General features: G+C 42.5%; 6 protein-coding genes across 8 annotated transcripts; 5 read left to right on the forward strand and 1 right to left on the reverse strand.

Annotated features, from left to right (window-relative positions):
- Positions 1 to 25,781: 25,781 nt before the first annotated feature.
- On the forward strand, positions 25,782 to 41,307 carry ercc6 (excision repair cross-complementation group 6). Of its 3 annotated transcripts, none has more exons than XM_070977910.1 (22): positions 25,782 to 25,850; positions 26,460 to 26,671; positions 26,799 to 27,027; positions 27,204 to 27,324; positions 27,429 to 27,543; positions 28,170 to 28,887; positions 30,176 to 30,307; positions 30,892 to 31,050; positions 32,085 to 32,220; positions 32,472 to 32,642; positions 32,942 to 33,118; positions 34,640 to 34,756; positions 35,210 to 35,305; positions 36,096 to 36,314; positions 36,699 to 36,809; positions 37,385 to 37,504; positions 37,752 to 37,846; positions 38,360 to 38,505; positions 38,638 to 39,240; positions 39,347 to 39,515; positions 39,609 to 39,687; positions 39,786 to 41,307. In XM_070977910.1, the coding sequence occupies exons 2-22, from the start codon at positions 26,470 to 26,472 to the stop codon at positions 40,233 to 40,235; spliced, it is 4,365 nt and encodes a 1,454-aa protein (XP_070834011.1). In that variant the 5' UTR covers positions 25,782 to 25,850; positions 26,460 to 26,469; the 3' UTR covers positions 40,236 to 41,307. The 3 variants fall into 3 exon arrangements, with proteins under 3 accessions (XP_070834011.1, XP_070834013.1, XP_070834012.1); XM_070977912.1 differs by having other exon boundaries at positions 25,784 to 25,850; positions 28,173 to 28,887; XM_070977911.1 differs by lacking the exon at positions 25,782 to 25,850 and adding an exon at positions 26,123 to 26,156.
- A 1,435-nt stretch (positions 41,308 to 42,742) lies between these two features.
- drgx (dorsal root ganglia homeobox) lies at positions 42,743 to 48,386 on the forward strand. The gene is made up of 6 exons (XM_070978126.1): positions 42,743 to 42,936; positions 43,845 to 43,945; positions 44,551 to 44,652; positions 46,372 to 46,544; positions 46,896 to 47,008; positions 47,121 to 48,386. Exons 1-6 carry the CDS (start codon positions 42,879 to 42,881, stop codon positions 47,498 to 47,500), a joined length of 927 nt encoding a protein of 308 aa, XP_070834227.1. The 5' UTR covers positions 42,743 to 42,878; the 3' UTR covers positions 47,501 to 48,386.
- A 6,404-nt stretch (positions 48,387 to 54,790) lies between these two features.
- c13h10orf71 (chromosome 13 C10orf71 homolog) lies at positions 54,791 to 66,652 on the forward strand. The gene is made up of 2 exons (XM_070978078.1): positions 54,791 to 56,629; positions 63,371 to 66,652. Exons 1-2 carry the CDS (start codon positions 54,791 to 54,793, stop codon positions 66,650 to 66,652), a joined length of 5,121 nt encoding a protein of 1,706 aa, XP_070834179.1.
- Positions 66,653 to 68,908: 2,256 nt separating this feature from the next.
- vstm4a (V-set and transmembrane domain containing 4a) lies at positions 68,909 to 76,726 on the forward strand. The gene is made up of 8 exons (XM_070977883.1): positions 68,909 to 69,111; positions 70,399 to 70,851; positions 73,809 to 73,862; positions 73,953 to 74,060; positions 74,169 to 74,202; positions 74,497 to 74,645; positions 75,300 to 75,367; positions 76,128 to 76,726. The coding sequence occupies exons 1-8, from the start codon at positions 69,063 to 69,065 to the stop codon at positions 76,278 to 76,280; spliced, it is 1,068 nt and encodes a 355-aa protein (XP_070833984.1). The 5' UTR covers positions 68,909 to 69,062; the 3' UTR covers positions 76,281 to 76,726.
- Positions 76,727 to 78,365: 1,639 nt separating this feature from the next.
- wdfy4 (WDFY family member 4) lies at positions 78,366 to 117,583 on the reverse strand. The gene is made up of 64 exons (XM_070977805.1): positions 117,548 to 117,583; positions 116,367 to 116,624; positions 115,148 to 115,259; positions 114,247 to 114,374; positions 113,744 to 113,872; positions 113,432 to 113,621; positions 112,663 to 112,852; positions 112,088 to 112,248; positions 110,702 to 110,934; positions 110,465 to 110,604; positions 109,967 to 110,085; positions 109,584 to 109,685; positions 109,290 to 109,480; positions 107,631 to 108,361; positions 107,376 to 107,469; positions 107,080 to 107,294; positions 106,825 to 106,928; positions 106,458 to 106,686; positions 105,776 to 105,852; positions 105,474 to 105,692; positions 105,167 to 105,345; positions 104,841 to 105,072; positions 104,223 to 104,374; positions 104,037 to 104,148; positions 103,763 to 103,953; positions 103,504 to 103,656; positions 103,288 to 103,361; positions 102,772 to 102,933; positions 102,549 to 102,643; positions 102,351 to 102,447; positions 102,015 to 102,217; positions 101,476 to 101,642; positions 101,281 to 101,400; positions 101,014 to 101,193; positions 100,774 to 100,932; positions 100,118 to 100,244; positions 99,857 to 100,008; positions 99,379 to 99,617; positions 99,161 to 99,282; positions 98,857 to 99,048; positions 98,649 to 98,758; positions 96,185 to 96,262; positions 95,872 to 96,063; positions 95,706 to 95,772; positions 95,408 to 95,622; positions 93,662 to 93,810; positions 93,422 to 93,536; positions 93,082 to 93,167; positions 92,929 to 92,991; positions 89,684 to 89,726; positions 88,906 to 89,025; positions 88,693 to 88,816; positions 88,499 to 88,608; positions 87,206 to 87,356; positions 86,125 to 86,216; positions 84,688 to 84,897; positions 84,461 to 84,581; positions 82,966 to 83,123; positions 82,125 to 82,283; positions 81,847 to 82,026; positions 81,404 to 81,586; positions 80,695 to 80,782; positions 79,902 to 80,028; positions 78,366 to 79,625 (listed from the first exon to the last, which is right to left on the reverse strand). The coding sequence occupies exons 1-64, from the start codon at positions 117,566 to 117,568 to the stop codon at positions 79,562 to 79,564; spliced, it is 9,756 nt and encodes a 3,251-aa protein (XP_070833906.1). The 5' UTR covers positions 117,569 to 117,583; the 3' UTR covers positions 78,366 to 79,561.
- lrrc18a (leucine rich repeat containing 18a) lies at positions 92,012 to 92,869 on the forward strand. The gene has a single exon (XM_070978003.1). It carries the CDS (start codon positions 92,057 to 92,059, stop codon positions 92,867 to 92,869), a length of 813 nt encoding a protein of 270 aa, XP_070834104.1. The 5' UTR covers positions 92,012 to 92,056.
- Positions 117,584 to 144,179: the final 26,596 nt, after the last annotated feature.

A 144,179-nucleotide genomic window follows, 5' to 3' on the forward strand; every position in this document is an offset into this window, starting at 1 on the left:
GAGGGGGTATGGAGTGTTGTTAATTGCCTTAACACTGCCAGTGACCCGCCAGAACATTAATCACAATTATGACAAAATTACTCAGCCGAACGTCTCCGAAGAGTTAGTTACTGGGATGGATGTTGAAAGTGACCAGCATGCAGTGTGTAATAACAGAGGCATGTGTGTGTCTGTTTGAAAATGAATGGGAGGCTAATAGAGGGGCCCCTATCAGCAGTTAAAATAGCCCCCCTGCAGTCTTTCCACCTTTCATGTGCTAATATCGCTGAGGTTATGAGTCCCAACTCTATCCATCTTCACACAGATGTTTGCATGGACGTGGGGCCTTCCCTCCACACAATAACATGGCTATGGTCCAAATTCCTTCAAAGTCATTCTGTTTTGAAACCCAGGAGAAACCCAATGGATCTTAGGTATGGATGAGGCACAATGAAGTCACACACTCAGGGGACAGTAGGAGGCCTCAGTCTGGGGGGGCCCAGAGACACTGAAACACCACCAACTTTAAACCTCACCCACATATCACACACTGTGCTCCCCTTCATCTCCATTCCTTTCAGGATTATCAGTCACATCCTATAATTGGTTGATATATCTGTGGTGCCTCCGTGAATGGTATGTTGAACGTCTTCCCATATGTAGCTCTGAGTGCCATGTGACAACCAAAGAGAGGGGAAAAGAAGACCATGAATGATGTGACTAACCAAAGGAAGAAAGAAATAATTATAGCATTATCTGGAGATGAAACCGACATACTGTGCTCGCCTCATCTCTAATACCACAGAGTTTCACATGAATCTGATGTCTATAGAGACCCTTCTGTTGCACTGCGGTGTGACTCAGTGACTGGGAACGCTGTCCAGATGCAACAGGCAGGGAGGTCTGAGGCCTAATGCCATTGACCAACATTGTTCATCATCAAACGATTACAGTTTCTATAGACAGAGCAAAGAAATGACCGTTTCACCCGCAATACATCTGAATAGGATTTTGTTGGAATTGATACACCACAAATATTTTTGATTGTTTTTATTTCTTTAGGTAGTTGTGTGGCTTCGGCCAGATTTCAAATTTGACAGATTATTTCAATTTGGCGTATTTTAAAAGAACAGAACCATGTGAAAGTGGTGGATATGTTTAACCTGAATACGTCAGTGGATTTGCATCTTGTGGTCCAGATTTAATATCTCAACAACTATTGGACGGATTCCCATAATATTTTAGTCCTAATGATTTTGATCTCCTGACTTCACTTAGCACCAATTTTAATTTGTCTAGTCTGCAAATCTAGCCATTATTAGCATGCTAACAAAATAAATGCTGAATATGATAAACATCATACCTGCTAAACATCAGCAATGTTAACATTATCGTTGTGATCATGTTAGCATGCTGATGTTAGCATTTAGTTCAAAGCACCACTGTGCCTCACAGCCTCACAGGGCTGCTTGCATGGCTGTATTAATTGTTTTTATCTAATCTTACATTAGTAATGATGATAATTTTTCAGGAATTAGAGATAGGAAACTGTTGATGATGTTTGACTGTTGTGGCCAGAAAATTAATGCAGTGCTGAGTACTGATCAGTGGAAAGAGGATAATATTTATTGCTGAACAAACTTTTTTAGTCAGACTTCATAATACACCTAGGCCAACATTGTAATCAAATGTTTAAAAAAAAGGAAAAATGAGAATAGTATTTCCATTTTCATTCATATCTGGGCCCTGCCAGTCCTCCAAAGCTAAGCCAACAAGAAATCCTTGCCAGCTCTGGCTGAAGGACCAGAAGCACAACATCCAAACTAAACATGATCTCATCTCTCACTGATCCCAGCTTCTCTCTGGCGTTTCACAACCCGCCCCTGATAGCCCTACATTCAGTTTGTAGGAAATCCAATCACACCAGGGAAGTGAAGTGAAGTTGTGAAGCTGATGCCACGAACACTGAGGAATGTTAAAGACCATCCACCTTGCAGTCCGCCTGGTGAATTCGTTTCCATCCGTCTGGCCAACTTAATGAAGCCTTCCTGGAATCACATCTATTGTTATAGGAGAATGCAACCTCACAGACAAACCAGTTGTCTGTTGCAGTTTACATAAAACACATCAAAGAAGTTAGAACAAAGGATTTCTAATACCCGGACTGAAAGGAATTCTCTATCAATCTGGTATGAATTGTGCGATACAGAACAGAGATCTTGTAAACTGGCTGTTTACAGCTGGCCCAAGTTCAGAGGAGTAATCTCTGCTTACTACCTGTAAATAGCAGCTATTAACTACTTTGAGGAATAAAATGTTTTCTTTGAATACATATCCAGTTTAGTTTAATCACAAAAATAGATTGTTGGAGCATGTGTATTCCAGTGGGTTCCTCTGACAAGTCCAGGTTGTATAGCTCATGAAAACTGTGTCCAAGTAGAGTTAAAGTGTGAGCGATGAGCTTTAGTATTACAACACTGCTGTGCAGGCCAGCTAAAAGTCGGACGTGACAGAAACAGATCTGACATGGTTCTCATCTTAAAGAGGCTGCCAAAGAGTGTTTTTTTCTTCCTTTGACCTCTTTCTGGCTGCACACAAATCAGGATGCACTTCTCCATTGTTCCAACTGATCTTAAATGTACAGCACAACACTACCTCCTCAAAAATAAACATTTCCATTCATTTTTCCATGTATAAAGGCTGTGTACATTGGCACAGAGACCAAACAAAACTATAAATGTAGTGATTCAACAAAAGGAAAGAAACAAGCTGAAGGATGATTCACAATCCTTAAAAGCAAAAAAGCGCAATCTGTGACATAAAACAGCTGCATCTGGAGCATTGTTTACACAATACAGACACTTGTTAGAGCTGGAAACCTCTGGATGATCAATTACCAGCTAAGAGACTAATTAGACTGATAAAACCAAACTACGTAAATGCAAATAACGAGAACTGGTTCATATAGATCTCATCTGGTTTGACCTTGAATTTGTAAGAGTTGTCATTATTTGTCTGAAAGTTGCTTTCTGGTTTGCTTCTCTTAGTCACAGTGGTTTGGATTAATGTCAATGCCCTAAATACTCAGCTTCATGTGGCACAAAATATGCAAAAAACAAGGGTTCTGTCTCAATAACATCTCAAATTTTCTTTATAATGTGAATAGAATGAATTTAATGGTGATCAAATAACCAAAAAAATTGCCTTTCCAGAATTATTTACGTTGGATAATCCAAATAATTCCTCTCCTGAGGAAGTAGCTTCCAAAAGTATTACGGTTCTTAAATAGAAAACGGATTTGCATAATAACAAAACATCTTCGTAAAGGAGCAGTGTTTGATCTGACACAAAGCTCGCCAGGTAAATGTTCATGTTCGGGTTCCTTGGAATGATTCACATTCAACAGAGGACATAAATGCTTTTTAAATGCTGACATCAAATAACTATTGCAGACTTTAGTACTTTATTGTTGCTACATTTACTCCCACTCATTGAGTGATCCACTTTCCCAAACTGGAAACTTGAAAAAAGATGGCAAGGCAGCCAACATGTAAGTCCCTGAGTGTAACTGAAGATGTCTCTCCACCTGCAGCACGAGGTTGAACTGTGATGCTGTTTCTTCTCAAACTCACTCACATGAATTTGAAACGAGCTGCACTGTCCTCTCTTTAGTGTGCTTTTCCTTCAAACCACAGCTTGAGAAGCCACAGCGCTGAGCATACTTTTTTGAAGGGATCAGAGTCTGCAGTAGCCTAATTTGGAGGCTCGATGGCAAGAACAGGACAGTAAAGTAACAGCAGAGTTCTTGGGACCTGACACGTAGACAGCTAAACATCCTCAGGAGAAACATCTACTTCTACAGCTCAAGAAGATTTTACTTATGAAACAGGGCACTTGTTGTTTCATTCACTTAGAGGAAAACATTCTGGAAAATGCAGGGGAATTTGCTTTCTTGCAAAGAGTTAGAGCCGAATTCATGTGCAAACACATCTATTTCTTTCCCTTTTCCACTGTCCGTCCAAACTAAAACCCCTCAAAACAGGACTTTTGTAAAACGGCCCCCAAAAGTAAGCGGCTGTGTCAATGCAAGTAAACAGCATTTTTCCAAAACAGTGAAATCAGCTGCCCAGTGAGGATCAAGACTATGTGCCAATAAAGTTTAGAAGAAAACCTTTGGCTTTCTAACTTTCTCTGTGATAGTTCATTTCGCACGCCATTGCAGGACTGCTGTTGTGAACCTGGACTTATGTTGATTTTGTCAAACGATGCTGTAAGACATTTTTCCATTTTCATGTAGTTCAGGTGGATCCACTAGGCACTGTGGATAGAGGTATCTACAAAAACACCTCTGTCCTCAGTGATAGCAAGTGTCTGCGTGATTTGGCCTTCATGGCGGACATTACCAAATAACCTCTTGGAGCTGAACCTCAAGTTCCAGATAACCTCTCAGATCTCTGCTTTCAAATGTGAAATTACTTGAAGGGAAATTAAAGCTGTGGCAAGTGCAGCTGGAAGGAGGAAACACTGAATTTTCCTCCTCTGCAAGCCTGCAAGCCTGCTGGCCAGGGGGTGCCACTAAAGGGGGGGGGGGGGACATGGCCACCCTGATACAATTGCTGGTCCCCCCAAACGAGCAACCCCTTCCCCGCCATTGCATATGCATAATAAGCTTGTCGGGTGCTGCCCACTCACCAGTGACCCCCTGGTGTGCCACTCACTATGGCCCTTGAAGGATGACATAAAAACTGAAATGGCCCCTGATAGGAAAAAGGTTGCCCACCCCTGGCTTAGAATAATGAATGGATACAAGATGAAGTGTAAAATCGGCTATTCACCATTTCAGTTGCTGAGCAAACAGTGGAGATAGCAAGAAGTTACTGGTCATGGCCAAGAAATGATCTGGGACACAGCCCCTGATAAAACACTTAATTGTACCAATAATAATAAAAAAAAGGTGTGTTAAGTAGTGAGCTGGAGGTGCTGCTAGGACACAGCCAGGCTCGCTGTTCCCCCTCATTCAGTGGTTATGCTAAGCTAATTGGTTCCAGCTACATATTTAGCATGCAAGCATGAGAGTATCAATCTTCTCATCAAACTCTAGAAGGCGAATGAGGGCACAGCGTGTCCCAAAATGCACAACTATTCCTTTGGTAGATGACGGTATAATCCTACGCGGGGTATTGTTTTCAGTACATTTAGCAAAAAAACAAACCCAAAGCATTTCTGGTTGAGCTTAATGTGCAGGCTTCTTGCCTTTTATCTGTCAGAGTGAAGCAACGCTCCCACTAAATGCTTTGCATCTCTGCCAAACTGCCACCAAGCAGCCAGGCATATCTGTCCATCACAAACTCACTGCCAGGTTCTCAAGGTCACTTACAGAAACAATCATGTCAGCACTGACAGCCTCCTTTCCTGAAACACACACAACACTCACATGCATGCTAACAGGACCTCTCCCACCCTCAGAGGGTCTATAATATTCACAGTTGTGGACAAATCTCTCTGTTCTTTTCTCAGCTGTAGGAGTTTCATCGAGCCTTGTGAAAAGCAATGCTGTGACATTCATCTCTTCACTCGCTTTTGATGGTTAGCTTAATATACCATAGCTCATTTGAGCCACAGACCCCCTGCTGGGATTTTATTACTTGCGTCCAACCATCAAGAGTTAATAGGAAAATTACTGTTGTCAACATGTCATGAATGAAATTTCAAACACAATAACACTGACACAAAAGTGAAAGCTGTGGTTAATATTTGTCATAACAAAGCTTAAAACAAAAGAAACAGAGCGAGCACAAAGGCTTTTTATGTGCGTAAAAGAAAATGAGCTGACAGATTTTATTGCTTATCTTTGTCGTTATTACACAATTCACATGCTTATCCATCATCCATAACATTTTATAATGGATATTAAAAAAAGGGTGAAAATGCCTCGTATAACATTAAGATTAAAAGATGCTGAAATGATGTCAGCATCAGTAATGAAAAAGGGAAAGAACCTGGGTGATAATTTAAAGATGTAGGGCAGATGTGAGATGTGGGGGAGGAGGAGGGCAAGGAGAGAACATCTGTCCTTTGTAATGGAATTCTTATTATTCAAATGATTGAGTAAAAGGAAAGATGAATAATAAGAATTCCCATTACACCTTCTTTTCAGCAAAACTGACTGAACAGAAGAAGAATCAAGCTTCACTGTGTTGCACAGTTTATGAAAAATACAGCGTAACTGAATGTGTGTGCGTTTGCATGTGAGAGAGAGATGAGTGGCTGCATTGTGTGTTATTTCCTCTGAGGTGAAAGAGCATCTCACACCTTCTCGGGCCTGTTAATTTCACCCCAGAGATTGGAGCAGTTATTGCAGTCCCATTCAGTAATTACACTGCGGTCCAGAAAATGCTTAAGGTTACATCCATGTTATCCTGCCTGTCCAGCCCCTGGGACGGACCTGAAAATTGCTCTCAGTGCTATTTCTAACAGACTTATTACTTTTGCTCTCAGTGTAAATACTGTGGTGCTCATAAATGTGAAACCAAATCCAACTGGTGTTGCACAAACAGTAGAGACAGTATACAGAACAAATCTACAATAGTTTACTGATGATCTGAGTTCATCAGAGACATAATGCCTGATTGCCTCACTGAGACAGACTCTCTGGATACTTTTCGCTCATAAATCTGTTTTCACGCGAGTGCAATTCTTAGTCCAAGGAAGACTGTCGTGGATTTTTTCCCAGCACTTTGTGTGCAGTAAAGCATGGCATTTCCCACATAGCTGAGGAAAGTCATCAGCGTCCTCAGGCTGGTGCATTTAAAAGTGCTTGTTGCTGATCCAGTGATAAAAAATGTACAATAATTAGCATGCAGAGGAGTTCGCCATAGCAGCTGTTCTGTGAAGCAGAGCAGCGCTTTGAGGAAATGCTAACATCAGCATGCTAACAGACTCACAATGCCAAAACATTGCTGTTTAATACCATGTTCACTGTCTTTGTTTAGTGTGTCAGCATTGCTAATTAGTTCTATGCATGATTGTGAGGCTTCAGTTTGTGTCGATTCAGTCATAAAGTGAAGTGATCAGTGGATGAAAAGCCAGTGCATCATCAAAGTTTTTACAGTCCATTCAGATATGGACATATGGACATGTCTGTCTGTCTGTCTGTCTGTCTGTCTGTCTGTCTGTCTGCCTGCCTGCCTGCCTGCCTGCCTGCCTGCCTGCCTGCCTGCCTGCCTGCCTGCCTGCCTGCCTGCCTGCCTGCCTGCACCACATTTCATGGAATCCATCCAACATGTGTGGAGAGATTTCAGTTAGAACCACAGATGTGAACCTCATGGTGGCGGAACAGGTAAAAAAAGGGGTTCACCAAAGCTGCAACTAACATTGTTATGATCCCCATGAACGTGTCTGAATTAGATTTCTTGGCAATCCATTCCATATTGAGACATTTCAGTCTGGACCAAAGAGGTGGAATGACAGACCGACACTGCCATCTCTACTGTAGAGCCATACTGCCAGCATGGGTAAAAATAAGATGGAAGCCTCTTTTTTGTTATTCAAGTGTAAATATTAGGATTCTATCAAACAAAATCAAGACATATGCATAAGCAAAGGAAATGAGGATTGTATGTGGGGCTTAAGACGCTTTCATCACCAAGCACTATTGTACAGTTAGAGTAAATGTTTACAGAAACACAAACGGCTTAACTGGCTCGCTGGCAAATTTTTATCAGTGATGCTCTTCAAACTGAATTCCAGCTAGTCTCTGTTTGGTCCTCTGCTCAAGATGTCTGGATTTCAAAACATTTTTAGCCTGACCTCTATTTTTAACAACAACAAATGCAGTTGCTGAATGACAGTACAAGGGAAAGTTAGCCCTTTGTGTCAGAGCAAATGCTGCATATCATGTTAAAAACTGATGAAGATGAAAGTTGTTGTGAGTAAAAGTATGACAGTGTTTTTGGAAATTGAGAACAGTGCGTAGGAACGAATCTCTGGCAGACTTTTCAAAATTTATCCTTGTTCCATTTTGTGCTGGAAATACCCCCGCACCCATCCACCCACACACGCAGCAGTGGGCAAGTAGCTTCTCTCTCTACAGACAACCACAGACCCAGGAATCTGGAAACGTTTCACAGTTTGGTTTTGCAATGATGCTTCACAATGATGCACCAGCCACTACTCAAACCTGCCACCACAGGCAACGAGGATTAAGCCACAATGGAGAAAAGGAAAGCATTTGATTTTCAGCTCACTGTCTGCATAAAACAACCAAGTGGGGGTCTAACATGTGCCAGTGAAAGATTGCACCTTGGAGACTGACCTCCAAAGGATGGGAGGCTGTTTAGGTTTCTCATGTTCTGGGAAAATATTTCTTCCTCCACCAAGAACATTATGTTTTCATTTTACTTTGTTTGTCTGTCTGGATGGATCAGCAGGATATCTCATAAACCTACAAACAGATTTACATCATGTTTTGTCAACCTAATATTTTTGCTCTGTTGACAAAACATATTATTTTGTCAACAGAACTGAACCTTCGAGGAACAATCAATTCATTTTTGGTGGTGATCTGGATCTTTAGAAAATCAGCAATTATTAGTAATTATTAAGCAACAAAAGGAGACACTGTAGATATTTTTATGACATAACCAAAGCTATCACTGAGGTTATGTGATCACACCTGAGGCGACTCCATTCACTGCAGATCCTCTCAAGATGGAGTTGAAATCTCCAAAAAGCTTCTAAGTGGACATTGAGATTGTTTACTTGTTTACTGTTACACATAACAGAAATGCCCCCCCCCGAATCACTGAGGAAAGTCAAGAAAGGTTTATTGACATTTAGTGGCATCTTAAGGTTAGCTCAATGCTAACACTCAGCTCAATGTTCCTCGTGTTTGCATATGAAGCAACAAGATTTTAGGAACTTTATCTAAATGAATACAAGCTCAAAAATGATACAAAAGACAGAAAAAAAGACAAAACAAGTGCTACAAAGTCTAATTAATCTGTGGGATCCCACCTTGTAGCTCCTTAACCGCAAAAATAAATCTATTCTTTTAGTGGATTTAGCTTCTTGACCTGTTGCACTAATCTTGCATTTCAGAAACAATAAATCTCAGTGATCATAACAGCTGACAATGCTGGTTTTTGGAGCAAAAAACACAGTAATGTGATGATCTCAAGCTTCAACCAGACAGTGGGACTCAAACTAGATGAAAATCAGGCGCCAAAATGGACACTGACAGATTTCTGAAACATATGTATTGCTGCTCTGAAAATGACCTGTACAACTTCAAAGTGCAACATGCTGTCGCCCATTATAGGCACATGACAAAGCCACATGTCCATATGTGGTGTATTGTGCTAATGCCTAAGTTTGATATTTGCAGTTATGACGGTGGAGAGCGCAGGAACACGACTCACTGCCGCTCCAGAGGCACGAGGCCTCTGGGGAAGCATGGGGTCTGTTAAAACAGATTCTGAGTTTGTTATTTTAGCTCCAGGAGGGAGAGAGGATCTGTTGTCATATGTAACCATGGGGGTGCTGGAGTGGATGTTTATTTGTCTTTCTCAGTGACACAGGCTGTTATCAGTCACTTAAGTTAGAGTCCGAATCCCCACCAGCCTTCCGCCATTGATCATAATCCAATACAGCATTACCTGCAGATGGTGGGTAGTCACACTGACCGATGCTGCTACAACAAAAATGAACTGTGATCACATTAGCACAACCAAGCAAGCACCCATGTGATAATAACTAGTAACCACTATGGACCACGTGGCACTGTGGGCAGGGTTCGCCCAATAATAGATTTCTTAATTGTGCAAATCTGTGCCAACATTTTGCAACACCTTTACATTTTTACAATTAACCAACATACATCATCCTCCCTCTAAAGGAAATCCTGACACATTTAGGTGATATGACACAAAAGTGCCCCACTTTGACAAAATTAAATTAGATTGGTGTGCTGACAGCTCATGCAGGCAAGATTGACCAACCAATTCAGAGCAAAGGAAACTGGGATGGATTAAAAATAACTTTCATCGCAGGGTTTGGAGGCTGTTTTTAGAGCCAGTAGCTGTGGTCTGGCACTCAATCATAATCCCAGCGCAATTTCACATCTGGCTTCGAGAAGAATCAATAGCAGAATCAATATATATTGTGGGAAATTGTAAAACTCACCACAAAAGTGTTGTATCCTGATACTACATTGCAACCTTAGCAGCATTATGCCTGAGGAGGCTTGTTAAAAATGCACACAAACACACAACTTGGACCTTGAGGCTGATACAAACTGCATGTCTGCATTAGAGGATGTTTAGATGTTTAGTTTCAGGACCCTCAAACCCTTCAGGGAGTGGCCTGCAGGACCCCGAAACCTCACTGACCTCTAACCTCTCAGAGGGGCTCTGAAAGCATGGACATTCATGCATTTGAAACAAAAAGACCAAATTATAAGTTTAAAGAGAGAGGAAGATTTGAGGGGAAGCTGCAGAGGAGTGGCAGCAGGAGCCCGAGGGAGAGGGCACTGAGGGGGAAGAGAGAGCAGGACAGGAAGGCAGAGTGTGGCCTTCAGCAGGCGTTAAGGATAATAAAGAAGGGCTTAAGAGGGTTTAAAAGCTGTTGGTGGATAACAGCAGGACAAATGAAAAGTCCTCTCTAACAGCAGCACTTGACTGACCCCAGCTGAGTCAACAACATCTCCACGGGAAATCAGACTACCTGAATGGAGAGAGGCGCAAGAGAAGTGTGAAAATTCCCTCTCAGAGATAGCGTTGATCCTTTTGGTGTTCATGCTCTATTAAAAATGACTTACAGTGCATGGGAGAGAAATATTAATGAGAAGAGACAGTCTGAATATAGTTTCATATATTATCCTTATCTGTATTTAGTATACATAAATGTTGGTGTTGAACCATGGGTCAGCGGTGTTATATTTTAACTTGAGAAATCATGCTGTGGTTTCTGTATCCCACATTTCACACCGTTGAAACTTTCCAAACGGTGCTGACATCTTCCTTAAAGGGAGCCTCCTAATGTAAAGGATTAGTTCACACACAAATCACCCAAAACTAAAGCACACTGATCATCAGACGGTGTGTTTTTTCTGCGGAGGTTTTGAGATATCCCTTTAAGTGTTAATCAATCTAAATGCTACTTCACTTGTAATCTCATTTGAAAACAGCAATATGTATTCACACAATGTCAAGTTTAGGATAATCCACAGACCTCAATATTGATATAATGATTTGGCATTTTTGGAAATACACTAATTCACACTCTGGTAGAGAGTTATATCAGAAAAGTGAAACTGTGAACTATGAAGCTACAGCCAGCAGGCAGTTAGCTTAGTTTGGCACAAATACTGGATATGGTGGGAAACAGCTGGCCTGCCTCCGACACACTAACCCCGAGAGTGGTGACCTGTTGTTTTTACAGTTTGTTTTTTGTCAGAGTGAAACAAAGATAAAAGGTGTTCATTGGTTAGCTTTAGAGATGTTGGTAGGCAGATTTTATAACTGTTGGTCACAGCCATTTTCAGTCTTTATACTAAGCTGAGTTAAACAAGCTGCTGGAGGCTTATATTTCACAACCTGAAGTGAATCAGCTTATTTTTGAAATATCGAACTAGTCCTTTAAAAGGTTTCATTCAAATTACTTTTTACTGAAGAAATAGGCAAAGACTTTTCAAGTAAAATGAAATATTTATCAGCCAGTTTTTCCCAGACCATACTGTAGCCCAAACTTATCTGACATGTCACTGACTCATGTTGTTCTACCTCTACGCTGGTGATAACAGCAGGTTGTCAAATTTGGCACATACGTCCACTTGGACTGACGGATGTTGTGATTTGATTTTGGTGATCAAAGATCAAAGGGCAAGGCCACTTTGACCTCATGTCCCTTTCCCATTCGTGTGAATGCGATGTCTCAGAAATGCCTTGAAGGAATTTCACTGCATCTGGCACAAACATCCACTTGGACTCAAGCATGAACTGATTAGATTTTGGTGGTCAAATGTCAAAGTTCAAGGTCATTGTGACAATACAAAGCACACTGTTAGCCATAACTCAAGAATTAATACACTACTAATGACAAAATTTCACAGAAATGTGATGAAGTGATTTTTTGTCCAAAATGTCAAAGGTCAGCTTCAGTGTGACCTCACAATGTTCTGCTAAAACACTTTTCTGGCCGTTATTCAACACCATAACTCAGGAACAGAAGGGGAGATTACGACCATATTTCACATTTGGTCAGACACTGAGTTGGTGACACTAATCTCGGGTGTTCACCTTCAAACTCTGCTGATTTTGATGATCCTCTGTGCTGCTGGGTTGAAGATGAGTGTGAACAATCCATGTTTTACAATTTATAGCTTCGTTGCAGCAAAATTCATATTTGAAGCACTATAGTCTACCACAAGCTCATTGGTTTTGCTGACATTGAGCTTCAGGTGATTGTCGTTTTATCATGTGATGAAACTCTTCATCAGTCTTCTGGCCTCCTCTGTAAAAGTTGTCTCTAACACTTTATCTCTCTTTCTGACTGGAAATTATTCACTGCAATCATACATCTCAATAAAGTGAGAACTTACATTTCACTTACAAATACACTTAATACCTTAAATTGCTTCAATGCATATGAGTCTGGACAGACATGGATGTAAACTGCAATGTGATCAGAGGCATACAACTACAAGGTGGCACTTGTAGTTTCTTCCTGAAAGGCTTTTGGGTGTTGCTTTTCAATGGGCATCAAGCTGTGGCATTGCTTCCCTTGAGGGAGGGTGTGTTGGACGACATCATGAACACTGTGTGCCAACTTTCTGAAGCAATGAGAACGACTGTGCCAGCATTCATACAAAACTGCTTCAGCTTTCTCTTATTATCTGAGCAGCAGAATGAGAAGGATGTATTAGATCACACTGGACAGGAACACAAAATAAGAGAAACATCTGTGTTTCATTGCTCTGTGAGCCAAAAAGTAGTCTGTTTTACTTAAAATGTTTTGCATCCAAACAACAGATGTCAGTAATGTTAAATCAGCTGCTTTTTACTGGTAATCGTTAGTCAACCACATTTCCACGTGAAGCAAAGCATTAGAGCTGATGAGCAGGTGAGACCTCACACAGTCACAGTATGTCAGTGCACTGCAACTCTGAGTAAAACAGATCAAGTTGTAATAATAAATAGAGTTATATTTTTCTGCAAGCTGGCTGAGGATAGACTTTGCTCATAGCATTGTCACTTAACTGAGGAACAAAGAGAAAAATGTTCTGGAAGAAGTTTTCATCTCAGACAGTTTGCTTCAAAGCTCTGGCTTATGCTGGCACATGCTCTCTAGAAACAGAAACTTTGAAAATAACAAAAAATTGAAATGTCAGAGTACTTTTCTAAGGTGTAATCCTTTCTGAGTAACTCTGAAAGATGAAGATTGCCTGGTGGCAGATCTTGATGGCATCAAAAGCCAAAAGGATGAAGAAAAATAAATTAACTTCTACAGAGCAAAACAGCTTTTCTACACAGCTTTTCCTCCCTGAGGCTTCATTTTTGTCTTCATTGCCTCTGACTCTGGATCTTTTAACAAAAAGGATATGTTGAAAACAGCCAGTCTGACTTGAGCTTGAAAGCTGACCCAATTCTCATCAATTTTGTATGATGTTTACATGAAAGGGTTTACATGAATGATAGAAAAACACCCACAAACTGTTATCATAAATTAAACCAGTGACAAGATCATTTACATTATATCTATATTTATAAAAGTAATGTGTTAAATGGGCCGTACCCTATGTTATTTTGATGTACAGACATTCCAACGTGATGTTAATCAATAAATATCAATTGATGATCTTTGCGAATGAAACACTGGTGGTCATCCTTGGGTAAGGACTGTTGTGTATCTGATCCTAGCCTTAACCTGCCTTTCTAATAGCTTTCAAATTTGCACCAATGTTTCTGGATGAAAACTCATCTTCTAGGACTTCAGGAAGGCCAACAGCCAAAAGCCTTGTTTTAAAATGAATGTGTGTTAAAGCTCACAAGCTGTTTTGGTTCTTGGCTCTACTCTCACTTTCAGCTTCATGAGCTTGATTCTCTCCATTTCCTTCTGTGGAAGTCTCTCATTTTTAACCACCTGATCGTGTCGCAATGCCAAGGGAGCATTTGGATGACCCTAGACCATTCATTTGTAAGAAAATATGCTGACTTGCTGAATGAAAATGCCCGAAACATTTCCTCTTTTCAATGTCACCCTCACTGTTGTGTTTTTTTTCCCTCTATCCCCGTTAGCACTTTAACCACAGCAGCTGCAATTTGCTGTTGAAGCACAGTAGACCTATACTGCTCATCACTGTAGGCCATCCAGATATCTGCCACAACAGATATATGAGAGAAAATGACTAAAGATGTGTTACCTTTAATATCAAAAACGCGTTCTATAGAAAGCCAAAACACTTCCCCAACATGTAAAAAAATCTTCAGTCATGAGTTCACCATCTGAAGGAGGTAAGGTGAATGGAAATGTAACAGCAGTCAACAAATAAGTATGGATCTATCTTAGCAGCAGCAGAAATCTGGCCAGCTTCTTCCGAGAATCATTTTGTTTACACTGTGTGACAAAGTGTTGCATTCTTCTGTTGGTCTCAATTTTCCTGTTTTTCCTTTCACAATGTGCTGCAGTCCCCAGCTAGGAGTTCCCCTGCATGTCCACTCTGAACAGACCCCAGGTCATCGCAAACATGTGTCAAGATAACAAGACCTCCATTAGCCAGGATCATGGCTCTCTGCAGGATATTACAGAACGAGGCAAAACTCATTCTGGACAATAAAAAATGCCCCAACACAGGAAACACAATAGCCTGCGCTGAAAAGTGACAATAAAAATGGCATGACCTGAAGAACTCGCTGCTAAACTTAGACATAGTGGATGGGTGAGAGTCATGACGTCTGACATGAGAAAGTTCAGTGCTCGCAAAACTGAGATTAAAGATAACTGAAACAACAGAAAACAACTACAAAACATCATTAATCTCAAAAAGAGGTAAAATAATGATTCCTTGCACAACATTAGAAAAGCAAGCCAGCGATTTTTCTTGTGTTGGAAGATGCTGTCATGTTACAGTAAAGCTCTTAGCAACAGTGCAGGGCAATCAATTAAAGGAGCAGTTTGTCATTTTGGGAAAAACACACTTACTTGCCTTCTCATGTTGGTGCGTCAAGTATTTTGTTCAGTGGTCACTCGTTCACATGCATACTCACACACCTATGGCCCAGGCCTCAGGACACGTCGACATGCACAGTGGAGGGGCCGGGGATTGAATCACTGACCTTCTGATTAGTGGATGTCCCTCTCCTCCTCCTGAGCCACAGCAATACATAACTTCCCATAAAACAACAAACTGTCAAGTTTACATGTCTGTTTGTGTGATGTAATATGTTAATTGGTCAGTTTTAGAGGGGTTGTTAAGTCCTCTTGAACACTGGACAGAGCCAGGACAGCAGTTTCGCCTTGCTTCCAGTCTTAATGCTAAGCTAAGCAAATACCCTTCTGGCTCCAGCTCCATACACTGAATGCACAGATGTAAGAAAAGGTATCAATCTCTTTATGTAACTCTTGGCAAGAATGTGAATCAGCGTATTTCCCAAAATGTCAAACCATTTATTTCCCGACACATAAAGGAGTACAATGCTAGATATACTACAATAAATACTACTTTTACTGCAGTTTGCAACTCACTTCCTCCTGCCTGTTTACAGTTACAGTAGATCTGTTGCCTGGCCAGCAGTTTACAAGGCTGGAGTGGAGATGCAAGAAAAGCCCACAAAGAGACACAAATCTACTATTTTAACATCATGACTTGGAAATGATTGGATATGCATAAATATCGTAGCATCAACCTTTTCAAGATGGTTGGCAAAAAAAATGAAAAAGGGAGGCTGTGATCATGATCAAAGTAGATTAGATTCAACTTTATTGTCATGATCAGAGTGCAACACAGAAACAACAAAATGCAGTTTAGCATCTAACCATAAGTGCAAATGAATAATATGCTATATATATATATATATATATACACACACACACACACACACACACACACATATATATATATAATACATTTAAGTAGTGTAAGTGGCATGAGGTATAAACAGTATAAACGGTATGAGGTAGGTGCAGGTAGTGCAAGTGATTTCTATTAAACCATAAAAACATGTGCAACACGGTGTGTAAACAGGTGACGTGCAACAGGTAGTAAGTGGCAGTGCAGTAAAAGTATGACTGTACATTACTTTCTCGTGAAAAGCTTATTGAAAGCTGAAGAAACAGTTATGTGTGATATAGCAATGGCTGCTGAGCTGCTAACCTTTTAAACAATGCTATGAGGCCTTTGGTCTGCTGGACTGGCAGCTTGAACCAGAAAGAGACTGAACCTGTCAGTGAAATGATGATAGTCTCAATGAGCTGCGAACGTCACGTTGATTTGAACTGTGATGCGTTCACTTACTGATGTACATAGTGAGGGGCATCTGAACAGTGATGGCCCAGCTTAGAAAAAAGTGAACTGTATAGACTGAACTGGACGAAACAATTTGCATCAGCAAACTGTTTTGTAATTTTCACTTCTGCTGCTTTTTTCTGAGGTGGGTCTGCTGTGGCCACTTCTTCAATTAACAGTCCACGATACAGGAAGCCAACAGAGCTGAGTGAGGAGAGCCAGGAAGGAAGGACAGTTGTGGGTAAGGAGAGGAAGGGGACATGGTCGGCACTGGCAGGGAACGGTATTTTCCATGTTGGATCCCTTGTTTGTATTAAAGTGTGAACTGTTGGAACAGAGGATATGGTGGAAGAAAGAGGACACACAGAGACACAATAAGATGGAGATGAAAAGCAGACATTTTACGGTTTCTATATTTGTTCATTCTTCCTCTCTCTTCCTGGTCTGAATGCTCCCTGCTGACTGTAATACACAGAAAGCATTTATTTTTCCTCACTGATATGACTCCTTTGCTGACTCTTCGGCCCAGAGCTGATATCAGATTGGGTTGCACAGCCGCTAATAGACTCTTGGCTCTCAAGCTTGGCACTTTATCTATTCCAGAGTTGGCCCCTCACTTTCCCAGCAATACTGCTCATTTATCTGGATATGTCTTTGGTGTATATACATAAATCTGTTGTGCTAGAGTCATGTGCACTCCTGGCAAGAGGTGAGCAGTTGCCTCAAACTCTACAATAAAGGGTCACATGATGGTCACAACCTCCGTTCCTCTCAATCTTGACAGAGTAGATTGTGCTTACCCAGCTAATTCAATGCACTTTTTATGCATCGAAGGGACACAAAACGTTTATAATCAGAGCCTGATGTGCAGCGGATTTTGCCAAGTCTCCACTGAAAGTAGAAACCAGAATATGCAGCCAGAGAAAGGATTTTACAAGTGAGTGACAGAGAATACTCATTATCAACCCAAATAAGTCACTGCTGAACTGGGATTTGGTGTTCTGTTAAAAGGATTTGGTGTAGCACTTCATATATTCTTCTAATGCACTGGGTTGTTTTACAGGATAGGTCATTGCCTCCCACACACGATATCTTTGTGCAGCTGGAAATACTTCTGAGTGTGCGATTAAAACTGGGTCTCAGAAGACGACAGCGTGTTTGATTTGGTCCACTGAAGAGATCAGATAATCCTGTTCACACATTTTGTTTCCCTCATCAGTTTTTCTCATCAGATTCTTCAAACAGCAGATTAAAAAAGGGGTTGCTTGTGTACTGACTTGAGATTTAATAGTATCTGGAATAGATTATTTTAAACTCGGAATAAATTACATTTGACTACACCTGCAGCACTCTACAGCAGCTATAGGCAGCGTGCTGCAAGTGTGAAGAGTGATGCGGTTTCGCTGCTTTTCAGTCCACTGGGTACAGCCAGGAAGCCAGTTAGGCCTTCCTGTTATCGTCTTCAGTGCAACCACTACTGCACGCCATGCAGCTCTGCTTGCTCCTGGCTTACTGGTGTGAGGCATGCTTCTAATCATAATGAGTGAGGACAGGGGCCATGCCGCTGCGGATGATGGGTAAATGTGGCAGAAGGGCAGGAGCAGAGGAGTTGGTGGCTAACAAAGCTTTTGGCTAATTTATGACTCCCAGAGCAGATGGGGGCCTGATCCGACCTCCTCGGCCAGGCACCCCGTCTGGGCTCAACACCCTGTGATCCTATCCTGGAGTAAATCAACCACTCAAAACCCTGACAAACTGTGAGCTACCCGAGCAGCCTATGGTCCCCGCACTATACTCCATAGGCCTGGTGTAAATCATGGATGTCAGAGAGAGGGAGCAGCAGACGGAGGGAATGATGGACAAAGGGCTCCCTTTAGGCCAAGGTCCTCAGAGACACAAAGCTCTCTGCCTCTTATCAATGTGGGGTTTTCTTGGGCAGACATGCTGGCAGACAAAGAACCTTACTGCACGCCCACAGATCATCTTACAACTGGACAATATAATTAAAATACTAGTTTCTCTTTGACTGAAAAGATTGTGACATCAGACATTCTTTATGTCCACTAACTGTCAGTCAGTTTGTTCTTTTGTCTCAATAATGCCCTAAAAAAAGGATATTTAATAAATGTAATTTAATATATTGCTCTTGTTACTGCTTAACCACAGTCCATTTCACAACGGGATTATTACATGAGTGCAATTTCATATTAACCTCAACTCCACATTTGTGGAGTTTCATTATTTGCATCTTGTGTGATGGTGACACTATACATTCCTTGTATCAAACAAGGGAAATCAGTATCAGTACTAACATATGGTTCAAGCTGACCATGTGAAGATGGTTAGTCATATTAAATAAAGCTGGTAGTTAACCTGTGTCATCAAACTCACTTTTCTCATGGTGTGTGTATGGTGCAATGTGTTCCATTGCACCATACACACAAATTTGACATCACGGCTGGTGTGATCCCATCACAAGATGGTCTCCAGTTTTACATGGTGTCTTCAAGTGGACAGGAATGATTGAAACTGCGATACTGTGATCTGGGAGTTCAAATACCAAAGGTGTAAAGTGGGTGGACCAATTGCCCCTTCCCTGCTTCCTATCACCCTTCCTCCAACGCCCTTGTTTGGACCACACCCTTCTTCAAACTTGATCTCAACTACAAACCTGCGAAGTGTCGTGACTGCATCTTGCACAGTTGAGAGATCTCAGAGAGACATATAAATATTTAAGTACTCTGCTTCTGTTGTAGTTCCTGCAACAACAGGTGTCTCCAAGGCCACATTATGCCACGATGACACACACACACACAGAATCACAGGTGAAATCAATACCGGCCTCGCTGTCAAACATACATCTCCTGTTAAAGGATGTCTTGGTATTCTTTAGGTTGAAATGATGTTTGATGACCTTTCAAAAATGATTGAATAAAGTCATAAATGCATGATCGTTGTACAATGATCGTCATCATTGTACAACTAAAATGCAAGACCAGGCAACCTTTGAGAAAAAGTTAGTATTGGGGCCAAACAGCTATGATAAACTCAACTGAACTGCGTGAAAAGAGACAAGACAGATATTTTTGCAGTGGATTTCCCAAAATATTTTATTATATTTGGAATAGCAAATTCCCGCACACCAGCCAAAAACAATTTCTGTTGCTGTCAGTGATTTATTTATGTCATTGGGAAAACTCCTTATTTACTCACTTTGCTTGACACCATCATTAAACACTCTGGGGATTCAATCTACTGTATATACTGTAAGTGTAGAGTTGGCAGAAGTGTTGAGGTGCTTCCTGTTCCCAGAACATCGAAAGAACATCTCAGTATGCTGACAGGAAGACACAGTCTTGAACTTGGAGTCTGACTTAACCTTTGGCACCCAGCTTTGTCCCTCTCACTGATCCTTTTAGCTTTGACCTTACTGTTGCAACTCTGATTCAGTGCTGCTAAAAGAAAATATCATAATCTTTTCACCCCTTCTGTGGAAATACGCCTAGAGACACCAGATTTTAAATAACAAGTTTATCTCCCAGCATTATTGTTTGTCCCCTTATGAACTCTGTTATGACTACTTAAGCAATGTACTACTTGATTCAGCACGTCATCACCACTGATTCCTGTTGTTGTCTGCTCTATCACTTGAGATCACTGCAAATCCGTTATGCCCATGAAGCTAATTGCCCAGTGGGCGAGGTCCCTGGTGTGCAGAGGTCCCCCATTTAAAGTTCTGCATGTTCAGCACACATTTCTGATGATGGTGCACATGTTTCTGATTAGATGGAGAGAACAAACACACAACAAACAATAGAGCTGTTCAAATGTTCTCTATAGATCTAACCCATGTGGGCCAAATAGCATCAAACCTATCTAGCACCACAGGGTAGCGGCACAAAGAAATGTGAAGAATCTGACTCTGACTGCTAGCGTTGAAAGGCATGGAAAATCACAGCTCACAGCCAAATAAGTCAGAGAAACTGAACGCTATTGCATCTGACATTTGGAAGCGCTTTAGTTGTGAAAGTGAATAAGTGAATATTATAGGTCCAAACACGGGTGATGGAATATGTCAGTATTTATTTGTCTTTCTTTATTTACCTTGAGTCTTTTGTGGTTTAAGAAAGGCCCCTTTACACACTACTTGAATTTATTAAAAGAATGAAGATATCAGTGAAGTGACAGAAAGAGGCCTGAAGAGAAGCGGATGGTGGATGGCAGGGGTGAGGAGGATGATGATAACTTCACTGTGTTTGTAGCCGAGTGTCAGAGGGCAGCACAACATAGAACAGGTGGTCATGCATCACTTTGAGTGGGATTATACAAACACACACACACACACACTCAGACGCACACAAGTGGGGAAGTGTCTGGGATTTATTTTTATTCCAGAGCCCAAAATGTCCAAAACTACTGACTGTAACTTGTCAATCATAAAAGCTGACAAAGGCTGATTTCTGTTATGCCTATGAGGTGCAAGAGGGAGTCATAATTCAGTTTAAACCACTGGGAGGTTAAATAAAACTTGGTAGATTGGAGGTTTTCCTGTTGTAGGAAGCTCACATTTAACTAGATGTCAATTTATCTTCTCTCCCATGGAACCCGCTCCCTTCCTTCAACGCTTCACAGATGAACTGCTGTTTTACAGGGGACACCTACCCAGAAGGCATCTATCATCAGCTTGGCTACTCCATATGTTTTAACAATTTGTGAACCAACACTAGAAACTCGCCTCCTTAAAGAGGGCGAAGCTTGAGTTCAGGCTGTAAAGTCACCAGTTTATCCATTTCTACATCTGCTGCATTGTATTTTCTCAGCTTATGTCAGCTCGTGTTTCAGGCCATGCTCTGTGTCAGGGCATTGCTGCCACTGTATATCACCAAAACAGTCCTGATCCCATTGTTGTGGTCCACAGCTATCACTGGCGGGAGTCCTCCAAGCCACATCAATGAAGAGACTAGATTTATCTCTGAAGACAATGCATACCGAAGCTAGCTCTCCCACACTGTATCTCAAACACACACACACACACACACACACACACACACACACACACACACACACACACACACACACACACACACACACAGAGAGAGACAGAGAGAGAGAAAGTCATGTTTCCATCACTTCTGGGGGCACTGGATAGACTTGGAGTTCCTGGAGACTTACCCTAACAATAACCATGAGCGCTACTCGCCTAACACTGCCCATTACGCTAACCTTAACCTAAACCTACCCTTAACTCAAGTCCTCACACAAAAATTTAATGATTTATGTAATAAGGACTTGTTTTTTGTCCCCAAAAAGAAGGTGGGTCCCAACAATGTGACTATGTAAACAGATTTATGTCCCCACAATGTGAGTAATACACGTCTACACACACATAAGGAGGCATGTACACATACAGTAAAATGAGCCCACATTGTGGTTCTGGTGGTTTTATGTGACGTGTCACTGTACCACACAGGCCTTGTTCTGATTCTTTCTGGTGTGGTTTGTTCCAGCTGTGTCTGAGGTCTGCTAAATACACAATTCTGTGTGCACTCCCAGTAATATGTCGGCACAACCTGACCCTGAATAGGTAGACGTATGTGAAAATGTATAAGCTCAGTCGTGGTCAGAACCAGTTTGCAGGTGTTTTCCTGTGCACTGTAGGAATCACTTTAAAACCTTTTATGGGGAGATCAAGATAAAAACCCATTTCCTTCAGCTCTACATTTTGGACACTTCACCTCCGAAACTAATTTTCATCAAGATATTTATAAGAGCACAGTAGTGTACAGTTGCCATGTGGTTACGTGGCCACAAATGTGCATAAACACACACCTGCTGCTGAGGGAAATCACAAGCAGATGGATCAGGCATCTACTGTAGCATGGCAGAGGTCTGATGCACCCGGATGAGAACCCAGCGCACCCCTATAATTATTATCAGACACACACACGTACACACACACACACGCACACACACACACACACACACACACACACACACACACACACACACACACACACACACATGCACACACTCGTACTAACTGGGACAGGGAAACACATGGGAGACATTAGCACTGCCAATATGGCCACACACATGTTAAGTGCAGTGTGTCTTGAATATACATTAATATAGACATGATGATGCTTTACTCATGTTGATTTATTAACCAGTTTGCGGCTTAAGAAAACATCATCTCTTCCCAGTTAGACCCTGAGGTGGTCTCTCAACCGAAAAGCATTTCACTTAACTGCAGAATATTGCGAACTTCACCTACAGAAATGCAGTGGTTTAACAGTGTGTGTGTGCACTGTGGCAGCATGGAAGCATGACATACAATCTCTCTTTCTCTCTGTGGCTTACATGCATGCATGTTTCTTTACCCACAATTATATCAAGTTTCAACCAAGACAGAGAAATTGGATGCATGTTATACAATAATGCAAGACATTATTTATTGTAGCAACTAGCTGCAACTGCAACTAAAAAATGCCTCTCAGAATTTCCCAGAGCACAGGTGACGCTCATTTTGTCTGGCCAACAGTCCAAAACCATCCATCCATCCATTTTCTATACCAACTATCCCTTTTCGGGGTTGCAGGGGGCCTATCCCAGCTGTCAGCGGGCGAGAGGGGTACACCCTGAACTGGTCGCCAATTGCAGGGCAACATATACAGACAGACAACCATTCATGCTCACACTCACATGCAAACTTCACACAGAAAGGCCCCACCCGACCCGGGGATCGAACCAGCGACCTTCTTGTTGTGAGGCACGCGCACTACCTGCTGCCCCACCGTGCCACCCCAGTCCAAAACCAAAAGAGTAATTTACAATGACATAAAACTGAAAAAAAAAACCCAACAAATTCACATATTTTATAAACTGAAACCAGCAAATGATTTACTTGACAATCACTTAATGATTTGAAAAAACAAATAATATATCAACACCAAATTTGTGATATATCAAAATAATTGTTTCATTTTTCATTTTCTGTCAGTCAACAAATCACTTAATTTCAGTTAAATTCATTCCGTTAATTCATCAATTTCAGTTACAATCAACAAAACGGATTTGCATCCTTTACATTCGTAAAGGCCCTCCTTGAGAAGAAAACCCAGGCTCGGTTTCAACTTTCTCAAATTTACTTGAGAAATGAAAGGTGAGGGAAACAAAATGCCCTTCAGCAGCGGAATTTATGTGGAATGAAGAGCCAGAAAAACATCAAATCCAGTACAACTGCTCTGAAAAGAATTAAACGTTATGTAAATTTTGAGGAGGGAAAATGACCACATAGAATACTCACATTTCACTTCTTTACTGGGGCACACGCAACAAAATGCAAGAGCATTTCACTTAAAAAGGTCTTTATTAGAACGTTGAACATGTAAAAGTGCATGGATATGGTACATGAAATTCAACAACGCAGTTAACAAGGTCAGGCCACATTGAAATATATCCTCCCACAACAGTTTTGCACAATCCAATGCAGTAACAAGTCATTTTTTGAGTAAGACCTAATTAGCAACTGGTTCATCTGAGGCCAAAAATAACCACTATGAATGTGAGGGGGGAAAGCCCTTTCTCACAAATTTCTTTGTAAAATAATGATTTCATCCTGGAGACATTCATTAGGTTCCATGCAGCTGGTGAAGGCCGTACATACAGACAAAAACACCCTTTATCAGAGTGAGGAGGACAGTGAGCAGGAGATAACAGATGAAACACATACCCCATGTGGAAATGTGCTACAGTGCATGTTACCTCACTCACCCCTTCGTGCACATAAATAGTCGGCATGTTGTGGAACCATAACTCTGCTAAAAGTCTCTGAAAGGCAAGCCCCACCATGCTTTGCACATGTAAACTAAACACATAATGTTTTCTCTTTAAATCTGGCTCCACTTGTTATGCCACTGTCAGAATGCAAGGAAGCACAGAGCAGCAGTGTTAACATCACACCACCGCACCCTCTGGGATTTGCACTCTACCCTCCTACACCCTATAAATCTGCCTGGCATACAAAGAAGCAGCGTTCATCACATACGTTCATGCTCACACATGAATGCTTGCCTACACGTAAAGTTAAGATGGACAGGTTTGCCACCCACTAACTCCTATGAGCTTGGTGTGGTCTACCAACTAACTTTCTCTAAATTATGATGTGCAGAAAACACAGCCATATAAGTCCATATTGTCTCCCCCTCTGTAATGAAAGTTGTCAAATATTACTTAAAAAAACAGAAGATGGAAAAGGAGATGAGAAGGGCGGTTTGCATTCTTCTCTGCAGCTCAACCTTCTAGTCACAACATTGCGCCGTTCATCCGTTCCGTTCATTTCCCATCATAAGTGATTCATCAACAGCTTGATAGTTTATTTTACTTTTTCTGACTCCTGTCTGTGGGCCTTTATATCAGCTACCCAGATGAAAACCAACAAAGAAAACATTCGACTCATTGACTATCTGATAAGAGCTCTGCACACTGCAGGCCTCATACTAATTAAACTCCAAGTAAAGGCCTACTTTTTTACTGTGACACACTTTCCTTTTGGTTCAGGACTTTTTAAATTCAAATCTCCTCCAGTGTCTCTGGAGAGGTTCCAATGACGTGACCCACATTTACTAGTTAAGCAAATAAAATACACCAGTGTCTCCATCTTGCTACACTTTCTGTGCCAAGGGTGACAGCAATATCTATCCCTATATAGATATGCCTGTTTACACAAATAACAATGTTTGGAAAGATTGCTGGCCTTTGCTCAGACAGTGCAGTGAAAGGCAGAGTGGGTATTTTAATTAAGTCCTTCATTTATTGTTGCAAGACACTGGAAATAAACTTCCTCTGAGATGCAAGTACTTGGCACTACTCACATTTGTGACGTGCAAGAAAGGCTTTCCAACCAATTTAAAATTACATAAAAAATGGAATTGATGCTTTGCAGAGGAATAGTAGTTTTGACATATCATTATGTGTTTTTTGGACAGTGGCATTATGCAGGATCTGGCTGGACAGCAACAACAAAAACACCCTAACTCTCTCGCTCTGTGACACATTCACAAGTTCCCAAGCTGATTGCGCAAAACACAAATACAATAGGTTACATGTGACAATGCGGTCCAGCACATTTTCATTGGACTCGGGGTGGTTCAATTAATTCCGCCAGGTTCAATTCTTTATGAATATAAGTGGATTCGTGGCGCCATCTAGAGGGCAATAGCTCATGCAGCAGTAGACCAGCAGAGGGCGCTGTCCAACAAGTTAATGAGTGAACAGAGAGCACAACGTCTTCTCCTGCACCGGAAACCAGGAAGCTTGGCCAACAACATGACATAAACCAACCCAGTGATGTTGTGTAACAGCACAGGTTGTAAGTAGTTTCTGTCATTGTCCCTTCGACATTCGGTTTGATGTACTGAACCTCACCCAGACAGCGGTAGTGTCGTTAACTGCCTGCCACATTGATATTTGTTGGTAGTTTAATTCAAAACGAACTGCTACTGGTCTCCGAAACAGCTGATGATGCTCTGCTTACTGTTAGCTTAGCAGGCTAGCCTAGCCACGTAAACAATAGACGGCAGTGAGAGACTTATACAATATTTCTAACCCAACTTTATGATAATGTTATAACGGTCTAACAAACTGTTTCTTGTAGTACATTGTTTGGTTAGAACAGGTATAAGAAATATTTCCTTTACCATTTTCTACACCTACGCGTTCACAAGATAGTTGGCTTGACGTCAGCTAACATTGTTGAAGAAGCTAACGTTAGCGTTAACTGGCGTTACCTAACAAGAAGTTTGTTAAGTTGACAGTTACGGTATTCTATTTTGATACAATAATAAGCTAATCCACAATGACAATAAATGGTTAACGTTTCAGCCTTTATTAAAGTGCTGTCAGATCTTAGAAGAGAAATGTGTCTTTGGACCTATATCATCTGACATAAGAAAAACCCACTGACTTACCCTGTTTACAGCTCCATCACCATGCCTGTAGAGGGTGCAGAGGACCAGGTGCCCTCCTCTCTCTCCAGCCCTGCCAGTGCTGCTCTCACCCCGGGAGGGACAGAGGAGGATGGAGCTACTGGGGGCTCAGCAGTCTGCTCTTTCCCTGGAAATAGTCAGGGCTCCGAGGCTGCTGCAGCCTACCCTGCCTTCCCTAACACTGGACCTGAGAATGGCAACAGCGGTAAGCTATGTAATTTATGCACCAAAAGACAGTAGAGCTGAACATCATGAATAGCTTTGAATGTACACATAGAGACGCTCCTGGCTATCTCATCCTTCCATGTATTGTCACCTTTGGTGTTGTGCAGGTGGGAAGAGGTGTGGAGCCTTGCTACATATCAATCGACAACGTATCCAAGCCGCATCTGCCAGTTCTGGAGCTGATGAACTTCAGGGTCTTGGTGTGGCTGTGTATGACCAGGACGTCCTTGAGCAAGGTGTCCTGCAGCAAGTGGACGAGGCAATCCACGAGGCCAGTCAGGCTGCTGCTAAAGCTGAGGCTGAGAAGGAATACCAGTCTGTCCTCGATGATGTCAGGTGATGGACAATAACTGCAACAACAGAAAGGCCTGAGATGTCTGAGTTTTCCTCTTGGCTGCAGATTGATATTCTGTGTTCCTGAGAAAATACCTAGTTTGTACTAATATCAAAGTCATGTATTTGATTTATGTGTGTTCTTATATTATTCTGTGTTTTAATGCTGTGTGTTTCAGGTCTGTTACAACATCTCTGAGACATATCAATAAGATTATTGAGCAGCTGTCGCCCTATGCTGCCTCCAGCAAAGACATCAGTCGGAAGATTGAATCTGTCAAACGACAGAAAGAAAATAAGGTAAGACATTAAGTGTGATAAGCCCTTAAAGCTGGATTTACATCATGATGTTACATAACCAAAATTTTCATAACAGTTGTCATGATGAAAACATTTTAATTCAGGAGAAACAGCTGAAGAAAGTCAGAGCCAAACAGAAGAGACTGCAGGCCATTCTAGGAGGAGAGGACATCCAACGGGTCGAAGCAGAGCTTTTGGCAGAGGATGATGGAGAGGAAGGTGAGCTGTCCTTTTTTTTTTTTTTTTTTTTTAAACCTGAAATTCGTTTTCAGGGTATTGACAAAAGCATTGTCCATTCATTAATGGAAAACTCAGTATGGGGCCACATAAAACGGCAAAAAAAGTGCTGGTACATAATTTGAAAGCACGGTCACGTTGGTTCAGTGCTGCCCAAAGTGCAACAAAACAAAACAGAAATGGAAACAATGCAATGCCTTAATACCAATTGCAGTCATGGTGGCCAAGAAAGCAATTCTGTGGGTTTCTTGGTTGAAGAATTGTCGGAGATGATGATAAATATACAGACTGGATGGTTTAAAAATTATACTCCACGGTGCAGTAATGGCTGTTTAGAATATCAAGATGTTAATATACTATTTGTTACCCACCAAAATATACTGTATGTGAAAACCTCTTCATGGATGTTGACTGTAATTAGAAAAATGTCACAAAGCTGTGTAAAACCTTTTCACGTTGAATTCTCCCCTGATGTTTCCTGGTGACACATTTAATGTTGTAGTATTGTCTTATTATTTCTAGTGGTTAAAAAAACTCCACAGGATATCTTTTCAGAAATGATAACAGTTCTTCTCTAAACCCTGCTGTGTGTGTGTTTGCTTTACCAGAAGCTGGCCCATCCACTCTGGGCAGCATGCTCATGCCCTCACAAGAGACCGAATGGGAAGAGCTTATTCGGACAGGTCACATGACTCCTTTTGGAACACGAATCCCACAGAAGGAGGTAAAGAAGGAGCCTCGAAAAGTGATGCTTGCTGAGAACTCAGCCTTTGACCAGTACTTGGCGGACCAGGCCAAATTGGCTACTGAGAGGAAGAGAGTCCCTGTTCTAAAAAAGAAGAGGAGCTCCAGACTCAGCCCCGATGAGGAGGCCAGGGGAAAATCCAACAGAATTGTTTCCTCTTCTAAGGATAAGAAAATAAGGAAACGCATGCGAAAGCTCCAGATAACTGCTCTTAAGGCCCATCCTAAGGCTCGACCCAAGGCTGAACCGCAGCTCCCTAAACCAAGGAGGAAGTTCCACCCTGAGGGAGAGGAGATGGACAGTGAGGGGTCAGAGTATCTGCCCAGTGATGAAGGTGTAGATCCTGACCAAGAGGAAAGAGAGGCCATAGGGGAGGGCTTTGCAGAGGATGATGAAGGAGAATATGAGTTGAAACCATACAAGAGAAAACCTGAGGGGAAGGGAAGGAAAAAAGTAATCAAAAAAGAGGAAAGTGAGGAAGAATACTACCCTGAGAGTTCGGATGAAGAGGAGGAGGAGAAGGGTAAAGCCAAAAAATGCAAAGATGATGGAGATGTGGAGTACTACAGACAGCGAATAAGGTATGATTGTGCATGTGCTGCTATAAACTTGTTATAACTATTGTTTTGGTTTTTTTTGATCTACAGTTTGTTGTGGTTATGGTTACATGCAAAGGTGCAAAAAAAAGTTTTCATCAGCAAGTCTTTACATTCATGCTCGTAAATGACATGCTCAACAAACACCAGATTGAGCTTTTGACTTTGCATCACATTTGCTGTGGCAGTGGTGCAAATGTGCTATTGTTATTCCCTTTAGTTAAGGAGAAAAGCAGCGGGTTTCTGCTGGCTCCATAGTGCAGAAGCAGAGTTAATCCCAGATGAGATTGGCAGCTGTTTCTTGACTAAGCAAATTCACTCCCTGCTCTTCTTCTCTTCCTGCTCTCACACTGGCCTAATTATCCTCCTGCACATGGTTTTATACACTCACTCACTCTAATGCTCAAATTAATGGAAGAGCAGCCCTAATGAGATTTCATATTTATAGCTGCCAAATAAATTGTGTTGGCATGTGTCCTTTTTCTACACTGCAGTGATTGAATGTCAATTCAACAGCATAGACACGGCATGGATGGTGAGGCTAGCTTATATGAGGAATGATATTATTAGAGCAGGCCGTATTTGTAGTTGGGTGGGGGGTGGAGTGGGGGCAGAAAAGTGTAATTAACTGAACCAATGCTTAGTCTTGACTTAATTAGAGAGTGTGGTCTCCCAGGCCCAGCTAAAGGACCAGTTTCGTGGCAGGGTGACAGGACCAGGCCCAAATGAAGATGGATTCTTATCCTCTCCACCTCACACCTTTCTGGGGAACTCGCACTACTAATTGTCTGTATCAATCTTCATTTGCTGCGCGACGACTGTGCCTCTAACTGCCCTCTCTCCTGCACCATTAAAACTCTTCTCCTTTACATTTCCCTTTTTGCTGTAGATGTTCCACCACTCAAGGGAAATACTCACAACTCAAAACATTTGCTATCCATACACCTGTGCAGGCAAGTCTTTAAATAAATCACTGAGTGCAAGAGGTGCAAATAGAGCATCCATCCATTCTCGATACCTGCCTCCCCTATTTAGGGTTACATGGAACTTTCCCAGTATGAATGGGGTGACAGGGTAGACCTGGACAGGTCACTAGTCTATCACAGGGGTCACATGTATAGACAGAGAAATGAAATGGAATTTACTTGAAAGGTTTTGCTCTTTTGGAGTTTAAACTATCCCTTCGTCCCAGAAACTCATAATAAAGCAGAGAAATGCTTTTTACCTCTAGATCTACTATAATTTCATCAGTATATATTCATACTCTTACTAGGAGGTGGAAACGACAGCGTCTTCGAGAAAGGGAGGCAAAGAGAGAACGAGGCGAGGAGCTTACAGATGATAGTGATGAGGAATTTGACGAAGGCTTCAAAGTGCCTGGTTTCCTCTGGAAAAAACTTTTCAAGTAAGTGAAACACTGACAGTTATCTGAATATCCACTCAGTCAGTTACAGATGTTTTCAAATGCCAGCTAAAGAAGTGATAGCAAAACACTGTAAGACAGTATAGAGAAAAATCTATGTACTTTGTACCCTTTCCCTTTGTCCTGAAATGATAATGATTAACCAAACATTATTTGATAAAGACAATATAAACTTGATTTAATGATACTGTAGGTCAGTAGTATTTGTTAGTATGTCATTTTGTCTGTTTTAAGAATAACTCTGTCGTTGTGTTAAGTTTAGTTGATGAATATAGGTTTGTGAAGACAACCTCTAAATGTAGTTGTATCTGTTCAGAACTTCTGTGCTGTTTGGCTCTTTGTCACCACGTTTGTCATGATTTGCACAAATTATGCTTTCTTACATGGATTTGATAATATAGTTAGTTTGTACGTCCTTCCTCTCGGTGGTAGAGATGAGGTAATCTGCTCTGACAATAACTGAATAATTGAACAGATTTCAGATGAACTGTGCATTAAAATGTCCATAGCTGCTGTCATGTACAGTTGTTTTTTGTTTTTTGCATATGTATGTATCACATTATTAGGTACCAGCAGACAGGTGTGCGGTGGATGTGGGAACTCCACTGTCAGCAGGCAGGCGGCATCCTGGGAGATGAGATGGGATTGGGTAAAACCATCCAGGTCATCAGCTTTCTGGCTGGACTGAGCTACAGCAAACTGAGGACCAGAGGATCCAACTACAGGTACACACTCTCTCTCTCTCACACACACACACACACACACACACACACACACACACACACACACACACACACACAAACAAACTGTGGCCAGAGACTGTGTGTCTGTACGGTATGAATATTTGATTAGGGGGATTTCTGCTTGAGAGTGTTCATCTGAATTATTAAACATGTTTCAATTATCAGACTCTTCACTTTCTTACTGCAGACATCAGAGAAAACACTGACACTCTGTATGTGTGTGCGAGTGTGTGTTTGAAAGAGTGTGTGTTAGAGTACAGTGAGTGTCCTCATGGCTTCATTTAACATGAATTTTGGACTCATGAAGTCGATGTGGAGCAGGTGGGGGACAGCAGATCAACCATGGAAAACATGGTAAAGTGGTGGTGATAATCTGGTTTTACTGCACAAACTACACTTGTGCATTTAGGAGGTGGAGCTTCCCTGATGGTCAATACTCTGTCTGCTATAGACGCCCACAAATTGATTGTTTGCAAACTCAATTATGGCCAAGTATCAATAGCTTCCACCAGGCAGAGGTTCATACCAGCCCATTAGTGTATCTTTGTGCATGTCTGTGCGCGTGTGTGTGTGTGTGTGTGTGTGTGTGTGTGTGTGTGTGTGTGTGTGTGTGTGTGTGTGTGTGTGTGTGTGTGTGTGTGTGTGTTTGTGTTTGACAAAGCTCTTGTAAATCCTCACAGAGGAGCTGAGCATAAGTCCACGCACCTTCTTTAATTTATTCGTAAGACAAGAAAGTGAATGGAGCTTTTTAGCAAGATCATTCTGCTGCATTACTGTACCTGAATACTCCACATGCTGTTTCACACATTATGCATGCAAGCAAAGCACAAATTTTTGTTTTCACTTATTGGGAAAAAGCTTTTATTTTCTTTAATGTTGTATAGAAATGATGGCGGTAATTTGCCAATGAAATTTGCTGAGGTTATCCAAACTTAAATGAACCATGAATTCCCTTGTTGCCCATCTTAATCGCAGGTTTGAGATTAAACATCTCTTCACTATGTGTACGGTTGTAGGTATGTCGGGCTGGGTCCGACGATCATAGTGTGCCCAGCCACAGTCATGCACCAGTGGGTAAAGGAGTTTCACACCTGGTGGCCTCCTTTCAGAGTGGCCGTTCTACATGAAACAGGCTCTTTCACCAGCAACAAGGTAATTGTTTGCTCGTGTGTTGGATTTTCATATTCATAATTCAGTTAGAAAGTTTTCCACAGGGTCTTGTTTTCCTCTGGGGGGCACTAGAGGTCTGTTTATGCAGCATTATCTTCTAACCTTCTCCCCTCTCTCCTCGAACCACATTAAAGGAGATGCCCTACTTTGGCACTCAAGCTACTAGAGATGGATAGGAAACGCAAAACCTGAATTCATCTGTGTTTTTGTTTGTTTGTTTTGCTCTGTTGCAGGAAAAGCTTATTCCAGAGATAGCATCGTGTCATGGTATCCTGATAACCTCATATTCAGCTGTGAGGAATATGCAAGACACCTTGCAGCGCTGGGATTGGCACTACATTATCCTGGATGAGGGCCATAAGATCAGGAATCCGAATGCTGGAGTTACCACAGCCTGCAAACAGGTGTTGTTTCAGACACATTCATGAACACAGTCATTTTAACCACAACACTTGAAGCATCTGCACAGTAGTAACGACTTTTCTTCATGAATACATTCAAACTTTACAGAGCTGAAGAAGTAATGGATTTTCATTTGTGTCAGTTATATAGATATATATCCCTCTACACATCATCAGAGTTTACGTTCATGCCTTTTAAGAAGCTGTTTGCTTCCACTCATTGTTGTACAGCAACATGAAACCTGCTGGAGCACCACAACGATAGGAATATATGACATGCATTCTCTCTTCCCTCTCTCTAGTTTCGCACTCCGCACAGGTTCATCCTGTCAGGCTCTCCCATGCAGAACAATTTGAAGGAGCTGTGGTCTCTGTTTGACTTCGTCTTTCCCGGCAAGCTGGGGACACTGCCTGTCTTCATGGAGCAGTTTTCTGTGCCCATCACCATGGGAGGATACAGCAATGCCTCACCTGTACAGGTATGTAACACACACACAGGGACACACACACACACACACACACACACACACACACACACACACACACACACACACACACACACACACACACACACACACACACATACATACACAAATTAATTTGTAGATATTTAAATTAGGTGTTTAAATTCTGCTTCTTAATCCTTCTTCTCATTCTTTAGCTACAGTTTGTAGGGGTACAAGGGCAAAGCAGAAACCAGGTGTAAAGACTGACCATAAGGGTGTGATTGTGTTTAATCTGAAATTTTGGATCATACAGTTTGATTTAGTTTGACCCAAAGTAAAAGGGAAGTGAAGAAAAAGTATTGGTAGCATAAATATAACAAGTAGTCCACGAATCCAGCAGCCTTATAAATAAACCTCTAACCATAGCATAGGAAGTTAGCAATGAAGGGCTGAAGTGTCACTTGAAATCACAAGTCGCACACATGCATGTACGCACAGTCTTTGAGAGGTAGATGGAAGCAAGTCAGAAGGAGAGATAGTGGAGCAACAGAGCCATTAAGTGCTGTGCAGGATAATGTAGATCCATGCAAAGGAACTTCACTATATCCCTAGTGTGTGAGAGAGGGAGAGGCTAAAGTGGAGAGCCAGTGAGCTAAATTGTAGCCCTTTGTCATTAGTGTTCAGTCGTTAATAACCCACTGACTGTATGGATTTAATTATTTAAGCTTGCTATTGATGCTTCTTCCGCTGTCGATAATAAAAACCTTTACTAATTATTAATGTTATTAAATGGTCAGAGAGGGCTAAGCTCTGCTGCCTTATCCTCCTCTCGAAATTCTCAGAGCAGCGCAGCAGGCCCTCGGCTCATGTTCATGTGTTCGTACAACCAGATGTATGTAAACACGTATGTGGTCGGGGTGGGGCTGGATGAGCAAGTGGATGTGGGATCCATTATGGAAGCGTGCGTTTGCACCCCCATGTGAATCCACTCAGCAGCTTGCGCAGAGATCACTGGATCATCTGCTGCCCTCCTCTTTTTCTGTTCCGCTCTGACCTCCATTGAGCCATAAATCCCACCAGGTTATTGTCCCCTCCAGCTTTGCAGAGCATGTCTTTGATCCCCCCTGTGGACCCCCAGTGAGTTAATGTTTAAAAGGCTAACTGGCCTTTAGCACTGACTCTGGATGAGGTGTAGCAGCACATTTGCAATGGGGCTCCTGGTGCGGGGTGGGACAAAGTGTTTCTCAAGCTCCCCTCTCTCTTCCACTGAAGCTGGAGCAGTAGCAGACGTAGTGTTAGATGAAAAAGAAGGGCTCTGTCCCCCGAGACCAAGAGCACTCTGATCAATGCTTAATGGCTCATACTGCTGAGAAGGGACAGCAACATGAGGGAGGTGATGAGAGGGCAGTAAAGGGGCTAAATGACCATCATGCCTCAGGAAACATTCACACAGGCAGACAGGTGTGACTGTTGATGTGGTTGTTTGACACAATTAACTGAATGTTCATTTTGTTTTAAGGTGGTTTGTTTGTGCTAACTGTTGTTGTTTTCCAGGTCCAGACGGCGTTTAAATGCGCAACCGTGCTGAGGGACACAATAAATCCTTACCTGCTGAGAAGAATGAAGGCAGACGTCAAGGCCAACCTCTCCTTACCTGACAAAAATGAACAGGTATTCATCATAGTCTAAAGGCATTTGACCCTGTTCTGTCTAAATATTGAACAACCTCTCATGCCTTGATCTCTTAACCGGGGAGGTGTTTATCTGATTGGATGTGACTGGATGTGCCATGTCTAAGGAGTATTTGATGAATGTGCATGGCCCTTGTCAGGTGAAGCAAGCTAATAAAGTCCCAGTAAAGTAAAAGGAGCAGGTATTCATTAAGGTGTCCGGTCCCTGGTCTGTCCTCGCGGCTGACGCTGGTTGACTCCTCAGTCCACTTCAGCTCATTAAGTCGGTCCCTCAGGACAGCAGTGGCTCCAAAAAACACGTTGCTTCCCTCTAATTTCTCTTCTCAAACACCACACTTCATCAAGGGGCTTTAAAGCGGATGTTCACTGCTCATTACACACTCTTAAACTGCTGTGTGTGTGTGTGCGTGTGTGTTTCTGTGTGCGTGTGTAGGTTCTGTTTTGCAGATTAACAGAGGACCAGCGGCAGGTGTATCAGAGCTTCTTAGATTCCAAAGAGGTCTATCAGATACTAAACGGGGACATGCAGGTAAGGCTCGCTTTCACACTTAAAACAGCTTCACTGTGTTTACTTTATGCTCTTTCATTTTGGACTCTGCGCTGGCCCACACTGCATTACGAAGAAGAGCAGGGAAAAACTTGCAGTCAAGGAGAAGACTTCCAGGAACATGACTTTCCTTATTCATTATTTAACCTCCTAACTGATGAATATCAGTTTACGTCTCTCGCTCACTGGCATTTGTGTGTATTTTTAAGCACTCTTGTACACTTAAGGAAGAACACCTTGCAGTGGCATGAGTGGAATAAAAAAAATTTGCCATGTAAATTTTGTGAAATCCTTAATAGCTTGACTTGAGCATTCTTTGAAATGCTCGCTTTAAGGATGCATGCTTTGCAGTTGGTCTTCTCACATTAGCCAAACCCTAGAGAGAGAGACTCAGATCATTTATCACCACTGACCAAATGGACGTGGTTGGAGAGCCAGGGGTGACCACAGCATATTGTGCATACACACACGCACACACACACACACACATGCTCTTACAGACATATTCAGTGGTCACTCTCGGTCCATTAACCACCATTACTAATGCAGTGACCGTTGGGCCTTCATCAAGAATCACAGCCTTTATTGTCGTAAATAAATCATGTAACTCATTCCTGTAGACTAAAGTAAACGTGTTTATTTGTTTAAAGGTGCAACACTGTGATATGCCGGGAGATGTACTAACCTTTTATAACATTTTGTTACTGGTGACCTGCTCTGTGATCGTGAAAGAAGCTGTCAGTTCCTTCTTTTTCTTTTTTGTGCCGTGTAGGTATTCTCAGGTTTGATAGCGCTGCGTAAGATCTGTAACCACCCGGACCTTTTCTCGGGCGGGCCCCGGATTTTGAGGGGAATCCCAGAGGACCAGCTAACTGAGGAGGAACACTTCGGCTTTTGGAAACGTTCTGGAAAGCTGATAGTGGTGGACTCTCTGCTGCGTCTCTGGTTCAAGCAGGGCCACAGAGTCCTGCTCTTCACTCAGTCTAGACAGGTCAGGAACACGTAGCTCTGACTGTCTTGATTCACCCACCAATCGCATTTCCAGTGAATTGTCATGATCACTTGTAAATGCTGTCTCTGCATTTGTTGCTGTGTACGTACAACCCCTGTGCTTGTAAAATAGTGTGTGTGTGTGAGTGAGCAAGAGGGAGAGAGTGTGTTTGTGAGAGAGGCCCCAGCTGTTGTAGTCAATACCAATGAGATTATACCTCAGAGGGAACCTGAGACCCTCCCTGTCGGTATCTCTGTCCATGTAATATTAATCTGCTCTAATCCTTTTAGAGATAATCCAAACCTCAGCCCCTCTCTTCCTCTCTGTGTTTCTCTTTCTGTCTCACTGACTCTCTGCTGTCTTAATCGTCTCCCTCCTTTCCAGATGTTGGACATCTTAGAGGTATTTGTGAGGGAGAATAACTACTCTTACCTGAAAATGGACGGCACTACTGCAATATCTTCCCGACAGCCCCTCATTGCTCGCTACAACGAGGTGAGGATTAGTCATCCCTAATGGCTCTGAGTGTTTCTAGTGAAAATCCCGTCCTGAGGGACAAAGTGCTTCAGTGGAACCCTGCACACCCTGAGGTGGAAACACTAACTGATGACAATCTGTTGTTCAAACTGGATGTGCCTTATTGTCTCTGTGTCGAAATACATGTTGAAATGTCACTAAGCATTTTAATAATGTGTGTGTGTCTTCAGAAGAAATCATTTAAAGTTAGAGCTAACTTATCATTAGTGTTTTAGAATTAATGTGTTAATATCTAATGCAAAGTCTAATTGTCAATTTTTATGGCAAGTTGAAATGACTTTTTTCTTCTCTGCAGGGAGAATCAAGTAACCTAAAGCCCAGTTTAGATTAAGCTCTTTGATTCTCTTTAAATAGTGTCATTTAGTTTTGGAGGACAGACATTGCATTACATAACATTATTAGTTAACAAATTGCTAATGAAATTTTTTGATATGGTTATACTCCGAAGTGATCATCGAAATGAGCGTAAAAGTGTGGACATGATGTTTATTAATCGGTCACATTTTCTCCCCCCTCACCTTTCTGTGTTACAGGACAAATCCATTTTTATCTTCTTGCTGACGACTAAAGTCGGAGGTCTGGGAGTCAATCTGACTGGAGCCAACAGAGTCGTCATCTATGACCCAGACTGGAACCCCAGTACAGACACACAGGTTAGACAGATGCACGCACGTTCAATAGTTCAAATAAAACATTTATTACGTGCATTATTTCTCATGAATTTTATTATTGTTATTATAACACGTTATTCGCAACTTAAAATGACCCACATTTCTTGTTGAACACCAGCTTTTCCTGCTTCTCACTATTTGTACCTGGTTTACTTTGAGCCTTAACAAGCTTGCAGTGTGCTTCAGATTTCTATTAATGATTTATTTGAATGTATTGTTCTGTTTGTAGGCACGGGAGCGGGCATGGCGGATCGGTCAGAAGCAGCAAGTGACGATCTACAGACTGCTGACTGCAGGGACCATTGAGGAGAAAATCTACCACAGGTCAGAGTGCAGTTTGTCTTTTTTATGTTTGCTCATTAGCACATCCGCACTCAATATTCAATCATAGAACTCAATAAAAAAGGGGTTTTAAAAAACCTGCACTGTTTTTAATGCTTTCTCTCACCCGGTCTTGTATTTTAGTTGTCTTTCCATTGACTTCACATAGTCATGAATGTTGGTAATAACATTACTAATTGCTCACATCACTGCCGTATTACTACTTGCACTATTCCAGTTCTCAGTAATTGAAAAGCTTTCCTGCATTATTAAATGGCCAATCTAGGACTTCGAAACTGTTGCTCTGTTTGGTTTGGGTCTGTAAAGTGCTTTCAGAAAGCAAGTTGGAAGAACTGCGGGGATTCTATTTTGGTACCTACAGTAGAGCAGTTAACTAATTTTCTCATCCATCAGCCAAACTACTCTGTGGTGACAGAGGATCAGGGTTGCCTGCTGAGGTAAAATAGTAAATTACACACAAGTATCTAATTCTGTTTTTTATCTGTTGCAATTCAGGCAAATCTTCAAACAGTTTTTGACAAATCGTGTCCTGAAAGACCCCAAACAAAGACGGTTCTTCAAGTCTAACGACATCTATGAGCTCTTCACCCTGTCCGACCCTGATGGAGCTCAGGGAACAGAGACCAGTGCCATATTTGCAGGTGTGCAGATTTGTTTTATCCTTTTTGTTCTTATTGGAAACATTTTATTGTCTGGTTGTTAGATTATCTGAATCTCTTTCAAAAATAAGTTTGGAAAATTCAACAACAGCTTTTGTTCTGATTCTCATTCAGGTACAGGTTCTGATGTCAAGGCACCCAAGAAACATGAGAGGCCAAAGCCATCGCACACGGTAGACCCTGGCAGCTACGCACATAAACACTCCTCAGCAAACCAGAATCAAACTGGTGTAGACAGCAGACACTCCTCAACAAACATTCCTGCATTAAGAGGTGGAAACACTTCTCAGTTCAGTAAAAGCTCTCATGGTAAACCAAATGTCCCGATGGACAGTCACAGCTCCAACCAAAATGGCGTGGACACACAGCCGGATATTTCATCAAATACACAGCACACAGGACAAAATAAGAGAGACTGGGATGCAGCCAAGCCAGCAGTCACAAATGCATTTAGCTCTCACCAATGCAGAGACAAAGACTCCACCCTGACAAGCCCACAGAAGCACAGGGAGAAGAGGAAGCACTGCGACTCAGCCGACACAGACAAACACAAACATAAGAAACGCAAACACAACCAGGATGCTCGGTTTGAAGGCCACCGCGTCTCTCACTTGGTGAAGAAAAGGACCTATAAGAAAGTGGAGAGTGAAGAGAGCGAGTCAGCAGACCAGAAGAAATCAGATGATTATGTTTTGGCGAAGCTCTTCAAGAAATCTGGTACGCTTTCTGTACACAAACCCTCAAACATGACGGACGTGGTTTATTTACTAAAATAGTAATCGTCCTTGTTGACTGTATGTTATGTGTCCTCGGTCTCCTTCAGGTATCCACAGCGTGATGCAGCATGACACCATCATGGAGTCCTCCAACCCTGACTATGTTCTTGTGGAGGCAGAAGCCAACAGGGTGGCTAAAGATGCTCTGAAAGCCCTTAAAATTTCTCGGCAGCAGTGCAGGCTGCCCTACAATAGGCCCCCTCCTCCACCTGCAAGGTACATAGTGTCTCAAACACACACATACACGCACTGGGGTTGTTTAGAGCTTCACTTATCTCATTTAAAACAAACCCTCGTTTGCTCTCTCAGGAAACGGTTTGGACAAAAGAAAAATTCTCTCCTCGTTGCACCGTCTGTTCAGTCTGTCCCCACTCCAAACAGATGCAAGGTAACTGCAGTGTTCTTAGGAAGAGAAATACAGCGTACTTTATGACGATTGTTTTGCATTTCTGATGCCATGTTATGTGACATTATGTTTCTGTTTAGGATGCTGCAATTATAAGGAAGTCTGCATCAAAGAAGCCCGGTTCAAGAGCTGTGTTCAGTGGGGAGGGGTTGGAAAACGAGCCAGACTCCGCCCCGCTCTCGTCGTCCTCCCTGCTAGCCAAGATGAGAGTCCGTAATCACATCAGCCTGCCTTCCAGCCAGAGAGACGAAGCAGAAGAAGAGGAGAGCGGCTCTGGAGCACCAGAAACGAGCTCCTCTCCAGCCCCACCCACTGAGCACGATGAGCTGCTGGTGGATCTGCGCAACTTTGTGGCCTTCCAGGCCAACGTGGACGGACAGGCCACCACCCAGGAAGTGCTGGAGTATTTCAAACCACGACTGACCCAGCAACAGGCGCCTGTCTTCAGAGAGCTGCTCAGGAAAATCTGTGACTTCCATAGGACTTCTGGTCAGGAGGGCATCTGGAGACTGAAGGAGCAGTTCCGCTGAGTGAAGCGCCGACTGAACTGTGATGCTTATTGAGTCCCTGTCAGCTATGATTCTGTACAGCTGAAGCCTTCAATATCAAATTGTTTTTCATGACTTGTTATGTTGTTTTCAGTCAAATAAGTCACACTCAGAATTGTTAATGTCACATTTTTGCAGTTTGTTATGGAGGGACCACATTGTAGGAAAGCCATTTTACTGTACAATGGACTATTGGGTTAGATGATAAACTCAAACGATTATCAGTTAATTATCGGTTAACTAAGTCTTGAAGGAAAGTCTATTGTAGGCTGTAATTGGTTTCAGCTGCAGGGGGAACTTTTGTGCTTGTTCAAGCATTGTTGTGATTGCTTCCGTTTCGGTTCATTGTTGTTTGGTTATACTTGAATTCACTTGTTCTGGTTTTGCCTGAAAGTTAAACCTGTATTACCTCGAGTAATGATTTACTCAGAGATATGTGATGTTTGCTTTTGAAAGGGGTACAATAACTGTCTCTCTCATGTCAGATTTTGTAATATGCTTCTATAAGTAGTTTGTCATTTTGTAAACAACTCACCATCGGGGTTTGGTAGACTTTGTAATGTGGACTTTTGGGTGGGGGCTTCAAAATGATATTCAAATGACCTACCTCCAGTTATTTGTGAACAGTCGGTAAAGGATGAAGTTATGTGATGCCATGTTTTTATAAAAAATAAAAAGCTCAGAATGCACTGCCTTGCATATACTGTATGCAATAAACCTCAAACTGTTTTTAGAGTAAAGGAGGACTTGTTGAATTCGTCCAAAACATTTTTTAAATAATTGTATTTCAAAGCAGATCAGCCATAAGCACATGTTAAATAATACCCCAATAATGGTGCTAAATGTAATTTCATTTTATGTACTTTATCGAAATTGGATAGAATTTAAAATGACTGTCTGAGAAAGACAAAGACGGAGTTTTTACGGGAGTGTGAAGCGCGTGCGGTGTGCTGACCAGGGTTCTGAAATGAGGTCCGGCAGATGAATCGTGTAAACATGGGGCCCCCAGATCTGAAAACCTTGTTAAAGTGTACTTATAAAAAGGTTTCTAACCAATGAAGATGAGAGTGTAATTTCATTTAGTCATTTAAGCAACCATCAGAAGATGAGAGGAAAGGCGCTGACAGGAAGCGCGCGCGCGCGTACACACACACACACACACACACACACACACACACACACACACACACACACACACACTACAGGCTCGCACTCTTGTCAGAGTTGTCTAGACCAAATATTGGGATAAAGTTATCAACCGTTATTTGATTTCAATTTTCTCCACGCACCTCGCCGAGGTCATAATAACAACTTTATTTTCAGTGGTGCATAAATTAATTACGCGCATTTAATAACTAAAATATCATTATATTCCCCCTTTAATAACATAAACGCTGCACGCCAGGGAAACCCTTAATAGCGCGGGGCCCTGTAACTGGCCATTATCCGCCTGTAATGATATTACAGAACCAATTACGCGCCATTAGAAGGGATTTTCTGCACTTTATGTGGTTTAGTCCAATCCCGCACTCCTCTTCTAAATTTCAGCTGCTTCTCGAAGCCTCATTTTGCCTCCACCTCAGAGACGCATGGCGTCTGCGCTCTGCCGTCCCAGATGCGCTTTAAAACTAATTGAAAGGGTCCCGCAGCAGATCATTTATCTGAGGAAGCGAAATAAATCGCAGGACCCCTTGCTGTGAACAAAATCAAAAATTTGGCCTTGTGAGTGTTCTACATGCGCAACCCCTTGTAAAGTGGACCCCCTAACACACCCTGACGAGCAATTAACCCACCCGACAGTCAATCTAAAACCCAAAAGCAGTCATCCTCCTTTTTTTAATATATGAAAGAACCAAATAAAAAGTGCAGCGGGTATGTGTGCATGTTTATGGTTAGGGAATATGCTTGACTCTGGAATAACAATCACTTGTGATGAATTTTTTTGGCACCAGAGCAGAGCTGCCGTTTGCCACCCTGGGTATGTCTCCCCTCTCCCCCTCTCTTCCTCTGTCTTTCTCTGACCACACACACACACACACACACACACACACACACACACACACACACACACACACACACACACACACCAGGGGTTGGGGGTGCGAGAGACAAAGCCGTGATAATCCGATTAGGACCAATTAGGCGTGAGATTCTGCGACACTAGCTGAAAGCCTTAACACTCTGTAGACAGTTATACAGTTATAGAGACATCTGGACACTCCCGGAGAGACAGAGAGATGTGTGTGTGTGTGTGTGTGTGTGTGTGTGTGTGTGTGTGTGTGTGTGTGTGTGTGTAGGAGAGAAGGAGAGAGGGGGAGGAGGGGGGATCTGGACACTCCCAGACAGAGAGTCAGAGAGTCAGAGGAAGTGCAGCAGCCTCCTCTCTCCAGAGCGGGAAGTCACTCACATCAGCATCCTCGCTGCAGGTAGGATGCTCTCTCGCGTCAACTTCGCATCTTCCGAAGTGGCGCGCGGTGCCTCCTCTTCGTAGGACGAGCTAATGTGTTAAAATTTCCCACCACGAGAGCCGAATCGCACTGCAGCAGCTGTAGTCGAGCCGAGGCTTCGGGCTGAAAGTTTTGTTTCTGTTCCAGGTTCAGTTTCGCGGCTCAGAGACGCGCCAGGATGTTCTACTTTCACTGTCCGCCTCAGCTGGACGGAGAGTGCTGTCGCTCCAACACATGTAAGTTTTTCTCTCCTGCATTTTAACAGCGTTGCTTTCGGTTGCTTTCATTTTCTGCTGCGAGTTGTTTTTACATGACTCTCTTAAAGCCGGAGTCTGAAAAGTTTTGCGATGTCGAGGCTGCGCACTTGCGCGCAGAAAGCGTGTTTGGTTGTTGGATGAGCGGGGAAAAAAATGGCCTGAGCGGATGTTTTTTTTATTTTGTTTTGTTTTTCTCCTATTTTTTATGATCGTCTTCAGTTAAGAATAAAAGTGGCCCAGACCTATAAAGGCAAAACTTATCTTCATGCAGCTATAAATTAGGAGTTTTGAGCTCTGATTCGCAGTCACTGATCGCAATAACATGATATGAAAACAGATATTTTCCACCTTTAAAAACTGAAATAGGTTGGACGCTCGTGCGTCTCCATAAACATTTCTGTCGGTCTAAATCAGCGGGATTTTTCGCATTTCCACAAATTTAAAGGTGGATTCAAAAGCTTACGTCTGATTTTGCCAGTCTTATGTCAATCTGCGGGCTGTTTTGGTGAAAAGCGCTGGTGGTTTGGCCCCGGGGCAGAGGGGGCGTTTTGTCCCGGGCACAGATGTTGGGTGTCATGCCTCTTAGTCCGTCATGGTTCCCATCAGACACCCGACATCAATGTTTCATGCAGCTAATGGAAAGACAAAATGTGCCAGAGAATAAATTCCCTTATCTAGTCTGCTTTGGTCAATATTTAGTCTTCTCCTTTTCCTCTGCATTTCTTTTCTTTTCTTTTTTAACAAACAGACAAACAAACATGGAATTCAAGTGATCTTTTTAACACATTTACTGAATTAATTTAGAGGCAAACGTTAACTGTAAACCGTATTTTATGAGGTGACTGAATTCTCTCCAATAAACTTTTTTCTTTTTTTTTTTAATCCAGTGAATTCAAGCGGTTTTGGCAACCACGCCCCGGCTGATTTCGATGATGGATTTCTACGTCGAAAACAGCGCAGAAACAGAACAACGTTCACTTTACAACAGGTAATTATTTTCCAGGATAGAAACAGCCAACAAGAAATATCTGAAAGTTCACTTTCACTTAAACAGGTATATTTAAAATATGCAGGAAGAAAATAAAACGATTGGCAACGTTTGGAAAATGAAGGACTTTGGCAGAGTTACTCTTTCCAGATACACAAAAAAGCCTTTCTAAAGGGTTTGATACAATGACAACTTTGAAGAAAACAGCACAATTGCTTCACACATATGAAAATGAAAATACAAGATCAGGCAACTTCAAGAAATGAGGCCTTATGTTTGTCCTTTTGAACATCATGCGCGGGTAAATTGTGCCTGCATGCAGGATGTTAGGCCAATATTTACGCCTGTTTGACGTAACTTATTTCATCTCATAGTCTGTTTGTTCCCAAATGTGTGAGCGGGTTTAAGAGCTTTTTATTTTTAAACAAGAGCACAGACCTGATGAGGATAATGGGAATTAAGAAAGAAAGAAAGAAAGAAAGAAAGAAAGAAAGAAAGAAAGAAAGAAAGAAAGAAAGAAAGAAAAGCCTAAATAAAGTACAAATAAACCAATCGATGGAAAATAAACTCATTTAAAGTATAACTAGTGTTTTGTGTCCATGCAGCTGGAGGCTTTGGAGGCAGTCTTCGCACAGACCCACTACCCGGACGTGTTCACCCGGGAGGAGCTGGCCATGAAGATCAACCTGACCGAGGCCAGGGTGCAGGTAGGCTGCAGCAGCGCAATGCGTCCTGGGCACGTTTGACCATGCGAGAGAGGGTAAATTAAGCCACTCTGTCATTCCGGCGATGCACTTTAATAACATCAACATAATGGTGAATATTAGATTAGCTTGATTAATCGGTCATTCATAATTAACCAGCGATAATGTTCCTCGCTAATTTGTCCGCGTCTCAAAGGTAGGAATACATCATCCATGCAGATCCCTTTCCCGTAACACACAGAAAAAGAGATGTGCTTTAAAAGAGGGCAAAGCCTGCAGCCTCCACAACTTTCTTTCTTTCTTTCTTTCTTTCTTTCTTTCTTTCTTTCTTTCTTTCTTTCACACACACACACACACACACACACACACACACACACACACACACACACACACACACACACTTAAAAAGACAAACACAGAGAGACACAAAAAAAAGAAAGAAAGAAAACGAGAAACGCACACACGCACCTTAAATTTGGCAATTTATATTCCGCTCCTGCCCTGCACATATGCGCCGTTATAAACTTGGCCACATGTAATTAAGTTATGTGTCCTGTATGTAATTTCCTGCATTCCAGATTTGCTTTTGGGTTTTGTTGTGCGCGCAGATCTAATTGTGGGAAATATAATAGTTTGCCTTTTGTTCCCCAGGGTCATCTTACTATCGCTTAAACCCAATGGCGGGCTTGATAATGGAATCCAGCGCTGTAAATTAGGGATTGTAAACAAATTATTCCCCTCCTAATCCGATTACCACATTCCTATTATTAAATCTGAACATGAATCCACCGCAGTATGCAGGGATATTAAACTTACATTATTATTAGAAAATAAATTTCCTTTCTGTTGTAGTGTTGTTGCCCCCCTTTTTGTAAAGTGTCAATGGGCCTCCCCCGCATTAAGAGCACGCCGCAAATTGAGATTAATGGAGCAATTATAGCCCATTCAGAGAGGGGTGTGCGTGTGGGGGGGCGCGACTTCTAGCTGGAAGGTGCAGGGGTGAGATAAGTCCATTGGTTGTATTGTTGTCCTGCCACCAAAATGTTGTCCTTTCTTTGTGCCGAATGAATGCATGTGTTTTGTTTGGCTGTTGACATCATTTATACCTCCGGTACAATAGGAGGCATGCAGAGCACATGCACACCGACTCTAACCTCCATTCACACATCATGATTAATGCCTGCTAGAACCAAGTCCTAATCGAATCTGATGTTGTCAAACAATCACTAAATAGGGAAATAAACGACTTCATCATAGCTGCCTCTCTCTCGGGCAGCACAACTGTCAGTGGGAAGTCATTAAAATATGATAATGAAAAATTGCTCAATTAAATGTTGTTATAGGCAGTGACCTTCATTCGATTAAGACACCAGAACTTGGCTATATGTTTTCAGCTGTGTGGATGGTGAAGTTTTTGGGATAAGTCGGGGACTGTGGGACATTAGAGCGCTGGTGTGGTGCATTTAAAAACCTCTTGATGTGCAAGATAAATGAAAAAGGGCAAGCAGAGAAAGTTTGAATTTGTTTGCCTGCAATATGCCAAAAGAATACGTAAGAATTCAAAAACGTGGCACAGATATAACGCTGCATTCGACAAATGAAATAAATGAATGCAAACTGTTAATGTGTCAGTAAATGCAGCAATATTCCGATTTTAATTAGTCATTATTTTAATCATCTTTGCTTTTTGCCTTCCCTCTCTTTTTCTCGCTTTTAATGTAGGTTTGGTTTCAGAACCGCAGAGCTAAGTGGAGGAAGACGGAACGAGGCAGCACAGACCCTGAAGGAGGCAAAGAGCAAATGAGTGAGGGCACTCCTCCATCTCGCAGCATCAACTCTCAGTCCCCAGTGGACCACAGCAGAAAACAGAAAGAACCGCTGGAGATGCAGCAGAGGTGAGGAAAGACAGACGATTGTTGAAGCTGTTATCGTTGTGAATGGGTGTCCTGTTAGCAGGAGAAATACCTGACAGGAAGGCGGCTGGTCCAGGTTTGCAGGCAGGTGGATTTCTGTGACAGTCGTCTGGATGAATTCTGTAGATTACACTGCGTTCTTAATAAACTCCTCCAATTAAATTGACTATGAAACAATTAAAGCGACAGAGAAAGCCAGCTCTGCAGTGCACAGTGCGGGTAGAAAAAGAGAAAACAGCTGCAGACATTTCTAGAAATGTAGGTGTACTAATAGAAAAATGTCTGTTTAACTTCTCACTAGATAATTGGATTCAGTCTGTCTGTTTTCCCCAGTATCAACAGGACGGTGGGTCCAAGTGGTCCGTTCTTCCCATCTTGCATACCAGGCACCCTCCTCAACTCTGCCACCTATGCACAGGCCCTCTCACAGGTCGCCACACTGAAAGGTGAATATGATCCTCACTCACTGGCAGAGAGAGATAGTGAAAAAGATGAAGTGATGATGGAAATCTGGTTTTCAGTAGTCTCATCAAGTGCCCCACTTTTGTCAATTTCCAGGGAATGGTTTGTGCTCCTGCTGCGTCTCTGACCCCATGGGCTTGTCCTTCCTGCCACCCTACGGTTGTCAGGGCAACCGCACAGCCAGCGTGGCCGCCCTGCGCATGAAGGCCCGTGAGCATTCGGAGGCTGTGCTGCAGTCTGCCAACCTGCTCGGCGCGGCGACTGGGCCCGGCGCCGGCGTGGGAGTCCTGTCTGGAGTCGGCGTGAGCGCAGCCGGGGTGGCGAGGCCCACGGTGGCTCCTGCCATCGAGGTGCCCGGCAGTGTGGGAAGAGGGGGAGACAGCTCCAGTCCCAGTCCGACCAACAAGGTCTCAGTCCTGGGCAGCAGTCCTGACAAACACCCTCACTGCTCCAAGGAACCACTGGAGAAAAAGTGAGGCGCTGGACATAAACGTGGATGTACTGATACTCTAAATCTGTGTGATCCTGCCTGTTATTACTACACTACTCTACTCTGGTCCTATGAGCAACAAAGCACAACTGACTGACTCCAGAAACCGCCTGGGAAAGACTTTAGTGATATCACAATGTATGGATGCAAACATTAAAATATTTATTTGACAGTAAATTATTATTGTTTGTGAGAAATGCTGAATATCTTGGGGCCTTGTTATCCCCTCGAAGCACAAGTGTGGTTTTGGATCTATGAGTGTCTTTGTGCACTCTTGGACTCTATTTCATGGACTAACATAGATACATGTGTGCAACAAAGACCTATTTGATAATGTGAATTTAAGTAATCCCGATACATTTCCTCTTGTTTTCATAATGAGGGCAGATGCTTACGTTGTGAATGTTAATGCATGTAAACTGTAAGTGAAGTGATGGCAGGGCAGTGGGGATTTTGGCAATATAATGTTTATGCCATCAGGTCAGTAATGGGCTCAAACAATCGCTCACTCTTTTGGTTTTTACAGTGAAAGTGCACTTTAATATTAATCAGCCATTTTCAGTGTAAATGTGTACATGTGCCAGAATACAGTGTGTTCATGTGTGAACCCCAGGCAGGCTGAAGCAGACCCAGTGACAGAGCGGCAGTTGTCCCTTCCACTCTGTTAGCACATCTGTAGTGTCAGCAGACAGGGAACACACCAGTCCTGTTGTGACATGTTCTTTAAAACAATTAAAGATGTAGTCGCTCATGTTCCTCTCCTGTTGCCTCTCGCTCCAGCCATCTGTTCTGATACATTATTTATCAGTTTCCCTTAAAGCCGGGAGAGGAGCGCAACCGTGACTCTTATTATTTATTTACTTTTAGGAACGCGCACCCTCTTCCTCTTTCTCTTCCTCTCTCTGAGCATTTTGTTTAATAAACCCCATTAAACATGATATATGCTATTTATTAATGTGGAATTTACATTTTAAAAAATATCATCTCTCATCACTTCAGGGCTCCTCACACAGTTTATCAGAGGCAATACATGGGTTGATTTATTATTCCTAAATATCTCTCCTCACTAGGATGACTCTTGAATAAAGGATCAGCTGATCAGATTGAGAATACTTAACCGCGGAGCACACAACCAGTAGTTGGGCTGATTCAATTTGCGTCCTTGAGGATTTTCAGGAAATTACTTTTGATAGTCAATAACACAATTAAGTAAACTACACACACATTATCATGAATAATTGATAAGAAATTATGTATTACCATGAAGTACTGGTTCAATAATTGATGAGGCGACACCCTGGTGACACAGAAGAGGGAGATAATGTCAGAAGTCGTGCCAGGTTGTACACAGAGTACAGAGCACTCACAGACTCCTTTTTTTTATGCCATTATATGTGCATGTTGTAAATACCCTACAAATATCCCAATAAAGTGACGCTTTCACTGACTATGAACCACTCTCTTGTGACATTAACACTTTGTGAGATTTGATGGGATTTTTATTTTATTAGAACACTACATTTCCCTACACACACACACACACACACACACACACACACACACACACACACACACACACACACACACACACACACACACACACACACACACACACACCATCCATAAAAACAAATGTACACTTGTGAGACAGAAAAGTCTAAATGCATTTAAAATAAAGTTTGAAAATCAGAACCTATTATGGCTTATTTTAAATATTTGGCATCATAATATTGTAAGTCTGTTATATAGTAGGTACCGTATCTATTCATGCCCCAAATAATATTAACAAAAACAGCATGTCCTAATAAAATGATTTTTCTTTAAGTGCATGAGAGAGCTCCAGAGTAAAGATGTTAAGCCCCCTGACATGGCAGCTAATGATAACACAATATCCTTATATAAATCAGCTCCTTCTCCAAAAATGTACCAATATGGACGACGGAATCCAGCCAACTCAAACAAAAGACGTGAAAAACACATTCAATCTCCCCAAAATTGAATACAGTAGTTGTGGAATTTAATCATTAGCCAAAACAAAGGATGCTGAAGTTATAATGACTCCGATCATCATTAAGTTCTGCATGGTGCCCATAATTCACTGCTTTAATATTTGATAAACAAGTCAAGTTGGTGTTGACATTCAGCTGTGCATGTGGCATCATTGATAATTTTCTGTCACCTAAAAAAAGTCCTGAGGCGGTTTTGTGGAGCATTGTTATATCAAATTAGCTGGAGAGCGGCCAGAAAAGCAGACAAACATGGTGAATATGGGGGACAGCAGTTGAACTCTGTTCTTACAGTGCAGTTAATGGGCTTCTTTTGTTGCAGTAATGAAATATTTTGCAGGGATGTGGGGAAATATTTCCTGAAACAGGGAGATGTTGGGCACATACACCCATCCACAGACAATATAAGGCACATAGAAAAAGAGAGTATGCTCAATGCAGACTGGCACATACATACAATTCTTTTGCCTGACATTGGGTGCAACACCTAAATTTCACCATTCAAGGACCCAGCTTCCAAAGTCAGACATAAAGTGCATTCAGTGCCTGTCCAGTGAAGGGCCAAAATACCCAGTATCATCTCTGCAACAGAGCTGATCAATAACCCAATCAATTAGAATCAATTAAGCGAATCTCTGAATGGAGATAATACAAACAAAGCATATCTTAATGCAGCAAGTAATGTGCCTGTCTGCTGTCTGCCACAAAACCACAGCTCTGCTCCTCCTTACTCAGCACAGGGAAGAGCATCCTCAGCGTTTGTGATCAGCGCTTACAGTCCTCAGTAGCTTCGCAGCGCAACTATGCTGAGGCAAAGGTGGAGAGCTGCACTGTGCAAAAACATCATGTATGATATGTATAAAGAAGATGAAAATGTCAGAGAAGACCAAATGGATGTGGAAGTCTGTTCTTACTTTGTCCACTAGAGGGACTTAGTCAGCAGGAAACTTGTCCAGACTCCCCACAGCAGCCTTTAAACTTCAGTGGAAAAATCGAGCATTTTGGAGACTGGATTAATTTTTGCTGAAGGAGGTTTTTGTGAATTAAATTTCATTAATCAAAACTAATTTTTAACAAGTGCTGAATACTGCAGGCCCAAAACTAAGTAGCAAAACAAGATGATATAGCGGCAAATTCTACATGAGGATGATTGAGATCTGTGAAAATAATGATCTCATCTAAATGGAAGAAATCTTGAGACGGATGTTACTGATGGACGTGAGTCCAGAGTGGAGGAAAACTGGTGGATGAGAAGAGCCTGTGTGTGGAGGTGGAGGTTGTTTAGAGGGGAGGAAAGAGATTAGTTAGAAAGGGATTACCTCAGCCTTTCTCATAGTTTAGTGAGCTGTATGCAAAACCATCTGTGTGTATGTGTGTGTTTGTGTGGGCATATGTGGAGGAGTGCGTCTCCATTAAGGCCCATGTGTGTGTGTCCATCATCCCGCCAGGCTGGCCCTGCACCCGCCAAGAATCCCAGGAAACTATCTGCTACAGCAATCTCCTATTATAGCAGCGGGCTGTAAGAGGGGAGGGAGAGAGAGAGGCGGGTGAAAGGGGGAGGTACAGTTCCTCCCCTTCCTCTGCCTTATGGCCTTTTCTGCTGGGGGGTGAGTGAGGCTGTAGTCAGGGAGATTAGGTTGCTAGTGCTAATAAGTGAGTGTAAAATTCATGTTCAAATGAACCTCCAGGATATGTGGCATCAATTGGGAAACCTCTGTGAAAGGAAATGAATCAAAAAATGTGACAAATCTGCTTAAATGTTCCTGTTATGTGTTTTTTTTTTTGTCAACAGAAAGCGTTATTCAAGTGGTGATGATAGCAGGTGGCTGGTGAACAAGAGCCACTTGTTGACACTACATATAGTGCTTGTAAGCTCTGTTCAACGAAGAGGGGGGCACTCGAGTGTGAGCCAACAGAGATATTTATATCTCCCAAAGGAGCTCCCAAACTGCACCCAACACTCATAATAATAACGCATCTTCAGGAAATTAGTTTTTCTCCTGGTTTAGACCCCACATCCTCCTCAGCCAGTTGTAACACTTTCTCAGTTTGTGACAGCTAGTTCTCGCTGCTAATGGCCAACAGTTAGCTGTCCAGATTTATAAATAGTTGAGAGGCTGTTTGTTTCATCCGTCTGACACTCGACACCAAAGGATCTCACAGATCCCCATGCTAGCCCAAGCCCTCATTCTGTCCCCTCATGGTGGACACTCTCTCTGGGACTACTCCTCTATTTCTGTCTGGTCTCCAGCCCCGAGTCCCACTGCCTGACTCTGGTCAGACACTCAATGACCTGGCTGTGGACTATATAGAGGTTTTTGCTTTGGATTGTTGTCAATAGAAAGAGCCAGAGCACGCCAGAGAGGGCTTGCATGAGGTGACAGGGCAGGATCAGATCAGCAAGGCCTTTTTGGGAAGACGGAGCCTTTTGAGGAGTTTACAATAAGGCCCAAATTATGGAACTATGAAACTGGAAGGTAAGACCAAAGCTCGCACTACATTCATGTTCATGTTGAAAGGGGGGCACTTAAAAATAACATGTAATCCTCCGAGAAAAGTTAAACCTTCCACATCTGCATGCCTTCTCATTTCAAAGTTGTAAGAGTGGGCATTTTCTTGTAGATAAAGAAAAGATATGACAAAGGTCCCTGCTTTAATCTCCAAAAGAAAATACACATTCACTTACTAAAGGTATTGACTGACAGAATTTTATTTTATTCCAATGACCGTTGCTGACATTTATAAACTTTTAGTCATCTCCTTTCTGCACCCTGAAGTGACAGATTTACTTGTGTTCAGTCTTGGTTTTGGACCACAGTCCCTGAAAACGAGGCCTCTCTGGTGTCAGGTTTTAGAGTTGGAGGCCCGTCACTGGACAAAAATAAACCACATGCAAGAATGAACAGAAACCACCCTGACAGTTTGGCAGATTATTGTTGCAAAGAAGAGCTCAAATTAGGGTCAGTCACCACAACTGTGCATGACTTCTTAATGCTTCTCTCTGATCAATGTAGATTCTTCATTCTTCACTGAACAGAATGTGTTGTTTGCATAGAGACAGAGTGACGTGTAAATTAAAAATCAAGCCCTCATAAGTTGCTGTTGTTCTCTGCTTAAGGAAAACGGTGTTGCATGACAACTTTAAATTTCCCTTAATTTCTGCACCAGTTAGATTTGATGCTGACATAGCCAGCCTGCACAGCAGTGTGGTGTGTAGTTGATCTGTGGATGCGTAGGAGATGGAAGGCCTCCAGGTCAGAAGATATTAATGAACGACTGGATATTCTGAGCAAGGTGACGGCTGCCTGGCAGATGCAGTAAAGTTAACCAGAACAACCCATGACGTCACCTTGTTGCGCTAAACGTACAAACATTCGATTTAAAAAGCACAGCACAACATAGGGAGTGTGTGATAAGAAGACTGTAAAACATCTCTCTCCCCAGGCTGGAAGAAAGAAATGATTTTATTACTTAGATGTTAAACATTATTTTTGATGTTGATGTTTCGCATTATATCACATATTGCATTTATTACAAGTAAAGCTCTGAAGGCTCTCTACAGGCGATGCAGTACAGCCAGCTTACTGTGTGTGATGAGTGAGAGTAACAAGGCTAAGAAAAGTCATGTTGTCAACAGATACAAATACGTCACGGCACTTAACCACGGCCTTGGCTGTTTCAGATTTACACATCAAAAAACACTGGTGTTATTTTTGAAAAAGGATTTGCAAAGAAAGCCCCTCTACAAAACCTTGTTTTATGCTTTATGCCGGGGTGCCCAAACTTTTTCCAGGGGCCAAAAGCAAAACCTTATTGTGTTGTACTGGTAAAATGCAGAATGCTACTATATCCCAAATTCCCTTAATGACTTCCTGCATGGTGTCGCTCTGCCTGCCGTGCTCAGATCATGAAAAATAATTAATGATTAGGTTACAGATTACATATTTAAAGAGCATTATTAGCTGAAAAAAGTAAAACAGCATAAACAAATTTAGATTAAAAAATATTAAATCCTTTTCGTTTTTTGCACTTTTTTTTTTTTTTTTTTTTTTTTTGGCGGGCCAAATCAAATGTTATGGCAGCCTGACTTTATACATTTTGTACTTTGTAAATTGGTGATGGTAAATTAGATTAGGAAAATGTTTTACCTAGTCTAGTATAAATCCAGGTAGTTTTCATTAACATAAATGCCACATTTTAACATTTAAGACGTCAGATTACATATTTACAACAGCAATAAACTTTCTAATTTTACCTCTGAAATCTCAATTTGGCAGCACTTCTAGATAAGGATATTTTAATCCACTTTCCACCTGCTCTCTCTGTACTGTAGCAAAACCAAAGGGGCTTTCCAACAAGATTAGTTTTCAATGTAAAGTTACAGCTGACTGGTCCTAACCAGACTTTTTGATTCTTTAATTCATGAAGAAACTACTTCATAGTAGTCTAACCTGCTGGTTTATCTCGGCAAAGCTTGTATCATGATTAACAATTCCATAATGTGACATTGTGTTTTAGTTTTGTCCAACCTGTGATTATTTTTAAAACATCAGTGTCTGGCTGTGATTATCAAAATCATCTGCAAAGGAAAAGTGTATGTGCATGTGCGTGTGTGTGTGTGTGTGTGTGTGTGTGTGTGTGTGTGTGTGTGGTCATCTAAGTTTGTACCAATGCGTCCTGCTTTCCCAAAATATCTCACGTGAGGCTGTCTTTACTGTGCCTAGCAACAGTGCAGTTTTATTGACAGCATGTCTCTGAAGGTCACAGCCATTGACCAGAAGGATTTACAGGGCTGTTTTCAGAGCCACATACAGTACATTGCTGCTTAATGCAAAGTGAAAAAAAGCCTCTTATCAAGGCCAGCTATCATAAAGTAAGCCCCGAATGAGTTTACATTTTTAAAATGATCTCACATGAGAGAAAACAGTGTGTATATCTTAGGCTTTGAGTCAAGGCTGAAGTACATCACACACATCATGCAAACACTTTCAAAAAAATGTTTCTTTTAAGATGAATGGTTATCTGAGTGCAAGTGAAGTTCAGGCTAATTCTCCATTCTTTTCTCCTGTAGGAAAACAACGAATTCCAGGATTTTTTTGGACAGAGGAGGCACAATGCCTTAGGAGCTACTGGCTGCGCAAAATCCAGACTGGGGGCCCAAACTCTGGGCCCTGTAGCTCCAACAGCAGGCAGTGTATAATTTTGAGGTCTGCGTTTGCATGAATGACTGAACAACTGAGGACAGAGCTCTTCGTTAGCGGGCCTGCATCATGACCTCAGTTGAGAAGCGCCGCTCAGGCCGAAAGAGTGGCGGGCATCGAAAGCACAGCGATGGAGGCTACAGCGACACCTCCAGCGGTGGGTCCTTTCTGGATGAGACTGACCGAGAGGTCAGCAATCTGACAGATCGAGCATTCAGGAGTCTCTGCATTGGAGATGAGGCTGTTTATAATGACTCAGACCTCTGTTCTTCTTCACCCTGTACTCAGAGAGACAGACAACTGGCTTTTGGCCAGAGTGGCCAGGACAGAGACAGAGAGGACAGAGAGAGAGAAGAACTTAAGAGAGCTGCACATGAGAGCTTCAGCCTCAGGGTGCAGCAGTATGGACAGGACTGGATCCATGGAGGAATGTACGGGGCTGAGATCCACAGAGATCCACACTGGGAGGTTTATGGGGAAAGGACACAGGGGAGGGTTTCTGCCACATTCCAGAACTCCTTTGTGGAAACCTCTCAACAGGAGGAATCCATGAGGGAAGAACAGCTGTCCTTCCTTAGCAATGGAGCCACAGAGTTGAGTTCACAGCAACGCAGAAGCCGGTCCAGAGTCTCCTCTCTCATCCGAGCTTTTAACTCTGAGGGACACAGGGATGGAGCGGGGATGGATGGTAAAGTCAGAGAGTGGAATGATGAGACAAGCTGGGACAAATCAGCCCTGATGAGTATCCAAAGGGAACTTTCTGAATTCTCTACACCATACCAGCAAAACTTTGACAGTAGTCACTTCTCCTCAGCTGGCCTCTTCTCATCCCAAGACACCAACTTCTACTCCTCTGAAGTGGCAGCAGTGGCTCACATGAATTCTGCATCCTCTTTTATGAGATCTTCCCACAGTAAACACAGCATGTCAGCGCAGGTCAACTGTAACTCAAACTTCTTTATACACAGTGAGTTTAGTCCCTTCAAGGTATGGAGGGACCATAACAGGTTTCCCTTCCAACAAGGACAAGTCTCAGGGTTTATGCACTGCTCAGAGTTCCCGAAATGGTATGAGACACCAATGTACAAGGAGCTTTCACTGGAGGCCCAACCACAGGCTCCCTATAGGTTTCAGGAGAGGGGTATCAGACACCCGAGGAATAATTTGGCGCCCGTGGTTCCTCCCACTCCTTCACGCTCCACCTCAACTTCCACAATGATGCAGAAAACGTTGGCCGTGGAGAAGCGGTGTGAGTCAGAGTTGGCAGGTCATTACCCCCACAGGAAGCGGGCACAGAGCCTGGGAACCAACAGGTTCCCATCCCAACGCCCATCAACTGCATCACCTACCATTGAGATGTCTCGACGTGTGCAGGACACCATCAGCTCCGTCAAAGCCCTCCAGCAAAAAATCAAAATGATGGCAGAGCAAAACATCACAACAGAGATGACAGCGAATCAACAAGGAGTACTTTATAGCAACGATTATTTTATTCCCTTTGGCAATAATGCAAAAGCAGTGGCGTCAAATGTTGTCAGCAGTAACACTAGCACAACTCCCTTCAACATCAGCCAGCTGCTCACACCTTTAGTCCATACACATCAAGAAGCAGAGACATCAGAGGTCCAGCAGTATGCAGATTCCCCTCAACCTGTGGAACATCCTCCAGTGAGAGCAGAAAGCAGGGGAGCCACTCCTGATGTTAGGATGTCCAGCTACAAATCCAGAGCCACAAGTCTACTCTTCAATCTCAAAGACAACAGGAAAAGAGTAAAAAGCACCTATAGTCCTACCAAATTTAAAGGCCTGGAGACAATGGAGAAAAATAAACAGTCCTATACCCAGGAGCCTAGAGACACTGTGATAGATATCCCTGATTTTCCAGATTCAGACCTTCAATTTCCCCAGGTAGAAGGATCCAGCAGGACAAATTCTGCCTCGCATCAATATGTAAACCAGTATCATGGCCCTGGATTGCCATTTACAACGTTAAATTCTCAACCTGCAACAGCATATGCAGGCCAATATTCAGAATACACTTCAAATGATTACCAGCCAGCTCAGACGCAAGGTGAGATGGTTTATCACTCTGGGTTCACTGGCTTCATACCTGAAAATTACACCAGCAATCAGCTGGCTAATGGACAAAGTCTCCATGAAGACTTATCATTATTTACTCCCTATAAGCAAGGCATGATAGATAATGCAGAAACTCTGGGAGGAGATGTGTACAGGCTTAAACCATCTTATGCGGCCACAGAAACACAGAGGCTAAATGCTGACAACAATCAAACCAGAGAATATTTAATAAGTAAGACAAATCCTGAGCAACATTTTAATGAAACAGTGGGAAGGGAATTCACAAAGGTGGATAGATATCAGCAGTTTAAAAACAACAAACATGATTACAGTAATGTGTCCTCACAGGATAGGTGGAGACAGACAAACAGCCAAGACCCAGAAAATCGCAGTCTGAAAGCAGATATCTCTCCATGGAAACAAGAGATAACCGCTTTAATGGAAAAAAACCAGCACGCACAGGCTTACCAAAGAGCAGCTGCGATAACGGAAGAACTGAATTTACCAAGAGACAAATACAGAGGAGAAAATCAGCAAAGTATAAATAAAGAACTTCAGAAAATAGAGTTAAGAGAGAGTTTTGCTGGAGGATCTTCTCACAAAAAGGCTGCATTAGTCAATCCTAACATTTCAAACCAGCTGCCACAATATACTCCATTTAGCAATGACCCTGTAGAAAATCCAGCTTATTATGGACAACAACAACCTGCAGTATTTAAGGACAAAAATGCACTTCAAAAGTATTACAGACACAATAAGGAAAATGAAATGAAAGATAACTATTTGACACAGAATTCTAACACATATACTGATCAAGAATACAGAAACCAACACATCTCCTATTCTAATGAAGACAAAACTATGCACACGCAAGAAACAGGTCAGAGAAAACTGGCTCCCAAGGGGCATGAAGTGCAGAGTCTCCAGCCAACAGAATCTAAACCACAGTTTGGACATAATATGCAGAAAAATTCATTATCTAGCCCTGACAATACATCTGCCCCACCAATGGCAAACCGGGTGGAACACAGACAGTTTGTTGAGGTCAAGGCTGAACAGGCCAAGGCAGGACATACAAAAGCACAACACACCCAAGCAGAGCTGGCAAAACCTCAGCACTGGGCTCAAGTGGAGCAGCCCAAAGTGGAGTCGGCTAGGTTAATTTTAGCAGGGCAGACTGGTTCAGAGAAAGTCAAAGCAGAACAGGCCAAAGAAGAACTATCAGAGATTAATAGAGTAAAGCAAGCAAAAGAACATGTTAAAGATAAGAACATAAATGAGGAAAAGACAGAAAAGCCCAGAGAAAAACAATCAGATCAGGCCAGAGAGGAACAGACAAAGGCAGAACAAGCCAGAGTACAGGCGGCAACAGAAGAGCCAAAACATATTACAGAGGAAGCAGGAGTCAAACACATAAGAGAGGCGCAGGTCAAAGCAGAACAAGCTGAAACAGACAGGCTAAAAGAAGAACACAAGAAAACTGAACTGGCTAAGATAGAGCAGGCTGGGCAGGCAAGAATAAAGCAAGCTATAACTGAACAGGTCCAAAGAGAAAGGATCAAAGCAGAGCAGCTTGAGGAAGAACAGGTCAGAGCAGAACAAGTTGAAAGAGAGCGGATGAAGGCAGAACAAATCAGAGCAGAAAAGGTTAAAGCAGAGCAGGCTGAAGCAGAGCGTAAAAAAGCTGAAAAATCTCAACTAGAGCAGATAAAAGAGCAGCAAACTAAAGCAGAACAAGGGAACACTAAGGCAGTCGAGGATGATTCAGTTCAAGCTAGTCAAGCAAATGCAGAGCAAAAAACAACTCAGATAAGTACCGCCAAGGAGGAAAAAGTTCAAGACAGAAAGGCAGAGCAGGTAAAGTTGGAACAAACCAAAGAGAACATGCAGAAAGTGTCTGCTAAACCCACAGCAGCAAAACTAACAATGTCACAACAGGTCAAAAGTGAGCCGGATAAAGTTGAGAGAGTTAAGACTGAGTTAGCTAAAGCTAAAGCAGAATTGGCTAAAATAAAGGAGAAAATGAGAGGAGAGCAAAAAGACAAAGTCAGAAGTACAATTATCACAAAAGATGATGGAATGAAGACAGATGTTCCTTTCAGAGTGAATATCAATAAAAATGAAGAGCACAAAGATCAGGACCAGGCAACACAAATGCATCAACAGAGGGAAGACTCAGTGGTTGTCAGCAGGCAAAGTACAGATCAAGCTAATAGAGGGGCTGACGATTTTAAGTGGCTGAGAGAGAAATATGGTTTTACAGATACAACTCTAACAAACAGAAACAAGCTGTCAGCTGCGGGATATGTTTCATCCAGTGATGCCAATGAAACTCCAGCTTTATCTCTTGATAAAGTTGAGACATCGATTAACAAGAAATCAGACAACAAACACAGTCCTACAAGCAGATTTACAACAGTTAACACTGAAAGTAAGGAGGAGGAAGAAGGCGACTTTAAATCCAATGATGTGACAGAAAGCCACTATGTTTACAGTGAGTCATCCAAAGAATTCAAATTATCCGGAGGTGATTATTTTCCTACCAATTTAGATGGAGCAAGTAATGATCCTGCTACTGATAAAGTCAAGGCTGGCAGTGTTGAAACGCTGGGAAAATCTGAGCCTCTGAAACACACTGATGTTTCCCAGCAAAGAGATTCAGATTTGGCTAAACCGCTCCCCACTGAGAGAAAACCCAAGTCAACTGAGCACAGTGCAGGTCCAGGTAAAGATGTGCATTTTCCCCCTTCCAGAGTATTGTCCCATAAAGAGAGAGCTCAAACCAAGCAGGAGATTCTGACTTCCAAGATAAAAGCTCATGCTGAAAAAGAGATTTCAGCAATTAAAGAAAAGGGTTTTGTGATACGTGATGGGTTTATATCCAAAACGTCTACCAAGCAATTAGCAGGTAGTCAGAGTATTAATATACGACAGAGGCCACCATCACAGGAAGGGTCTAAAAAGCATGAAAGCACAATGTCCAGTAATACTACACCAAAGCACCAGATGGAGCCTTCAGGAATACAGATGGAGCCACTCAAATCTGTCTCTCCTCCCAGCTCTGCTACAATACCAGCTGACTGTGCAGCAAACACCAGTCAGTTAGTAGATCAGTCACAGAGACAAGTTCCCAAAGAACCCACAAAGAGTAACGACAGTGTGCCAAACCCACCCAGAGAAGCAGAACAGAGAGGGAGTTGCACCATGAGCACAGATCAGGGCTTGGTAGAAAACCAAAAGAGAGAGGATCAGTCTGGAATTATGTCACCAATTCAAAGTAAAGAGCAGGCGCCCAAGAAGAAGCAAGGAAAACAGGAGGCAAATGATGGAGAAACCTCTGGAAACCAGATAGAGAGACTTAAAGACAATCCTGCCATCAACACTGACCATCTCAACAAGAAAGAGGATCCATCCCAAGCTGCAGCTCTGGTTGAAGCTGAAAGCTGCAAACCTATAAGCACAGAAAAGGCTGAGAGTAAACATGAAGCAGTTCAGGAAGAACTAAATCTCATCTTGGCTCAGAACGAGACCCCTGTGGCTGATGATAGCTTGCAGATAACAGGAATAATGGTAACTGTACGAGAAAGACAGCCATCTGTGACCAATGGTCAGAGGAATACAAGCACTCAGGAACACATGAATGCAAAAGAGAAAGAGTGCAGTAATTCAAATCTGGATATATGGCACCCCAACTCATGTCTAGAAGAAAGTAATGGAAATATATCTTCAACGGAAGTTAGCAGAATAAAGGCAAAGGACAGAGTTGTACAGAATACTCATCCCACAGCCAAGGAAGCCCAAACTAAAGTTGGCGTAAATAATCTTTCTGAAAACGTGCAAGAAACTTCAACCTTGGAGACAAGACAGAACAACATGTCAGAGGATAACACTGTGAAAAGGACTAATCTCCAGCAGGTGAGCTCTTCTACAAATCTAAGACCCCAAACACAACTCCAAGAACCACAGACTGAAAAAGGTGTGCCACCCACAGTCACTGTACCTGCTAAAAATAAAGTGTCGGCTGAAACTCAACCCGTTCTCTACAAACAGGACATGATAGCAGGAGGAACCAAAGACTACACAAATGAAACGGCAGAAGAGAACTCAGCACAGAACATAAGGAAAGATGAAGTGAGGAGTAATACCGACGAGAAAAATCCACAAAAAAGGCAAACAGCACACACCAATGAGAACTTCATGGAAAAAATGGTGAACACAGGAGTCAACTACACAAATGATTCCAACAGTGTTCATGCTGAAACTCTGATAAAACACGACACCCAGGCATCTATGAAAAATGATATGACAGCGGTCATAAATCCATCCAAAAGCAGGAGTATAGATGGCAAGAATGTACCCCCACTGGTGGAAACACCACCAAAGCCAGTCAACAAAACCAGCCCCTCTAACCATTTGACTGATTATGAAAACATACATGCATCTCCAAAACATCAGAGTAAAGAGACACACACTGAAGACGATAATCAAGTGGATGATAGTGTGCATATAGGCAGCATTTCCATCAGAGTTGTGCCAGCAGTAACTAGGAAGGACAACCTGAAAATGGTGGAAAAACGTCATGTCACAACTGTTCCCTCTAATGTGGTTTCAGCTAACGAGCACAAACAAGTTGCACTACCCAGTGAAGATGAAAACACTTTACACAATGAAGACAGAACCAAGGCCTTCGCTCCAGGAAGCACTGAGAAACAGATGAAAGACAGTTTGGAAGACGAGTTGGGACTACAAAACGTGTCGTCCAGCATGAAAAAACTGCCTAATTCATTGAAAATCAGCAATCAGCAGAACAGCATGAATACAACCAGTGAAAATACTCAAGCTGAAAATGGAAAGCCCGAGAAAGATGATAAAACTGGGAAATCAGTGGATGAATCAAAGCTACAACCAGAGGAGGGAGGTTACTTTCAAGTGCAAGGGGTGGCAGAAATAAACAATGAAACATACAACTGTGCACATGTTGGCGATAGACCAGATGCTGTTTCAAAGGGAAGGGAACTTCCAGCATTACTGCAAAACAAAGCAGCTATCAGCAATGAACCATACAATGAAGGAAAAAATGAAGTCTTTGCACTGGATCAAAGTCAAATGAAAACAGCGGAATCAAGTTCAATGTGTGTTCAAGATGAGAACATGAAAAAGAAAAACAGGGAAATAGAAGATAATCTGCCTTCAAAACAGAGCGATGGTCCCACTGAGAGACAGAGTAATAAAAATGAGAAGACAGAGGCAGGTCAAAATGTTCCCATCAGAAAGCAGCACACAGAGAGCCAGTCCAGTTTATCAGCAAAGGAGAGACAGACCTCAAGAAATTCACACCCAATAAGAGAAAACACTGTTAAAGAAAAAACTGAAGTTAAACCAAAACCAAAAGAAAGGGCATCCACAATACCAGAGATATCAGCAATTGCAGACTATGCCAGGTTAAAAGTAATTGTTTCAGAAGATCGGGCGAACACAATTCAGGAGTTCCCACCCAACAAAAAGGAAGGATTCTTTCCACTAATACAGACTCGTCACAGCAGGCGTCCAGTGTTCACTGCTGACCCACAAGACCTCTCTGTGAAAGGGAAAAGTTTGCCAAATAAGACAGAGGTCAGCTCCAAAGTCAGCAAAGAGCCCAAACCCTTAGTGTTTCCCATTACGGAGAAAGAACACCAAAGGACCGGGATGTTCAAGCTGGGAGACAAAGAAAGACAAGAGAAAATGCTTTTAGATGCCAAAGCCAATGAAAATGTATTAGACACTGGAGCAAAAAATGCACAACTTGTCAAAGACAGAAACAGGTTGCTAGCAACTAATCCCAAGAACAAGGGAAGGGAAGAACAAGTGTCTGGAACTGATACCCAAAGAGTTTGTCAAGTAGATCAAAGTATTCATCAGCCAAGTGATCCTCCCCTGCAAGCATCAACTCCATCCTCTACAGCCAACAGGCCAAGAAACACCTCTGTGTCACAACACCTGAAGCCAGCTGATAACTCCAAGCCACATGAAAAGCTTGAAGAAGTTTCCTCAAAAGCTGATAGAACGCCTTGTATGGATAAAAACTCACATCCACAACCCACTTTGGTGCACAACATAAAGGAAAGTAAACAACCAACTCCAAGAGAAGATTTGAAGATTGAAAATGCACAGGCTAAGATTGAGAGACCAGAAAAACTGAGACAAGAAAGACTTGCAACTAGCCACAAAGAAACTGCAGCAAAGCAGAGCCAAGCAAAACCATTGGAGGAAGAACAAGCATCTAGGATAGAAATGGAGAAAAAAGCAGAAGACTTGAAAATAAAGCACATGATAGAGGAGACTAGAGCTTCTCTGGCTGAAGAAGCGAGGAGGGCGGCCCAGAGAGAAGAGGAGAGGAGAGCAAGAGAGCGGGAGGCCATAGCTATTAAGATCAAGGAGAGGCGGGAGAAACAGAGAGAAGCAGAGAGAAGAGCAGAGGAAGAAAGAAAAGCAAAACAGGTGGAGGAAGAGAGAGCTGCTCAGAAAGAAGAGGAGAAGAGAGCAAAGCAAAAAGAAGAAGCAAGGAGAATGAAAGAGAATGAGGAGAAGAGGAGAATAAAGATTGAGGAGGAAGAGCGGATAAAAGAGAACAAGGGGAGGAGGAGGAAACAGCTAGAGGAAGAGAGAGCTGCTCAGGAGGAACAGCAAAGAAGAGCAGCACAAGAGGAATGGCAGAGGAAAGCTGCCCAAGAGGAGCAGCAGAGGAAAGCTGCTCAAGAGGAGCAGCAAAGAAGAGCTGCTCAAGAGGAGGAGCAGCAAAGGAGAGCTGTACAAGAGGAGCAGAAGAGGAGAGCTGCACAAGAGGAGCAGCAAAGAAGAGCTGCTCAAGAGGAGCAGAAAAAGAGAGCTGCACAAGAGGAAGAGAAAAAGAGAGCTGCACAAGAGGAACAGAAAAAGAGAGCTGCACAAGAGGAGCAGCAAAGAAGAGCTGCACAAGAGGAGCAGAAAAAGAGAGCTGCACAAGAGGAACAGAAGAGGAGAGCTGCACAAGAGGAGCAGCAAAGGAAAGCTGCACAAGAAGAACAGAAGAGGAGAGCTGCACAAGAGGAGCAGCAAAGGAAAGCTGCACAACAGGAGGAGCAGCAAAGGAGAGCTGTACAAGAGGAGCAGAAAAAGAGAGCTGCACAAGAGGAGCAGCAAAGAAGAGCTGCTCAAGAGGAGCAGAAAAAGAGAACTGCACAAGAGGAGCAGCAAAGAAGAGCTGTGCAAGAGGAACAGAAGAGGAGAGCTGCACAAGAGGAGCAGCAAAGAAGAGCCGCAGAAGAAGAGCAGCAAAGACAAGCTGCACAAGAGGAACAGAAGAAGAGAGTTGCGCAAGAAGAGCAGCAGAGGAGAGCTGCACGAGAGGAGGAGCAGCAAATGAGAGCTGCACAAGAAGAGCAGCAAAGGAGCGCTGCTCTGATTGAGGAGAAGCAGAGAAGAGCAGTACAAGAGGAGCAGAAGAGGAGAGCTGCTCTGATTGAGGAGCAGCAGAGAAGAGCAGCTCAAGAAGAGCAGCAAAGAAGAGCTGCTCTGGCTGAGGAACAAAGGCGAGCTAAACAGAGTGAGGAGAATACACTAGATATTGAGGAGGAAAACAAAAGAAAACAGAGGGAGGAGAAAGCTGCTGAAAATTCAGAGGAGAGGAACAAACAGACCAGACACCAGATCGAAAAACAGAGGAGTGAAAGACAGACAAGAGAGGAATGGTTGAGAACACAGAAAGAGCAGGAGGAGAGGAGAGCTGTTCAAACGGAGAAAACACTTATAAAACAAAGAGAAGAAAAACAAGCCAAAGAGGAGAGGACCAGACTCCTTGAGGAGCGTCAAGCAGCACTGAAAGAGGAGCAGCAGCAGCAGCAGCAGCAGAGAGTAGCACAAGAACAGATGCTAGCTCAAAGAGAGGATGAAATCAGGGCTAAAATGAGAGAAGAAGAAAAGTTAGCTGCTTACAAAGAGAAGGAGAGAGCTGCTCAGATGGAGGAGCAGAAAAGGGGAGCACAGAGGACGGATGCTCTGCAGTACTATGCTATCACCTCAATAGAATCAGAGAGGAAACACAGAGAAAGACAACAATGCTCCCCTTTACCTCTCCAACAAAGAAACAATCCATCGGGGCTCATCTCAACTGAGGACTCCCACACTAGGCCTAACAGGCCACATGCCCCTGCATCTCCAGCTCCATCTCAGCCCCGCTCCAACACCTCCTCTCCTGCTCTGGGAGTCAAACCCTCAATGTTCAGGGTGAAGGATAACACCATCAGAGGTTCCTCTTTCACCAAGTCAGTTAAACCACGCTTCCATAAGACCTTTGGGGAGGATTTCCGAGTGGGTTCACCCATGGGGTCAGAGAGAGGAGAGGAAGAGCAAGAGACAATGAGACGCAGTGCTGTAACTCCTGTCCATCTTGCTGCTATCAAAGAATCCTCAACATTTCACCCAGCATCTTCATCACAGGATTTCTCAAGCCCTCTCCCACATTACAGGCCTTATTCCAGGAGGAGCATTGCTCTGGATGAAGATGACTCCCGCTCTATCATCAGCAACATGTCAGAGGATGTGGAAAGTTTTGCCACCAGTGCAGCGGACCTGGCAGATATACGAGGTCTGTATGACTACGAGAGGCCAGAATCAGCCTGTAGCTTCAGCAGTGATGTGTCACGTTCTCTTGGCAAGCCTCCAGCTGTTCCCCCGAAGAGTGAGAAAGCCTTGCGCAGGGCGAAAAGGTTGACCACGCGGAGAATCAAGAAGGAGTTGTCCAAAACTGTCACAGACAGCGCTGCTCTTCAAGAGGTCTCCAGTATTCCTTCCTCCTCCTCCACTGAGGTACGCTCCTCCAACCACCATGCTGTAGCTTCCCCTCATTTCTCTCCACCTGTCTCCCTCACTCATGCTCCACCATCGGGGTCTAGCTTGCCTTCCTCCTACACAGAGCAATCTTCCCACAGCTATGCTTCCCCTCATGCCACTGGTCCTATCTCCCTCCCAGTTGCCTCACCTCATGCTACTACCCCTGTTTCCCTTCCTGTTGCCTCACCTCATGCTGCTGGCCCTGCTTCCCACCATGCTAATCTTAAGACAGTTGCTGATGTTCCCTCTTCTCCCACTCTCCATCATGCCAACCACCCAGCTCCAGTGACCCAGTACCATGTAGAGTCAAGCTACCCCCAGTCCTACCCCTTGACCCAGCGTAAAGTGCTGCAAGACCTTGGCTCTGGTCAGTATTTCGTAGTGGATGTGCCTGTTCAAGTGAAAACGAAGACTTTCTTCGACCCAGAGACGGGAAAGTATGTTCAGTTGAATGTGCGCGAGTCTGCCAAGAGCACCAGCCGACCACAATCCCAGCAAACGTACCTACAGCCTCAGCTCCAACCCCAGACTCACATGAAACCACAACAACAGCCCCTCCCGAAAGATGCTCCGGCTGGCAAGCCCCATGTGCCTTACCAAGGCCACCATGGTTATCCCCAAGGCTACCAACCTGCGGCTATTAACTCTGTGCCCCACAACAGGTCATCAGCTCCTGTGACTCTCCAACAGGACCAGCAGCCTGTCAGGGAGAGCCACAGCTATGGATATCCAGCCCCTGAAATGGGACAGAACTCTGAAGGGCATCGCTACAGCCCAGAGAAGACTCCGTACATGGACACGGTTAATGATAAAGATAAAACATATAACACAGTTTGCAACACACATGGTCCATATGAGTCGTTCCCAGAGGGTGACACAAACAGCCAGCTTGCAGGAAGCTCAGTCTGTGAAAATGATAACGCAGTCTACCCACAATATCAGCCCCGTGATATAATAACCATGAGTGAGCTGGAGGACTTTATGGAGCTGTCTGACTGGTGAGAACAAAGAGTGGTAGATCTGACTCAAAAGGAAATGATTAAATAAACAAGGAGCTAAATTAAGTATTTGATAAAATAAAGATACCCCAAAGCACAGTATGAATGGATCATTACATGCAGTATTTTAAGCGTTTGTAAATGACTTTTTCAAGTGAAAGTAGTCTCGGAATGTTTTTGGTTTGTAGTTTCAAAAAGTCCCTGTGACGTGCTGTTAAATCGCTGCTGTTGATTTTGAAGCTCCACTGTTAAGCTATTTATTGTGTTACAGAGAAGTTCACCATTCCATTTGACTTTTGAATGTGAGAAGCTAAGACATGTTTCTTGTGTATACAGTATGATCAGTGTCCCATTGCCTCCTAAACGAGAGGTGTGTTATCACACATTGAACAACAACAGTATGTCAATTAGCAGTCTAGAGAAATGTTGGTTTCTGCTATGAACACTGGCAGGCCTGCTTAAGTTTTCATTAGTATTATTTTTTTCCTGTTGGAGAAATCCTACTTTTGGCATTTTGTGATGCATGAAATATTGTTAAACCCACAGCATTAATCAAAGGTCTGCTGATGGTGAAAAGCATAGTTTGTATATACAACCACTGTGTCAAAGTGAAAAAAAGACTATTGCTGTTTTACTGGTTTAATATTGTACTGCAGTCCATTTTTAAAGTTGGAAGTTTGTGAGACTGTTTCTGTGTTGCTGTGAAACAAAGTAGTGTGACATGGATAATAAAAACACACTTCATTCAGCCAAATCATTTCTCACCACAATGACTCTTTCAAAATCACTTTGTAAAGGATATAAATAAACAAAAAGGAAACATAAAAGATTGTTGCTACAGGTTGATTTCATTTTACTACTCAAAAGACTGCAATAACAATATAATGTCACTGTCATGGCACCCTGTTCTGACTTTTGAAATGTACCCTGGGTCTAAATGAGACAAAATGAAGAGTCTTTTCACTGACTGCATGAGACAATTACATGTTATTGAGCAAGCACAATAATATGTCCTGAGAGAGTTTGTCAACACAAAAAGAGAAAATGACATTTTTTTGATGGCATTTGTGTGTATGTGTCCTTTTTTGCCATATGAATGCTTAAATCTTTGCCTACTATACGTACGGGATCCAGTGAGAGAAATAATACAGGTTGAAATGCCTTTTGTTAGAACTTGCCTTGATTCAAAAACTCAGATTAAATGTGCATGGCTGTGGGGGGCGTGTCTGCATGTACTCCCCAGTTTCATAGTAAACTCAAGTGTTGTTGATCCCCTGAGAAGCAGTAACCTGCTTTGACCACTGTAGGGCAGAGGAGAGCGATTCCTCCACTGGAGCAAAGACTTGAACTTAAGGCTTATGTAAAGGAAAACTTGAGGGAAACCCCCAAGTAAAAGAAAACATAATATTCAGTCACCAGAACAATCATTTTTACACATGACTCATTATTGATACAACTTGTACCACAATTCAAACCTAATCTGTAACACAAATACCATCTTTTCAAAATAAAAGATTATGTCAAGGTTAGAAAAGATTAAGCTGCCTTATCAACCCGGCAAGTGCATTTTCCACTGAATCAATGCTTTTCAAGAGAATCCACATACAACCTGAAGGGTTAAATCTGTTGTGTAATTCCATTTGGCTTTGGCAGAGCTCGAAGCGCCAGCAGAAGGCCTGCCTCAGCAGTTTGGGCTGCCCAATAAAGCAGCAGGCTTCATACCGCTGGGACAGTCTGACAACCACAGCCAGAGACAAGCCCATGCCACTCTGTCCAGCAGCCAGACAGGGAGAGGTCCCAGCACACACACATACACGCACATCCACATAAATGCATGAACGTATGCATGCAGACACAGAAGCGCAAGGCTCACATACACGAACATGAGTATATGCTCTTTGTTAACTTTTTAAGGAGATGCAACATGAGGATTGCTCCTGGATTTTGAGAGAAGCAATGGATAGAAATGCATGTTCAGCGAATTTGGTGGGCCTACAGGCCTCTCAAAATGACACACAGTGTGACAGGCGCACGCACACACACAAACCACAAGACTTGACCATCGCTTCAGAGGTCTGGGGTTTTGGGCCATGGTCCAAGACTCCTCACAGGAACACAGGAAATGACATTTCCTACGTTTTGCAGGACACACAGAGAAAGAGAGAGAGAGGGGTAGAGAGACAGCCAGAGAGAGAGAGTGAGGGAGAGAGAGTGCTGGGAGAGTGAGTGGGAGTTTCTAAGTGGGAACAGAGCATTTACTGTTTCATATTACACAGAAAAGAGGAGAAAGAGGAGAAGAGTTAATGGTGGGTAAGGGCTCTGGTGGGTTGTGCAGTCAGGCTCTGTTTTCAATGTAGCCGCTTGTGTAAGTGCTGTGCAGTTGTCTGGGTTTATGGATTCGCTGACTGTGGAAAATGTACTTCTCTATAGTGGTCCTTGTCCTGACTAAGGCTCTGGTCGCAGGTAAGTTTACCTTGTTTACAGCAATATAAACCAGCAAAGAAAGCGAGCAAGCAAGCAAGAAAGAAGGAGAATGTGTCTAAAAGTGTAACTTGATCTATGATCATGCACCACTGTGCAACCATGCATTTTGAGTTTATTGTGGAACTTTGGCATGAAAATAATGGCAAATATAGAAGAAAAACACTAAGAATCATTGTTTCAACAACAACAACCAAAAGTTGCAAGTTGTTATTATATTATTGTCAATAGTGAAATAGCAAGAGATGTCTTACAAACTGGGAAAATTGTTTAAAAGCAAACCAGTTGCAGAGTAAAACAAGTTCGTCCTCTGTCATCAGAGAAAGCCTCAGTGTAATTTGCATTCTATAAACTGAATAAAGTGGACTTACAGCTCATATTTCCAGCCCTATAATCTTTTGATTATGTTCAGTTTTGTGTTTGGTTTGAGTCCCTGTTGCTGCTTTTGTTGTGACATTAAAGAGCGTAGGACAGAGCCTGAGGGAGATTCCCCAACCAACACAGCAACAAGAACAAAAAAAAAAGAAAAAAGAAATGCATCCCAGATGGTCCCTGTTATCTTGTCGTGTTCTCTTTGGCTGGTTCGGGGTGTATCGTATTGAAGATGAACATTTCCCACCTGTAGATTCTCGTGTCTGTCTGATCACACATATTGTGTCCAGACTCCATGTCTCTTCTAAAGAGATCTGACCCAGCTGGCACCACATTAAAACACTGCTGCCGCCCGGGAAGTGAAACAGGGGCACAGAAAGTATGTCTTAGATTTCTCATTCTGAGCCCTCTTGCGCTGTCTAGCTATTAAGGACTGAATTCCCATCCAGTGATGGAATGACATATGTAAGTAGAACCAGTGATAGTGTGAGCTCTGCCACCATAAATCTAAGCAGCCACTGTGGGTGTGCATATAAACTTACTTTGTCTAAATGCTACAATTATGTTTAATTGGCAGGAAATCAGACATCTTGCAAAAATGAACTGAAGACTTTTTCCATGTGTGGCACATTACCAGCTCTGCTTAATTACTAATTTAAAAAGCAGGGAGGAGTCACACAAGCGACCAGATCTCCTGTGAGCGTCCTTATGTTTTGAAATGAATGTTTTATGGTTTGGTTTGACTTTATTCAAAACAGACTTATGTATAACTTCTAAGTACCTATGTACATATATCCAAAAAGGAACATATATTCTGTAGAGTATGAGATGAAAAAAAAGAAACAAAAAGAGGCAGTTGTACATGTCATCTGTACTGTTCGTGTCTTCTGTCAACAGAGGTATGTTACGCCCTGAATGTGACAGTGACCCCTGGGCCTGTTGTCATGGTAACAGAGAGAGACAACTTGACACTCTCCTGCCTGGTATCTCAGAGGAAGAGGATCGGCAGTGTCCTCATCCTTCGCTGGTTCTTCTCTCCTCTTGCTGCTCCATCCCTCACACCTCCTCCCTCCTCTCCGTCCCCCTCTCCTCCCGTGCTCGAGCCCTCCCAGTTTCTCATTGTAAAGATGGGCATAAAGAAAATGAAGCTGTATGGGAACTACACCCGTCGCTTCCCCCAGCCAAAGTTTCGTCTGCATGAGGAAACCGAGGGGGAGGTTTACCGGCTGTGGATTCTCAATGTAACAGGGATGGACCAGGGTTTCTACACCTGTAGAGTTCAGGAGATTCGCAAACACAGAAACACATGGAGAGCATCGTCCAATGGTACCAGCACCACACAGCTGACAGGTAACTGAAGCTGTACTTCAACACACTCCTGCTGCCCTCCATGTCACAGCTGTCTGTAGAAAGAGCCAGGGCCCCATTGTGGCCAAAAGTGCATCAGGTGGTGAAACAAGAGACAAAATTTCAAGTATTGCTCTATTTCTTGCAGACTTGGGAGTCAGGTTGCATCATTTCTTTGCCTTTTGCCAGATCAAATGCAAGGGAATTTATTAACATCAATTTAACCTTCATGTGGCTCAACTGGGAGAGTTAAGAAAAACAAATGTATCTCTCATCACCACCTGGCAAAACAGTAAAACTGTGCATTGTGTGGTACACCAGCATTTTACATTCTACTTTTTTTATATACTTTTGCTCAGCCCTGGTCACTGACAAGAGAGGATCAAACACAAAGGGGATTTCTGGTGTTATTACTCCGAAAATGTTTTCCATGGAATATTCCTTTCCAAGGAATTCCCTTTCAGCCGCACACACTCAGCTGAGAAATGCTGTCCATGTTTTTTGGCAATGGAAATTAACCTTAAGGAGGCGCGACGATTCTTATTAAAGGACAAAGGGCAGACAGACATGAGTAGCATGCATTTTCTGACTCTAGCTGCACTATTTGCTTTAAGTTGTGCCTATATGTGCGTTAGAGTGTGACCCCAATCCTCTGGCATTTCCATCTCAAAACAATGAGCTCACACAGCCAAACCACACTCAACAATATCACTCTCTGTGCATGAGGAGTGAAAGGTAGAGTCTTGCTGAGCTGGCTACGTTCAAAAACTCTGAAATACATGACGTCAGCACTCTGGGTTTACTTTTATGCAAGCCTCAGGAGAAAATTTAACGGAGAATTCAGTTGCAGTGGAACTTGTTTAGTCTGTGCCAGTATGTGCCTATAATAAACAATCTGAACCAATCAGGTTAAGAACTACTTTGAATCACATGCAGTGGTAAATATTTGTTTATACAGTAGAATCCTCTATCTGATTGATTGGCGGGGAAGCCGTCTGTCACTGTGGGATGCACTGTGCATTGGATAAAGGGGTTCAGTAAAGATTTGAGATGTTGCTCTAACGTGCTATAGGTGTGGCCTCACCTGACACAGTTGCACTGCTTACCTTTGACTCGTTTTATGGTAGAAAAGCGTAGAGGTTTGAGTCAGACTGAACCATCAGACAACGCCCTGCCCTATATTCAGGGCAATGTCCCACAAAGGAAGCCACACAACCTCAGGCATCTCCGACATGCATTGACCACAGAGCCAGAAACAGAAGAGCTGACATTATAATGGTAAACAAAGAGAAACACTAAGTTGTAACTGTAATGCAGGGAACCCCTCAGTCTGCAGATTTCAGCCTGTAGATCTCAGAGCTGAGGCTCTGAGACACCCCACTGAGATAATTGAACTACTCTTATTCACAAGATTTTGCACAGATGGTTTGTCCTCTCTACATCTCTAAAATCTCAAATGTAGACCCTCAGAGCTTCAGGTTGAGTGATTTCTGCTGCTTTTGTGAAACGAGCAGACGGCATGGTTAAATTAACTCTGAGAGAGACACATCTCTCTGGCTTCAGGTTTCTTCTCCTTACACTGGTTCATTTTTCTGCTTTCTGTCTTCACAGTACAGCTGGACTGGAGGGAAGCATATATGTGTGTCCATCTGTAGAGAGTGTGTCCTACAATAGCTCCCTAACCCGTTACCTGTGTGCACTGATCAGAAGTGAGGTTAGCATGTGGTTAACCACAGTTTAACAGGGCAGATACGTGGTTTACTCACATCAACAATTAACTGCTCACATTGTCAAGGGACGCCTGCTTAATGTGGCCTGTCACCTCTTCAGATGAGAATGACTCTGCTGCAATTTGTCTGCTCACATCTTTTTCCTTTGCTGTCAGTACTATTCAGTTTGTGGTAAACAGTGAGTGGACAAAATAACAGGAACTTTGTACAATTTAATGTGGCCCAAACATCAAAGAATGGCCCTCAATAATTTTTGTAGCATTGAATTAACACATTTATGACAGCTTCAACAAAAATCATACATTTAAGATTTAGAAAACTGGCGTAATTCAGACTCTTGGATTGTCTCTCAATTATGTAGGAAAGGAAGTGTGAAAATTTCTAACCAAACAGGCAGCAGTATCTTAAAAAACACATCACTTGTTCTATTTTATCTGAAATGTATCTTCTCCTGCATTTGCTGCCTGATATATCTCATACAGTTTTTAATGTTTGGTCACAATGCAAAAGCCACTGCGTTGCTCCCCAACATTAATTAACATGATATTCAGCCTCAAGAATGCATTTGACAATTTTGCAGACAGTTCAGTGGTCTGGAAACAGGTTAAAAGCCAATTAGAGTTAATATCTTATCATTTCTTATTAATATGTTTTTCAACCTGCGTTTAAAAGACATATTAAAAACTCATTATGGGACCCGAGATGAGGTAATTTATGTACATGGTCTCTGTTCACTCTCCTCAGCCTCTTGCTAAATACCCCTGACCTATACACAACCCATCATTCACTGCCACACACCGACAACAGCTTCCTTAGTCGATCTCTTTCTGTGCTAATAAGTACACAAAGAATATTAAACAATTGTGAAGTGACCACCTTAAGGAAGTGGTGATGCAAAGTAGCGGGGAACCCCCCAAAACTGTCAAAGAGCAGCAAAACTGCTAGACAGAGAGATGTGTGTGTGTGTGTGTGTGTGTGTGTGTGTGTGTGTGTGTGTGTGTGTGTGTGTGTGTGTGTGTGTGTGTGTGTGTGTGTGTGTGTGTGTGTGTGTGTGGTGGGTTTGGCTGATGCAGCAGCAGCAAAACCTCCCTTCACGACAGCAGTTTTGATATTTCTGGAAACCACTGAGGCTGTCTGCTGGACTGGGTCAATGCCCTCAGTCTGGGCACAGCTTCCTCCCCTCAACTTACTGTCTTTGCTGACTTTTTTAACTTCTTTTTTTTTTCCCAGTACACTTAACTCTCGAGGGTGGCACCAGTGAAAGCCTGTGGCGTTTATTTGCAGGTACTGTTTTTACCTTCTGTTTCACTTTATCATATAAATGACTTCCTTTGATGACTCTTCTGATGCCTCTTTCTGCCTGCTTTGTTTTAGATGTGTATCTGTGCGCTGTGCTGATTTGCTCACTGGGCCTGTTGTCAATTTTCCTGTTCACGCTTGTTCTCACCTGTCAGTACTTTCACAGGAGACACAGGCTCAAAGGTAAAACCATCCTTTTCCAATAGTAACTTCCTATAGTAACTATAATAACCTGGACCACTTTGCTTTTAAGTCGCCATGATTTTTTTCTCTCTGCTACTTTCTCCACAGCCAGTTACCTTCTGGTCAAGTGTCCAGAAAGCAGGTATGGTAGTTAATTAAAGTAAATTAAAACTGATAATCAATTTGTTTTAGTTTTAGCTTCTAATGAAGATTTGCTGCTTTTCTGTTTTAAATCATTGTCAACTGAACGTCTTTGGTTTTGGATTGCTGGTTGTAAAAAACAAGCTATTTCACTTTCTTCTTTTTTACTGCTTTGAGGTATTTTAACGTTCCAAATTATTAACTGATCAATTGCAAAAATAATAATTAAAAATCTAAGCAATCATTAGTTGCAGCTGTAATTAAAGCTTTTAAAACACCCCTCTGTTTCATGCAGCTCAGGAGAGACTGTAACCAGCTCCAGTAGTTCATCCAGTTCCTCCCCAAGAGCCCAAAGGAAAGGCACAAGACAGAAATCTGACAGAAGAGTAACTGCAACACCACCGAAACTACCCGAGGAGCCACCACCACACATACCAGCCAAAGGTAAAGCGATATTTTGAGGTCAGCATGTCACATCATGGAGAGGTTTAAGCCTTTAAAAGGTCCATTAGGCCAGTCAGTGGTTATAAAGTAAAGTTTTTTTAAAATAACGTCTACTCTACTACATGAGCAGTTCAAACATAGAGTATTTCTCCTGAATGTGTGATCTGATTGTGACTCTTCAGTGCAGTAAACCTTTGCTGTTTTGAACCACCACTTGTCTTTCTGGGTGGAGTCTGAGTTTCCTCTCAAATTTCAAACACACTGACGGCATTAGGGTGTCAGGGCGCTGAGAGGCTCCAACCCCAAGCAATGGAATTAGCAGGTAAAGAAAACAGCAGTAAATGAAGGTATCCAGCAGGTACAAAAGCTGAAAATGATATCTCTGGCATAATTCAATTTCCCTGACAAAAACTGGATAGTTTGAGAGACACAGAGGCTCGCAGAAAGAATGAAACTTCAGACTGTGTTTAGGTAAAATAAACACTGAAAACGACAGAATAAAGCTTTCATATCTGCTATAAACTACACCTTGACTAGGTTTAATATAAAGTGTTTGTGAAGGATGATTTCGTTCTCAACCACACAGTCATTTTTTGTGAGTTCATCCCTCCTGGCTGTTGTTTCGTGTCAATTAAGCCTGTCTCTGTTCTTCAGCGCCCGTTGCTGCAAAGAGACCTCAGAAGCCCCGAAGGTTAAAGACTCATCTCAGGAGCTGTGCCACGGTAAGTCTCCTCATTCTCACCCATCACACAAGCAGCAGACCAACCATTAAATCATTTATTGAAAGTTTGCACTTAATATATCGGCTGAAATGTATTTATTAACATTTTGAAAAGATGTTTTTTTCATGCACAGAGTTGTTATTGAGGTACACGCAAGAGGGAATTTGTCCCACGACTGCATGATTGTCTACAGGAGTTTATTGCCGTCTCTTCATTCAGTTATGAGCTTGATAATTCTATTTAGTTTTATTGCTTCTCAAACACAATTATTTATTTAGAGTGCTTCATTGGTTTTATATCTACAATAAAAATGTCAAACAAGTATATAAAGAAGAAAACTACTCAAACTAAGGATCATCTGTATTTCTACTGATGGCGTACTTGTGATTTTTTTTGTGTGTGGTTTTTTTTTTGCTCGAACATACTGATTGGATTAGAGCAACGAGGAGGATCTGAGGATGTTGGATAGGACTCCAATTGTACCAAATGTTTTTCAAGTAAACTGAATGTTCCAAGAGGTCCTGCAAACCCAGTAAACACATACTTTCTGCAGCTGAAGCGCAGTAAGGGGATGTTTACCATGGAGAGTGGAAGAATACTACTCTTAGAAAAAGATGAAATGCAGACAAGTCACTAATGATATGCCTGAGATGTTCACCGTATTTATTTCAATACAAATAGTATAGAATTCCTCTTTTGCCTTATCTCTGGGCCCAAAAATTCCTTCAAGATTACTTTCCTCCTTTCCTCCCTCCTCCAGCCTCGAGTAACACATGAGGATAGTCTGACATATGCAGAACTGGAGCTGGTCAGACCAAGACCAGAGCCCCCAGCCTCCTCCAGCCCTGACCCCACACCCTCCAGCCCGGACACTGTGTATGCTCAGATCCTCTTCCAGGAAAAACAGCTGTAAACACAGCAGCTCTGGACACATGGATGTCACGGTACCTCCTGCTGAAGGCAGAGATTCAGCTCTCCAAACTGTACTGAGTGGCACCCAAAAGACTATATTTATGATCAGTATGGCATTTAGCATTTGTTTTTTTGGCTGTAAGTATGCTACAACTGTTGGTAAATGAGGGTTTTGTGTTTCCTCGGCGCAGTTCCATTCCAGCACAGCAGTTTTTGGGTCTTATAATTCTGTTGTTTTGTTTGTTGGCATCTCTGGTCTGTGAGCCAGATGTTTATGAGAACGCGCTTAATGTTAACTATTCTTTATAAACTCAGGAGACTGTGTGGAAAGAAGCTGTTGTCCAGGCTCTCTTACTGCGGCGTCACAAGGCATTATAATATTTTTCAACTGCATTTATAAGTACAGTACTAATACACCAAATTAATAAATTTATGCCTGGGTCTGACATTTAAGAATAGAGTCTTTGATTTACAAAAACATTGTTTCAAATCATCTCTTTAAAGTGGACCGCATTGCGCTTTGTCAGATTTGTCTAGAATCTGTCTGGAGTCACAAGGAAAATCTGTTTTATGTGATGACAGACAAAACCAAAGCAATATCACAAACAGCTGCAGTACATTCAGGGTCTGACATGCAATACAGCAGCACAGGCCATAGAACACAAACATCACATCATCTCTGGTCTACTGAGAGGCCGTCGACTGACTGAGAAACTAGAGATGAAAGAGTTCTGTAACATGTTGAAGCTATAGTTCTATTTGGGGAAATGTTTATTCTCTGGCCGAGAGTTAGATGAGAAGATTGCTACCACTCTCATCAGGTGAAGACAAGTCTACAACCGGAGTCAGTTAGCTTAGCTTAGCACAAACACTGGAACGAGCTAGCCCAGCTCTGTCCACAGGTGACAAAATCCACATATTGGAGTATCTAAAGCTCAATAATTAACACATTAATAACTTGTGTGTTAGATTTGTACAAAAAGAAGTAAAATTACAACTATTTCTCCTGCAGTAAGCAGTCCAGCCTCCTGTAAAAAATGCAGCTCCAGATGGTGGTATAGGCGCATTTTGTTACCTTCGGACAGAGCAAGGCTGTTTACACCTGTTTCTTTATACTAAGTTAAGCTAACCGGCTGCTTGTTGAAGCTTCACATTTTCCAGACAGGTTTAAGAACTCTCAGCAAGAAAGCGAATAAACCCATTTCCCAAAATATCAAACTATTGCTTTAAATCTAAGCAGAGGGACTTCTTCTGTTAGGTGGCAAAAGCTGATATTCGCCAAATAAAACATGGGAGGAGACTGATGTAATGTCCACCAACTGGAGCCAATATTTAGTCTAGATTTTGATTTTCTAGCAAGGACATAAAGTGTGGGCACAGACACAGCAGAGGGAGTCTTCTGCTTATCATTTCGAAGTCTGATCAACACAGGCATAAACAGCAAACATGAATCCTGGAAGCAGCAGACATTATGCTCAAGTAACCAAGAAAGGTGAAGGGTGAAGGCCATTTTGTGAAGGTCAGTGTGTGAAAAATGGGATGAAGAAAGAGGCACGTGGAGAAAGAGAATGATGCACATCCACACCCTTCGCTCTGTGAGTGGGAGAGATCGAGAGAGTGGGACCATCATCCCCCACAGTTCAGACTCACTGACTAGGATGAACCCACTAATGACTACATTTATTCAAATTAGACTAATTGTAATCATGGTTAATAATTAGCTTTACAGTGCATTATAATTGGGTTAGGCTACAAGATGGTTCTGCCTAGGTGCAATAATTTATTTGATTTAATTATTCTGAGGAACCCAATGGTTTGACATTTCATATCATAAAACCAGCGGTGTAGAGAGAATGGAGATGGCCGTTGTCTTTAGAGAAGGTCATTGCTCGCTCTCTGGGAAAATTATGAGGACTATTTTCCACTCTATTAAGCTACTCTACTTAGCACAATTAGCCACACACACAAAGGTTAAAGAGAGAGACCTCCTCCTTTATGATAGAGAGGAGTGGTGCATGTGCATGAGAGAGCAAGCAGGAAAGGCAGACACAGAGAGAGAACAAGCCTCCACAATTTAGCGTCATTTAAAATGGTATCTTATTTATTGGAATATGAGTGCATTGATGTAGGAGTGTCAGGATTGTACTTTTCCAATGAAGGATCAGGATCACTGTTTCATACATCCCTCTTCAAGTGAGTCACATAGTGAGCGCATCGTCCAGGCCCCACAGCATATTCATCCTTTGATAACCATAAACACACACACAGAAAGCTGTGGCAAGAAAAAGGGATACCTCAACAAGACCCAAACACATTTTACATCATCCACAACACGCACACTTGACATGATCACAGGAAACTTGTGGGGGATAATTGGACAATAAATGAAAAAGCAGTCAAACGTTTAAATACTCGTGAATGCCACATTACATAGCAGATTGAAAACACATTGTCCAAAACAACAAAGAACGTTCAGTAAACTATTTACAACTAACTAAACATCCTGAATTGGTCATACCACAAACATTTACCAAAGCAAAACACTACAACCCTCACAGCACAAAATGCCAATGTGTGCATGCCATACTTTTTATGATGATGGATGCTTGTTGTGCAGTTCGTGAGAAATGTACTGCTCCGGCTCTACAACACCGTTAAAAAGCTGTATTTCTCAGGGAACGATGGCTGAGCATGCACACCTTCGTTCATCATTCACAAGATTCCTCTCACTTTCAGCTTGAAGCTGCCCAGTTTGAGCGCAGTCTTCTGCTGTGGCTCTGCTGGAGCAGTAAGGGTTAATTTAAAGTACTGTTTCTAGCACATGCCACATGCAAATTCAACCCTCAAGTCTGGAGAATTTTAGCCAGTGTCCCACCGGCTTCATCAATATGAATCCCAGAGGAAATAAAAGAAAATAAAATCCTGGTCAAGCCAGATTTCAGTGATGAATCACCCACAGGAGAAGATTTAGTCAAAAAACTGGCAATAATTTTATTTAAATCTGCTGAAATTCAGTATTTACAAAGAAACATACAGAATTAATTATCTGCATAAGAGATAAAATGTTCCATATTGTCTGAGACTTGAACGTACCAAATATTGTATCATATTTCTCCCTGAATGCACACACAAACCTGAACTAAAATACAGCCGATCTCAATGCTCAGCTGGTGTCAGACCTGAGACGTTGATGGATTTCCTGCGTCAGTGTCGCTCTGAGAGGATAAAGGGTGTGTAGCAATGGTGGCTGGAGGCATGACTGTGCTCAAATCCTGCCACCTGTCACTCACAGGTCCAGGTGAAAACTCTGCCCCAGGCATCGCCCGCCAACAGAGTAGCATGGGTCCTGCACAGAAGAGAGGGTGCTTAAATAATCGCCTGAAATCAGTGATCTTATGCAAATTTTTTCTGCTGTAAAGCACACAATTAAAAATATAGAATGTGAGTCAGAGTTGGTAAAAACTGAGTTTTGAAGATTTTTCCAAAAGTGTGTTTGAAATAAAATCAGAAAACACACTTGAAATTAAAGTTTTTCTTCACAACAAAGGGTTAAATGTAATTAGAAGTTGTTAAGTGTAAAGTAAATCACTCTTCTCTTTGCTGTGAGCAGTGCTTACTGTACCTGGACATGGCCAGCGCCGTGATGGCTGGATTATTCTTGTGGCGGCGTTGCGACACGGCCTGATTGTCCAGCTCTTGACATAACACCAGATGTCTCTCCCAGCCTTTAACCTGGCATGAGCTGCTCACTGTGGATACAGCGTGAAAATACATCAACCCCCATTTATTACTGAATCACAGGGTTGGTGTCCACCCTGTCTGTAACCCTGACCCAGTGGTCCCCATGAAACATCAAAATGAAAGTTAACACAGTTTATCTGTGGTCAGCAGGCTGTTAAAGGGAGAAAAATCCCTCGAATATAAATGCTTCAGTGTTACATAAAGACTTGTCTCAATGTAATTTACCAAGCATGATACTCCTATGAGGTGACGCGAGGCTGTAACCAACGTATGCCAAATTGGATCTGGGTATTATTGCTTTCTAAATTATACAAGCACACACACGTCAGCAGAATTACTCATCAGTGTTTACTGCCTCTATGTTTAATAACTTTATAACAACATAATTCCTGCTAGCCCTAATGCTAGTGAGGGATGGGGTAAGTATTACAAGCTCTCATCTGGAAACCGTACTGTCTAGCCCTGAGATGAGCGGTTAAAAATAATCATCTCACACTTAAGGATTTATCTAATTAGATAGCGAGGGGTTTCTCTCTGAAACGCAAAACATGATTTCTTTTGGTGCCGTTACATCTTAGTCTCACAGTTTCACTACTGTCAGCCACTCCCATCATTTGTGTTGTTATAAAGGCAATACCTATATGCATATCCTCTCCTTCTGCCTGTAACATTACCGTCTCTCTCTGGTCGGTCTTGCCCTGGGGACACAGGCTCTTCTGGAGGGCCAGGTAATTGTGTTCTGGTGTACTCTGTCTTCCATATCTGTATGAGAGACACATAACGAGTAGCAAAATCAGACGTAATTCAACATAATAACAAACACACTCACATATGCACCAGCGCGCAGGAACATCCCATAACTCAAGGTAATAATAAAGTAATAATGCCATTTATGTGTGTGTGTGTGTGTGTGTGTGTGTGTGTGTGTGTGTGTGTGTGTGTGTGTGTGTGCTTGCGTGTGTGTGCATGTGTGTGTGTGGCGTGCATGTGGCATGGGCACCCACTCCCAAGTGAAGCCCAATTTAGACTTTGCAGCTTTGATTGCAGAGAGGCAGCATATGCTTATGTGCAATCACACACACACACACACACACACACACACACACACACACACACACACACACACACACACACACACACACACACACACACACAACCCATATGCTGTTATTAATACCTTGATGGACATCCAAGTTGCTACCTGCGAGGCTAATACCAAAGTAATGACTGCTACATTGGAATACTGTATAAAAACAAAGCAACCTCTCCTGCTGATCTATTAGTCCTACAAAGAGCTGCCAGACAGTGATTTTAAAGACAGATGCTCTCTCTCACACACACAGTAACTATCACATTCGTACACGCATACAAAAACAACCTCACCCGTATGATGCCATCTGCACAGCCAGTGATGATGACGTTCCTGGCGTCCCACTCATGTCTCTGTGTGAAGCTGACACACAGGACATCTGGCTGAGGCCCGCAGGAAGTGTCAGTGCAGGCCAGCAGCTGACCCTTCATGGTCCACAGGTAGAGCAGAGGTCCCGCACATGACGCAATCTCACCCTTGGACACATTAATATGGTGTTGACGCCCATGTGTGCAAAGAGACAAAGTACGAAAAAGCAAAACACACACAGAGAGGATATGCACGTCGTCAACAGTGAGAGTCTCCTCTTCCTCATGCTATGAGCTGATTGAAGGGGAGCAACATGGCAACAGTGAGCCAAAAATGGCAAAGAACAAAAGAAAAACGGAAAGAGGGAGATTTTGAGAGGACAGTAGGTAAAGAATCACAAAGACGGAGATCAAGGAGATGGACTTACAGTGAGCTCATTGATAGCCAGTGCAGAGATGCTGGTTGTGTGTCCTGCTAACTGGGTAATGTAGCTTAGCTCCTCCAGATCCCACAGGATACAGGTGAGGTCACGGGAGCCACTTACGATCAAGCTGTGGACCTCAGACACAGCCAGGCATGTCACTGAATCTGTGTGACCGTACAACGGCTGTGGAGTAAAGCAGGGTCAGTGTTTCTGTGGGTGCAAATACATTCTGGGCGTTGCTGTTAAATCTCTGATGCAAACACAAATGCAGACAAACTGACCTGTCTGAGTTTCATGTGAGTGACTTTGTCCTTGTTGACGGCGACTTCCCACACACACACCACAGTGCTGGTTCCTGCAGTGATGATGGTCGTCGGGTTGGGACAAGCTGCACACAATGTCTCCCCCCAGTCACACAAACTCTCACACACAGCAAAGATCTAGAGAGGGACACACGAGACCATCATTATGACACTGTGATTGTGTATGTATGTATTCAATATATATGAGTTTATGGATATGTTTTAGCAGTATTTTAATACCTTTATAAGATCATGTGATGAAGATCACTAATTGTCAAGGAACTTGATGGTAGTTAAAAACACTATTTTTGAAGGTTATATTATCTTGATGTTCATTTTACACTTTTATCTTATTGCTCCCCAAAGTATCTTGCAGCATCACATATAATTATAATGTTGTAAACCCCTCAAAGGCTGTAAAAAACAGAAACCAAGATATTGCTGAGATATCAGATACACAGAGTGTGCATTGCCAGGTATCAGAGTGTAGTGCTATGAAGAGAGTGAAAGCTTGGCAAATCATATAGACATATAGAGTGTGATGAGTGATTGTAACACTGATTAGCTGACAGTGTATGCAGCTTGATCCAGACCCAGTGAGATTTAAGTTGGCAAAATTCAGTTTCAATAATGTGAGCAAGACTGGTACTGAGCACTATCTAATTAATCAAAGTGAGTTACAGTTGTATATTATTAAAGCTTAACTTCTCGATCCAATTCTCACATTTAAAAACAAATCTATACTTCTATATCTCCACTTCACAACTTGATACAAACAATGTAAAGCAGATCAACAGTGTAATTTCACATGCATGCGTACCTTTTCTGTGACATTGTTTCCAAAGGCACAGCTGTTGTCAGGGAAGCCCCAGCTGAAGAAACAGCCCAACAGAGGCGACAGAAGGAGACGGTTTCTCTCCAGGACAATAACCTCTTTTTCCAGACACAGTATCTGACCAACCGGGCCTCTTGGCAGCTCTGCAGAGAGGTTTACAGTGTCATTGAGAGTGGGGCTCCAAGTGCAGCAAGAAGTTGTGCAACAAAGTATGAGGTGTCAGTTAAACCATATGCACCCATAAAATAAGTTATTATCACTTAAAAATAGAAAAAGTGACCTCATTCTGCCTTTTGTGCACCTGAATACACTTGCCTGGCCAAATAAAGGTAATAGCTCTTCAGAAACATCACATTAAAGAGTTCGGTAGCTCAGTAAACTTCTAAAGAATTTCATTAAATTGACCCTAGTAGACTGGGCAATTAAAACAGCTATTCCCAGGTTACAACAAGCTGAGGCTCTGTCCTAAGGGGGGCACCTGCATCCTGGACAGCACGAGCTGTTGTGTGTGTGAGGGTGAGGCACCGAGAGAGAGAGGCTGTAATTGTGCCTGTAATTGACCTACTCATGCAGGAACAGGCAGAAATCATTATATCCTGTCGTCAGTTCTGCTTCTAAAATCCCCAGAAAGAAGTTGTGTCTGCATTAGTCTTAGCATTCCTCCTCCTATTCATCTCTATCTGCTTATTGATCAGATCAGACACTCTAAGATTTAATATGAAATGTAATTTGCAGGAATCTCTCCCTGAGCATTCGCAGATTCATCTCCTCTCCCTCAGTGGGCCAGTAGGGATATTCAGATTATTAAGTAGGGCTCAGCGGAAGAGCCATCTCCATATTGTAGCTCTAACAGATAGCTCCTTCTACCGTTCCATAGTGTAAATTAATCTATGGACACTCTCGCTTCGTTTCAATGATTCCCTTGAGATCTCAGCACATCTTGTATATAATAATTGACATCAAAAGGTGTGAGATAAAATAAAGGAGGAACAATACAAATGCAGATTATACAAACTGATTGAATTTAGCTTACTCAGCAGAAAATATGATTGATTGCAAAGGTGATTCAGTTGTCTGGAAATATATGTTGTCTATAAGGCCTTATTATGATTTGCTTTAATTTCATACTTTCATGTTAAGGAATAGACATTTTGGCTCAGAGTGTGCTAAATCAGTATGAAGCTACCAGTCTTCAGCCAATTATCTTAGCATAAAGAGTGGAAGCAGGAGGAAACACCTAGCCAGACTCATGCTATATTAAAACAAGCTTTAAACATGCTCATAGCAGATTTTTTTTTAGCTTTGGGTGCAGCCAGGATAACTGTGTTTCCCTGCTTCAAGTCTTTGCACCAAGCTCATCTAATTAATGTTCAGTAAAAAAAAAAAAAAAGCTATTCCCCAAAAAGTTGAACAATTCCTTTAAGATTGAGATTTGCAGCTAATTTGCAGCCTGAACTTCCCTTTAATTATCTAGCTGTACCTCTGAAGGGCTGTGCGTTGGTCTTCAGTCTGTCCAGTTTGAAGAAAAATGGAGTTGGATGGGGTGGTGAAGATCCTTCTTTCTTAGAGCCACTGCGAGGTGGATGTGGCTTGGTGAAGAGCTAAAGACATGGACAATTACAAAGAAGGCTTACTTTTAAAAACATACACCTACATGCAGGTAATATAGACCATGTTCCTAATCCCACACTCATCTTATTTTTTTACCTGTTTGGGAACCTGGCCGAAGTTGCTGACGTATCCCAAGATTGTACTCTTGATGACAGGGTCCTTAGCATGCTGTCGGCCTCTCTGAGCATAGAAGTAAGGGTGGAATGTGTTCATACTTTCAACAGCACCAGGGCCTTGTTGTCGGTACCCAAAAATCAGGTCAATCCACAGGTGGAGGTGGGAGCTCACATAGTCACTTTCCAAGGCCTTAGGGAAACAGTGCAGGAGAGTGTTGCACAAACTAAGACCACCTCGTAAAGTAATATTTCAAAACTAGTAAACATGCACTATGCAGCCTTAAAACACAGCGGTGTGCAGTGCTCATTGTTATTACAGAGAGACCAACACCATCAGTCAAAGTGTTAATATGAGAGTTTAGAAACACAAGAAACTTCTATGAGGATGTACAACCAATTAAATTATTCAGGTACTGTAGGATTTCTTCCAAAAGTCAATTTAGAGGTCTCGAACAGCAGGAAGCTATGCAGCTGTAGTATGAGCATATCTTCATGTTTGAATTAAAGAATGATTTGGGTAGAATTAGCCAGAGATTGGTTTTGAAGAGTTAATAAGGAATACTGGGCATTATGACCAGCATGTGTATCCTTGCACACAATCTTAATAAACCCATCCTGGAATCTCAAAAAGCTGAAGAAAGAAAAAACATCATAACAAGGATATATTGTCCTGAGTTAATTTGTCTATGGCAGGAAAAAAAAAAACAATTTTCCAAAGTCACTAATTTTATGAGAATGGTAGGCAATATGAGTAGTTCAGTAGATTACAGAGTGATAACCATCTTAGATGCCCCAGGAGTAGAAAAAGGGAGGGTCACACTGAAGAAATCAGACGAACAGACAGAAGAACGGACATATACAACAACCCCACACAGGGAGAGAGAAGAGAGAGCTGAGAAAAGAGAGAGAATATTCATCCCATAAACAGCTGGCAGAAATAATGACATTATGAAAAATAGAGGGTCTTGTGCATGTCCTGAATAGTGTCAAATAGGCTTGTTGTCCTTCAATGTCTATCATCTAAACTTCAGACACATGCCTTTTCATGCATTTTCTCGATAAGAAATACAACTGGCCATTGAAAACAGTCAGTGTTAAAAGAAAGAGCCAAACCCAGTGAGACAAAATGGCTTTTAGAGAATATAACGAATAACACTGGCAGCCGTGAATAAGGACTGTCTCTTATACTCTGGTGGAAAGAATGAAGACAAACAGACTGACTGCAACCAACACTATTACAGTGCAACTAGTATTGAAGATGTTTGTTATAGACAGTAAAACAGTGCATAGTGCATCTTCTGTGCACATACATGAGCTAGTATTGGCAAATATTATTAAGTCTTATGGGAAAAGTCTATGTAACAGGCGAGACTGGCCAATTGAAATGAACAGTGTGGGGAGGAGGGGGGTCACTGACCTCTCGATGGATTCTAATGAACTCTTGGGGGTCACCTTTCGCCCATGGGGGCAGCTCCACATCTCCCAGAGTGGTACCATCCTCCATGCAGCCTATAGAGATATTGATATACAATATGTCCAGCACACTGGGTCACATCACATCACTGTGTCATCCTCCAAAGGAGTGCACACACGAGGATGCACATGTACGTGCATTAGCTCCTCAGTAATGCAATCCTGCCGACACTTACACATAATGCCACTATTCGACAGTTGTTAATGACGTGCCAAGAAACATGGAGCACAGGCAACAAGCAGCTGTTAGCTGATGTAAACAATGCAGGTGCACTTTTATTTTTTAAAATTGGATTTGAAATGTTTTTCTGGAGGAAAGAAATTTCACATTAAGCACAATCGGCAATTTGAAAAAACACTGAAGGTAAAGATGTTTGTGTTTGCTTTCAAGAAATCTCGACGGGATGCCTATAAAAGCTAAAGCAGGTGACATTGTATATTGTCATCAAATTCCATGGAAAGATCAAAACCAAAATAAATTGATTGCGCTACCAAGTATTGGTTGAGTAGCCAGAGACTGAGACTGCACACACCTACACTGTCATGCCACACATCAGTGAGCTGTGGACACTGTAGTTTATTCTTTTATTATCATTATTATTTTCAACCCCAAATACACCATCCTGCTGCTGTAACTACTCACCAGACCACCAAATGTGTCTTAATCCACAGCTGCTGTGGATTGCTAAAAACTACTGTTCCCAGGTGTTTCAAGAAAAAAAATTAAACATATATACAGTATATACTGGTGAGGTTTCAAAGATATACATCTCCAACAGAAACAAATGGGCCTGGGGCTGAGAGCCACAGACAGTGTAGGGAAGTCGGGAAGTATTGAGAAATGAACTAATGCATTGTTGGTTTGGGTCGTTATAGGAGATTTGTTGACAATAAGAAAAATGTAGTAGTAATAGTGCTCGCCTTATCCTTGGAGTGCATAACTAAGAAAGACAAGACAAATATCTTAATAGGAAATTCAGACTATCATTCATTTAGATACAAAGAGGATGATTTTTGTGTCTGACCCAGCTGGATGTGGTTGGAGTTGAGCAGGAAGTCGGGCAGGTAGAAGAACTCCGGGATCAGCTCTCTGACGTCTCCCATGTTGTCTCTGGAGGATGACTCCCACTCCTTCTTTACACTGAAAAACATCCTCTCTGGGATATCAAACCCTCCCTGTGGGGAGACAAGACACAACACTGTCAGACCCTCGGCACACTGAAACCAAACTTTGCAACAGGCATATTAATAAAAGTAGTCTGCCTGATTCAGTGCAGTGAACCATATTTTATATTGTTCATTGTATTACGCAAGCAGGAAATATTTGCTACTATTTGAAGGAAGCTTTTCATCTTTCTGTAAAATTCCATAATCTATGATGGAAATCTCATGAGGGAGAATGTAATTTAGAGTAAAACAATTACCTCAATGAATGAAAATAGCATATATACTGGTAAACTCGGTTAGAGATGTAAATCCAGTTATGGATATTACTACATACCCGTTATGCGCTTCAGAAGACAAAAAGGCACTGTAATTCACCAGACTAACATCTTTATTACTTTATTCTGACTATCAAATATGCATGCCTTTTCATTATAATCAATTGGATGCTGTATTGTAAATTGGTAACATCTGTGACTATTTGCATTGGCTTCTTTTAGATGCTTTCCGTAATTATTTGCATATATATTGAAAACTCCCTATAATCTGCTTCCTTACCAAAAACAGCATTGAAACGGGGTCTGGAGTGCTGAAAATAGCTTGTATTATAGTTATATTATTTAGTAAAATTATGTTTGAAAATAAAAAAATGACGAACGGGCATCTGGAGCACAGGGTTTTGCAGAAGTGTCTGTGGGTGAGTGGAAACAGGCTGATACACAATAAATTGAACTTTCTTCCATTTTGTCAGAAAAAGACAAAAAAAACCTGCAGTGATCAGCAGTGATTACACGCGAAATTTGACCTACATTATACCTTTATATATGTTTATCATTTACTGCAACGTGTTTATGTGTGTGTATGTTTATATGCATGCATTCATGAGCGTGAGTCAACACTTGTGCAGTTTGTTTAATATTGTAATTTAGCATGAGATGGATGCATTTAATGTTGGTGTAAAAACCAATAAAGCAGGTTCACGGAGTGGAAAAATTTCTATTCTATGTTATTCACAACTCCAGACATTGTTTTTCTTATTCATTTTTGTGGGAATGGGTGAGTGTGATGACATGTCAAGCCCATTTTTTCACTGTGGGCACTGAGCCACAGGTTTAGAGTCTAGATACATTGCATTGCACTTCCCACTGCCTCACCTGCAGTGTCTGGAAAGTGTGGGAAAATGGTTCCATCCTGACAAGGAAGGAGGCTACGATGATGGCTGAGGAGTAGTGGGTACAGTAGTGGCAGCGTGCTGACAAATGTCCTGCGAAGTAAAAATGTGCTGAATGAAAAGTACAGTGAAAAGCAAATAAAAAGGAGAATGAAAAGTAAGAAGCTGAATACAAACCTTCCTCCTCAATGTTCTCTGCTTCTTCATATCTCTGCATGAACATCTGTCTCCTTTTCTCTGTCTGAGCTCCCATTGGCTTCGACAGGTCACGGAAAGTTGCAGGATTCGACAGATTGAGGGTCTACCGAGAAAAAAGATAAATACTTTCATTAGCTTAGTCCGCTACAATATGCATTTTCAAGACAAAGAGGTCACTGTGTGTGATCTTGCCTCTGACTGGTAGTCAGCTAGAATCCAGGGGAAGACTGGATACTGCATCAGGTCATTGTAGGTCCTCCCAGCAATGGTGTTCAGCTGCATCAAGTACTCAAAGTTGCTTATTTCCCCTCTCTGAAGCAAAGACAAGGGTAATATGAAGCCACATCACAAAACACAGGAATACAGTTACAGGTGGGAACTGGGTTTCTATTAATGTCATATCTACTCAACATTTTAGCCGTTTCTACTGAGAAATCAGTGGTGGAAAGTAACTAAGCACATTTACCAAAGTACTGCACTGCAAGTACAACTTGGAGGTACTTGTACAGAACTTTAGTAAATTTAGTAATTCCAAATTCAGAGGGAAATATTGTAACTTTTACTCCACTATATTTACTTTACAGCTTTTGTGACTACTTATTTTACAGATTCAGATAATGAACAAAAATATTATCAACAAATAAAATATATCATTAGCAGCAGCATCTAAATTAGTTAAAATTAGCTTCACCTTTACCAGCTGCAACATTAAACTGATGCATACATTAATCTATGATTAATTACAATATAATTTAAATATAAGTTAAGTATATTTTGATGCTAATACTTTTGTACTTTTATTTTTTCATTTTGAATGCAGGACTTTCTTGTAACAGTGTTTAAGAGTGTTTCTACATTGTGGTATTACTGTATTACTGCTTTCACTAGTATTTATAATCTGTACTTATAAGAAACAAAAAAAAAACCCTCAACAAAACAGAAGGATGAAGCGCTGTGTTTATTGCGTTACCTGCCATTTAACAAGGGCTGTCTTTTCAACCACAGGAGTCTTCCTAAAGCACAATAAAAACAACAAATAGCTTGAATTAGCATCACAGGCTGATCACTGATCAGTTTCTACAAACACTAAGTTGTTTTTTTAGGTTGCTCTGTTGCCTGGCAACCAGTGTTGAAATGTAACCCAGCAGAAGCAGCAGTGTGGCTGTGAGTGAGGAAACAGAAACTGTGTGTGCATGGCTGTTCGAGCAGCTATGGGGCTGAGGTGAGCTACAGTCGGCCGTATAAATAGTGAGTAAAGATGTGGAGGATGTAGCACATGGTGCCATCTGTGGGTTGTGAGGAAATATACTTTAGGTAACTTGTCTGACTGCTCGCCATCTGCAAAAAGACCTGTTTAAAAGAGGAAGTCATGCTATTCCTTGTGGGTGAGTTATTAACTGACAGGCAGAGGTTAATGAATAGCGGTCAAACAGCAAATCTGTGTCACATTTCTGTCACAGAAGAGAAATGAAAAAGATTTCCTGCTTCGTAGCTAAGACAAACACTTTGTTCTCCAGCTGTTCTTTCATTTAGTTAGGTATGTGCTCACAGGGTGCTGTGAGGTGGTCGTGTGATCAGCACTCACTCAGGTAGAGGCACACACTTGTAAAGCTGCTGCTCAATCAAAATACCTTGTTTTCAGTTAATCTACAAACAAAACGTCTATACCAAACAACAATGTTGCTGAACATTTCATCAGTATTTCATTCGTGGAGCACCTATCTAAACTTGTCTAATCTAAATTAGAAAAGCATTAAACTGCTCCTGAAATCTCTTTTCCCTCTGTGGCCAGTAACATGGCAATAAAGTCCTGGCGCCAAGCACCCCAGTTGCTAAGTAACGCTATTAAACAAGAGGAACCTTGACTTTGCCTGCTCGGCGCAGGGAGGCGAGAGAAATGTTGATATACACAAACAGCGGATTCCTGATCTGTCCTCTCGATTGACTGCTACATTTTGTGAGATACAACTACACAAGGTACCATTAGTACAACTTCTACATGCTGACCAAATTGGGAATGTAGTTTTGATGCTTTTACATCTTGTTGTGCTATAGCATTATGACATCTTGACTACAATTAATGAGGTTTTTTTTTTGGTCCATAGGTAAAAGGTTTCGAGCCGGATGACGGTTGGCCAGCTGTAGCTGTTGGTACATTTCTTAAACTGAAGACAGTATCATCGCTTGATTAACGCCGAAAAATGGTGAGTGCATATTCTCATTTATGAAAATGCACATAAACATTTTAAACAAGAGTACAGTAGGATACCAAGTGAAAAATTAAATAAGGAAGCAAACAGTAAATGGGTTGAGAGAGCGAGGGGCTACTTGAAGTGTATCCAATTTTTAACACCAATGACTCCTCTCGTCCAATAACTCCCAACCAAATTATTTTGTAAAACTACACTAAATCAATCATTGCATTTGGCCCAGTATGTGTTATCTAATTGCAGGCAATAATTTCATGCAATAGTTTTCTATAGGAGGTTATAATAGGAACAAGCACCAGTGGATAACCTCTCTCATCCTGAGGATGATGAATGAGGCGAGAGAGGGCCTTGGGGTGTAACATAGACACAAAATAGACACACACCTTGCTCTTTTAGACAGGGAGGAGAGAGGAGCGAAGCCCTCATCACACTCCCAACACTCCCTAACTATCATTTATCAAAGTCCTGATTTGACTCTTTGTGCACACGGACTGTAGTACAGTACATCCATGTCTGTCAATGCACTTGCATGTGGATGTCCCACACACACACACACACACACACACACACACACACACACACACACGCACACACACACACGCACACACACACTCTGTGCCTGAAAAGAGCCAAACAGCTCAATCAGTTGAATGGTGAGGGAGCATCAGCACTCATTTGTTTTTGCTGTATTACCCAGTGTCGCCTCTCTCCTATTGTTCCCCTGCATTAGCCTTAATTAGAGAGTCATGCTCTTAAATACCCCCATGGGCAACACTGGGTGAGCACGCACTTGTGCAGACATAACACTGTGACACATACACACAAACACGCACTAACTGAGACACACACACACGCATACACAGTCAGTGCTCAAGCTCTCATACCTCAGAGAGCATGCTTTCCCTACTGCCCCGGGCCATACATAAGCCCTTGTATCTGAATAAATCACATCAGCCTTACACACACATACTTACACATAAACATACACACAACACATTTATTTGCTATAGTAGTGTGTGGTGTTGTAGATAAGATAAATTATTGAAAATCAGCCTCTTGGGGGCAACTATCATGAGAGCAAGGCTGAAATTTGAAGCTGAACTGTTCAGTAATTCTTTGTGTGTTGCAGTACCATGTCCAAAGGGAAGGGAGCCAAAGGGACAAAGGTGAGCCTCAAGACTGCAAAAAAGGCAATACGAATGACCCCAGATGGACAGCGCAGACTCACCCTTAGCAACATGGGTATAACCACCTTCCCGAAGTGCCTCCTCAAACTGACCAACGTGGATGAGTTGGACCTCAGCCGTAATCTGATACAGAAACTCCCAGCTAACATCGGGAACTTCTTGTCACTCAGATGGCTGGATCTACACAGCAACAAGCTGGAGTCTGTACCTGAGTCCATCGGCAACCTGGTGGGACTGACCCACCTCAACCTCTCTAACAACCACTTAACCTCTGCAGGTTTACCCTCCACATTGGGATCTCTCAGCAACCTGAAGAGTCTCAATCTGGGGATGAACCAGCTGGACACCCTACCTCCTACAATAGCGGCTCTAGACAGTCTCCAAGAGTTAGGCCTGTTTGATAACCTCTTCATCAAGCTCCCAGAGTTTGTAGCAGTCCTACGCAACCTCACAAAGCTAAACATGAAACAAAATCCTCTATCGTATGCTCAGGGAAATGGTGAGGGGACGCTGAGGGAAAAAACAGAACCAGAGGAAGATGTGTACCTGGTCCATGAGAGCAGCCTGTGTAGGACATGCCTTAAGAGATGTAAAGAGCAGAGGGAGAGGCTTACAAGAGGAGGAGGAGGAGGTGATGTGTTTGAGGACAAAAGGATCAGGACTTATCCAGGACTGATGGTGCCAAACTCAGTCGCTACAGTCAATCAAGATGTGTGGAGAATAAGGAAGGTGCAACACAAACCAATCAAATGCTGCTGACGCGACATTGCATTTTTGTATATTCTGTGATAAGAGTGATTACATGTGCGGACACTTACCTGGCATTAGCAATGACCTCAGAAACCCCTCTGCCTTTTAATGCTGACACTACTGTGCACAACCTGCAGAAAAAAAGAGAGGAAAGAAGAAGAAAATGTCAGAATGCTGAAAATAAAAAAGTTTCTTAACATCCAGTCCATGTAAATGTCTACCTTTTATATGCAGAGACATGGTCTCTATTCAGGAACACCAGGAAGGCTGAATGTCCATTTTTCATGAAGACCTCGATAGCATTGTCCTGATAATAACAGAGAGGTACGGTAGCTCTTTAGTTAGTGTCAAGTAGATATTTTTAATCTGTAAAATCATATTTACCTAGACTTATAATGCATCTTGATTGATTATCTAACATGTATAAACATCTAATGCAAAAGAGACAAACTTAAATATCTAATGTGAATGTATTCCAACTAAATTATGTGTAATGAAATGCATAGAAGATGCATGCTAATTCACAGCATCTGGGGTAGGGTTAGCATTTGCATGTCTGACCTCTAAAAGAAAACGCATGAAGCGGGCCTCCTTGATGTCCTCATAGAACCAGCGCCTGCACCTGGCTGATGGCAGCTCTTTACTCAGCATGGTGGAAATAAAGGAATCCCTCACACTGGCACAGGAAGAAAGGGACACAGAGGACGACAGATGACTGACCGACACAACTGAGAAGCTAATGCATGCTCATTACATGTTTTGCTGTAACTGCACACAGCTGTCCGGCACACACAGCTGTACCTGCTGGGGTGGTGTTTCCTGCAACAAACATCTCCAGCAGGACTGAGAGTGAATCCCTCACATAAGAGCAGACTCTCCTTCCCAAAAAGCAGCACCCCCTCTGTCACTCTGAGGCCGCTCACCATCACTACACACATCTTAGCCTTTACCTACGGAGAGAGAGAGAGTGGAGAGAGGTACATTAAGCCCTGTGTGACAGGCACAATACACATAAGCACATTTCTCTCCCGGGACATGACATGGCAGCAACGCAGGCACTTCAGGCTTTACTTGATTGATCATTTTAATCACATATTTTAATCATTATTAAAAAGACACAGTTGAACACTTCATTATCAGTGCTGATTGATGGGGAGGAGAAGGACCAGCCCCCTTTTCAGCCGTGCGACTCTGTGTTTCATCCTGCGCCAAAGTGGACCCACATGCTGCTTTCAGCGCTGGCTGTAGCTGACGTTAACTGCATTGTGATAATGTGCGGTTAATTCTATTGTCTCCCCTCATTTCACAGTGAGTGTGTGCACCTGGCTGTCTCTCTGTGTTGGCCCCTCTGCAGGCCCTCTGGGACACAGCGCCCAAAAACCATATGGGGCCCCAACTTACCCGGAGGCCACTCACAATTTATACTAATCAAATCAGACTCCCTACCCCCAGACACAGAGTCACACTCTTGGTGGAGGAGGAGGCCCTGCCTGGCCATTATTAGGAGAATTAATCACTGCCACACACACACAATAGGAAACCTGCTAAGTGATCAGAACCTCTTGTCTGAATGCACACATAGAGATACGCTACGATGGATAATATCACTTGTCATGTGAAAGCACTGAAGAGGAGACAAGGTGAGTGAGTCTCAGCTACACAGCACAGAAATCTTACACTGGGCTATATCATGATCAGATTCTATGGCAGTTTCCATCAGTGAATGCAAACTGGCATCAGGCTTACTGCCCCTAACAATGACTAGATTTCAGAATGAAAAAAACGAGTTAAATTTATTGTTATCAAAGATTAAATACATAACAATAAACTTGTTTCCTTATCTCCGGTCTATGCACGGGACAGATACGCGTTATCAGTCTGTGGGTGATTTAGCTGATGATGGGAAGAAGGAGAGAAAAGGAGGACTTTTATTGACTGAGAGCCTAATGTCAGACCATTGATTTCTCCCCACACACATTACTGTCATAATCACACTATTGGCGCTGGCAAGCTAATTATGAGTGGGTCTCCCTTTGTGTGTTACTGTGTGTGTGTGTGTGTGTTAGTCCTTCACTGTGTGTGCATTTTTCAGAGCTAATGACTGTGTTGAATTGACAGGAAGCTCAGCAGGACTCACACACTGAACCACTGCAAGACAACAGGACACACTTGCACACATCACACACTTACTAAGCGGATGTAAGACAGCTTGCATCACCTCCTACTGTTTTTATTAATACTTCTGTCAGAAACATTAAAAGCCGCGGCTGGTTGCCGGAGCGATGAGAGTCCCTGTCAACATGTGCTTTGGTTTCTAACTCGCTGGAAGAATGAGAAGAGCTGAGCTGGGCCTCGACATTAAAACATTACACTAATGAGGAAAGATGAAATTCTGATAGCAGCGCTGGGCTATTGGAATCCCTTAGTCTACATCAGATAATTATGATTGTGAATATTAGCAGAGTGAGAAGGAGTTGCGCTTGTGTTTAGGCATGTTGTTTTTAGCCCAGCATACCAACACACCACCTCTCTCCTGTGCTACCGTACCTCCGCTCCAGGGTGTAGCTCACGCAGGATGATGCGTATGTCGGGGCAGTCTTGTGTGTGGGAGCAGGGTTCAGGGGTTAAGGGGTCGAGTGGACCCTCGGTGAGAGCAGGTGTCTCATTCAGAACAGGGAAAAAGGTCAGGCGGTCAAAACACGGTCCTCCCTCCTCTTCGTCCTCTTTAGCCTCAGCTGCAACTTCACACAGGATCTTGGGCTCTGTTACAGAGCAAATGTCCCTCTAAGCTTCCATCCAACACTCACGTTCTGGTAAAAATTCAACGGGCAACAATTTCCATTACCTGTGTCATCTTCTGTTCTACTTTTGTTCTCCTCAGTCCTGAATCCCAGACAAAGTGTTCCCAGCACCTGTTGTAACGACACATGGTACCATTAAAGGTTAGACTGCGTACTAGCTGAACACTAAATAGGACCCTGCTCCTCAGATCCAGCTCCAAACTGCATTACCCGTTTGGATCGTCTCAGGGCCTTTCTGCGTAGTCGAGATCTGGTCCGGTTGGGTCCTTCAGCAGCATCTTGCACCCAGTCTCGACTCAGCAGGACCCCCGGGCCAGGGCCGAACACAGCTCTCTCTCTCAGCAGCTCGGCCTCCATGTGCAGCCAGTTTGAGCTCACTCCCTCCGATTCAGTGGCTTGTAACTGGGGCACAGAAACAGAGCCAGGATAGAGGGAATACGTGAGAATGACATTATTACAGGTGCAATTTTGGCTTTTTAATAACATCTTTTTCAATATATCTGTGGTAACATTTGTGTCAAACCTGTAAGTGGTTTGTCCTCATGTTCTCAAACATGCTGTGGCCTCTCTGTCGATGTGACTCCATGTAAGACAGAAACTCCTACGAAGTAACAAGAGTAACCTGATGGGTGCAAATGAAAAGCGGGGCCAGCACAATCGCTCTTCCTCTAGCCCATATTATACAGACACAACACACATCATGTTCACAGAGATTGTATATTCATAATGGTATTGTTGTTTGCTCATGCAATTACAATGCATTCATACAATTATGTTTGTTCTAAATTGCATTCACTGGGCAAAATAAGCTAGTGGCTACAGTCTTACAATAACCCTGTCTGGAAATGTAATCATTTGTTGGTGTGATCTAATTAACATAAACATTAATATCACTGAGCCACGCCACAGTCAAGGGCAACCTAAGTGTGTATGTTCCTTCACTGTGTGCGAGTGAGTGCGTATGTGTCGATTAAAAGAGAAAATAAAAAATGGAAAAACCCAAAACAGAGCCGTATTGACTCTGCAGGATGCTCATGTTCAGCAGACACACTGGGATCATATTCTGACTGTTAACTGCTTCATTAAGCCCATCATCACAGCAGTGCTCGCTGAGAGACTAGTGAAACAACATGTGTCCATCCTCACAGCTGACCCAGGAAAGCCATTTAATTGACTGAATGAACATGCAGTAACTCTTTATATCAAGTCTTATTTACAGATGTTAATTCTGTGTTTTGTGGTACAACCCCATGAATACAATAACTGATTCCAAGTGCAGTAAAAAAAAGCCGATACTTCTGAAATACAAGAGATGCAAGCACTGAACATGATTTCAGAATAAACCCATGTGCAAAAGTTGACAACAAACTTTGACAAGCCCTCTGGAGAATGAAAACTGTTTCTCTAAAATGACTGACTGCCTATCCAAATGAGAAGTTGTGCAGAGAAAGAAATAAAGGAGCAATTTGAGGGGAGATTATAGAAATATTACAGACAAAAAAGAGAGTAATAATGAAGTTTGCAAACTAGAGCCGTGTTGCGACAGATAAACAGCAAGTCGGCGTCATCATCTCCTAATTTCATTCCTTCATTTGGACAAACATAAGTAATATATAGCATTAATTACCCTATTTAGCAGATAGGAACCTCATTGGCTTTTTAAATGCTGCATTAAATACATAACTCATCTTTTCCCTCTGCAATTAACATCAGAACATCACACTCATTTCCATTTTAATGACTTCCCAACAATACGCCACCTTTGATGATAAGGCAACATAATGTCAACTTCATTCTGGGATGGCAGTGAATGTGTAATGAACTTAACGTGATCATTAGTGCTGTTAATTATCTTTCTAATATGAGGACACAGATATGATTATGGAAACTGCATTCGCTGATGAAATAAATCTCTAGAAGGATTGCACTGAAGCTTGACTGAGGACACAGTCTGCCTATCAGTCTCTGTATTCTCATTCATTACCTACAGTGGGCTTTAAAACTCTTTTTTTGTTCAATAAATGTAGATATCTGAGACTCGGAAACTATGCTCAGTGCTCTGCAGAAATGCATTACTATGGATCCAATGACTGAAAAGAGGCTCCCCACTAGCCCATGACTTCCCAACCAAAGGTCATAAGTTGATGATCCAGAAATTAATTAATGACTCACTTGTTTCTTCATTAGGATGAATGGAGAATGAGCAGACTGGCTGACCACTACTGCTCATTTGAATATCAGTTTTATGAACACACACTGCACGCTGCAAGACTCAGAACAAAGTGATGCAACACGCAGCAGAGAGGGAGAAGGCAAACGTCCCTCCCTTGTCTTCTCTGCCTCTCAGATGGAAAAACAATTCATCACCCTCTCTGATAGCCTGTCAAAGACTGATATGATAAAGAATAACATCAAATGAATAATGTTTTCATCAGATTGGTACCACTATAATTGCCAACCCGATTTCTGTCGGCGAGAGACACGCACAAACAAGAACACGCACACTTTGTGGGGGTGAGACAGACACACAGACGCGGTAATTTCATGCCTGTGTGCCTGAGTAATATGTCCCCGCTCCCTGCTCCAGATGGCTCGACGTCTTAAGCGTTGTGGGGGAACTAATGATGTGGGCCACGTGTTTCGGGGGGAAAAACAACAATAAACGCGTCTTTAACCTTCAGCAGCAAACAGTGTGTTGTAGAGAGTGTTCCCATGGATAAGCCTAACAGATATCAATTACTATGCCCACTCAGGGGCAATCAGCTGTGATAATCCAAATCCATTTAAAGAAATAATCAAACACCCCCACAGGGCTGGACGGCCCACAGCACAAACATAGCAGTGACTTTGGGATGTGTGTTTGGGCGCAGCACTCTGGGATGCAGAGGCACCTGGGAAAAGGTAAAAACCCCACAATCCTCCTAGGGGACAAAGTCACAGACATACACATCTTAGGGTCCTGTCTAGTGTGAAAGACTCTACTTTACCTCAACTGTTACCGACTCTTTGCCGAGTCTGCCCAAAGCTGAGCGAACAGCACTGCTGATCATGTCAAACTTCTTCTGAGAGCTGCTGGCCGCTACCTTCTTCTGAGACTCTGATAAGAAATTTAAAAAAAAATTTAAACGTCAAGAACACAGAGCTAACATTCAGGTGTCTTCTCCGTCTTCATTTATGAGTATAGAGAGAGGTAACCTTTGTGTATTAGCCAGGCTTTTTGTAACATCTCCTCCCACAGAGGGCTGATGTCAGTCATGCTGGCAGGCCCCGTCTCTGCTGTGTGGCTTGCTGAGATTTCTATCTTACAGGTTTCTTCAAGTGTGTGTTGCCTCTCCGTCATGACCTTTGACCAACAGGCCTCAGCTAAGGACACTAGATTTCTGTCATCTGGAACACAAACACACACATTTGCTCTCAACTCTCTGACACAGTAAACCTCCACAGATTTAGAAAATCTAACGTGAACATGAATAAACCTGTCACATACCGGTCCTCATACTTGTGGCAACATCTGCTCCGTTGCTGAGGCGTGCAGAAAGTCTGGTTTTGGTAACAAACAGGTGGGATGAAGCTTTCCTGTTGAGCACTTTTTGTGCTACATATCCAAAACCTTCAGGGTAGCTGCAAAAAAAAAGTGTGAGTGTGTGAATTACCAGTGAATCCGGATTTCAACCACACATTTGTGTTGATCTGCAGGGGGATCGGTTTCAGTATTACCTGCCAGATCGTATCAGTAACAGACAACAAAGAAGGCACATGACGAAGTTCACGTTTGAATTGTAAGTTGCCATGACAACATCCCAGCGGTCCATGAAGGTCTGTAACGCCCGGATGACCGCTTCCTTTTCTTCTTGGGAATGTCGCGGTTGACACAAGAAATAAAGCAGGACTTTATTGGTGCAAGAGTAGAGGGCCGACACTGTCTTCTCTTTCTGAGTTTGGCCTTTCTCCAGAGCCTAGAAGTATAACGCAGTGCATCTGTTAGTTAGTCAGTTAGCATAACACTGAAATGAAATAATAGTACCTGTGAACAGATTTTCACAATTTAGAGCTCCAATTGGCTAAAAGCATTTGTCTCCACATTGACAATGAACAGATTACTTTTAACTACGATTTACAGATCAAATATCAATATGAGGTGTGTGTATACTACGGTATACTACTATGTACGTGTCTCGCTATGCGTTCGTCTCACCACCACAATCTGATCTGCAAGGAAGTTTAGCAAACTCTCCGGGTCTCCCAGGAATGTTCCACTGTACAGTTTCTGCAGCAGAGTTTTACTGAAGAGCACCACATTGTCCATCAATATGCCCATTTGTCCTTCAGGCTTCTCACTCTGCCAGTCTGACAAGCAAAATAAAAAGCAGCAAAGTCAGATGACAGATTTTTTTTTTTAGCGTGCACATGATCAGACCAGTTTGAGGTGTGACGAAAGAATGCATTGTTACTCCACCTTTTGAGTTGAGATGGGTGTTGTTTTCTTCCTCATGGCTGAGCATGTGGATGATGTCCATGATAAACTCGAGCAGCTCAGTCTGGAAACTCTGCCTCTGTCCCAGCGAGGAACCATCAGGGGAAAACTGTGACATTTAGGTCGTTATTAGTTACAAAACACATCTGACAGCAAATAGATGGACATTTTGATTTGTGACGGCTCTTAGGTTTATTTTGCTTAGTGAGGGGAACACCTTGTCTAATGTGGTGGTGGTGGTGTGTGTGAGTGAGTGCGAATCTAGCTGACAACATCTCTACAGAAATCTGTAGTTCTTGGCCTACTGGTGTTCCTCCTAGTGGTGAATGATTTTATTAGCAGCGCCTCAGCGCTGCCTTATTTAATAACTGAGCAAAGAGTGGCACCTTCTGGAGAAATTAGAGTTTTGCAGTATGTTGAAAAGCCTTTTTTTCAGTGAGTTTTGAGAATGATGTGCATGTGTTGCATGTATGTCAATATTTGAGTGTGATCCCAAATACAGATGAAATACAGTAAATAATTATTAATGTGTGTGTGTGTGTGTGTGTGTGTGTGTGTGTGTGTGTGTGTGTGTGTGTGTGTGTGTGTGTGTGTGTGTGTGTGTGTGTGTGTGTGTGTGTGTGTGTGTGTGCATTCACCTCCAGCAGCAGAATGAGCGGATGTGTGCTGGGGTTGGCAGACACATTCAGAAGACTGTCCATTAGCAGAATACGGATGAAGTCGCAAACCGGCTTCCTGTTTGATTGACTCTTGAATGTGTCCTCACCTTCGCTCGTTACGCTTGGCTCAGTCATACCCTGAAGGAAGTGAACAATCAAGTCAATAAGACGAGAGAGAGAAAATAGTTAGAATTTCATTAATTTGGGAAACACTCAAACCTCTGAACAGTCCTGAGGGTACACAACTCCAGCGAGAGCATGGAGGAACTCTGGTGATGCCCAGAGTGGGTCTCTGGGCCGGAGGTTATGGAGTAAGCAAAGGAACTGCATCACACTTGCTAGGAGCTCAAACTCCCATGATGCATCAGTGCCTGAAACGTGCTTTGCTGGAGGAACAGGCTGTGAAAACATAAAAGAAAAGAGTATTATACATGATCAATTTGCAGTGACAAATAGTAAGCAGATGTGAGGTTATTACATTCTTACCTGAGTGATGACGGCTTTGACTAACTCCATCAGTATTGTAGCAGCTTCAGCACAGAGCTGCTGAGCGGGAGTGTCTGCTTGGCTGTCAATCAGTGACTGTAGGACATCATCCAAATGCACCTGCAGATGATACATAATAAGACATTATGACAGAGATGATGAAGAGGATGATTTGCAAGATGAAAAATTACTCACCTCTCCCGCTGCCATGTGACTGGCCTTCTTCCCCAGCAGCAGAGCAGCCAGGGCTTCATACACCTGAGGCAGGCGAGAGAGTCTGATCAGCAGCCCCTGCAGAACATCAAAGCCTGGACATGTGGTGCTGGAGCACTCATAAGACCAAGGATGGGCTCGAAGGTTGTCTGGCAAGGCAAGAAATCAATGATAGAAGTTAATTTTGGGTAAAAGTAAAACACTCAAAATATTCTAATAGACTCAAATCTTAAAGGGCTGGGAATTTAATCTGTTCAATCACATTACTACAATCCATTTCCATATTAATTTTCATATTCAAGCCATGAGGTTTATGTGTGCAAAATCATGTCAACTGATAATCTAACTGCTGTTCATTACGCTGAACTGTGTGTAACCAATGTTGAAGTGTAAAACAAAAGCCTCAAATTTACAGATCAGAATTGTGTATCAAATTAACTTCAGAGCATCACAAAAAGATGGCAAACTGACAACAACGAACTATTTCTTGCTTCACTGAGAAAATATTCAACTGCATGTACCCATGACAGCAAAAGGTTCCTCCATGCCATCTATGAGTGTTGCTGGGACCACCCCCTCTCTGAAGCTGCTCTGCTGGCTGGGACTCGACAGAAAGTGTGTGAGCAAGACGAGACCCAGCTTCAAGGTGGAGGGGTGAAGGTGGGGCTGAAGGAAGAGCAGGTACCAATCACTGCCCAGGGCATCGAATAATGCCTTTTGCCGACTAGTAGGGAATGAGAACACGCAGGACAAATTCAAGTAATGTTTTTGCCATGACATTATGACACATGAAATATTGGTAAAATGTGTTTTCTTCCCAGTTCTGGTTTAGCTAAGCATTAACAGATGCTACTCACTCTTTGATTAGAGGGCTGTCTGAGTTGAGGATTTCATAAAGACACAGTAACATCTGGTTGCGGATCCAGATGAGGCTGGCTGGACCAGAACTCTGAGCTACAGCACAGAAAAGGCTAGTTAGTACAGCTAACAACTCATGTCATCCATGACGCATATAATGTACTGTATAAGATGCGGTTGTGTGTTATATGGTGTACCTGGCGTATCCTGAGAAAGATCACTGTCACATATCTTGTAGCTTTCATCTGTGTCTGTAAGAGGAGGAAGTGTGTAGACCAGGAAGAGCCCAAGTCTGACCAAATAAAAAGGACATAATTCAAATACAGATGTATTCCCAAAAACTTATCTGATCTAATATCTTTATGTGAAAGCTCAATGACAGGAGCACTTTGTTGTAGCTGGTGTGTTCCCAGACTGTACCTGCAGATGTCCAGAGGGTTGAAGTGAATTTTTAGGAGGGATGTGATGACATCACAAATGATCTTAACCTTCTGAACGGTCACATCAGGATCAGAAAGCTTGAATAGTAGCTTTGGTAGCAGGCCCACACTGTTCATGACCGCTGCATTCCTGCTGTCACTGCTGAGAATACAGAGAGAGAAACAGAGAGAGCATCAATATCAATCACAATCTGTTCCCACAGACAGAAAATCTAATTCATGTACAAGTTCAGTCACGCTCTTCTCTTCAGCCTCTGTGACTGATTCTGTTGAACATTGCCTTGACTATTTCAGTTGTGCATGTCTGTGATATTGATGACAGGCTGCTGCGGATGTTGACAGAAGAGCCGATAAAGTCTGATCGATCCTCAACAAGACTCTCCTTTTATAGAGGGTGATGTAACTTATTGGCCATGTGAGTTAATAGTAAATTAGATTAGAAGCCACAACATATGCTGTGTGGTTTGGTCACACGCTCATAAGACGTGGAACTAACCTTGAGGATTTCAGGATTTCAGCAAAGTGGTTCAGAACTGAAAGGTCCAGATTATCTGATGTTTTCTGCCACACCTGAAACAAGAGAGCAACAACGCTTTCGTCAGCTTTAAATGATTAGCTTCCAGGTGCAATTAAAAACTTTCAAAATAAATACTGGCTGGACATAAAAATAAATAAATATAAATAAATCTAAAGCTGTAATATGGAAGCTGACCTCCAGGTCACACAGCAGGGCCTGGAAAGCAGGTATGTGAGGTAGGAAATCAGACCCAGAGCTCAGGTCCGCTGAACTTGAGAGATAGAGAACCAGCTGAAAGGTTCTATAGCTGACCAGACTGCCCTTCATCTTCAGCAGGAAACCTAGCAGCTACAAGGAGAGCAAATTATATACTATATGAGGACAGATCACGACAGTAAGGTAGCATATTTTGAAATGTGCAGCTACTCCAGTAATTTTACAAGCTCTGACAGACCTTGTATCCATTGATGCGGTTCATTTCCTGCTGCATGGCAGAGTTGGTCTCCAGCACAGAAATTAGAACTTTAACTGCTGCGTACAGAGAGCTATCATCTGGTGCCATTGCAACCAGACTGAGAGCAACTGTAGGCCCACCGACATACAGGAAACCATTGGATGCATTGCTGGGGGTAAACGTACGCACACCTAGAACAGAGAGGCAGTGTAGTTAACAAATGTTCCTGCAAGAATCAATATAAATAAACTTCTCTAAATAACACTTTATTTACCAAAATGTCCAACCAGGGCTGCTCCTATGGTGCGAGCTGTACCACTCAGGTGCTGGCTGATGTTTCGAGCTAGGAGCACAGGCGTGGAGTGATCCCGAGATGTTATCCCCATCTGTAATTACACACTATGATCGCACCTCTGTATCAAAACAACAAACACATAGGTTCAACATGGACTCACCTTACCTCTTTAGCAATCAGCCTGCAGTCCACCTCATTGTAATCCTCTCTGATCTGCGCCACAGTTGTTATTTTAGAAATTGCTGGGTTGATGCCAAATGAGATCCTCTCCTCAGGAACCAGCCTGAGAGGGAGAGACTCAGCATCTGGATCATGGCCTGGACACAAACAGAGTTAGGAAAGACAAATGTAACGTGTCACCATAAACATCACTACTAAGAAAAACTAGTTGCGTAATTAATGTACTAATTATTTGTCCTCACATAACACATACGTTGTAACAATTTCAAGTATTCCATTGTTATAGATCTGCCTCAGTGTATAAGGTACTCCTATACCGAACACCATCTGTTCTACAGAGAAAATCATACACACATGGAATGAGCACCATGACAACATAATTAACAGGATACCATGGCATGGTGGGAAGACATAAATGACCCTAAAAACTAAAAGAGTGATTGATCAAAACTAAATTCCTAACACATCTAGAAACACCTCATCTTATTCTGAATAATTCAGCATGTATCATTCTCTGCTCTTATCATGACGACTTACAGGAAGTAACCGAAAGACATACTGTAGAAATCTGGTGAAATTCTTGCACAAGATCTTGTGACTCACCTGTGTTGCGCAAAGCCAAGAAGTTTCCAACGTAGGCGGTTCCTTGTGTGTATATGACACCCACAGCCTCAGGGCTCAAAGCCTCTTCGAACAGGTAAGCAGGACCCACTCGCCACACCAGAGCAGCGTGCTCCTTCCAGAGAGCTGGTGTTCCTATCAGTCCGTACACATCGATCACAGCTGTGGGGTCCATGGAGACATACTGACCAGGGAATGGCTGAATATACCTCATCTGGCAGAAAATGCAGATGCACAAACACATAAATGCCACATTAGACCAAGAATAATGATAATCATCAGCTCCTTGGTCATTCTCCTTGTCATACCTTTCCCGTCCCCACTGCCTTGCCGTTGAAGTAGGCTGTGGCCAGACAGCATTTCTTCACGTCTTTTGCCATGACCACAGCCAGATGGTGCCACTGACCTGGGACCAGCATGCTAGAACAGCGAAACCTCAGTGACGTAGGCAGAGAAGTGGGACTGCAAACTTCTGGTTCCATCATATCTGTTGCACGGACATGAAGTAAGACATTTGTGAAAGCTAGAAAGTTTTTACAATTTCTTGTAAATCACATAACATTATGGAAAGCTTATCAAAAGTAAATATTGACCAACCTTTATTGCTTTTCTTACCGAGGTATGTGAATGCTTCCTCCTCTGTAGAGATAACCAGACAGCCATCATAGGCCGAGAAGGAGATGGACAGACAGATGTACTGTTGTTCAGTCCGGGACATATGGCGAACCACTGAGAGTAGACGGATTGGGTGGGAATCACAGGCCGAACTGAACCTGTTGATCTGGAACCAGCAGGAAAATGAGAGACCAGCTGTAGGGGGGAAGCCCCGGCAGTCTAAAACATGAAAGGGAGACGATTAGACATATTATTAAGATTTACACACAAATATGAATTAAACAGTTGGACTCATCACCTACCGCCTCCGATTCCACCTGTTGAGATTAAATCAGCAGTCACTCCTTTCACTGTGGCCAGAGAGGGCAGGAAAAGGCAGCTGCAAAGCAACAAATTCACTGTTTTAACATTACAAAGTGATTTCATCACAAGCTGCACCTCAATGAGATCATTTTTGCAGAAATTCATATTGAAGGATTACTCTATGTATAGCACAGTTACAGTCTTTGATCAAGCAGAGATAATACTGCTCATCCTCATTCTATATTAAGTTCTGACCTTCATTAAACTTCATCATGTCGATAATCATCTTTTTCAATATTACCATATTTCCTCAAATAAAAGCCGGTCGGCAAGTAAAAGCTGAGTCTCAAATAACACAAACACAAACAAAAAAAGAAAACTAGGAGAAACCTGTTGTTCCTCTGGATTACTCATCTAGTGATAGAAAGTCACTGCGAGTGTATGTGTGCAAATGTTTCAGACAAACTGTATGTTATAGTAACGTACAAACACGGTATGGGAAGATGGCAGTTGCAACATTTCAAGTGCTGTACATGAACTTTGCAAGTCAAGTTTTCCACAACACGTTTCTACATATGTTTCACAATAAAAGCCTTATTAATTTGAAGTGGATACAGGAAGTGTCGAGTTTGTATAAATAGCGTAATGCAGCAACTTTAACCAAGTGAAACAAGAACTCACCCATAACCACTCTCACTCATGTCAAACTCTACAAAGGCAGGTGAGGAGGAGACCCGGTGTGGTCTGAAGGTGCGTGGTGATGTCATAGACACCAGACTGATGATCTGGTGGGTTGGGATCGCAGAACCAACAGACGATTCGCTGCGAGTTGAGGAGTTTAACAAGCTGAAGGTCCGTTTCAGTGTCTTTACTGGAGGTGCAGATGAGGCATCTGCCTCTGTACTGTGACCTGTTTTAGAAAACACAACCAAAATTCAGTGTGACCTGCTCCGTATGTGCTTGAAAGACCAGATTAAAACTCACGATGCATCAGTAAACAGGAGGCATAACAGAAAGATTAAGTTGTTATAACAAAAAATGTATGTACCATTTGAAACAGAAGCGTTGACCAGTGGTTGACATTCTAGTTGTAACTGCATGGCCGTTCTGTTTGCCACGCACATGAGAGGGTCCCCTAAACACAAGAACTTTCTGCAGAGGAAAAGGAAACCAGACCAAACCAAACCAAAGAAAACCATGTCAGACACAGAATATTGTGGCACAAAAAAGCCAAAAGCTGCTTTATCTTCAGTATGATAAGGAAATGCATGCATCTGAACCTCAGAGGCTGAGTATGTTTCACCTGAAGTCTGCGTGTGTGATGGCCTGGGAGGAGAGCTTCTCCAAGATCCGTGTAACAGGTAGATGTAACGGGTGGTTTGGAGTCAGCAACATGCGTTTACAGTGGGACAGGAGCGTGGAGACCAGACCCCCCTCGCACATTACCTGGCGGTTTCGCTCAGATTTGACCATGGCCTGAATGTGGTGCGCCAGTGAGAACTGCACCTCCATAGAGAGCTGGCAAAGAAGGAAATAAATTTGTGTCATACATAGTAAGTAACATTAGGCAGTGTCACATGTTCCAGTCTAGAAAGGTACCTGTGGGTCCTCTGGAGTAAACACTGATGGAAGAAGAGTCATAATAACTCGGATTGCTCCTGGATGAAGAATTGTATGATTGCAGGTGAACCTACTGTAAGCCGAGCAAAAAACACAAAGCAAATACAGGTTGATACTTGTGAAATCACACAGACACAATTCATTACTGCAATGTAGATATGGCTGTAGATCAAATTCATGTCATAGGAATATGGCTGAGTCTTCCACCACCTCCAAACAGTTATAAATATCCACCTGTACTGAGACTCTGTGCAGGCTGTCGAAATACTGGGTGCTGTGTTTCTGGATCTTCCCTGTGCGTCTTCTAGGGACTGAAGACCTGACCCCAAGAGGACAGGGGATGGCCCTGAGTACACTCCTTCATGCCCTGTTGGTCCATGTAGTTTCTCTTTATCTTCATCACACCCATCCCTAGGCTCTCGTCCCAAGTTTAACTCCAGAGGAGAGTAGGTCCCTGTAGCGAACTGGTCGAGATAGAACAGCAGCCTTATGCATGTCCGAAGAGTGACGGGCAGATTGAGTTGTGGTGTGGTGGAGGGAGTGGTGGGAGCTTCACGGGTCTCTGCTAACTCAACAAACTGGTGGAAGCTCTTTCCATTAGACTGGTTGTCATCTGCAGTCTTGGGATATGAGGCCTCCTCATCAAACTTTTCTTTCTCAGGGCCTTCACTGTGATGGAAACAGCCCAGGTGGAGAAGAGCGTCCCCAAGCCTTTCATAAAAGCCACCAGTCTCAAAATGGTGTGCATTTACTGTGTGAAGATGCACAGCCAAGGCCAGAATGTGGAGAGTGAGGAGGAGGAGGTCCAGCAGCTGTTGATGCCCCAGGGACTTCCACACGTCCCCCAAGGGAGGGTCAGACAGAGCTCCTTCCATGTCGATCACCACAGACAGCAGTCCGGTGAAGCCTCCGGCTCTCCTGAAGGCGTCCCAGCTGTTGGGGCTATCCAGCACCTTCAGCACAGACTGAATTGAAGAAGAATCAGAAAGACCATTTGAACAGTTAGCATGTGGAATCACCAAACACAACCATACATATGACGAAGCAGATTCTGTTTACTTCAGAGAGAGTGCATTTTGATAGACACTAAGCTCTGGCCAAAGCTCCAGCTTTTAAAAGCATCTCCCTAATCAATTAAAAAAAATGTCATGAAAAATAGATGAAACATATAGATATATCATAAATCATTTCTGGTAACTAGTTTTTGGAGGTGAACAAAATCACATTAGCTTTATTCAATTTAGAGACCTAATCCATCAGATAGGTAATGTGTGAGGCAGAACGCAGAGGGAAATGTGATTAACTGAAACTGGAGTAATCACAATGGCTCTTAACACTTGCCAACCTAGGTCGCACCCAATCTGATTGCCACCTGCAAACGATGTTAGCACAAAGAAGACACACACTCGCACACTCACACAAGCTCTTGCATGCACAAACGAGCACAACAGTATACACTCACACACACTGAATACACACAATATCTGCAAGTAAATGCTCTTCTCGCTGCCATCTATAAAAACGGACACATACAGTGGGTGTGTAACTTAGTTAAGCTTAATCAGATCTCTGTCCCACTCACTGATCTGATAGAGGTGGTAATCTTCAGCGTGCCACAGCACAAGGCTGCTTGCCTAATCAAATCGGTCCGGAGTTAACAGCTAAACCTGTTTTAGCAAATCAATCTGCATTTGTCTCTAATGTAATCAGGGTCCCACATGCTAAGAAAATAAATTCACTAGTTTGTAATGTTTTAAGAGCATTACAGTTTGTTATGATTTGATGTAGAGTGGAGACTACATTTACAGTTCAGTTGAGATCACTGCATGTGAGTGTTTCTGGATGTGTGTGTGCTGCTGCATGTGACTATAGGTGCATGTAATATGTATGTACCTGCAAAAGGTCCCGCTTCAAACCAAGTTCCTGCTGTGTAGAGGAGCAGAGGGCTCCGATGGCTGTGCTCATGAACTCCTCAGGGTTAATCTCAGCGAGCTGCTCCAAAATGCTCAGAGTGGGACCTCGATGCTGATCCTCATCCAAGAAGATCTTTAAGAAGGGAACCATACCAAGGTCTCGCACTGACACTGGAATACACATGCAAAAATTGATTGTACAACAGCAGTTTCTAGGCCTGACATGAATAAAGACACAAAAAAAAATGGACATGAAAGAAAGAAATGTGAATACCTGTGTTTTTGATCGAACGTAAGGTAAGAGTTGACACAACTTGAAGCATGCAGGTAGTGAGCAGTCTTTCACTTTCCTCCACACATGGCAGCTGCTGGGGATCTGAAGAGAAAAAGAGCTTCAGATGCAAATCACAGAATAAACATACAAGATGAGAAGACATTTCACATGTTCATATTTGACTGATGAGGTCCATGCCAATTGTGTTTCAAAAAAGACTCACGTTGAAAGTAAAAGTACTGAATTATTAGTGGCCATGCTGCTCAATCTCCACATTCACCGTAATGTATGTATTGTCATGTCAAACAATCACTCTCTATTCTTAGTAGCTGTTCAATCACGATCACATCAGAAGTCGAGGAAACAAATATGTTGGTTCATACTTATTTGAACTCCAGCCTTCCTGAGGATCTTAGCTCTCCTACGAAGTTCCTTGAGCAGCAGCTCCAGCAGACCCCAGTCACTCAGCACCTCAGCTAGCATACCACTGTGCACTGTCATCCTGCAGAGAAAAGGAGACAGGTCTTATCCAGCCCACATCAAGGAAACATGGCACCACTTTTCCAGCAGCTGCAACCTGTGGTGTTGACCATTAATTTATGAAGAAATATAATAAATTCATACTTAAAATTTGCAATTTATCCTGTCTTATCTGTCCTGTGTACACTTGAGCTAAGGATCAGACTAACCAAACTGAAGTGACTGAGAAAATTGTGTATTTGGTTATTTCTTATTTAAACTAGATGTATGAGTGTGCTTCTCATCTGACAAGAGGAGAACAAATTTTGATGAGAATCAGAGGAGAAATTCAAGATAAAATTCTTTAAGATGGAGTATCCTGAACAGTTCTGAATAATATGTGACCAACTAGTACTTCTCACCTGTAAAAACACTTGAGGGCCACCACCCCAAACTCTGTTCCTGCCACTCCTCCTGCCAGCGTCCCAGCCCAGTTCTGCTTCAGTACACCCAGCAGTGCCCGCAAGGTCTCATGGGGGATGTAGTTCATCTTAAATACCACCTGCAGGAAAGACAGCATGTAATCAGACCTCATATATTTTTTGTATCAAAGAAAAAGGTATGCACAGGGACTTTGCTGTCAACATTAGAAGTCATACCATCTCCAGCAGTGAAAAGAATAGTTTTTGGACAGGCACTGGTTTATGCCACACACAGGCAGCCAGCTGGGCCATCGACTGAACAGTCCACTCCAAGAGGAAGAAATTGGCTGGGTCTCTCTCCCATATTGTCTGCAGAGTTCGAAGAAGCTGGCAACACAGCAGAGAATCCCGAGAACGCAGCAACGACGCCTGCAGCAGGTGGAAGGCGGGCAGATTCTTTACTGCTGAACCTGAATACAAAGGTAAATTAAAAGATGGAGAGTCGAAAAAGTGTCACTACACTAAACATGCCAAAGGAGGTGTTAGCCCTTTAAAACCGGTCATATTGAATAGAATATGGTCTGCCTGTTTGTTTATTTTCACAGTCTCAAGTGGGAGAGAATGTATTCTTGTCAATTTAGCCAAAAGAGGTTTTGAATTTAAAGCTCAATCAGATTTGGCTCTGGCAAGGTCAGGGAGTCAATTTCTTAGAAAAAGGAAAACCAATAAATTATAAACAACCTTTAATGCAGAGCACACGCTGAATTCCACGAGCCAATTGAATTACACATACATAGATAGATTGAAAACAAACAACATAACATACATGAAGGCACAAGAAAAGTAGCATAATCTGCTTGATAGAGGTTGTTTGCTGCATTGTCAAAATATTTAGAGGACGTCTTAGTGTCGGGGCTAAAACACACTTTGTTTGTTGTGAATAAATATATACCTGGTTAGTAATAGGATTCATTTTCACACATAGTCAAAATTGCATCAGAACCAAATAAGATCAGCGCAAAACAGTCCCTGGTCCCTCTGCTGGAAAGAGATATACTCCTTGATGTGATGGATGGGTGCTGAGTGTGTGTGTCTGTGTGTATGTCTGGATGGGTTTGCGTGTGTTTATTATGGACACTCTATTTATGAGTGTTGGATGGAGGTGTGTGTGCATCTATGATAGATGGCTGGTTGCTGTAGGCCAGTGGTGAATGGATGTGGGGCATCCTAACAGAGTTAGTGGGGAAGCCTCCACTTCATCATCCCAGACATAATCACCTCAGCTTCCTGTTAACCTGAGGGGTGTTGTGTACTGCAGCGGGGTAGTGTTGGGGAAATGGGGAGTCAGGGTGTGTGGGAAATCAAGGAAAGGGAGTGGTGCAGTTTCGGTGGGTTATATCAGGGAATAAAAGTGCAAAGGAGGGATGAACGGTGTGGTAATTTGGGTGGGCCCTCTCCCCTATCTAAGCTTATCTTTGCTGAGCTACGCATGTGATAATAATTAGATGATTTGGAGTTTGAATTTGGATGGGATGGTTTAGAGTTAATTAGGATAAGGAGATAATTAGAGAGGGAGTGACTAGAGAATACCGATGCGGAAGTAATGATGGAGACTTGACCTACCTTTGGTGAGTGGTGGGTCGAACTTAAAGGCTGGAGGCTGGGGATTAGTGACGCAAAGAGCCACTTTCAGCTCAGCTTTTCCAAGCAGAGTGAAAGATGCAATGAGGGCCAGTAACTCCTCCACAGGCTGGAACTGATCCACAGAAACACCTTCCTCACAGCTATGATGGTATAATGATAAGAGACAAAAAAGGTAAAGACAAATCTCTGATGAAGTATGACCCCTCTCAGCCCCTCCACTAACAATAGAGTAACAATAGAGTTATCTTAAATAAGAACCAGTGAGAAATAAAGATTTCTCTGTACTGGCTCTAAAAGCAGACAAATGACATTTATATGAATAATTGCACCCTTTGAAAGGGCTATATATTTAGACCATGAAATTCCAGTTCATTTCTCAGAATGTCTATTCAATCTTGCCCTAACAAAGACAGAAATCAAATTATTTTGATGCCCTTTCATTTCTTTAAACAAGAAATGAGACCGCTAAACCGCTAAATGAGTCTCATTTGCTCCTAAGTCCTGAAATCTCATAGTGATTTCATTCTTTTTCTGATCATGTACTTTCAACTCACCGTTTCAGGATGTTCTCAAGGGCCTTGTAGCCGTCGTTGGTGTCAAACTCCATGAAGAGGGCTGGGCTGAGGGCATAGGTGTCTCTAACAAAGCTGAACACAGCCACGGCCACCTCAGCTAGCAGCGGTCCGGAGACATCAGCGCTAATGTGCAACAGGTTCTGGGTGCAGATACGCACACAGTTCTTGCCTAATGAGGAAAAGACAGTCTTGGTCAGTGAAGTAGTAAAAGACATACAATACACAGAACCACAGCGTCTCCGCAATCAAAGTTTCCAATGTGTCACCAAGTACTGCTTCAAGCACACTTCTCCTTGGACTGTTTTTCACTTTTACAGTTTATGGCAGAATAAAATCCTTCACTCTTAGCCTCTCTTCACCCTGTATAGCAAACTGCTGTGGAATAATTTCATAGCAAAGAGCTATGGAGTCATGTGAACAAAATCTCATGCTGGAAAATGCTGGCAACTTCTTAAAGTCCCAAACAAATCAAAGCTAACTTGTGGGAACCAGAACATTTGAGTGAATTATCTGTTCTGATGAAGGCATCGTGTGAAACATACTTGCAGTATGTCTCTGCTGGGATGTGTGGTCATGTGTCTGTATAATCAACTCATCTCATTTCATTATGTGTTCAGTGGAATTGATGGAATAGAGTCTATTATACCATGGAAGCAGAACAACTAATTGACCTAGTCGTCAATTGCTTACTTATGCTTACTTAACAGAAATGCTTACTTATTTACCAAATAGTTTTGAATTACATCACCTAGCAAGCTCGGGACTGTGTTGCTTGTTGCTACAGCAGAGACTGCCTTGAGGACACGGGAGGCCTGATGCCTCCAGTTAGCGCTGGTCTGGTCCCATAGTGATGTGAGGCCAATGATGAGACACTGCAGTTCCTGAGTTTCCACCAGTCTCTCCACATTGTCCGGCTGCCTACAGAGCTGAAGGAGAACCTGAAAAAGGTTGGAGTAAGACCAAAATCCAATGAAAAAGAACAGAGGCAGCAGAGAGAATTGGTGAGTAGAGCTATCATGATGAGGATGAAACAGGCAATGAGGTTACTGCCTCAACCGACCTGTGTTAGTGGCTCCTGAAAGGTCTCTTCTTTGGCTATGTTCTCTTTTTTAGCTGGAAGGCACACTAGTAGGTACAGACATCTCACCAAAGCAGCAGGGAGCGCTGGGTTTATACAGGACAATATATCCTACAAATACACACAAACATACACACGCAAATAGTAATAAATAAATCAGTATTCATAGTTTGATTTCAAAATACTAAAAATCAAAAACAAAACAAAACAAATTCTGAACTTACTTTCAAAATGTGTTTACAATACTACTAGTAATAATAACCCATATCATCCTTTTTTGATACATTGTGAAGATATGTGTGATAAATATGGCGTATTGTGGTCCACTGCCAGTCAACGATTTCACATAAATAAGGGTAATTTGCTCATGAATGAGTGACTCCAATCTTATATTAAAAGAATGTCAATTCACACACTGATGAACTGAAACTAAAGAAACCTGCCTCTGAAATTTCACTTGACTTTAAAAGCTAATTATCACTCACTGAGCTGTCAGCTGTCAGCAGTAGAAGAGATTTTAACAACAGCCATCCTTGATTGTCTCTCGCTTCACCGTTTGTCTCCTTTGTCTCCTGCCTCTGGAAGAACCGTACCACCTCACCACAAGCCCCCTCTGAAAGCACAAAGTCCACATTTTCTGAACAATGACTCCAAAGAGGTCATGAACAAAGGCAACAAGACACAAGACTGTCTACATACTGCAGCCGCTACTCTTCACCATCTACTTTCACAGAAATCTCTAAAATTAAAATCCATATTTCATTTCTATACTCAAGTTCATATAGAAAGTAACATGCGTGGTTGGATAAGTGTTCTCATAAATGTTTCACTTCACTTTCACAGGTTCAGAGAGAAGATTTGCATCGCGTTTCTATTTTGGAAAGTGTTGCCTTCATGCTTCACAGTTCCTGAAAAGTTATTTTAAAGTGACAAGGGTGTGCACTTAAAAAGTCCCACTTTTGTCAGGTAAAATAGCTACAAAGTACTAAATAGGCAGTACATGCATCATGTTAACCGTCATTAAACTTACAAAACGAAACCCGGAAGTGTCTATTTCCTTAAAAACAAAAAAGTTTTTCCTTCCTTCCTCCAGAAAAATACAAAAACTAAGACTAAGACATAAAGAGAGACAAAACTGACAGAACATCAGCAGGTCGCCAGAAAAAACATGGCAACCTCAAGAACAGAACAAGTATCATAAGAACAGATTGCATGTGCTTTGGCATTTTCGGTTACATGACATGAGTGATTTACAGTATGAGGAAAAAAACCACTGGAACAGAACCAAGGCACACTGAAAAAGCAGAAGTAGACAGAGGAGGTAGAAAGTCCCTCTACCTGGAAAATATCTGCACTGTATTTCCTGAAATGAGCAGTTGTTAGTACCTGCAGGCCTTTCTGTCAGTCTGTTGTGGATGTTACGAATGACAGCATCAGCAGTGAGAGCTGCAAGCCCCTTTATGTTCAGACCTTCAAGTCTGCCACCATCCTCACAGACCTAGGATCAGAGGAGAGACTCCGTCATAAAAAGATACTGGAGAGCAAAAAAACACATTAAAGCCTGCATTAAGTGGAGTGAAAACATGTCTCTAATATGAATTTTTAACCATTTTAGCATGGAATTATTGGCAAAAAATGTACACACTGAATGTACTCATGCATGACATACTTGCTGTAGCGCAGTGAAATGTGAGATGCAGTGAAACAATGCAATTATATTATAGTTAGATCTCAACTGCTTTGGCTAATGCACTACACTAAAAATAACACAAGCCATTGAGTACTATATGCTCTTTTCAGTTCCATAAGAGGATATCGCATTTCACTGAGTCTGCTGTTCTTAAGTGAGGCCCTACATTCTGGTCAAATCTCTGGTCATGAGGCTCACACACACACAGAATAATACACAGGCACACACACACACACACACACACACACACACACACACACACACACACACACACACACACACACACACACACACACACACACACACACACACACACACACACACACACACACACACACACACACCAGAGTGATTATGTCTGCTGTAAGCCCGATCAATGGTTTTATACACACTCGCAGTTCAGTGATGGAATTTAGACAGTTTGTGTGCCAGGGTGCAAAGAAAAAAAAAGTGGGGAGGTTTCTTCATCACTGTGCCTGAACTGCGTCACACTGATGACGAAACTTTGGACAGTTTATTTCCAATTAAACAAACCGAGGCCTGATGCCATGGATCTGAAGTGCGGTTGTATTTCATGTGACAGCTCAGTGAACTGTACAGATTTTCCAAGAGACCACATACAGACTCATTCAAGGACAGCGGTGGGATCAGCTGAGGGCCAAACATCTGACTGCCGCCTCATGTTGTTTTAATTGTTCATTCAAGTGGTCTGGAACAGTTTTAGAAATGACAGCGCCTTGAGGCATCAATTGAAGCTTTTCAAGGTTTAATATTAACTTGAGCTGTGGACCCACTTTAAATTCTCCCGCCGTGATCCATTCATGATTCTCCAGCTGATTGTTTCTAATCCTTTAAAGAGTTTGACATTAGAAAAACTTTGCCTTCATTCAGTGTTGAAAAAGAAACAGTCCATACTTGTATGTAAAGAGGCAGGACTTTAAGCAGACGCTCCTCTCTCTGCTCTACAGGAACATCGTCATTTCTGTGGTCAGGGCTCGAGCATGTGTGGATTCCCAGCTCCTGCAGCTGTTCCCTGAGCTCTTGCAGGAGTTGAGGGTCCTTACAAGAGCCCTCCACTTTGTCCACGTTCAACTCCACAGAGAGAGATAATTCCCCCGAAGCACTCAGCTCTCCAGTTTCCTTATTGATCCTTTCCCCTTTAGCAGTCTGGTCCTGGAGGGGAAAATGAGAGGCGAAAGTGAGAGATGTTCAGACTGTTCCACTGTTCTTTTTTTAGCTACCATCAGTTTACATAATATCTGCAGTATTTTTTTCATCATACTTCCTTGGTTTGCCTCACTTCCTCAGATAAATTTGTCCCAAACCTTCTTCCCCTGAGCACACTGAGATATCACCAGACAGAGGAGCAGGCCACTGACAGTCATGTGAATTGCTCAGTAAGTGGTCATCAGCCTCTGTGAGGGATCCACATGGTGTGACTGATGTCCAGTTGTCACTAACTGGAACTTGTAAGCCAATAGGCGTTAAAAGCATTTTAGCAAATCTGGACCTTTTTCATACAAAACCAAAGCCTAGGTTGTCCTCTCCCTCTCAGTGTAGCCCCTAACATCAAGTTATTAATCTTATGAAATAATTCCTCTACAGAAGTCTTTCACACTGGAGGCTGTTAATATAAATGTTACACTTCTGTCACACCAAGTGCAGATGAGGAATCTGGCTGCCAAGCAGACATGTTCCTGTATTACTGAGGCTTAACTGGAGCACTGTTTCCTCATTGCAGTGGTATTATTTTGGGCACTTTCCGTGTAGAGACATACACTCGTGATGAACAATGAGGGCTACTGGTCGAAACAAGGCTGCTAAACTGACGCAGGCCAATAGAATCAGTTATGATGGTAAGTAGAGAAAAAAGTGGCTCACATTCCAGAAATTCGTAATACTTTGATGTTTTCTCGTGTGAAAATGTTCTGTGCCGCTCCTTACGTGTGAAATGCAGAAGCAGAGTTTTATCCTGACACACAATCAAGTGTGTCAAAGTGAAAAATGCACAGATGATCAACTGTACAGTGACTTCAACATACCATTGAAAAGGAAAATCACTCATGCAACACACAATCAAATCCTCATATTCTTACCTGCACTTGTGTGAGAGCCATGTGGCAGTTTTCTAGCTCCAAGAGGACGCTGTCATCTGTGCTGTGTTATTCCAACTGAATGAGTGGTCTATCTCTGTTTCCATGTCAGGAGGAAAGACAAGCAGAGACCTGCTAAGACATGACCGGCGCCTACTGTGCAGACCCTTCTGTGAAACTGCCCGCCCCTTACTAATCTGCAACATGCAGACTGAACTTTGAACAAGCAGAGCAACTTCTATCAGCTGGCCCAGGTCATGTGCTTCCTAACTTCCTTAAAGAAGCAGAAGTGAAAGACTGTTGTTTAGCTGGTTGTATGGGGCCCTCCCACTACAGCTCAGAGAAGAGTCCCTTTGCTTTTAATAGATGTGTCATTTAAGGCTGGCATGAGATGAATCACAGCGACAGGATCCCATGATTCACCGAAGGGGAGCCAGCAAACACAGCTTGTGATGACAGGTTTGTGTGGATAAATTGAAGGCTTTGACTTCCAGGTGAAACAATTAGACACAAATTGCATTTTGCGTGTTTGTCTGCAGAAAATAGCTGGAAGGATAGGTCTGTTGGACTGTGTTTAAAGGGTTTAACAACATAAACAAAAGTTTAACCGCGTCAGAAAACATCCCAACGGATGTCATCTTGATTTGTTTTTGTTTGTTTTTTTAATTTGGCTCACGCACCGGGCGTTCAGTCATAACAAACAGGTCTCTGTGGTTTGAATGCTTGTGGCGCGTCAGTGCAGTGATTGGGAAACTGCTGGTGGTATCGGTGACAGATTAAAGGCAGTGCTGACATAATGTGGCTAAACAGCGCCATCTTGTGGGTCATAAATATGATGAAAGGGGCCTGATCTTGAGAAATGAGACACCTGTCCCAAACAGACAACCGTCAAACCTGTTCAGTCATGTACATACATTTTGTTTGCTGAGGACATTTTAGCAGAAAAACCACTGGTGTGTCACCACTGGCATTGATGACGCAGCCATAATCTCAGTCGTTATCTGTGGTTTTCTAGCATAATAACTCAGTGGCATGGCTTATTTTGGCACTGAAATTGCATGGCTCCATCATTCATGTGATTTTTCTGAAGTAATACGATACGTCCACATGTCGACGATGAAAGGAGCTTGCAGACTTGCGGTACAAAAAGTAAATAAAAGTCGCAATAGAGCTGCTGTTGTCGCTCTTTGACATCGTACCTGCATCGGCCGCAGTCAAAGCCTCTCTCTCCGGACACCCACTGGCGCGTTGTCACCCATTTTCAAGCCGTTTATTCACTGATTTGCCTTCAGTCGATAACGACTCTCTTGGCTAAACTCAAATCATCGCACTGCTGTCGCCGTACTAACTTTTCTAAGCTAACAGCACGTGCAATGACATTTATCTCGTCCCAACCAAACACGCATTATTTTCAGCCACTGTCGCAGACATGCAGTCTCTAAATGCCGCAGCTTAACATTTAACAGTTTTATTACCGCTGCATGAAGTATCTTAGGCGTCACTATGAAATTAAAGGCTGGCTTGCTATCAGGCAGGGGTGATATAAGGCTAAATTATCGCATAGCATGATGCATTTTCCTCTAATAAGTTAATAAATTTATTGACAAGTTACATTAACACTTAAGTTAAAAAGTTGTATCAAGTCTCCTTAAAAACAAGATGTATTTAAATATAGCCTCCATCACACTCATGGTCAGTATGACCATAGACATAATATACGTAGACGCCTCATTACGTGCTGGAGCGTAATCCAGCGTCGCCGCCATATTGGATGGGTCTCCGCTAGCACCAGAGCCAACCGAAGTCAACGTAAAGAGAGCAACTATGCCCCTATTTTATTTATTTATTTTATTTTATTAAGCTTCCCAGCCCCAGTTGCAAGCTTAACAGGGTAGTGTAAGACGCTGGAATGACCTGGACTTTTAAAGCTAACTTTTCCAGGCCTTAAAAAAAAGAAAGAAGGAAAAAATGTGCTGAGCAGTATATGGGAGCTTTGTATGTATGTATGTATGTATGTGTTAAAATTAGTGTATATCACAAACATCAGCAGTTTCAGTCCAGGCTATTATGGAATCTTTGTCATCCTAAAGCTGTGAACAGTTGTTTAAATTTAGACACGTCAGGCCAGACGGTGTGTGTGTGTGTGTGTGTGAGTGAGTGAGTGAGTGAGAGAGAGAGAGAGAGAGAGAGAGAGAGAGAGAGAGAGAGAGAGAGAGAGAGAGAGAGAGAGAGAGAGAGAGAGAGAATCAAATGAATAATCAAACTGTTTCTTTATTAAAATCTAAAATTAATTCATTAATACATTTATTAATGTGCCATACCATATGTCTGTATTCTGCTCTTTAACAAAGACAAAGTATTTCAGCATGGAAGCATTTGTTTTTAATGTGTGACAGCGTCCTGTATCATAACTACATCTCTGACGTTTGTAACAAACCAAACCGTGTGAAAATCGGGTAAAAATTAGAGGAGTTGTGATGATTACAGTAGCTGGGCATACACTTTCCTCCGTGGAAATAAATGCACTGGGGGCGCATGGGAGACCCATCCAAGATGGCGGCCGCGCTGAACGTCAGCTCCAATAGGAAGCGTCAGTCAATGAGGTGTCTACGTATGGTCCCATTTACCGATGGTTGATGCGGCCGACGGAGGAGCCTCCGCGTCCTCCGTGGGCCACATAGGAGGGGTCCTCCGAAGGATGCAGCCCCTGAATTGGGACACAGCCACAGACGCACGACCGGGGTCCTGCGTGGATCCCCTCACGACAATTTTGCTGGCCTTTTCCTGTGTTTCAGTTTGTTTATTATTGTTAGATTTAGTGTTGATGTGTGTGTGTGTGTGTGTGTGTGTGTGTGTGTGTGTGTGTGTGTGTGTGTGTGTGTGTGTGTGTGTGTGTGTGTGTGACAAACATGTGTATTGGACATTTGTGAAAATACGGAACAAATCGCGTCCCGTATTAGTTCAATACGGGACGCACAATTTAATTGTCAATTAAAGGACGATTCCGTATTTTACGGGACGGGTGGCAACCCTACCTATAATTGACCTGCAGCCAATTATGTGGAGAGATTGCTGCCCCATACAAAATAAAACAAATATAGAACAGAAATATGTCAGCTAAGACGCTACATGAATGATCCGTTAATGTCAAGAAGCACCCAACAAGCCATAGCTTCGATGAGCCATAGACGAACGCAGTTCAATTCGCCTGATCTAATAAGCAATTGATGAAGCACCGAAAAAACACCTTAAAAACCTTTTTATGGTCAATTTTTTAAGCCGAATTACTCAGCAGAGCCCACTGATTACTTTCCCAGATCGAAAACACGCGGACCGACGCAGATTTTGGAGAAAAGCGAGATAACTTTAAATTTGTGGATTTTTGACTGGGGTTCGGCGAGCCCCGCAGCGTCCCGTTTGAGTCCTCACTTCGGGACGAAAGCGACTGCCACACTGTCAAAAACAGTTATATTTCTCGGTAGATTTTACAAATAGATCATAAACTACCGCTGAGTTTTAGGCATGTTATTCAAATATATACTTTTTCCATAATGAGTCTTACCTGGCCACAGTTTCATGCAAACGATGTCCTCGTGCGCCTGAGGTGAACGGCAGAGTCCCGTGATCTTGCTGGGCAGGTGGAGGTCTGCTATCCTGCACGTTCACATACAACCAGATTGACTGTCCGTGTGCATGTGTGAAAGACGATTCATCGACCGGTATCGAGGAACACTTTTAAGTCAAATTTCAGGTTTCTGCGTGAGCTCAGAGCGGGACACAGTGGAACTACACTGTTAAAAGGGATTTGGGCTTTTAGTCAGAAGGACTATTGCTGTCAAGCTGAGAGAACTCTGCCCATTACAACAAAGTAATGTGGCGGAGCGAGGAGGAGGAGGGGGTCAAAACGACCTTTAAATGTTGTCAACAACGCCACCCTGGGAATTTCACCCAGGGAATTATTTTTCCCAAATACAAGGCACACAGGTTCGTTCACTCAAGACGGCATGAGACGTGGTTCCCAATTTTAAAATGAACGGAAATACTTTAGCATGTAGCGCTAGCTAGCTAGCACCGCCAGAGTGAAACAGCAAGTTAATGTAGGGTTGAGCCCCATATTCGACTGTAACAAGTATTCGGCACCGACAGTGTACTCTTACAGGAGTGAAACAGCGTGAGACTTGTCTTTATTATTACGGAAAAATGTGTCACCTGTGGGTATATTATACCTAGATCAACCCGCTAATATACGTGACGTTGCGACTTGTACAAGAGGCTTTGCTCGCACTCAGACAACCTGGCACAAGATTGACAAGGCAGCGAAATAACAGAGCAACTTATGTTCCACGAGGAAGAGGAGTGGAAAAACACTGACCACTGCCGTAGTGTATGGATATTTTTTATGTAGAGTACACTCTGTATCCATGGCAACACGTAGCAGTGGGGGTGAACGGCCACGCAGCCCATCGGCTGCGTTTGGTTTTTTTGGGCAGTGGGAAAGGAGCCCTGTGCCGTTTGAAAGCGGGTCGACCGAGTTTAAATTAAAAAACAAAACAAAAAAAACCGTGTCAGCCCGGTAACAATGAGCCGCTTCCCCAATGAAATAAGACTAGCATTAAAAAACCCGCGTCGACCCGCTAGAGATCGGCATACAGCTCCTTTCCTATTGACCAAAAAAGCCGGGTCTGATCTCCATCTGGCAGCTGCCACCATAGACAATAATATACGTAGACGCCTCATTGACTGACGCTTCCCATTCGCTCCGTGCACAATATGGCGACCGTTGACCTTCGAACTTGAGTGTGCGGGGCAGTACTTCCGGGCAATACTTCCGGTGCGCGTCCGACAGCAAGAGACAACAGCAACTGAGAACCAGAGATAAGCAGGGAGAAAGTTTTTTCACAATGAGTGTTTTTAGGATTAAGGAGAGGCGATGTGCATTTCAGAGGGTGAGAACCTGGGCACTTCATTGGCCTGGAAAAGTAAGCTTTAAAATTCCAGGTCATTCCAGTGTCTTACACTACCCTGTTAAGCTTGCAACTGGGGCTGGGAAGCTAAATAAAATAAATAAATAAATAAAATAGGGGCATAGTTTCTCTCTTTACATTGACTTTGGTTGGCTCTGGTGCTAGCGGAGACCCACCCAATATGGTGGCGATGCTGGATTATGCTCCAGCACATAATGAGGCGTCTACGTATATAATGTCTATGGCTGCCACCGCTGTGCGTTTCCATGGATACAAAATGTAACGGTACACACATCACTCATGAGAAGCTCTTTTTTCTCGCTGTCTTGTCAGTGCTGTGCCATGTGGCTTCTGTTTTTACAATGTAATCACTTACCATTCAGATGAGTGACATGGCCAAGTGTGTCCACTTTATAATAAAGTTGTGTTTATTTCATGTTAGGATACATTAAAATCTGGAAGCTTTAAATTGTGAACTGTGCAATTTTTTTTTGTGGTGATGCACAGTATTTTGCACATCTAAAAATACACATACACAATAAGGAAACTGAACTTAGTGTGTTTTGTGCTGATAATGGTTGTATTTCTTTCTTTCTTTCTTTCTTTCTTTCTTTCTTTCTTTCTTTCTTTCTTTCTTTCTTTCTTTCTGTACAGGGTTACTTCACTTCAGTGTAGGCTGTGCTGTTTGGGACAACTGCCCCTCAATGAGGTGGTCCTGCAAGTGTTTCTCCTCGCCGAACCAACGCACACTAATTGTCCATTATATGTCCACCTTGTTTTCATTTTCTGACTTATTTCTATTGCTCTGTTTGGAGGAACACTAATCCATGTGATGTTATAGAGAAATTGTCAAGAGAGTGGACATTTCAGTAATGTTTGAATGTTTTCATTTTCAACATTTTGAGCAAGTTTCTCAAAGGAAGGTTCTTCTTTTTATGTATTATTATTATTATTATTATTATTATTATTATTATTTATGTGTGGGACAGTGTAATTTCAGTTTGTGAGCAAAAGTGTGTTAGAGGGTGTAAGGGCTATTTTTTTAATATGTCCCAAGGAAGGTCTTTTTTGATGTCTTGACATCCATTGACACTTATTTTGAAGCAAGGCTGGTTGAAGTTGGACTTGTTGGGGGTTAAATAAAGGTCCTTATTGAATTGTCTGTTCAGCTATTTTTTCTTGTGTTAATATTTAGTTTGTCTAATTCTCATGTAGATTCTTTGTAGATATTATTTTGCTTAAAATTTTGAAATCTAGCAATTTCTGTAAACTCAAGTAACTTGGCAATAAAGCATGAGACAAAATAATAATGTTGCCCTAACTTGATAAAATAAGTTCAACCAACATCTTTTTTAGTTCTCTTAAGTAATGTTTTCCAGTCCACATTACTTGATACAGAAAGTTGAGTCAACAAATCGCAAGTTATAGCAATTATGTATTCCATGTTGAGCCAACTTGATTCACAGTTGTAGGAACTTGATAAAATAAATTCAACCAACATCTCAAATAATATTTTTAAGTTCAACTTATTTGATACAGGAAGTTGAGTCAACAGACTGTATGTCGCATGAACTCATGTTTTGAAGTGTAAAAAACTTGACACTATAAGTTGACTCAAATTAACTCAGTCAAAGCAACAAAATGACTTGACATAGTTAAGTCGGGTCACCTAATCTTTTTTTTTTTTTTTTTTTTTTTTTTTTTACAGTGCATGCTTCCCGTGAAATTATTTTCTCCGCATTTATCCCATCCGTGGTGGGCTGCCAGCTGCCAGCTGCCAGCCGCCAGCCGACGCCGGCGCCCGGGGACCAGTTCTCCTTCGGTGCTTCGGTTCTCCTTCCTTTGGTGATCTACTTGCATGTTTTTAGTGGGAGTTATTTAAGGAGGAAACCTTAGGTTCATGCAAACTCCACACAGAACATGCAAACTCCACACAGAAAGGCCCCCTTTTTCCTCGAGCAGCAGGCACCGAGGGCGTGGTGGAGGACACGCCACCAGCGCCCACAGCGGGATTCCGGGGGCCTTCTAGCTGTGAGGCGACAAGTGTGACCACTTGTGCAACCGTGCTACCCTACAAATAAGTGTCTGACATTATTATGGAAAGAATCCATACAGAGATACTTCTTTGTTGATGAGTAAGATCTGTTTTGCTTAAGCAGAAACAGCTGTTGTTGCGCTGTCGCCAAAGCCACCAGACTCCATTCAAAAAAACAGTCATTTTAGCGTTTTTAAAAAAACTTCTTCAAATGCATCAAAAACAAAATAAAACTCGACAAAAACCTTCTTGGATCACCTTTTTAATGTTTCGGCATTAATTACTAACTCTGGATTGGTTGAAATAAACTTTCAATTCACGGAATGGGGAGAGGAGAGCGAGAGCTGGCTGACGTCAGAGAAGCAGCGGTGGAAACAGCACATTGAGTCGGAATGTTTAATATTTTTACACTTAGACTGACACTACTACGTAGACATAAACATGTCGGACTTGGTTCTTGGTAAAAAATAAATAAATAAATAAATAAATAAATAAATAAATAAAAGTAATGTACAGCACAATGGAAACTCTGATTGTGTGGCTCCTGTCCATCATGAAGTCCTTTCAGCAGGCACCAAAACAATGCTGCTTTTTCCCCACAATCCAGTATTCATTTACATATTCGAATGTATGGATTTTTCAACAATTTGAATATAAATTAGAATTTAGGATATTAATTGACAGCCCTACTCCTGATTTTGATGATGATATGTCTGGCGCCATAAGATGAATTGAAATAACTTTTATTAGTTATATTATTTATTATTTGTCACCGGTTCTGTTCATCATTTTTATGGACATGCAGAATTTCTAGGCGCAGCCAGGGGCCGGAGGGGGTTCGGTTCGGGAGCCGCCAGATTTCGTCTCTGCTTTTTGCAGATGATGTTGTCTTGTTGGCTCCCTCGAGCCAGGACCTTCAGCATGCACTGGGGCGGTTCGCAGCCGAGTGTGAAGCAGCTGGGATGAGAGTCAGCACCTCCAAGTCCGAGGCCATGGTTCTCGACCGCAAAAAGGTGGCTTGCTCCCTTCAGGTTGGGGGAGAGTTCCTGCCTCAAGTGGAGGAGTTTAAGTATCTTGGGATCCTGTTCACGAGTGAGGGAAGGATGGAGCGTGAGATCGACAGGCAGCGGCTGCAGTAATGCGGTCGCTGTACCGGTCTGTCGTGGTGAAGAAGGAGCTGAGCCGAAAGGTGAAGCTCTCGATTTACCGGTCAATCTACGTTCCTACCCTCACCTATGGTCATGAACTTAGGGTCATGACCGAAAGAACGAGGTCCCGGATACAAGTGGCTGAAATGAGTTTCCTCCGCAGGGTGGCGGGGCGCTCCCTTAGAGATAGGGTGAGGAGCTCTGTCACCCGGGAGGAGCTCAGAGTAGAGTCGCTGCTCCTCCACATCAAGAGGAGTCAGCTGAGGTGGCTCGGGCATCTTTTTCGGATGCCCCCTGGACGCCTCCCTAGGGAGGTGTTCCAGGCATGTCCCACCGGGAGGAGACCCCGGGGAAAACCCAGGACAGGCTGGGGTGACTATGTCACCCAGCTGGCCTGGGAATGCCTCGGGATGCCCCCGGAAGAGCTGGGGGAAGTGTCCGGGGAGAGGGAAGTCTGGGCGTCCCTGCTCAGACTGTTCCCCCCGCGACCCGGCCCCGGATAAGCGGGAGAAAATGGATGGATGGATGGATGGATGGATACTTCGGTTATCAACAACAATGCAGCTACCAATGTTTTACGGCCTTTTTGAGTCTTAGCCTCATTAAATTATTGCTGTTGTTTATTTTTATTGTTAGATAGCTCTTTTTAGGATGCCAGGTTGTTTCAAGGCTGAAATCTTACGAATGATTAATGAATTTATTAATTCATCAAAACCAAACCACCACCTGCTTGTCACTGCAGCGCCATTTTGCCAGCCTCCTCATTTCTAGTCACACCAGATTGTGTTGTTATTGACTCGAGTACCGCACACATCAATACAGTATGTTCCAGCGGAGTGCTTACCTGTGTGGGGAAGTTGGATGAGGCGTGGAGATATGAAAAGAGGAATGATAACTGTAGATTTATGGGTGGCTGTGCACTGTTCTCAAATATTTTCTGTACTTTTAGTCAGGTTTTCCTGTTATTCGCCTGAATTCAAAGGAATTAAAGCTGAAGAAGTTACAAAATAGAAGAACTGGGTGGCAATGTCATTTGATAGATATGAAATTCTTAAGTTCTTCAGTATTTTGAGGTTATGCGTCTTTACAGGGGCTTTATTAGCACTTAAAAATCTCCTTAATCTCACAGGTACATCTCATTTTTGGCTGAAGACCGAGCTTTGATGCCTCATTACGGCAAAGCTTTAAGGGAGAGACGATTTCCTCAGGATACAGTTGCTTATCTTCTCCTGAGTGTTTGGAGTTTAGACATGCTGCATGCTTTTCACAGGCTGTGTGGATGCACAGGATTTCGCGGAGCCATTTTACAGCCCTTTGTTTTCTGTTCGCAGTCTGTGAACATAAGAGGGTGTTGGCTAGGTACACACTACAGAGACAAGGTGATTAGAAATGTCCATACCCTATTTTTAGAATGTATGGATGTATGGTAAAATATCATTGATTTCCAATCAGTCAAATCTAATTGTTCCGCTCACAGTTCAGAGGCTAGCGGCATGGCATTCTTTCGTCTTTACCACCCAGGCCATACGATGTGAATTAGCCATTAAGCAAATGTTAGCAATGCTAGTATGTTAAACTAAGATGAAGAACATGGTAAACATTACACATGCTGAACATCAGGATGTTAACATTGTCATAGTAAGCATGTTATCATGCTAATGTTAGCATTTAGCTCAAAGCCTAAAATACCACCCCACAGAGCTGCGAGCACGCCTGTTGACTCTCAGTTGTGTTTCTGTTTCTGTTGTCCCTGTAGATACTGCTTGCTTGTCCGGCTCTTTTTACTTTTTTTACTTCTACTGTTTGTTTTACTTCCCTTCAGCGACTGATATCAGCAGCAACAAACAAACCGGGACACATTTAGACAGTTTATGTTTCAAAGATTCATTTGGTTCTTATCAGGAAGTGGTAATCTGTGATCTTACCTGTATGCAAATGCACAAATGTCAGCTTAACATTTGCCCGCCATGCTTCCCATGAAATTATTTTCTCCGCATTTATCCCATCCTTGGTCTGTCGATCCTCTGCGGCATACCAGGAGCGGTGGGCTGCCAGCTGCCAGTCGACACCGATGCTGGCGCCCGGTAGGGTTGCCACCTTTCAGAAATGAAAATAAGGGACGCCCACCTCAGCTCCTTGGGACCATGACCACCACGTTTTATTTTGTGCCACTGTTTGTATTAAAAGGGTGATCAAGAATGCAATTAGTCATACTTAAAGCTTGAACACATTCTTTATTGTGCAACATTGTTGCATATAAAGTGCTGTTCATTAGGCTACATAAAGCCGCAATTACATGCATTCCTATTTAACATACAATGAGGAAAATATATAACAAAGTGCCACATGCACACAATTTAGTTATTGCACAATCAATTAGCCTAGTTAATGAGATAGCTCAGATGTCATGCAAACAATTAAACCACACTAATAAAAGAATTTATGTAATGATCACTGAACACTGTATTCCTCAAAAATATAAACATTTTGACATAGATTACACAGAAAGCTCTACAAACATTTTTAGTCTAGGAAACGATCTAAGCAGCAGCAAAGGGCAGTTTTCCCTGGTTAAACTCCAACAGACGCTTGAAGTTGAGGAAGATTCCCTGAGCTGTTTCAGGCCTCAGATAGCTGCAAATTTAGATTAAATCACTCAGTCGACGCTGATACTCATTATGAAAACATCAAGTGAAAGATTCTCCACGACGTTAGGCTTCATGTTACCCTGGTATATTCCGCCCGGGTCCGATGGACGTCTGAAACATCAGGCTGAAGAGATGGGAGGTGTGAGGTCATTTCCTGTGGCGGGCAACTTGACCTTGTATTTCCCGAAAAGATCAGTCAGCTCCTGCTGCTGCTGGGTGTAGTTGTCCAACTGAAGGTTGTATCAGAGGGAAAATGAGAGCAGTGAATTATTTAAAACTCCAAAACAGCTTTTGCTCATAGTGACTCAAAAAGAAGCATTTTAATCTTATTTTGCTCACACCGACCTGAGCGATGACTTCCTCCATCTCAGCCTTCTTCTCTGCTGCGCACTTCTTATCGGACATCAGCTTCTGGCGATGGGCTGCAGAAACAAACAGCTGTGATAGTACGTGACACACCGAAGAGTCAAATACAAGAGACGAACACTGATTTCATTCTACCCACATGTTCAACCCCGATTCCAAAAAAAGGAAAAACAGAACGCAATCATTCGCAAATGATCTGTGTTTACTGACATCAGTAGCACAAAGATCCCATGTAGTAATCTCCTTCATACAATCATGTGTTCACAAAGTGCTGAACCTTGCTCCATCCTTACTTGTGAGCGACTGAGGATGCCCCTTTCATACCCAGCCATGACACTCTCAACTGTTACCAATGAACCTGTTTACCTGTGGGGTGTTCCAAACAGGTGTTTTTGGAGCATTCCACAACTTTCCCAGTCTTTAGCTGCTCCTGTCCCAACTTGTTGAAATGTGTTGTCGCATCAAATTCAGATTCAAGCATATATTTACTAAAATCGATGAAGCTGAAGAGGTCAAAGCACAAAACTATTCAGCAGGATGACTTAATCATCGTTACAGAGTCAGCTAAAGATGTCATTTGACATTCATGATCCCAAAGCATTACATAACATGACTTGGCATATTTTAGCAGATCCATTCCATTTTCAAGTTTGGTCATGTCATTTATTTTCAGCATCTGAGCCAATTAGTCTCGGAGTCTTTCAGGAACTGACATTTGCTTCTTATATCTCAGATTTCCCTCCAGCTCTTTGGAAATGTATATATATTTTAAAAATAAACGTTTTCTCTTAACAATATTTATCTATTAACTGTTAATCCATTAGTGTGATTTGTTCTTTAAATGGCCATTTATATTGGCTGATACTGCTGTATATTAAATAAATGATCATTCATCCGACAAATCAAATCACAATAGTCAAATAGTAATCATCTCCACTGACGCTGTGCAGCCAAGGATGTGCCTCTTCCCACTCATGTCTGTACTTTTGCAAGCGTTTTCGCTGTTGAGGACGTGTTGGAGTATCGGGTGTAGTGGACATTTTTAAAAGGCGCGGGTGTTGTGAGCAGCGCCGGTGTGTGATGTCTGTCTCTAGGCAACCGTGACAGCAACACACGCAGGCAGCGAGGCACAGACACACGACATAGTGTTGACGTGTGTGTGTGTGTGTGTGTGTGTGTGTGTGTGTGTGTGTGTGTGTGTGTGTGTGTGTGTGTGTGTGTGTGTGTGTGTGACAGACATGTGTATTGGACATTTGTGAAAATACGGAACAAATCGCGTCCCAACATTCAATTGTCAATTAAAGGACGATTCCGTATTTTACGGAACGGGTGGCAACCCTACCTATAATTGACCTTGAATAGCCAGTTATGTGGAGAGATTGCTGCCCCATACAAAATAAAACAAATATAGAACAGAAATATGTCAGCTAAGACGCTACATTGATGATCCGTTCATGTCAGGAAGCACCCAACAAGCCATAGCTTCGATGAGCCATAGACGAACGCAGTTCAATTCGCCTGATCTAATAAGCAATTGATGAAGCACCGAAAAAACCCTTTAAAAACCTTCTCATGGTCAATTCTTTAAGCCGAATTACTCAGCAGAGCCTACTGATTACTTTCCCAGATCGAAACGCGCGGACCGACGCAGATTTTGGAGAAAAAGCGAGATAACTTTAAATTTGTGGATTTTTGACTGGGGTTCGGCGAGCCCCGCAGCGTCTCGTTTGAGTCCTCACTTCGGGACGAAAGCGACTGCCACACTGTCAAAAACAGTTATATTTCTCCGTAGATTTTACAAATAGATCATAAACTATCACTTAGTTTTAGGCATGTTATTCAAATGTGTACTTTTTCCATAATGAGTCTTACCTGGCCACAGTTTCATGCAAACGATGTCCTCGTGCGCCTGAGGTGAACGGCAGAGTCCCGTGATCTTGCTGGGCAGGTGGAGGTCTGCTATCCTGCACGTTCACATACAACCAGATTGACTGTCCGTGTGCATGTGTGAAAGAAGATTCATCGACCGGTATCGAGGAACACTTTTAAGTCAAATTTCAGGTTTCTGCGTGAGCTCAGAGCGGGACACAGTGGAACTACACTGTTAAAAGGGATTTGGGCTTTTAGTCAGAAGGACTATTGCTGTCAAGCTGAGAGAACTCTACCCATTACAACAAAGTAAGATGAGTTCAAACAACTTCAACTTGAAAAAAGCGCGGAAACTAATTAAAAACCCATGATAATCCATTCAGTTAACGTCAGAAAATACGTCGTGGGCATGTCAACCAACACGCATGCGCCCGCAATGTGACGTCACGCGCAGTGTTGAACTTTAAATCGAGCCGACCGCCATCTTTTTACCTCGGAGCCGAGCCGTCCAGTAAGTACGTTTAAAATTATTGTAGCTTAGTTAGTTCATCTGTTGGTAATGTGCATTGGTCGTCTAATGTCTCTCCATCTCAAATGATCCGTTAAGATATTAAACCTGTGATGAATATTTCATGTTCGTTCTTTTTCGGAAATACTTTAGCATGTAGCGCTAGCTAGCTAGCACCGCCAGAGTGAAACAGTAAGTTAATGTAGGGTTGAGCCCCATATTCGACTGTAACAAGTATTCGGCACCGACAGTGTACTCTTACAGGAGTGAAACAGCGTGAGACTTGTCTTTATTATTACGGAAAAATGTGTCAACTGTGGGTATATTATACCTAGATCAACCCGCTAATATACGTGACGTTGCGACTTGTACAAGAGGCTTTGCTCGCACTCAGACAATCTGGCACAAGATTGACAAGGCAACGAAATAACAGAGCAACTTATGTTCCACGAGGAAGAGGAGTGGAAAAACACTGACCACTGCCGTAGTGTATGGATATTTTTTATGTAGAGTACACTCTGACCTTCGAACTTGAGTGTGCGGGGCAGTACTTCCGGGCAATACTTCCGGTGCGCGTCCGACAGCAAGAGACAACAGCAACCGAGAACCAGAGATAAGCAGGGAGAAAGTTTTTTCACAATGAGTGTTTTTAGGATTAAGGAGAGGCGATGTGCATTTCAGAGGGTGAGAACCTGGGCACTTCATTGGCCTGGAAAAGTAAGCTTTAAAATTCCAGGTCATTCCAGTGTCTTACACTACCCTGTTAAGCTTGCAACTGGGGCTGGGAAGCTAAATAAAATAAATAAATAAATAAAATAGGGGCATAGTTTCTCTCTTTACGTTGACTTTGGTTGGCTCTGGTGCTAGCGGAGACCCACCCAATATGGTGGCGATGCTGGATTATGCTCCAGCACGTAATGAGGCGTCTACGTATATAATGTCTATGGCTGCCACCGCTGTGCGTTTCCATGGATACAAAATGTAACGGTACACACATCACTCATGAGAAGCTCTTTTTTCTCGCTGTCTTGTCAGTGCTGTGCCATGTGGCTTCTGTTTTTACAATGTAATCACTTACCATTCAGATGAGTGACATGGCCAAGTGTGTCCACTTTATATTAAGTTGTGTTTATTTCATGTTAGGATACATTAAAATCTGGAAGCTTTAAATTGTGAACTGTGCAACTTTTCAGAGATTTGTGGTGATGCACAGTATTTTGCACATCTAAAAATACACATACACAATAAGGAAACTGAACTTAGTGTGTTTTGTGCTGATAATGGTTGTATATCTTTCTTTCTTTCTTTCTTTCTTTCTTTCTTTCTTTCTTTCTTTCTTTCTGTACAGGGTTACTTCACTTCAGTGTAGGCTGTGCTGTTTGGGACAACTGCCCCTCAATGAGGTGGTCCTGCAAGTGTTTCTCCTCACCGAACCAACGCACACTAATTGTCCATTATATGTTCACCTTGTTTTCATTTTCTGACTTATTTCTATTGCTCTGTTTGGAGGAACACTAATCCATGTGATGTTATAGAGAAATTGTCAAGAGAGTGGACATTTCAGTAATGTTTGAATGTTTTCATTTTCAACATTTTGAGCAAGTTTCTCAGATACATTTTTTTGTTTGTTTTTATGAATCTTTGCAATTTGGGGGGGAGAGGAGGATGACAGCCAAGCTGTCCGCCATGACAGACAATGACTCCCACCCACTCTAACACACACTCACTGCACTGAGGAGTTCCATCAGTGATAGGATGCTCCATCCAAAGTGTGTGAAGGAGCGGTATCGCAGGTCATTCCTTCCTGCAGCTGTCAGACTACACAACAAGAACTGCTGAAAGTAATTTTTGATAATTTATCTGTAAATCATCTGTAAATTACCTGTGCAATAATCTGGGCAATAGCTGGTGCAATAATCTGTGCAATTCATCCTGTACCTAACAGTCCGCAAATACAATTTATAATTTGATAATGCTTATTTTTATATAATGCTTATTTTTATTACACTCTTTTGTATATACTTGCTGTTTTTTTTTTTTTTACCTAATTCTATCTTTTACTGGTGAATTGAATTGAATTGAATTGAATTTACTGCAGCAACTCTGAACATTCACTCAGAAAGGACTCTGTTGAACTTGGAGAGTTATTGTTTTTCCCCAAAGGATGGGTGCTCTTCTTTTTATGTATTGTTATTATTATTATTTATGTGTGGGACAGTGTAATTTCAGTTTGTGAGCAAAAGTGTGTTAGAGGGTGTAAGGGCAATTTTTTTAATGTGTCCCAAGGAAGGTCTTTTTTGATGTCTTGACATCCATTGACACTTATTTTGAAGCAAGGCTGGTTGAAGTTGGACTCGTTGGGGGTTAAATAAAGGTCCTTATTGAATTGTCTGTTCAGCTATTTTTTCTTGTGTTAATTTTAAGTTTGTCTAATTCTCATGTAGATTCTTTGTAGATATTATTTTGCTTAAAATTTCGAAATCTAGTAATTTCTGTAAACTCAAGTAACTTGGCAATAAAGCATGAGACAAAATAATAATGTTGCCCTAACTTGATAAAATAAGTTCAACCAACATCTTTTTTAGTTCTCTTAAGTAATGTTTTCCAGTGCACATTACTTGATACAGAAAGTTGAGTCAACAAATCGCAAGTTATAGCAATTATGTATTCCATGTTGAGCCAACTTGATTCACAGTTGTAGGAACTTGATAAAATAAATTCAACCAACATCTCAAATAATATTTTTAAGTTCAACTTACTTGATACAGGAAGTTGAGTCAGCAGACTGTATGTCGCATGAACTCATGTTTTGAAGTGTAAAAAACTTGACACTATAAGTTGACTCAAATTAACTCAGTCAAAGCAACAAAATGACATAGTTAAGTCGGGTCACCTAATTTTTTTTTTTTTTTTTTTTTTTTTACAGTGCATGCTTCCCGTGAAATTATTTTCTCCGCATTTATCCCATCCTCGGTCTGTCGATCCTCCGCGGCAGACCAGGAGTGGTGGGCTGCCAGCTGCCAGCCGACGCCGGCGCCCGGGGACCAGTTCTCCTTCGGTGCTTCGGTTCTCCTTCCTTTGGTGATCTACTTGCATGTTTTTAGTGGGAGTTATTTAAGGAGGAAACCTTAGGTTCATGCAAACTCCACACAGAACATGCAAACTCCACACAGAAAGGCCCCCTTTTTCCTCGAGCAGCAGGCACCGAGGGCGTGGTGGAGGACACGCCACCAGCGCCCACAGCGGGATTCCGGGGGCCTTCTAGCTGTGAGGCGACAAGTGTGACCACTTGTGCAACCGTGCTACCCTACAAATAAGTGTCTGACATTATTATGGAAAGAATCCATACAGAGATACTTCTTTGTTGATGAGTAAGATCTGTTTTGCTTAAGCAGAAACAGCTGTTGTAGCGCTGTCGCCAAAGCCACCAGACTCCATTCAAAAAAACAGTAATTTTAGCGTTTTTAAAAAAACTTCTTCAAATGCATCAAAAACAAAATAAAACTCGACAAAAACCTTCTTGGATCACCTTTTTAATGTTTCGGCAACAATTACTAACTCTGGATTGGTTGAAATAAACTTTCAATTCACGGAATGGGGAGAGGAGCGAGAGAGCTGGCTGACGTCAGAGAAGCAGCGGGGGAAACGGCACGTTGAGTCGGAAAGTTTAATATTTTGTGTGTTTACCTTTTGTCATGCTTCACTCATGTTTAGAACAATCCTGCAGAGAATGGGATTGACAAAAAATGATTGACAGGTGCTGATGTTTTGTTTTTGTTTTTTTAATTTCTGTTTGATTATGTTCTGTGTTAGATTTAAATTGTTAATTAAAAATATTGTGTTCTAAATTAAAATCTTAGAACCTCGTTACATTTCTTATTTACAGTATAAGTAAACTTTTGAACTACTTTTCAGTGACAACACAATTATTTTTTCTGTGATATTTACAGATATAGGGCTGCACGGTGGCGCAGCAGGTAGTGCGCAGCCTCACAGCAAGAAGGTCGCAGGTTCGATTCCCGGGTTGGGCCTTTCTGTGTGAAGTTTGTTCATGTTCTTCCCATGCATTCTCATTTGCATTTGAGAATGCAAATCATTTGCATTCCCATGCATTGGTTCATGTTCTTCCCATGCATTCTTCCCATGCATGCGTGGGTTCTCTCTGGGCACTCCGGCTTCCTCCCACAGACCAAAAACATGCTCATTAGGTTAATTGGTGACTCTAAAATTGCCCCTAGGTGTGAATGGTGTGTGTGTGCATGGTGTGTGAATGATGTGCACTGCGATCGGCTGGCGACCGGTCCAGGGTGTACCCCGCCTCTCGCCCGTTGACAGCCGAGATAGGCTCTGGTCCCCCCGCGATCCCGAAAGGGATAAGCGGCATAGAAAATGGATGGATGGATTTACAGATATTTACAAAGATACAATATGAATATTTCTACTTACAAGTGGGCATTCTTAAAATGTACAACTATTTACAAAAGATCAGCAGAAATGACTATTTACAGAGATTTGCAGATTTACAGAGAACATGTATACAGTTGAGTCCCTGGTGGTGCTGCAAGATAACTGAAGCAAACAGTTTCCTGTTCCAATAACAGTGACCGCTTGGAGGCTTGATCCTCACATGGCAGCCATCGATTGCTCCAGCAGCTTTTCGAAAAGCTCTGTGTCTTGCCAGCCCTGCAAACCCCTGAGTTACTGCCGCCAGGTCTTCTGTGGTCTTGGGGAGGTAGATGACCCTGTGGCGAATGGCCACCAGCTCCTCAGTGACTTAATGGATGATGCGGTGAACAGTGGAGCGAGCGAGGCATCCCAAACACCCTTGCCACCACAACTGGAGGATGTCCCACTCGCCAGCCAGAAGAGACAGACCAAGGTCTCTATTGTGGCACCCCATCCGTGTCGCCTTTCATGGTGGAGAAGCTCCAGCAGCACCGCCAGGGACTCTCTGCTCAGCCTAAAATCTCGTCTGGTGTCATGATCGTTGAAAAATAATAGCAGAACAGGAACACTGATGTTTATGCAGCAGTACGTCACCCTTGCCTGGATGGAGAAAGGAGGGTAAGAACAGGGGGATTAAACAAGAGCAACTGAATTTTAGTTGATACAACAACTCTAGTGAATGTTAAAGCTTAGTCCAATAATGCTTCATTTCTCCATCTATTACACTTTGGCTCCTCAATATGGTTCTGATGTTTAATAACACAACATTTTAATAGGCTATTGAATTAAGTCAGGGTTATACAGGGTTCATACACATTTAACTATTCAATTCAAGCACTTTTCAGATCTTGAAAACATAGCATTAAAATTACAGCATACAGAAGTATCAAGACTCATGGTTAAATGACATATATGTCAGTCCATAGTTTATATGGCAAGCGTTTGTCACTAAACGGTATCGTTTATTAACGGGTAATGTATGAACATTAATATGGGTTAAAATAGCCGGTTAATGTTACCTCCCGACGGCGCTCTCCCAGCCGGAGATAAACGAGCCGCCAGTGTCGCAAAACCTCTGGTCCCATTGTCCAGGACCCCGGTTGTGTGTCTGTGTCTCGCTGCCTGCGTGTGTTACTGTCACGGTTGCCTAGAGACAGACATCACACACCGGCGCTGCTCACAACACCCGCGCCTTTTAAAAATGTCCGCTACACCCGATACTCCACCACGTCCTCAACAGCAAAAATGCTTGCAAAAGTACAGACGTGAGTGGGAAGAGGCACATCCTTGGCTGCACAGCGTCAGTGGAGATGATTACTATTAGACTATTGTGGTTTGATTGAATGTTTAGGATGTTGAGTTTTTAAAGTCGGATAATGATCATTTATTTAATATACAGCAGTATCAGCCAATAAAAATGGCCATTTAAAGAACAAATCACACTAATGGATTAACAGTTAATACATAAATATTGTTAAGAGAAAACGTTTATTTTTTAAAATATGTATACATTTCCAAAGAGCTGGAGGGAAATCTGAGATATAAGAAGCAAATGTCAGTTCCTGAAAGACTCCGAGACTAATTGGCTCAGATGCTGAAAAGAAATAACATGACCAAACTTGAAAATGGAATGGATCTGCTAAAATATGCCAAGTCATGTTATGTAATGCTTTGGGATTATGAATGTCAAATGACATCTTTAGCTGACTCTGTAACGGCGATTAAGTCCATCCATCCATCCATTCTCTTCCGCTTATCCGGGGCCGGGTCGCGGGGGGAGCAGTCTGAGCAGGGACGCCCAGACTTCCCTCTCCCCGGACACTTCCCCCAGCTCTTCTGGGGGGATCCCGAGGCGTTCCCATGCCAGCCGAGTGACATAGTCACCCCAGCCTGTCCTGGGTTTTCCCCGGGGTCTCCTCCCGGTGGGACATGCCTGGAACACCTCCCTAGGGAGGCGTCCAGGGGGCATCCGATAAAGATGCCCGAGCCACCTCAGCTGACTCCTCTTGATGTGGAGGAGCAGCGACTCTACTCTGAGCTCCTCCCGGGTGACAGAGCTCCTCACCCTATCTCTAAGGGAGCGCCCCGCCACCCTGCGGAGGAAACTCATTTCAGCCACTTGTATCCGGGACATCGTTCTTTCGGTCATGACCCTAAGTTCATGACCATAGGTGAGGGTAGGAACGTAGACTGACCGGTAAATCGAGAGCTTCACCTTTCGGCTCAGCTCCTTCTTCACCACGACAGACCGGTACAGCAACCGCATTACTGCAGCCGCTGCCTGTCGATCTCACGCTCCATCCTTCCCTCACTCGTGAACAGGATCCCAAGATACTTAAACTCCTCCACTTGAGGCAGGAACTCTCCCCCAACCTGAAGGGAGCAAGCCACCTTTTTGCGGTCGAGAACCATGGCCTCGGACTTGGAGGTGCTGACTCTCATCCCAGCTGCTTCACACTCGGCTGCGAACCGCCCCAGTGCATGCTGAAGGTCCTGGCTCGAGGGAGCCAACAAGACAACATCATCTGCAAAAAGCAGAGACGAAATCTGGCGGCTCCCGAACCGAACCCCCTCCGGCCCCTGGCTGCGCCTAGAAATTCTGCATGTCCATAAAAATGATGAACAGAACCGGTGACAAATAATAAATAATATAACTAATAAAAGTTATTTCAAATCATCTTATGGCGCCAGACAAAAAACTAGGGATCATCAAAATCAGGAGTAGGGCTGTCAATTAATATCCTAAATTCTAATTTATATTCAAATTGTTGAAAAATCCATACATTCGAATATGTAAATGAATACTGGATTGTGGGGAAAAAGCAGCATTGTTTTGGTGCCTGCTGAAAGGACTTCATGATGGACAGGAGCCACACAATCAGAGTTTCCATTGTGCTGTACATTACTTTTATTTATTTATTTTTTTATTTATTTTTTTTTTTACCAAAAACCAAGTCCGACATGTTTATGTCTACGTAGTAGTGTCAGTCTAAGTGTAAAAATATTAAACATTCCGACTCAAAGTGCTGTTTCCCCCGCTGCTTCTCTGACATCAGCCAGCTCTCTCGCTCCTCTCCCCATTCCCTGAATTGAAAGTTTATTTCAACCAATCCAGAGTTAGTAATTAATGCCGAAACATTAAAAAGGTGATCCAAGAAGGTTTTTGTCGAGTTTTATTTTGTTTTTGATGCATTTGAAGAAGTTTTATTAAAAACGCTAAAATTACTGTTTTTTTGAATGGAGTCTGGTGGCTTTGGCGACAGCGCTACAACAGCTGTTTCTGCTTAAGCAAAACAGATCTTACTCATCAACAAAGAAGTATCTCTGTATGGATTCTTTCCATAATAATGTCAGACACTTATTTGTAGGGTAGGACGGTTGCACAAGTGGTCACACTTGTCGCCTCACAGCTAGAAGGCCCCCGAATCCCGCTGTGGGCGCTGGTGGCGTGTCCTCCACCACGCCTTCGGTGCCTGCTGCTCGAGGAAAAAGGGGGCCTTTCTGTGTGGAGTTTGCATGTTCTGTGTGGAGTTTGCATGAACCTAAGGTTTCCTCCTTAAATAACTCCCACTAAAAACATGCAAGAAGATCACCAAAGGAAGGAGAACCGAAGCACCGAAGGAGAATTGGTCCCCGGGCGCCGGCGTCGGCTGGCAGCTGGCAGCCCACCACTCCTGGTCTGCCGCGGAGGATCGACAGACCGAGGATGGGATAAATGCGGAGAAAATAATTTCACGGGAAGCATGCACTGTAAAAAAAAAAAAAAAAAAAAAAAAAAAAAAAAAAAATAGGTGACCCGACTTAACTATGTCAAGTCATTTTGTTGCTTTGACTGAGTTAATTTGAGTCCTTATAGTGTCAAGTTTTTTACACTTCAAAACATGAGTTCATGCGACATACAGTCTGTTGACTCAACTTCCTGTATCAAATAAGTTGAACTTAAAAATATTATTTGAGATGTTGGTTGAATTTATTTTATCAAGTTCCTACAACTGTGAATCAAGTTGGCTCAACATGGAATACATAATTGATACAACTTGCGATTTGTTGACTCAACTTTCTGTATCAAGTAATGTGGACTGGAAAACATTACTTAAGAGAACTAAAAAAGATGTTGGTTGAACTTATTTTATCAAGTTAGAGCAACATTATTATTTTGTCTCATGCTTTATTGCCAAGTTACTTGAGTTTACAGAAATTGCTAGATTTCAAAATTTTAAGCAAAATAATATCTACAAAGAATCTACATGAGAATTAGACAAACTAAATATTAACACAAGAAAAAATAGCTGAACAGACAATTCAATAAGGACCTTTATTTAACCCCCAACAAGTCCAACTTCAACCAGCCTTGCTTCAAAATAAGTGTCAATGGATGTCAAGACATCAAAAAAGACCTTCCTTGGGACATATTAAAAAAATAGCCCTTACACCCTCTAACACACTTTTGCTCACAAACTGAAATTACACTGTCCCACACATAAATAATAATAATAATAATAATAATAATAATAATAATAATACATAAAAAGAAGAGCACCCATCCTTTGAGGAAAAACAATAACTCTCCAAGTTCAACAGAGTCCTTTCTGAGTGAATGTTCAGAGTTGCTGCAGTAAATTCAATTCAATTCAATTCAATTCAATTCAATTCAATTCAATTCAATTCAATTCAATTCAATATACCTTTATTGGTCCCGCAAGGGGAAATTCCAATGTACAGCAGCACCAGTAAAAGATAGAATTAGGTAAAAAAAAAACAGCAAGTATATACAAAAGAGTGTAATAAAAATAAGCATTATATAAAAATAAGCATTATCAAATTATAAATTGTATTTGCGGACTGTTAGGTACAGGATGAATTGCACAGATTATTGCACCAGCTATTGCCCAGATTATTGCACAGGTAATTTACAGATGATTTACAGATAAATTATCAAAAAATTACTTTCAGCAGTTCTTGTTGTGTAGTCTGACAGCTGCAGGAAGGAATGACCTGCGATACCGCTCCTTCACACACTTTGGATGGAGCATCCTATCACTGATGGAACTCCTCAGTGCAGTGAGTGTGTGTTGGAGTGGGTGGGAGTCATTGTCTGTCATGGCGGACAGCTTGGCTGTCATCCTCCTCTCCCCCCCAAATTGCAAAGATTCATAAAAACAAACAAAAAAATGTATCTGAGAAACTTGCTCAAAATGTTGAAAATGAAAACATTCAAACATTACTGAAATGTCCACTCTCTTGACAATTTCTCTATAACATCACATGGATTAGTGTTCCTCCAAACAGAGCAATAGAAATAAGTCAGAAAATGAAAACAAGGTGAACATATAATGGACAATTAGTGTGCGTTGGTTCGGTGAGGAGAAACACTTGCAGGACCACCTCATTGAGGGGCAGTTGTCCCAAACAGCACAGCCTACACTGAAGTGAAGTAACCCTGTACAGAAGAAAGAAAGAAAGAAAGAAAGAAAGAAAGAAAGAAAGAAAGAAAGAAAGAAATACAACCATTATCAGCACAAAACACACTAAGTTCAGTTTCCTTATTGTGTATGTGTATTTTTAGATGTGCAAAATACTGTGCATCACCACAAATCTCTGAAAAGTTGCACAGTTCACAATTTAAAACTTCCAGATTTTAATGTATCCTAACATGAAATAAACACGACTTTATTATAAAGTGGACACACTTGGCCATGTCACTCATCTGAATGGTAAGTGATTACATTGTAAAAACAGAAGCCACATGGCACAGCACTGACAAGACAGCGAGAAAAAAGAGCTTCTCATGAGTGATGTGTGTACCGTTACATTTTGTATCCATGGAAACGCACAGCGGTGGCAGCCATAGACATTATATAGGTAGACGCCTCATTGCGTGCTGGAGCATAATCCGGCATCGCCGCCATATTGGGTGGGTCTCCGCTAGCACCAGAGCCAACCAAAGTCAACGTAAAGAGAGAAACTATGCCCCTATTTTATTTATTTATTTATTTTATTTAGCTTCCCAGCCCCAGTTGCAAGCTTAACAGGGTAGTGTAAGACACTGGAATGACCTGGAATTTTAAAGCTTACTTTTCCAGGCCAATGAAGTGCCCAGGTTCTCACCCTCTGAAATGCACATCGCCTCTCCTTAATCCTAAAAACACTCATTGTGAAAAAACTTTCTCCCTGCTTATCTCTGGTTCTCGGTTGCGGTTGTCTCTTGCTGTCGGACGCGCACCGGAAGTATTGCCCGGAAGTACTGCCCCGCACACTCAAGTTCGAAGGTCAACGGTCGCCATATTGTGCACGGAGCGAATAGGAAGCGTCAGTCAATGAGGCGTCTACGTATATTATGTCTATGGTGGCAGCTGCCAGATGGAGATCAGACCCGGCTTTTTTGGTCAATAGGAAAGGAGCTGTATGCCGATCTCTAGCGGGTCGACTAGCATTAAAAAACCCGCATCGACCCGCTTATTTCATTGGGGAAGCGGCTCATAGTTACCAGGCTGACACGTTTTTGTTTTTTTGTTTTTTTAATTTAAACTCGGTCGACCCGCTTTCAAACGGCACAGGGCTCCTTTCCCACTGCCCAAAAAAACCAAACGCAGCCGATGGGCTGCGTGGCCGTTCACCCCCACTGCTACGTGTTGCCATGGATACAGAGTGTACTCTACATAAAAAATATCCATACACTACGGCAGTGGTCAGTGTTTTTCCACTCCTCTTCCTCGTGGAACATAAGTTGCTCTGTTATTTCGCTGCCTTGTCAATCTTGTGCCAGGTTGTTTGAGTGCGAGCAAAGCCTCTTGTACAAGTCGCAACGTCACGTATATTAGCGGGTTGATCTAGGTGTAATATTCCCACAGTTGACACATTTTTCCGTAATAATAAAGACATGTCTCGCGCTGTTTCACTCCTGTAAGAGTACACTGTCGGTGCCGAATACTTATTACAGTCGAATATGAAGCTCAACCCTACATTAACTTGCTGTTTCACTCTGGCGGCGCTAGCTAGCTAGCGCTACATGCTAAAGTATTTCCGAAAAAGAACGAACATGAAATATTCATCACAGGTTTAATATCTTAACGGATCATTTGAGATGGAGAGACATTAGACGACCAATGCACATTACCAACAGATGAACTAACTAAGCTACAATAATTTTAAATATACTTACTGGACGGCTCGGCTCCGAGGTAAAAAGATGGCGGTCGGCTCGATTTAAAGTTCAACACTGCGCGTGACGTCACATTGCGGGCGCATGCGTGTTGGTTGAAATGCCCACGACGTATTTTCTGACGTTAACTGAATGGATTATCATGGGTTTTTAATGAGTTTCCGCGCTTTTTTCAAGTTGAAGTTGTTTGAACTCATCTTACTGTGTTGTAATGGGCAGAGTTCTCTCAGCTTGACAGCAATAGTCCTTCTGACTAAAAGCCCAAATCCCTTTTAACAGTGTAGTTCCACTGTGTCCCGCTCTGAGCTCACGCAGAAACCTGAAATTTGACTTAAAAGTGTTCTTCGATACCGGTCGATGAATCTTCTTTCACACATGCACACGGACAGTCAATCTGGTTGTATGTGAACGTGCAGGATAGCAGACCTCCACCTGCCCAGCAAGATCACGGGACTCTGCCGTTCACCTCAGGCGCACGAGGACATCGTTTGCATGAAACTGGCCAGGTAAGATTCAATATGGAAAAAGTACACATTTGAATAACATGCCTAAAACTCAGCGGTAGTTTATGATCTATTTGTAAAATCTACGGAGAAATATAACTGTTTTTGACAGTGTGGCAGTCGCTTTCGTCCCGAAGTGAGGACTCAAACGGGACGCTGCGGGGCTCGCCGAACCCCAGTCAAAAATCCACAAATTTAAAGTTATCTCGCTTTTTCTCCAAAATCTGCGTCGGTCCGCGCGTTTCGATCTGGGAAAGTAATCAGTAGGCTCTGCTGAGTAATTCGGCTTAAAGAATTGACCATGAGAAGGTTTTTAAACGGTTTTTTCAGTGCTTCATCAATTGCTTATTAGATCAGGCGAATTGAACTCCGTTCGTCTATGGCTCATCGAAGCTATCGCTTGTTGGGTGCTTCTTGACATTAACGGATCATTAATGTAGCGTCTTAGCTGACATATTTCTGTTCTATATTTGTTTTATTTTGTATGGGGCAGCAATCTCTCCACATAACTGGCTGTTCAAGGTCAATTATAGGTAGGGTTGCCACCCGTCCCGTAAAATACGGAATCGTCCTTTAATTGACAATTGAATGTTGGGACGCGATTTGTTCCGTATTTTCACAAATGTCCAATACACATGTCTGTCACACACACACACACACACACACACACACACACACACACACACACACACACACACACACACACACACACACAAACACATCAACACTATGTTGTGTGTCTGTGCCTCGCTGCCTGCGTGTGTTGCTGTCACGGTTGCCTAGAGACAGACATCACACACCGGGGCTGCTCACAACACCCGCGCCTTTTAAAAATGTCCACTACACCCGATACTCCAACACGTCCTCAACAGCGAAAACGCTTGCAAAAGTACAGACGTGAGTGGGAAGAGGCACATCCTTGGCTGCACAGCGTCAGTGGAGATGATTACTATTAGACTATTGTGATTTGATTTGTCGGATGAATG

Source organism: Chaetodon trifascialis, chromosome 13 (assembly GCF_039877785.1).
Source record: "Chaetodon trifascialis isolate fChaTrf1 chromosome 13, fChaTrf1.hap1, whole genome shotgun sequence".
NCBI lineage: Eukaryota > Metazoa > Chordata > Actinopteri > Chaetodontiformes > Chaetodontidae > Chaetodon > Chaetodon trifascialis.

Excerpts from the sequence above, each read along its gene's own strand:
- ercc6 (XM_070977910.1), top strand. The coding sequence starts at position 26,470 with ATGCCTGTAGAGGGTGCAGAGGACCAGGTGCCCTCCTCTCTCTCCAGC. Across the intron at positions 30,308-30,891 it reads CTCTGGAAAAAACTTTTCAA|GTACCAGCAGACAGGTGTGC; the intron begins GTAAGTGAAACA and ends TCACATTATTAG. Across the intron at positions 32,643-32,941 it reads TTACCACAGCCTGCAAACAG|TTTCGCACTCCGCACAGGTT; the intron begins GTGTTGTTTCAG and ends CCCTCTCTCTAG.
- drgx (XM_070978126.1), top strand. The coding sequence starts at position 42,879 with ATGTTCTACTTTCACTGTCCGCCTCAGCTGGACGGAGAGTGCTGTCGC. Across the intron at positions 42,937-43,844 it reads GTGCTGTCGCTCCAACACAT|TGAATTCAAGCGGTTTTGGC; the intron begins GTAAGTTTTTCT and ends TTTTTAATCCAG. Across the intron at positions 43,946-44,550 it reads CAACGTTCACTTTACAACAG|CTGGAGGCTTTGGAGGCAGT; the intron begins GTAATTATTTTC and ends GTGTCCATGCAG.
- c13h10orf71 (XM_070978078.1), top strand. The coding sequence starts at position 54,791 with ATGACCTCAGTTGAGAAGCGCCGCTCAGGCCGAAAGAGTGGCGGGCAT. Across the intron at positions 56,630-63,370 it reads CAGACCTTCAATTTCCCCAG|AGGAGAATAAAGATTGAGGA; the intron begins GTAGAAGGATCC and ends AATGAGGAGAAG.
- vstm4a (XM_070977883.1), top strand. The coding sequence starts at position 69,063 with ATGTACTTCTCTATAGTGGTCCTTGTCCTGACTAAGGCTCTGGTCGCA. Across the intron at positions 70,852-73,808 it reads CAGCACCACACAGCTGACAG|TACACTTAACTCTCGAGGGT; the intron begins GTAACTGAAGCT and ends TTTTTTTCCCAG. Across the intron at positions 74,646-75,299 it reads ACCACACATACCAGCCAAAG|CGCCCGTTGCTGCAAAGAGA; the intron begins GTAAAGCGATAT and ends TCTGTTCTTCAG.
- lrrc18a (XM_070978003.1), top strand. The coding sequence starts at position 92,057 with ATGTCCAAAGGGAAGGGAGCCAAAGGGACAAAGGTGAGCCTCAAGACT.
- wdfy4 (XM_070977805.1), bottom strand. The coding sequence starts at position 117,568 with ATGGCTCTCACACAAGTGCAG. Across the intron at positions 99,618-99,856 it reads TTGCAGATCAGATTGTGGTG|GCTCTGGAGAAAGGCCAAAC; the intron begins GTGAGACGAACG and ends TTATACTTCTAG. Across the intron at positions 81,587-81,846 it reads TGGCTATCAATGAGCTCACT|GGTGAGATTGCGTCATGTGC; the intron begins GTAAGTCCATCT and ends AATGTGTCCAAG.